At 49.5% G+C, this 142282-nt stretch overlaps 2 protein-coding genes, 10 long non-coding RNA genes and 2 pseudogenes across 12 annotated transcripts; 1 reads left to right on the top strand and 13 right to left on the bottom strand.

Annotated features, from left to right (window-relative positions):
- The first annotated feature begins 8300 nt into the window (after positions 1 to 8300).
- On the top strand, positions 8301 to 15822 carry LOC129397523 (histone-lysine N-methyltransferase PRDM7-like). Its single transcript, XM_055110888.2, has 3 exons — positions 8301 to 8701; positions 9103 to 9170; positions 9999 to 15822. The coding sequence occupies exons 1-3, from the start codon at positions 8438 to 8440 to the stop codon at positions 10345 to 10347; spliced, it is 681 nt and encodes a 226-aa protein (XP_054966863.2). The 5' UTR covers positions 8301 to 8437; the 3' UTR covers positions 10348 to 15822.
- A 36164-nt stretch (positions 15823 to 51986) lies between these two features.
- Positions 51987 to 58339, bottom strand: LOC129397507 (uncharacterized). Its single transcript, XR_008624995.1, has 4 exons — positions 57380 to 58339; positions 53934 to 56378; positions 53666 to 53734; positions 51987 to 52497 (listed from the first exon to the last, which is right to left on the bottom strand). It is a non-coding gene; the product is annotated as an uncharacterized LOC129397507 (long non-coding RNA).
- A 364-nt stretch (positions 58340 to 58703) lies between these two features.
- Positions 58704 to 61084, bottom strand: LOC129397504 (uncharacterized). The gene is made up of 3 exons (XR_008624994.2): positions 60943 to 61084; positions 60097 to 60320; positions 58704 to 59095 (listed from the first exon to the last, which is right to left on the bottom strand). It is a non-coding gene; the product is annotated as an uncharacterized LOC129397504 (long non-coding RNA).
- A 1149-nt stretch (positions 61085 to 62233) lies between these two features.
- On the bottom strand, positions 62234 to 65268 carry LOC129397503 (uncharacterized). The gene is made up of 3 exons (XR_008624993.2): positions 64535 to 65268; positions 63532 to 63755; positions 62234 to 62530 (listed from the first exon to the last, which is right to left on the bottom strand). It is a non-coding gene; the product is annotated as an uncharacterized LOC129397503 (long non-coding RNA).
- Positions 65269 to 66492: 1224 nt separating this feature from the next.
- On the bottom strand, positions 66493 to 68856 carry LOC129397502 (uncharacterized). Its single transcript, XR_008624992.2, has 3 exons — positions 68715 to 68856; positions 67869 to 68092; positions 66493 to 66867 (listed from the first exon to the last, which is right to left on the bottom strand). It is a non-coding gene; the product is annotated as an uncharacterized LOC129397502 (long non-coding RNA).
- A 1149-nt stretch (positions 68857 to 70005) lies between these two features.
- LOC129397501 (uncharacterized) lies at positions 70006 to 73020 on the bottom strand. Its single transcript, XR_008624991.2, has 3 exons — positions 72287 to 73020; positions 71284 to 71507; positions 70006 to 70302 (listed from the first exon to the last, which is right to left on the bottom strand). It is a non-coding gene; the product is annotated as an uncharacterized LOC129397501 (long non-coding RNA).
- A 5075-nt stretch (positions 73021 to 78095) lies between these two features.
- On the bottom strand, positions 78096 to 80951 carry LOC129397500 (uncharacterized). Its single transcript, XR_008624990.2, has 3 exons — positions 80218 to 80951; positions 79215 to 79438; positions 78096 to 78213 (listed from the first exon to the last, which is right to left on the bottom strand). It is a non-coding gene; the product is annotated as an uncharacterized LOC129397500 (long non-coding RNA).
- Positions 80952 to 82153: 1202 nt separating this feature from the next.
- Positions 82154 to 84545, bottom strand: LOC129397499 (uncharacterized). The gene is made up of 3 exons (XR_008624989.2): positions 84398 to 84545; positions 83552 to 83775; positions 82154 to 82550 (listed from the first exon to the last, which is right to left on the bottom strand). It is a non-coding gene; the product is annotated as an uncharacterized LOC129397499 (long non-coding RNA).
- A 4681-nt stretch (positions 84546 to 89226) lies between these two features.
- Positions 89227 to 91339, bottom strand: LOC129397498 (uncharacterized). Its single transcript, XR_008624988.2, has 3 exons — positions 91192 to 91339; positions 90346 to 90569; positions 89227 to 89344 (listed from the first exon to the last, which is right to left on the bottom strand). It is a non-coding gene; the product is annotated as an uncharacterized LOC129397498 (long non-coding RNA).
- Positions 91340 to 92486: 1147 nt separating this feature from the next.
- On the bottom strand, positions 92487 to 95517 carry LOC129397497 (uncharacterized). Its single transcript, XR_008624987.2, has 3 exons — positions 94784 to 95517; positions 93781 to 94004; positions 92487 to 92779 (listed from the first exon to the last, which is right to left on the bottom strand). It is a non-coding gene; the product is annotated as an uncharacterized LOC129397497 (long non-coding RNA).
- Positions 95518 to 100353: 4836 nt separating this feature from the next.
- Positions 100354 to 103203, bottom strand: LOC129397496 (uncharacterized). The gene is made up of 3 exons (XR_008624986.2): positions 102477 to 103203; positions 101473 to 101696; positions 100354 to 100471 (listed from the first exon to the last, which is right to left on the bottom strand). It is a non-coding gene; the product is annotated as an uncharacterized LOC129397496 (long non-coding RNA).
- A 537-nt stretch (positions 103204 to 103740) lies between these two features.
- LOC129397495 (putative uncharacterized protein FLJ45355) lies at positions 103741 to 107356 on the bottom strand (annotated as a pseudogene).
- Positions 107357 to 120152: 12796 nt separating this feature from the next.
- On the bottom strand, positions 120153 to 126389 carry LOC129397494 (uncharacterized). Its single transcript, XM_055110847.2, has 2 exons — positions 125133 to 126389; positions 120153 to 124705 (listed from the first exon to the last, which is right to left on the bottom strand). Exon 2 carries the CDS (start codon positions 124655 to 124657, stop codon positions 123542 to 123544), a length of 1116 nt encoding a protein of 371 aa, XP_054966822.1. The 5' UTR covers positions 124658 to 124705; positions 125133 to 126389; the 3' UTR covers positions 120153 to 123541.
- A 392-nt stretch (positions 126390 to 126781) lies between these two features.
- On the bottom strand, positions 126782 to 129502 carry LOC117976740 (forkhead box protein D4-like 1; annotated as a pseudogene).
- Positions 129503 to 142282: the final 12780 nt, after the last annotated feature.

The raw sequence follows: 142282 nt of genomic DNA, 5'->3' as shown, positions 1-142282 counted from the left end.
AAAGCAATAATACCTACTAGAAGATTTTTTTTTAGACAGCCTCATTCTGTTGCCACAGGCTGGAGTTCAGTGGTGCAATCTCAGCTCACTGCAAACTCCACCTCCCGGATTCAAGCAATTCTCCTGCCTCAGCCCCCCACGTAGCTGGGACTACAGGGGCACATCAGCTAATTTTTGTATTTTCAGTAGAGATGGGGTTTTACCATGTTGACCAGGCTGGTCTCAAACTCCTGGCTTCAAGTGATCTGCCCACCTCAGCCTCCCAAAGTGCTGGGATTACAGGCATGAGACACCGCACCTGACCAAAAGCACTAATGTCATCCTAAGGGTCCCACCCTCATGACATCACCTAGCCCTAATTACCTACCAGTGGCTCCATCTTTAAATACCATCATATTGAGGTATTAAATATGCTTCAGCATATGAATTTGGGGGAAACAAAATTCAGCCCATAGCACCCATTATTTAATTATTTGTTTTGTTGTTGTATTATAGGAGTTCTTCATATATTCTGGATATTAACTCTTTCTTCGGTTTTTTTTTTTTTTTTTTTTTTTTTTTAGACAGAGTTTCGCTCTTGTCACCCCGACTGGAGTGCAATGGCGCGATCTCAGCTCACTGCAACCTCCCCCTCCCAGGTTGCAGCGATTATTCTGCCTCAGCCTCCCGAGTAGCTGGGATTACAGGCACACACCACCACGCCCAGCTAATCTTCTGTATTTTTAGTAGAGACAGGGTTTCACCATGTTGGCCAGGCTGGTCATGAACTCCTGACCTCAAGTGATCCATCTGCCTTGGCCTCCCAAAGTGCTGGGATTACACCCATGAGCCACAGTGCCTGGCCTGGATATTAACTCTTTATCTTATTTTTTTTGCGACAGAGGTCTCACTATGTTGCCCTGGCTGGTCTCGAACTCCTGGGTTCAAGTGATCCTCCCACCTCAGCCTCTGAATAGCTGAACTATAGTCATGTGCCACTGCACTCAGCAACATTAACCCTTTATCAGATACATGGTTTGCATATATTTTCTTCCACTCTGTAGGATGCCTTGACACTGTGTTGATTGTTTTCTTTGCTACACAGAAGTTTTTAAGTTTGATGTAGTCGTACTTGTCTATTTTTGCTTTTATTGCTTATGCTTTTGGTGTCATATACAAGAAGTTATTGTTCATTTCAATGTCATGAAGCTTTTCCTCTGTGTTTTCTTCTTGAAGTTCTGTACTTATAGACCTTACATTTCAGTCTTTAATCTATTTTGAGTTAATTTTTATATGAGATATGTGGTAAGAGTCTGTCTTCTCTTTTGCATATGTATATCCAGTTTTCCCAATACAATTTCTTGCAGACTGTCCTTTCCTCCATTGTGTAGTCTTGGCATCATTGCTGAAGATCATTTGACCATATACACAAGGGTTTATTTCTGGCCTCTCTATTCTGTTCCATTGGTCTATATGTCTGTCTTTATACCAGTACCATACTTTTCTGATTACTGTAGCTTTGTAATATGCTTTGAAATCAGGAAGTGTGAGGCCTTCAACTTTATCCTTCTTTTTCAAGATTGTTTCGGCTATTCTGGGTCCTTAGAGATTCTATATGATTTTTTGGATATTTTTCCATTTCTGAAAATAATAGCATTGGCATTTTGATAGACAGGGCATTGAATCTATAGATCATTTTGAAAGTATGAACATGTTAACAATATTAAGTCTTCAAATCCACGAACACAGGATGTCTTCCATTTATTTGTGTCTCCTTAAATTTCTGTCAGCACTGTTTTGTAGTTTTCAGTGTTCAAGTTTTTGCCTCCTTGGTTAAGTTTATTCCTAATTATTCTATTCTTTTTGATGCTATTGTGATTGGGATTTTTTTCTTAATTTCGTTTTTGGATTGCTCATTTTTACTAAATAGAAACACAACTGATTTGGGGTGTTGCTTTTGTATGCTGAATTCATGTATTACTTCTTTTTTTTTTTTTTTTTTTTTTGAGACGGAGTCTCGCTCTGTCATCCAGGCTGGGGTGCAGTGGCATGATATCGGCTCACTACAAGCTCCACTTCCAAGGTTCATGCCATTCTCCTGCCTCAGCCTCCTGAGTAGCTGGGACTACAGGCGCCCGTCACCACGCCCAGCTAATTTTTTGTATTTTTAGTAGAGATGGGGTTTCACCATGTTAGCCAGGATGGTCTCGATCTCCTGACCTCATGATCCCCCCACCTCGGCCTCCTAAAGTGCTGGGATTATAGGCTTGAGCCACCATGCCCAGCCCAAATTCGTGTATTACTTCTAACAATTTTTTGGTAAAATCTTTATAGTTTTATTTTTATTTATTTTTTTAGATGGAGTCTCGCTCTGTCGCCCAAGCTGGAGTGCAGCGGCATGATCTCGGTTCACTGCAACCTCTGCCTCCCAGATTCAAGTGATTCTCCTGCCTCAGCCTCCCGAGTAGCTGGGACTATAGGTGCCCGCCACCATGCCCAGCTAATGAATCATTATAGTTTTCTGCATGTAAGATCATGTCATCTGCAAACAGAGATAATTTTACTTCTTCCTTTCCATTTGGATGCCTTTTATTTATTTTACTGGCCTAATTGCTCAGGCTACGACTTACAGGACTATGTTGAATAGAAGTAGCAAGACTGGAAATCCTTACCTTGTTTATGACCTTAGAAGGAAGGCTTTCAGTTTTTCATCATCGACTATGATGTTAAAAAATGGGCTTTTCGGCTGGGCGCGGTGGCTCACGCCTGTAATCCCAGCACTTTGGGAGGCTGAGGTGGGAGGATCACAAGGTCAGGAGACCGAGACCATCCTGGCTAACACAGTGAAACCCCATCTCTACTAAAAATACAAAAAATTAGCTGGGCGTGGTGGCAGGCACCTGCAGTCCCAGCTACTCGGGAGGCTAAGGCAGGAGAATGGCCTGAACCCAGGAGGCAGAGCTTGCAGTGAGCCGACCTCGCGCCCCTGCACTCCAGCCTGGGTGACAGATCGAGACTCCATCTCAAAAAAAAAAAAAAAAAAAAAGGGCTTTTCTTATATGACCTTTTTACATTGAGGTGATTTCCTTCTATTCCTAGTTTGTTCAGTGTGTTTGTCATGAAAGGTCAATTTACATTTTAAAAATTAATGTAACAAACACCTTATTAGGTATACCTTTACAGATAGGCTGAAACAAAGATGAAGTTTTATCTATTTTTTTAAATCTTAAGAAAATTAGCAATGCCCCCAATAGAAGCATAGGCCTTAATGATACTTCAGAAAACATTTCCAAATTGCCCTTGGATAATACTTGGAATCATCACTCTCTGATTCAGAATTCTCTGTCTCTAATGAGAAACTCCAGAGTTAGGCCGAGCATAGTGGCTCATGCCTGTAATCTCAGCACTTTGGGAGTCCGAGGCAGGTGGATCACCTAAGGTCAGGAGTTCGAGACCAGCATCGCCAACATGGAGAAACCCCATCTCTACTAAAAATGCAAAAATTAGCTGGGTGTGGTGGTGCACACCTGTAGTTCCCAACAACTCACAAGGCTGAGGCAGGAGAATTGCTTGAATCTTGGAGGCGGAGATTGCAATGAGGGGAGATTGTGCCACTGCACTCCAGCCTGGGCGACAGAGGGAGACTCCATATCAAAAAGAAAAAAAAAATCTCTAGAGTTTGGAAACATTTACCAACCAAACCACTAATTTCTCATCACCTTTTAGTCAAACCTCCTTGGATGGCCTTCAGAGGAGAACAGAGTAAACACCAGAAGGTAAGTATCTCCCAAATCCTGTTGACAAGAAACCTTCCTCATAGATCCAAATACAGGTAAGAGAAGGAGAATGTACAGACTATCCTAGGAACTACTGCCTTCCTCTTCTGATCTCTTTAGCGCAGTGTCTGACATCATCATTATTTTAAGAGTTAATAAGAACAGCAACAATAATCGCTACCATGGGTTATTTTCTCAGTATTTTCAGACTTTATTTTAAGCATTTTACATGAATAAACTTTACGTATAGTACCTATTCAACTTCACATATAGTACCTATTAAGTAGGTACTATAACTATAGCCATTTTACAGGTTAGGAAACTGAGGTATAAAAATGTTCAGTTATATCCCTGGGATCACATTCAGTGTTGGTGCAGTCTAATCCAAAACTCCTTCTCTAAAGCACTTACAAGATCATTAAAAGTTTCATAGTTTTATAAAGTTTATGCTGTCTTACCCATATGTCTTTACATCATTCGTCCAATTGATTTTTCAACCTCAGTTTTTCTCTGTTGTAGTAAAGTCAGATTTGCACTAAAACACTCTGATTAAGGGAAGCTTCCAAGTAAATAGACAATTCATACTGTGGATGGTACCAGAAGAAGATAGGGTCCCTACCCTCATAAGGGACCCATTCTGATCAGAGGAAGCAGCTTCCAGCCCTGAGGAGTTTCAGGTTCGAAGATTGAGAAACAACAAATAAGAAAATGGTTTAGGACTTCATATAGGTTACACCCTATTAAGTAAAAATATATTCTTCTGGAACCAATTTCAAATGCTCATTCCTGTAGAAGGCAGTAACAGCTCCTTCCTCTGGGCTCCAATTAGGGAACTGTCATGTTATTTGTAATTATTTGTTTAGCCTGCCTGCTGCCTCTTCATTGTGAGCTCTTCAGGAGTCTAGTCCCTTCCTGATTCTTCTCAGAACTCCCAAGTCCAGCTCAGGGCCTCTGAGAGCCTCCTGAGTGTTTTCTGAATGATTGATTCCAAGCTTATGAATTAAACTATAAGTAACAGGGTCAAGGAATGCTGAAAATATCTTTGAGTTAGATTTCAACTGGAGAGATATATCAGGACTATGAGATAATTTTCGTTTGTTATTTTTCTACAGGGGCAGGGGGTGGTTTGAGACAGAGTCTGGCTCTTGCGCCAAGGCTGGAGTGCAATGGCTCAATCTCGGCTTACTGCAGCCTCCATCTCCTAGGTTAGTGTGATCCTCCTGCCTCAGCCTCCTGAGTAGCTGTGACCACAGGCATGCACCACCATGCCCAGCTAATTTTTATGTGTTTTGTACAGGCAGGGTTTTGCCATGTAGCTCAGGCTGGTCTTGAACTCCTGGGCTCAAGCCATCCTACTACCTTGGCCTCCCAAAGTGCTGGGATTACAGATGTGAGCCACCGCACCCAGTCTGTGAGAAAAATTATTTTTTTCTTTTCTTTTCTTTCTTTTTTTTTTTTTTTTTTCAGACAGAGTTTCAGTCTTGTTACCCAGGCTGGAGTGCAGTGGCGTGATCTCGGCTCACTGCAACCTCCACCTCCTGGGTTCAAGTTGTTCTCCTGCCTCAGCCTCCCGAGTAGCTGGGATTACAGGTGCCCGCCACCACACCCGGCTAGTTTTTTGTATTTTTTGTAGAGACAGGGTTGGCCAGACTGGTCTCAAATTCCTGACCTCAGGTGATCTGCCTGCCTTGGCCTCCCAAAGTGCTGGGATTACAGGTGTGAGCCACTGTGCCTGGTGAGAATAATTATTAATCTCACATTCATACTGTATTAAGTAGCTCAAAAAACACTTTGGTGAACATTATTATCTTTCATGTTCACTACAATATTAAGAATTAGTGCCGGGGGCAGTGGCTCACACCTGTAATCCCAGCACTTTGAGAGGCAGAGGTGGGCAGATTACCTGAGGTCAGGAGTTCGAGACCAGCTTGGCCAACATGGTGAAACCCCATCTCTACTAAAACTACAAAAATCAGCTGGGCATGGTGGTGGACACCTGTAATCCCAACTACTTGGGAGGCTGAAGCAGGAGAATCGCTTGAACCTGGGAGATGGAGGCTGCAGTTAGCTGAGATCGTGCCACTGCACTCCAGCTTAGGCAACAGAGTGAGACTCCCTCTCAAAAAAAAAAAAAAAAAAGAATTAGCATGGGTTGGGTGCGGGGGCTCTTACATATAATCTCAGCACTTTGGGAGGCTGAGGTGGGTGGATCACTTGAGGTGAGGGGTTCTAGACCAGCCTGGCCAACCTAGCGAAACCCTGTCTCTAATAAATATACAAAAATTAGCTGGGTGTGGTGGCACGTGCCTGTAATCCTAGCTTCTCGGGAGGCTGAGGTAGGAAAATCTCTTGAACCTGGGAGGTGAAGGCTGCAGTGAGCTGAAATCATGCCACTGCATTCCAGCCTAGGCAACAGAGCAAGACTCCTTTTCAAAACAAAACAAAACAAAACAAAACAAAAAAACCATGTATGTCAACTTCTGGATCGGGAAACTAAAGAGAAATTAGCTAACAATACACCCTTATTCAAGCAGACAAGCAGAATTGGTACAGGAACTAACTAATCTAATTCAAAAGCCAAATATTCTTTCCAGGATATGGCAACATGCAACTTTGACTTCACTATCTTAGTTGTCTAGATATATTTTTGCCAATCATCTCTTTGTTCTGTTCCGAACCTTACTGCCCTATTACCTCATTTTCCAGATGTGCTTTGTCCCTCTGTGCTTTTCTACATTTCCCCTTCCATCAAAAGTCTACTAGTTTATGGAAGATTCCCTCCTTCTCTCTGTAAGCCCTTATCCCCTTCTTTCACAGATCTTGCTGATTCTCCAGCTAGTCTTCCCAAGTATTCTTCCTCCTTCCCTTTAACTTACATAGAACGTTTTGAGAGAAAGTTGAAGGAAAGAGCCTTAAGACATGGGTTAGAGTCCCAGATTCACTACCCACTTAGACCTTGTCTTTTCCCTCTAGTATTTAGACACTCTAGGTATTTCCAAGGTTTGAACATTAACTACAGTCATATGAAAACATGTTGCAAGCTGTAAAGAACTAAATAAATGCACATTGTCTTTTAATATGTGATTCTCACATTAAAGGGAATGCCCAAGGCATCATTCAATAATGAATCTAGTTTGAAAGAATTGTCAGGAACACCAAATTTACTGAATACAAGTGGCTCAGAGCAGGCTCAGAAACCAGTGTCCCCTCCTGGAGAAGCAAGTACCTCTGGACAGCACTCTAGACTAAAACTGGGTAAGAAAAAATTTGAGGGGAATTTAGTCCCGCTATGCCCTCTAGAAAGGTTGGTGAGTATGGTCTACCTATGTGGGGTGGACTTTGGATAGGCCTGGGCTTAAGCTGGACTCAACTGTGAGACCAGAAGTTAGATGCAGTATTTTGTTAAAATTATTTGTTTATTTGTTCACTGAGACAGAGTCTTACTCTGTCACCCAGGCTGGAGTGCAATGGTGAGATCTCGGTTCACTGCAACCTCTGCCTCCAAGAAAATAGCGATTTTCATGCCTCAGTCACCCGAGTAGCTGGGATTATAGGTGTGCACCACCGTGCCCGGCTGATTTTTAGTAGAGACAGAGTTTCACCATGTTGACCAGGCCGGTCTCAAACTCCTGGCCTCAAGTGATCTGCTCAGCTCAGCCTCCCAAAATGCTGGGATTACAGGCTTGAGCCACCATGCCTAGCCTTGGATACAGTATTGAATAGCATGTAAGAACATTAACTTTGAAGTCACTCACTTGGGTTATAATCCACACAGAAGCATTGGGGCCTTGGGCAAATCTTATAAACTCCATGGGCTCCTGAATGGTAATCTGTAAAATGAGACCAAGTATATAGAGCTCATGTATTGTTTGAAATCATTAAATTAAATATAAATGAATTGATACATGTGAGGTGTCCAATAAGTACCTCTCTGATAATATATATTCTTTTGTGCGTTTCTACATTGCCTTTTCCATCACATGTCAACTAGTACATAGAAGATCCCCTATAGAGACTATACTTTCTTAGTGTTGTATGTCCAGGCCTTTGTTCAATGCCTAAGATGTAATGAACTCTCAAAAAATATTTTCTGAATGAATAAATGCATGAATGAACCATTTTGTAAGCAGAAAGCCTGGGAGGTTAATGGGATAATGAGAACAGCTAGAAACTAAAATTGAATAGGCATCTACAGTCAGTGTGGGTGTGAGGTCTAAGTCTCTCTGAAGCAGTAAAGAGGGGGAGACTAGAGTATGTAGAAAGGTAGATGCTAATTTGATGGTAGGAGATTTCACATTTTCTTATGAAACAAGGACAAACACCCCAGACTCCCAATTTTACCCATCTACTCTTCTCCAACCTAGAACTCAGGAGGAAGGAGACTGAAGGAAAGATGTATAGCCTGCAAGAAAGAAAGGGTCATGCATACAAAGAGATCAGCGAGCCACAGGATGATGACTACCTCTGTGAGTGACCCTTTCAGCCACTCACACAGCTTGCTGTTATGTCCTGGTACAATAATTTCATCATTTGGCCCACAAATCATTCCCTTACTTGAATGAATTAAAGTACAGGATTGGGGCTAAATAATGTGAGTGCCAAGCTCTTTCTGAAGCTCTTATATCAAGGAACATGCATTACAACTTTCCTAATCCCTGCTTCCCTCACTTCCAGATTGTGAGATGTGTCAGAACTTCTTCATTGACAGCTGTGCTGCTCATCGGCCCCCTACATTTGTAAAGGACAGTGCAGTGGACAAGGGGCATCCCAACCATTCAGCCCTCAGTCTGCCCCCAGGGCTGAGAATTGGGCCATCAGGCATCCCTCAGGCTGGGCTTGGAGTATGGAACGAGGCATCTGATCTGCCACTGGGTCTGCACTCTGGCCCCTGTGAGGGCCGAATTACAGAAGACGAAGAGGCAGCCAACAGTGGATATTCCTGGCTAGTAAGAAGAGCCTGCTGTTTCCCCTGTTCTGTCTTGCCACATCCCTTCTGTGCCTTTGGTGGGACATCACCTTCTACATGTTAGGATATAGGTAGGGATAACATGGTTAGCTCTGTGTACTCAAGGGTCTTTGCATGAACATGGAACTCCTATTTAGAGATCACAGGGTACGTGGGAGCAGAGTGGTACAAAGACAAAGAAGTGCATCCTCCCTTTTGGAGCTTCTGCTCTGATAGGACAAACCAACTCAGATGTGTAGATGATGACTAAGGTGCATGCCATGTGGTCTCAGTTGGCAGTTGAAGCTCTGCAGGTCCAAAGGCCATTGATGACCGTGGAGTAAAATAATTCTTCGGATTTTTACCCTCTAAAAAGTCTTTACCTTATTTTTTGAAACTCAGATCACCAAGGGGAGAAACTGCTATGAGTATGTGGATGGAAAAGATAAATCCTGGGCCAACTGGATGAGGTAAGGCCACTAGCTCTCTTAGTTTCAGAGAGAACCTCCATCTCTCACAAACCCGGACTTCCTTCCTTCTCATTATGCCTCCCTCAATGATTTTCACATCCCCTATTTCTATTTTTCTCCATACAATGCTGTTTTATACCATCAAATTTTAGAAATAAAAAATAAAAATATAGATATTATGATTTATTGGTATCAAAACACAAATATGTATGCTAGACAAAATTGAGGCACCAAGATAAACCTTGACAAGGTTAATTCATGCTTTAATTTATGTAATCCACATTTGTTAAACACTTAGTATGTTCCAGGTTAGGAAGTGAAGTTCACTACTTGAACAGAAGTGAGCTGCAGGATGACCCAGCCCCTTTCCACAATGGGCTGTCGTTCTATCAGAGAATAGAAAAATGAATCAACTATTACTGTTCTATGTTATTGGGCCAAGAGAAAGAGGCTTCTGAGTTTCTCTAGGAATCTGAAGAAGTCAGGTGAATGGCAGCTGAGTGAACTGTAGGGTGATTAGAGGAAGGCCTGTCAAAGAAAGATGGACTTGAGCTGAGTGTAGAATGATGTGAGCTAATCTAGAAGCAGAGCACGTGATCAAGCACCAAGTTCTGTGGTATAAAACAGAATTAATTTAGAGTTTAGAGAAGCTAGAGGTCAATGTGTTTTATGGCCAATCAAGGTGGAGGTAAGTCTGGAGTTGGGCTTTGAAAAAATGGCTGATTAGGCACAGCAGGGAAGCATTCTAGGCAGGATGAGCACTGTAGTCATCCTGCCTAGAGGGAACTCACTGCCTCTTTTCTTTCCCTTTGCCTGCCTTGACCCCAGGTATGAGAACTGTGCCCGGGATGATGAAGAGCAGAACCTGGTGGCCTTCCAGTACCACAGGCAGAGCTTCTATAGAACCTGCCGAGTCATTAGGCCAGGCTGTGAACTGCTGGTCTGGTCTGGGGATAAGTATGGCCAGGAACTGGGCATCAGATCTTCTATAGAACCTGCCGAGTCATTAGGCCAGGCTGTGAACTGCTGGTCTGGTATGGGGATGAGTATGGCCAGGAACTGGGCATCAAGTGGGGCATCAAGTGGAAGAAAGAGCTCATGGCAGGGAGAGGTAGGCATCACTATTACTCTTTTAAAAGGACAGGAAAGAAAGAATTATCCTAGAGAATTTTCATGATTGAACACTTAAGTAGACTAAAACGCCGTCTAAAGTCAGTAAAATTTTACATCAGTGGCTCCAAAATTAAAGATTCATGTTATGTGCCTTTGCCTCTTTGGAACAGTTTTTATATTTTTAAATCTTTGTTCCGATTTTATATTCAAAGTACTTCATGCACAAAGTATATAACAGCATACAGTGCTCAAAGACTTAAAGACAAAAATCAAGTTCTCAAACACCTACCAGCTCTCCCAACAAGGTAGTTTCTTCTGGCATTTCCTTGATATTTCTTAATGATATGCATATGTTGTTATTCATTCATTCATTATCTCAATTAGCTGTCATGTGAATTCCTACTCTGTGCCAGACGATGTTGCAGGAAGTGTAAATACAGACTGATCAAGACAATCAAAAAAACTGCTCTTGAACAGATGACTTGTGAATTAGGGAACCATATGAATACACACAGACATATGTGTAATATCAGACGGCGATTAGTGCTTTGAAGAAAATGAACCCAGAAAGAATACCTGGGATCAGTGTGAGACCTGGGATCAGTGTGAGAGCTGAGGTCAGTGTGAGACCTGGGGGTCAGTGTGAGACCTGAGGTCAGTGTGAGACCTGGGGGTCAGTGTGAGGTGAGAGTAGAGTGTTGCAGGGGATTGTCAGGGAAGGTTTCTCTTAGGAGACAGCATTTGAGAAGTGCAAGTGCCTGTGGGCCAAGGATTCCAGGCACAGGGCGCAGCTAGTGCAATGGTCCTGAGGCCAGAAAGAGTTCAGCTTTGGTTCATTTTTGGAAAATAGGCTGCCATGGGTCATCCCTTCAGAGCTGCTCCAGTTTCCAAGTGAGAGAAAATGGTGGGCAGGATGAAGGTGGGGAGCATGGTAGTAAGCCTGAGTAGGGATATATTTTGAAACAAGACTTCCTATTATATTTAAAATGGGTTCAGACTGAATGAAATAACTCAAACATGAATACTTGATGTGCAGCCTGACAAAGAGCATATTCTCATTTTATGATTTGTGGAATCTGAAATAGAAGCAGTCCATGCACCTAGTTGGCGCAGCAGGACCCATAGTCCTTTAGTCAGTGGGACCTGGACCACTCTGTGTTGGCCAACCTGAATCACACTTCCTGATGGAGAACCAGGCACATAACAGTCCTCAATTAAATATGTCCTTTTGAATGAGGATACTCAAATTCAGCCTAGCCTAGCCTGTCACTCACACACATGTACAGATCCCAGGGTCCACACAGATACAGATCCCAGGGTCCACACCTATCACATATATGAACATTATCACACAGACCCCTGCAGACACATCTGTGAGGCATATGCATTCCCAAACACACAGACAGACTCATGATAAATTTGTTCCTACCCAGCCGTGACTTCTAAATGCTTGGGGAAACCAAGACATAGTAGAAAGGAGTGTGCAATTATCATTTCCCATGATGCCGTTACTTAAGAACTCTTTGTGTCCGTCCTTCTAATGGCACCAATGCCTCCCATCAAGCCTTAAACCTCACCTAAATTATGTCATTGGGCTTTTTCATCCATAAATGAGCATACCAGGTGCCAAGGAGTCAATATGCCCTTTCACATGCCTTAGACCAGTGTCCAAAGAAAGATAAAATGTTATTCTATAAAAGCTTTCTCCCAGCATTTCTATTCCTTTACATTTTGTCCCATATACAACTATGGTTTTCTAATGATCTTATTTCTGACAGCTGTTTTTCTTCAGAACATCAACAGCTTCTTTCCTAAATTAGTTTTAGTATGAGTTCCATTTCTAATTAGCTCAAATTAAAGTCCTAGAGAGCAGCGAGGTAATATTTAAACCCTCAGGCTAAAATTTCGGAGTAGGTGCAGAATGTTGACTCTAAATGAGTTTTTCCTGTGACATAACACGCATGAAAGCAGGATTTCCTTCATGTGTGAAATGTCTTAAATCAGACTTACCCTTTGTGATTCTCTTTTAGCTTTAAATGTCATTTAAGAAAAAAAAAAGAAAAGAAAATTAAGCATGACATTCCCCAATATCCTCTGCTCACTGTGTTATAATCCCTATCACTCCCCAAGTGAATTGGAGAGCGTGAAGACACAATGAACAGAAACTTCCCTGATGCTTCACAGAGGAAGTGTTCTCCAGGACCACACAGCCTCCACCATGTCCATCTATGAAGGGCTGTGGCAAGCCATATACACAAAGATGCCTGTTTCCTGTCTTCTCTGTTAAAAACAAAAACAAAACACTGGAAGGAACCCCAAAGCCAAGCTGCCATGGGTTGCAGAGTGCCAGCCCTTAAGTAGTGTTGTCCATGGGTAAACAGGAGATGGAAAAGGGCAATTTCAAGAAATAACAAACTCAAGGCATGAATGTGGTTATCCAAACATCAAGGGACTCCTTCATTTGCATTTGGATAATTGTGCAGTTATATGATTTGTTACATGGAGACCAGATGGAAGTAAGAGAGCTCATCCTCAACTTCCTGTACCTCTGGAAGTCTTTACACACATGCTGGAGAGATAGATGAGAGTTCATTAGCATCAAACCACCATGGATTTCATAATCAATTCCTAATATCTGAATAAGTGCAGAAAAGTCACAGGCATCTAGAAGTGTGGTCCAAGTCCTGTTCTTCAATCGGCCCACCCATTTCTCAAGATTTCATTGAGAAGATCAAGAAATCTAATCTTCCTTGGATGCAAAATGGAGGTGGTGAAAATTGGAAGTATGTCCTTCCTGGTAATGAGGCAATTTCAGTACATAGGAAGTGCTCTGAAATCTTTAAGGTATACAGTCTGACTCACTAGAACAAGAAAGGGCCCCACTTGTTGCCATTTTATGAGGTGACCACCCCAGCTGGATAAAAGCTACAAGTGTCCATTGGGTCTACCCGGGTGTGGGTCAAGAAAGCAGAGTTGAGTGTCCTGAGGTAAGCTGAGATTTTGGTGTTCAATGGGAAAGAATGTAAGAATTGACTTTGTCACCTACTGCCTGAGTGACTTTGCGCAAGATCCCAAATCCCTATGTATCTCGATTTTGTTATCTAAAAGATCACATGATGGAGGATGTAAGCAAGTAACACAGCCAAGACCCAGTTTACAGTGTCTAGTACCTAACAGACTCTTGACACGTTTCACTTGCCCTTGAGTCAATCTTTCCATGTCACTGAATATTCTTCCACAACATGATTTTAATGGATATAGTCGTCCATTGTTTAAATGTACCATTATTGACCAATGTAAAAATGTTCTTTTACCTCAAATTTTTATATGTAAAACAAAAACATGTTTGAGGACTAAACCCACACTGTAGTATAAATTAAACTGGATGTAGGCCAGGCATCGTGAGTCACACCTATAGTCCCAGCACTTTGGGAAACCAAGACAGGAGGATGGCTTGAAGCCAGGAGCTCAAGAGCAGCCTGGGCAATACAGCAAGACCTCATCTCTACAAAAAAATAAGAAAAATTAGTTGGCCATGGTGGCGTGCACCTGTAGTCCCAGCTTCCTGGGAGGCTGAGGTGGGAGGATCCACGGATCCCAGGAGTTTAAGGCTGCAGTGAGCTTGGATAACGACTGCACTCCAGCCTGGATGACAGAACAAGAACCTGTTTCAAAAAAGAAAAAAGAAAAAAAAACCTAAAAACTAAAAACTGGATGTAGTTTGCTAATAACTAAACAGCAAATTAATTGTAACATGCTGACATATCAATGATGTCTTTCTTCTTTAATCATAAACCTGCTCACTAAGAAGCTGCTGAAGTCCATGGTAGTGACAGGTACATGTCTGCATCCTTGTCCTGACCTGCATCTTCTTTGATTGTCCCCATCTGTGTCTCCGACTGGCACTGCCGAACCGGCTTGCTACCTGATCAATGTTGTACTGAACCGGACTGCTAACTGATCAATGTTGTTGAGCTCACTGCACAAAGCTGTTCTTACAAGGTAGATTTCTGCCTGGAATAGTCATACTTACACTGTTTATATTCCTTACTCCTGACCCATCCAACGCAGCACAAGTTCTATTTATTGCCATAGAAACATAGGTCATTTGGAAACACCTCCTTCATTTCTATGGAATGTTCAAACATTTCCGACATTTTGGACTCTGTTCTAGCCTCTTGTTAAATATATCCAGAAAAGAGACAAAGCTTTATGCGGGGGCTATATGCACACATATGCTATAGAATAAGCTATCTAAATGCTTAAAAATACTTTCCATCTGGCACCACACCTTAATAGGTAGACAGAAATTAAGTATGTGTATATCTATCTGTATAGATACGTATAAATATATATCCCCAAAACAAAAACTCATTCTCTTACTTATACATAGGTAGAATATAGGTGAATATACATATACATTTATAGGTAGAACAAAAAAACCCCTCAGCCTCTTTAGGGCCATGTGTTTTCTCTGAGTAATTGTCACAATTAATTAAAATACATGTGTATGCCTTTTTAGATAAATTCCATCAGACCAGTTTCTGTCTGGTTGGAAAATAATAACTGCCTATTTGCTAAGTGCCCCTGCCCCCATACTATGTTCCAGTGAACTAAAGACCTCTGGCAATCATAGATTTACAGCTCAGCAAGATTAAACAATTTATTGTTATTTATGACATCCAAGCTGGATCCTCTGTATTATATTCCACATTAGCATCTATCACTTTACATTTGGGAGATCCTGTCCAAAAAAAGATTATGCCTCCTAACCAAACATTCAGCAGGGCTGCAGGAACAGACCCCTGAACAAACATCCTGCCAAAGTACTTTAAAGCACCGTGAGCTCCCACAGCTCTGTATTTTCAGATGACTCAGCAGATTAGCGTGGAGTCTCTTAGCCTCTGCTTGGTCTGTTCCTTTCAGTGATCTCTCACATGGCCCAGTCCATTCGGTTTGAAAATCCTCATGAAATGAGCAGATTAAGATCTGGCTTCAGTAGAGGGCCATGGGGTGGGCATGGAGGGGAGAGGGTTTGCTCTTAACACAGCCTGAGCCTCAGAAAGGTTTCAGATGGAAAAGCATGGCACTGACTCAGCTCATGCTTAACAGGAAATAATGCACAGACCACACCAAAAAAGTCCTTTATGTTGTGTGAAAGTCTATGCTGGAGCAGCTGCTGCCACCTCATGTACTGTGATAGAGTGTGCATGTGTGTGTTTGTGTGTGCATGAGTGTGAGTACGCACACAAATGTGTGCTGGGAGGGGGAGGAGATCACACCTTCCACAGTCGCCACCTCAGCCTTAGCTAGCAGCATGGAGAAATGCCAAAAGTCAAGAGGAAGCTGCACCAAAGCAACTGTGATCACCACATCAGCAGGGGCTTTCTGGTTAGTAAAACTACCGGGACTGAAAAACACACATGATCTCATCCTTCTTTTATTTTAATCAGAGCAAAATATTTTTATAATAATTGTGTTATATGAATAAATAATTCATAATGCTGTAACCCATTATCACATTCAATCCTCCCAACAACCCTAGAAGATATGTAGACAAGTATTATTACTTTCCCTATTTTTATAAATGAGGAAATAAACCCCAGAAGGCTAGGCAACTTCCCCACAGTCATATAACTTGCAAACAGTAGTATCATGATTCAAATCCAAAGCTTCTCCTTTTGTCTTTATCATTTTAATTTTGAAGGTAATGCATATGCATGTATGATCTTTTAAATCCAGAGATGTATATGGAATAGATAGGAAAAGGGACTCTCCTTCCCCATTATACAGCCCCTCCACCCAAGCTATATACACTGTTGACTAGAGTATGTCCTTTCAATCCTATTTTCTATGCCTACATTATATACAGAAAAGCAGGATTACGTTACACACAATATTCCAGTCATTGCTGTTTTTCACCAACAAGCTATCATTCACATCTTTTTCATACTACATATAAATTTATATCCTTTATTTTAGTGGTGTATATTGTGCAGTTGTGTCATAAATTATGTACCTGTTCTCTGTTGAACATATAGATTTTTTCTGAGTTTTTCCTTAGCAAAATGCTGCAGTGAGTACCCTTGTACACAGATGTTTGTACATTTGTTCTAGAAAAATCTACAGTAAAGGTTCTTAGATTAAGAGATTCCCAGGTTATTAGAAAACTACTCTATTAATTTAGATATATACTTCCAAATTGCCTGACCAAAAAGTTATGTCAATTTAACTTCTATGAACAGTATACAAACATGACAATTTTACATCACCTACACCAACTCTGGGAAATTTCATCTTTTTTACAAGCTGATGGATTGTTTTAATTTATATTTCTCTGGTTATTAATAAGGTTGGCCACCTGTTCATGTGTTATTATTGATGATATTTGTATTGAATTGTTTGAATTTTCTTGATTTCGAAAACGTTTTTACATGTCATAGATATTAAATATTTGTTGTAAAACTCTCCTTCCAGTATTTTGTATGTGTTTAGTCAAGTAGAATAAACTCTTGTCCTCTGATTTCAGATTCCTTTGTCTTTCCATTAGAAATCCCTAAATGTAAAACTGCATATTGATAGCTAAAAACCAGGATGTTTACTAGAGAAAAGGAATACAAAGGCAATAATTAAATATTATATTTATACAAAATACCTACTAGTACAAAATTAAAAAGAGAAAGTAAAAGTCAAATGCTTCTACGACTTCAGACTAAGAAAAAGAACTTTTGAGGTTGAATGTTCCTGAAATTTTTCTTTTCATACAACTACGGACATGACTTCAAAAGTTGATGTTACTAAAAATGTAAGATATGAAAGATATTTGAAGACTCAGAGAAGGTGGATTTTCATTTTAACAAGTCACATATATATTCTAGGTATCCTCTTATTCGTAACTAAGAGAGTCAAATCAGATGAAAGAATCTAAAAATTTCCCTTTGACTGTGTTAAGTAGAAGTAGTAGAGGCATATTGGCCAAATCTTGAGTGTTTGCAAATTGACTCTTAAGGCTATAGGCTGGCACAGGTCATTGAAGCCCTAGCTTTTTATCTTTAATTTTAAAATCCCCAAACAATTTATACTAATTTTTCTTGTCCATTATTTCCAAATAATCTTGTTTAAATGTTATTACAGTGCTTGCTCATGTTACTGTTGTCTAACAGAAGGGTATCCGGGGCCTTAAAACTGAGAGGGTTAGGATTAATGATTCCAATACCTATGCTTGGACATCTCCAAAAGTGGGTTCCAGCTTCTTGTCCTCAAGTCTGTATAGAAACTAGCAAACTTCCAGAGTTCACAAAAGGCTCAAAGAGAACAGATGTTTTATAGAAAATTCTTAGAGCAAGTTTCACGCATAATGTTGCTGATGTGTGTCTGCCTTTTCAATAAACATCACTATGCTTTATCACAAGATTTAATAAAGCAGCTTAGTTAAAAATGCCATCTGGGTCTCTGGACACATTAAACAAAGCTTAAAATAACCACCCCAGCAACTGGGAGGACCCAGCTGTTCTCATAATCTGTTCCACTCCTTTTACTTCCCCATAAAAAGAGTGAATGAAGACCACAGACTAAAAGCATCCAGAATGAACTGACACAAACAGGGAGATAGATGGAGCCAAGGGCTCCTGTAAGTTTGCTATTGCTCACATAATAGATTTGCTAATTCCACAACCTGCGGATGGTGATTAAGAACGGGAAGCAGAAAGAGGGAATAGAGAATCATAGAAGGGCTCATTCAAGTTTTCTAATGTATCACAAACCTGTCCTCCCTAATGTCTGGATCATAGCAGCCCATTCCATTCACCTATTCTGTAGTGAACTCCAGTAGAAAATACAAAGCCATCACCACCCAGTTCTTTCTCCCTTCTAGAGATGAGATATTAGCCACCCAATCCCAGATTCTCAGATCCATTCCAGGAAAGAAGCCCTAGGTATTGAAGCACAGCTTTCCCTCCCTCCCTTCTTTCTTCCACCCCAAGATTTGTTCCCCAGATAGTTCTAGTAAATGCAAAACCAAGTATATTCTCATTCTTTAGAGCAACCAGCTTTTCATGGCCAACTGGAATCAAATACAACCTGCACAAACATCTATCTGGAGGACACTCCCAAGGCTCCTACTGAGCCAGCCTTCTGCATACCACTGCATTTCAGCTTCCTAGTTCACAAGACACTGAGACATTCTTGAATTCTGCAAGGTGCACTGTGTGTTAATATCTTTGCTGCTCATCATGTGGCCAATAAAGGGCATGACTAGTCAACAAATAAATTTTCTCTTGGCTAAAACTTGCAAAAAAACTAAGCTGTTTACAAAGGGGCCCACTACAGGTTATATTCAATATATACAGTCAAATCATAATTATCTGAGATATATTCAGTTGACCATACACCTTTATATTTCAGTAAAAGGTCTTTACATTTCCCAGTGCTATCGATGTTACAAAGTGCTTTCATATGCAGTGCTTCATCTGATTTCCAGGATAATTAAATGATCCTGTCATACCTGATTTTTAGATGAGGAAACAAGTGGTTTCTGGGTATTTCAAGAGGCTAACGCATCTGCCCTCCAACTTGTATGTGAAAACCAAAAACAAAATTCCAAGGCCCCTCAACCATCTGAATGGACTTTGACTCTTTTGGTCAATATATGGCAGAGCTAGGAAAAGAAGGTGAGTCTTCCAGCTGCTGATACAGGGTTTTTTCTGCCATACTCCATTACCTCTAAGGCTAAAGTCAAAAGAGGGTGTGGTTATCACATGAAAAAATCTGGTTTGGATTTCCCAAATGTGTATGTAGTATTTGGTGATTTACCTTAATTTAACCTACAGTTCTTTTGGGTTGTAACAGTCTGACTCCATTTTTGAAAACAAAACAAAATCGATTTTAAATGCTGAATTATAGACCTTTGCTGTCCAGTATGGTAGCTACTAACCACTTATGGTTATTTGCATTTCTATTTTAATTAATTAAAATTAAGTAAAATGCAAAATTCAGTTCTTCAGTTGCTCTAGCCACATTTCAAGTGTTACAGTAGTCACATATGGCTAGTGGCTGGGACAATGCAGATTATAGAACAGTTCCATCATCAAAGAAACTTCTATTGAACAGTGCTATTATATAATGTCATCTCCAGAGAAAGAAGACTTTAGAAAAAGTCAGAAACGACCGGGCGCAGTGGCTCACACGTGTAATCCCAGCACTTTGGGAGGCCAAGGCAGGCAGATCCCTTGAGGTCAGGAGTTCAAGACCAGCCTGGCCGACATGGTGAAACCCCGTCTCTAGTAAAAATACAAAAAATTAGCTAGGCATGGTGGTGCATGCCTGTAACCCCAGCTACTCAGGAGGCTAAGTTGGGAGAATCACTGGAACCCAGGAGGCGGAAGTTGTAGTGAGCCAAGATTGTGCCACTGCACTCTAGCCTGGGTGACAGAGCAAGACTCCATCTCAAAAAAAAAAAAAAAAAAGAAAAAGAAAAAGTCAGAAACATCTTGAGGCAGGCACAGTGCTGTCATCTGTCCAATATTGAAGATGATTTAAGAATAAGAAAGAAGAAGAGAACAAAGAAGAGAAAAAGAAGTTGCCTTAGGTGTACCTACCCAGAAAAGAACAAAGGCATTCTTGTAGTCATTGTGTTGTATTTTAGCTCTTAAACTTTTTAAGAGATTAGAATAATTTGACACATAGAAGATCTAAACCACTGAAGAGGCTCTGAAGCAGATAAAAGTAGAAAGAAAATAAAAAACTAATTAGTTACAAACTAAGCTTAACCACAATTCGTTTAAACGATACTATTTACTCTTCACATGATTGGTTTTTCTTTTGCTTTATAGTATGACATAGTATATATCTTTAAAGGGGAATTAAAATATTTCTGGGAATTTTTTAAAGTAAGTTCACACAGCCACATAAAAACTACAGAAACAGATAAAACCTATCTTCTCATTTATTCCCTAATCCATTCAAATTAAATATAAAAATCCAAGCATCCACAGTGATATTCAAAAAAGCAAAAGTGAGACAAAACAAAATTCATTTGTCAACTGTGGAGGTAGTTACCTCACCTAATCTTCACTCCAAACACCAGTAATTTTTAAAAGACAGAAATAAACATATGTTCTGCCTTCCCGGAAGGAACTATGTTTCAGGGTAGCCAAATAACCCAGTTGTGAAGAAAATGGTCTGCTTATAGAAAAATGCCAGCTAAAACATGTAGATAGAATTAGAGAATTAGAAATTCACCATTTTGAAACCCCTAATGAAATAATCAACTCAAGCAAAGATCATTAATAAATGCTAAAACAATCAAGTAACTGTTGATACAGAATATAACTGAATATACACATGGTACAAAGTTCACATCACAGACTACTGGCTTGACCCAAGGGGGAATATAGCAGAGGAGATAGGCAGTGATCACCCTAACCTTGCGATCATCTCACCATCACTAATGATGGGATGTGAATACACATTATTGCCTATGAAATAGTCTTTAAAAAAGGAAGTTGAACCTGAATCTAACTAAACCTTGCAATGGGCTGAACGTGTATGTCTTCCCAAAATTGATATGTTGACATCCTAACCCCAAAGGTGCTGGTATTAAAAGGTGGGGCCTTTAGGGGGTCATTAGATCATAAGGACAGAGCCTTCATGATTGGAATTAGTGCCCTTATAAAAGAGGCCCCAGAGAGCTAGCTAGTCTCTCCCACTATGTGAGGGCCCAGCAAGAAGGCCAATCTATGAACCAGAAAGTTGGTCCTAACCAGATATCAAAACCGCATGCTCCTTGATCTTAAACTTGCTAGTCTCTAGAACTGTGAGAAATAAATTTCTGTTCTTTATAAGTCATCCAGTTTTTGGTATTTTGTTATACCAGGCCTAAAAGCCTTTAGAACTAACTTCCAGTTAGCCAGGAAAAAACAGAGTGAAAAGTTAAATGACACCATAAAAAGCAACCAGAAAATTCCAGAAGGGGAAATATTCTACAGGACAACTGACTAGTTTTTCAACAAGTCAATTTCACTAAATAAATACATAAACAAAGAGTGAGGGTATTTTCCAGGTTAAAAAAGTCTTGAGCTAAATAATCAAATGCAATGTGTGTCCCTTGATTAGAAGAAACTAATTTGAACAAACCAGCCACAAAAGATATTTCAGGGAGACCAAGCTGGAAGGATCACTTGAGGCCAGGAGTTTGAGACCAGCCTGGGCAACGTAGTAAGACCTCCATCTCTACAAAAACAATAAATTAGCTGGGCATGGTGGTGTGCACCTATAGTCCTAGCTACTCAGGAAGCTGAGGCAGGAAGATCACTTGAGCCCAGGAGTTTGAGGCTGCAATGAGCTATGATTGTTTCACTGCACTTCAGGCTGTGTGAAAGAGCAAGACTTTGTCTCAAAAAATAAAAGGACATTTCATAATAATTGAGGAAATCTGAATGTGGACTGGGTAATAAATGTTATAAAAAAGCCATTTTTTATTTTGTTTGAAAAGATGATTTTGTAACTATACAGGAAAATGTTCTTATTTTCTAGAAATCTGTACTAAAGAATTTAGGGGTAAAATATCATTTTCTTTAATATACTTTCAAACACAAGCAAAAAATAGTCATGACACAAATATAGCAAAATGTTTACAATCTATGTTCTATGTTTGCCTGTGAGTGCCATTAATCTCATCTCTCTGCTTTTCTGAAAGTTTGAAAATTTCAAAGTTTTATAATACATTTTTTTACATCCCATAATTTTATAATAAATTTTTTAAAGTTTGAAGAAAATCAACAACAATAGCTTCAAAAATATCCTGACCCACAATAAACATTGAACAGGGTATATTTCTCCCATTTCCTAAAAAAGTTGGCACAGGAAGGAGTATGAGAGCTGCCATAGCTCTCCCAAGGCTCATTATTCTCCATCACTCCATGGGAAATCCCAAAATAAATTTTTTAAAAAGTTGTTTAAATTTATAATGTTTTTGATTCTATAATAATTTTATAATAAGATAATTTTAAAATGTTTTTGATTTTATATTTTTAATTTATAAAAATTTTTATACATGTTTATGTTTGAAATGTCTATTTCAAACTTTATGAGATATTAAAATATAAGTAATATAGTTCATCATTTTAGAAATGCCATGTTTTTCTTCTCCAGCAATTACATAATCAAAGAGTAACTGTAGTTTTTCCTAGAACATTGCTTTGTAGGCTGGGCATGGTGGTTCATGACACTTTAGGAGGCCAAGGCAGGCAGATCTCTTGAGATCAGGAGTTTGAGACTAGACTGGGCAACACAGAGAAACCCTATGAGTAGTAAAAACACAAAAATCAGCTGTGCGTAGTGGCATGCACCTATAGCCCCAGCTACTCAGGAGGCTGAGGTGGGAAGATCACCTGAATCTGGGGAGGTCAAGGCTACAGTGAGCCAAGACTGTGCCATTGCACTGCAGCCTGGGCAACAAAGTGAGACCCTGTCTCAAAAAAAAAATGAAATTTAATTTAAAAAAAGAAAATTGCTTTGTAAAATTAACTTTTTCAATCAAAACCAAGATTTTTCAGATATAGAGAATGCAGCCCACTGGTCAGATTTGTCAGTTCAAAGAGAATAAATTCTAGTTTCCTATTTTTCTAGCCTGCTTATGATTATCCAATAGGATATCAAAAAAGACCAAAGCCTTTGGGATCCAAGTTCAGTATTCCTGAGTCTAACTCAGGATGCCAAATCAGGAGACAAGCACATTCTCATCAATTTTCAATCATTTGAGACCAATTTTGCTTATAATTATCCAGTTCTTTTAGACCGCCTTTCTCCTGAAGCCAGCCTTATGGCTATTCACTTCACTTTAGCATAAGCCCCCAAGAAGGTGAACAAAATGAGGAAAAGATTGGTTAAAGTTGGCTGTTTGAAATTCTGAAACATGTCCACCATTCCCTTCACCCATGCCCACCCCTCTTAGAAGTAGTACTTTCAGATTATTTAAGAGTCGATGCTTCTATGTGGATTTTGTCATCTGTCCTTTATAACAGCTAGTGGGTTTAATTTGACTCTATTTTAAGCATATATTGACCTATGCTAATTACCTGTTAAAATAAATTCCACTCTTAGAGTTAATAAAGTGTGTTTGTCATGGAAGACCCATTGAAGTAAGAAGCTGAGGAGCCCTTATGGTAAAGTGGGACAAGAAATAATAAGACATAATAATTTTCCCATGCAAATCAACAACCGTAGCTTCAAAAATATCCTGACCCACAACAAGTATTGGACAGGCCATGTTTCTCTCACTCCCTAAAAAATTGGCTCGGGAAGGAGTATGAGAGCTCCCATAGCTCTCCCAAGGCTCATTATTCTCCATCACTCCACAGGAACAGCCTGTCAGAGAAGAGTGAAAGACCATTTGTCAACCTCTCTTCAACTCCCTGATTCTAGCCAAACTTCATCAATCCCAAGTGAGGAGCCAGAGAGAAATCAAACCCCATATATCCAGCATCATTGTCTACTGGAATCAAAAATCACAATTCCACTACCCAACCCAACACCACTGGCCCTGTTTCTCCCAATTGCTTTTTATTGTGTTTTTAAAAAAATCCTCTTTCCCCATCCCTGCAACACCGAGAAAGAGGAATTATAGTAGATAAATATGAAGCATGGAGATCCTTTAAAAATGTTTTTAATAATAAATGAGAAAATGAAAAGGAGAGGGTTGGGAAGGAAGGAGGGAATTCAAATGCCAGGGAATTGTTCAGTTTCGCTTTTAAAGATGTTAACACTCATTTATACATCTGCAAGACACTCCCCTTAAAGAAAAGTTCTATGAGTGTGGGTCTGGTTGCATGAATAAGGATAAAATTACTTTTTTAGACGATGTTTCCCACATACAATTCAGAGACCCCTGAAATTAGGTATCCCTCTTGTAGATGTCCTTGAGATGCTGCTGGACCTGGGAAAGAGGAAACTGGGATACGGGGCTATGCCAAAAGGTGCTTCTAGTTATAGGACAGAGAGGAAATGGGTAGAGGGAGAAAAACCCGAAGTCTGAGAATCTGGATTGCAGAAGACTACCGAGGTCGTGGGAGAAGGGAGAGAAAACAAGGATGAAAACCGAAAGGGGAAGAGGCATGAAATGTTGTCAAATGTCAAAAGGCATTTGGAGAGAAGTTGGGAATTGCATTAAGAAAACCACTGCAAATCTCATTTCAGACCATTTAGAGATATGCCCCCTGGGAACTGCGAGCTCAGGCTGTTCAGCATCAAACAAATGGATCCACTCCATCCCTACCGTAATTAAATAAATCATTCAGTAATTCAACTGGGTTAAAGAACCAAAATATTAAAAACCTTCAGGGCCTACTCTTGCCAAATATGTCAGGGATCGTGTGTGTGTGTGTGTGTGTGTGTGTGTGTGTGTGTGTGTGTGTGTGTGTTCTGAGACACCACTACTGTTAAATAGGCAGAGCTAAGACTTAGGGGACTGGCAGATTATTGCAAAAAGGGCACGGGGCAGAGGGACTATGTTGTGAGCCTGCGAAAGAAGTTTGTGTGGGGACTGTGGGCAGTGAACGCGTTGGGAACAATATGGAAAACTGGGAGCTGCCTTGGAATCCACAGGGCCGGGTAAGAGAATGTCCGAAAGAAAAATGAGCAGGTGCGGGATGTGCGCAGAGTCGGAGAAGAGTCCAGGGCGCCCGGAGTGGCTCCAGGAACGACGGAAACCCCTCAAGGCTTTTGGGGGCGGTGGGTACTAATAGAACCCAGTGTCCGGGGTGCGCCGGGGAGGCTGCGAGCGCGGCGGGAGTGGGGCGCTGGAGGGTGAGGACGCGGGAGTGAGGTAGCAAAGCCCGGGCCGGGCAGGGGCCTCCCAGCTGGGCCCGGAGGCAGCAGGGGGACAAGGGCTAGGAGAGGGCATGGCGGCGGCGCGGCGGGAAGCGAGGGGCACCCGGACACTCACCCCGTTGGCCGCGGCCATCTGCACCACGATCTCGATGGCCGTCCTGCTAAAGCACCTGCCGTCGCTGCCCACCACCGTGGTGCAGCCCCGACGGTCGCGCAGGTCGATGGACGACAGCACGCTCTGGATGAAGTTGGGCAGGTAGTTGCGCTGGCCCTCGAAGAGGCCGGTAGGTCGCCGCAGACCCCCGCCGCCGGCCGGCCGCCGGTCCTCGTAGGGCGCGGTGGGCACTGTCAGCACCGGGATGGGGCTCCCCTCCGTGGCGCCTCCTGGCCGGTCCTGCTGCGGCTCCCGGGGCCAGAGGGAATCTGCAGCCTGCCGGGGGCCTCCACCAGCCTGGCCGCGCGCCGGGACTCCGCCTTGCGCCCGGGCCCCCTCTCCGGCAGGTCGGCACCCTGTGCCCTGCGCCCTCCCGCCTGGGGACCGCCCGCCCCTCCTCTCCGCGCGGCCGCTCGCTGACTCCCTCGGCGGAGATTGCTTCTGCCTTCCTGTAAAGTTTTCTCCCGCCCACCTTCTCCGCGGCCAGACCGCCCGAGGTGCCCTCAGTTTCTCCCCAAGTTGGACTCACTTTCGGGGTGTCCCAAAAGCCTGATTCCAGGGCCTGCTAGCCCGACCCCGGTGACGCCTGCACCCGCGCCTGGCCCCAGCCTTCACGCGCGATCGCCGCCCTCCGGAGCACACCCTCCGCCAGAAAACAGCCGGCGGGCGGCGAGACTTTGGGCAGAGTCCGGGTTCCTCTCCGGCGCCAGGCCCGTCTTCCTGTCTCCCTGGGAGTGCGCAGCCTACACGCACCAGTTTCTCTTTAGAACAAGCACGGGGAGGGATTTGGGAGGGGGCTGAAACCTTTTGCCATCAGCGAACAGCCTCAGCCAAAAATAACCCTGGAAAGGCGAGCTAAGAATGGTTATCTCCTGCCAGCGCTGAAATCGGAGGCTGGGCGCTGCGTGTGGGGTGTGTGTGTGTGTGTGTGTGTGTGTGTACCCTCCCACCCCGACCATTTGTTGAAGGGAATCACCACTCTCAGACTTCAATCCAACAGGACCCACTCGAGCCATCCACACTTTCCCCAGCCTCCTCCAAAACAGCACACTTTCCGGTATGGACGATTCTTTTTTTTTTTTTTTTCACTTATTTGTTTGTTGTGGTGGTTGCAACAGCAGCAACACAGACGACACATATTTCCCTATTCTTCTCGCCCTTCTCACCCTCCCTACCCAGCTCCTGCCTTAGAAACAGGCTTGGCCTACACTGTATCTGTCCACACTGTCTGAACTCTTCCCTGAATTAATCGTTTTCAATAGGAGGGGGCTAAATCCCTTATTAATGCCCTACCAGGAGTGAAAGAATAAAGCCAAGTTAAAGGAGAACTGGGTACCAGATGCTGTGCTAGTTTCCTTTGCATGGATCCTTTCATTCTGCTAGAGCTAAAGATGTTCGGCCTCCTCTCCATAAAACGCACCCAAACTCCAAAACCAGGAAATTCTCCATAGAAAATAGGAGTGAAGAGAGAAAAGACTAACAGGATAAAACCCAAAGCAGGAAGAAAGTTCTGTCTCCCATTTCTCTCAAGGAATTTTTGGACCCACCAAGGCTACTGTCCTGAAAGATCCTGCTGCTTCTCCTTCCCCAAATATTGTCCACTTCCTGAGAGTAAGGCTGACTTGCTGCAGGCTTATAAAGTGTTTGGTCACAGTAAGACAACTGTGAGTAATAACACACATTGTATACTGTGTTTTGCAATTGATAAAAGGCTTTGCATCTGTTTCTTCTTTGGAGGCTGAAGAAAAGAAGAATGGTATTCACGCAGTTCCCATTTTACAGATGAAAACAAGAGGACTTTTTCTGTGAAGTCAAGAAAGTGGTTACAATGGTACTTTCCGCCTGTCCGAATTATGTATTGCCCCTCCCCTTTCTATTAATAACATTGAAGTGTGATGGGAAAACCACTGAAGCCGTCAGTTGAAACCTGTTGGGACTTTTTAGCCATTCTCTTCAACATAAAGAATGGGTGTTTTTGGAGGGGGTGAGAGGAATGGGGAAATGTTGTCAAAGAGTACAATGTTTTAGTTGAGACAGGAAGAATACATTTTGTTGAGATCTACAGCACAGCATGGTGACTGTAGTTAACAATGAAGTATTGTGTATTTCAAAATTGCTAAGACAATAAATTTCAAATGTTCTCACCACAAAAAAGATAGGTTTTGAGGTGATGAATCTATTAATTCTCTGGATTTCATTATTCCACAATGTACACATATATCATAACATCACATTATACCTCCGTAAATACATAGAATTTTAATTTGTCAATTAACATTTTTTTAAAAGAATAGTGTGGCCAGTCGGGGAGGTAGTTTTTTTTTTTTTTCCTCTAGTCTGTACTCAGTCTCCAAGATCCCATTCCCCATAAAGTTCCTGTCACCCAGGTGGAGTGCAGTGGCACAATCATGGCTCACTGCACCCTCTCCCTCTTGGGCTCAAGCGATCCTCCCACCTACAGGTACATGCCACCACGCCCAGCTAATTTTTGTAGTTTTTGTAGACATGGGGTTTCACCATGTTGCCTAGGCTGGTCTCGAACTCCTCAGCTCAATCAATCTGCCCACTTTAGCCTCCCACAGTGCTGGGATTACAGGTGGGAGCCACCAAGCCCAACCCATAAAGTTCCTAACTTTTTATCTCCCTGGGAGTGCACAGCCTACACACACCAGTTTCTCTTTAGAACATACTTAAGAGTCTTGGCTTAGCATCCAACAGACAGAACTTTAACACTTCTACGGATCTGTGCACCTGTCTATGGTGTGGGGTTTTTAAGATCTCTTTCTAAAGACACTTAATTTTGCAAAGCAGGACAGTTTCATTCCCAGAAGAGCAGGTATGGTAAATCCTTTGTTCCAGTAACGAAGACAATGATCCAAACCCTAAGCCTCAGAGAAGCCCAGAAACCCTCCAGGCCTCCATCTCTCTGCTCCTAGCACCTGCCTCTCTCTTGACATCAACATCATTCTCCCCTCTCACAGCCCAGCTCCTTCCACAGACCCAGGGATTAGGCACCAGCACCTCAGACTAGATTTTAGAGAATTACCATTCAAGAGGCAATCCTCTTCCCTTGGTTCCAATTTCAAGGTTCTCAAAGACTGGAACAGGGCTAGTTTGAGGCAATGTGCCCTACCACATAGCCAGAAAGAACCTTACAGTGAAAAGGAAAACAATTCTTCCAAAGTAAGGGGGTGCTGATCCCCAGAGGGAGGACAGATGGGCAACCAAGCAGTAACCGGGCCACCACGTGCTTCACACTCACTGATCAAGGATTTCTAAAACCACTTTTCTTTTCTCTGAATTTATATAGGACTTTGTATCACTCATAAAGGAATGTCTTATAGGCTGATAACACCTTTCTATTCATGCTTATACTTAACATTTAGGCTAGGATAATTTCCTAACCTCAGTGTCCTCACTATAAGATGGGAATTATTATAATCCCTACCTCATAAATTGTTGGGAGGATTAAAATACTTAGTAAAGTGCCTGACTAATAGAAAGGCATTCAATAAATGTTAGCTATTCATGGTGTCATCATCATTATATTTACCATTATTGCTAATCTCCTGTATTGCAAGAATTACAGTTTATATTTTTGTAGACCATCACTGTAGCTAAAAGGTCTTTGGGCCATAGGTGATATTCCATAAAGGTTGGTTAAATTGATCTGTGGTTTTTGACTAAGGAAACTCAGAACTCCCTCAAAATGTACAAAACAGATTTACCTGCTAAATAAATCTCTTCAAAGCTGACCCCAGGTTTAATTGAATTAATTCCAATGAATTTGTCACAATGATGGAGAAAGGAAACTTAGAGGGCCCCACAGTTGTTTTCTGGTAAAATGAGAAGTTTGGATTAGATCAATGTTTCCCAAAATATTTTCCTCAGAATGTTAGTGCCCCTTGAATCCTGCACAAAGCAAGAGTTTCATGACCAAGTAGCTTTTAAAACTCCTGTACACTCTACTCCCATTCTTCACAATGCACACTTTCATATTAAAAGTTCTGAGAGGTCCTCAACAGAAGACATCACTTAACTTTTTTTTTTTTTTTAAGACAGATTCTCACTCTGTCACCCAGGCTGGAGTACAGTGGCCACCACTCCTGGCCTAAAAGTTTTTTAACCTGGTGCTTCCCAATCTAAACTCACAAGGACCAGTTTTCTTAATGAAAGAGAATCAGACTAGCTTGTAACCATAGCTGGTGACACTCCCCTGCCCCATTCCTTGTATGTCCTCAGTGGACTAGGTCAGGAATAAATAAATTTTCCTGATTCTCAAGGGCTGGTCACTCCTTTGCACTGAGCTCAAAGCTTCTCTGTAGCATGGGTCACAATGAATGATAGCCCTGATAGCCTAGAGTAGCCTTTCAGCCTTCTCTGAGCCTCTAAAGACTGAGGATCCTTGGCATGAAATAGGAGCAACTGATATACCCTTGCTTCCCCTGGGGACTCTCTTGCTCTCAAAAAGGCATCAGCCATCATCTCCATCTAGAGAATATACTAGCTGACTCAGCTTGACCAGCCTGTCCCAAAATGAGAATCTGGGTAAAATAAGTATTGAAACACTTCATTCCTTGTAGATTCACAAAACACATTAGCATATTAAAGACTATGAAGTTCTGCAGGGAAAAAAACCTATTTAACTTTAATCCAACATTGCCAAGTTTTATTTGACCATGGAAGATTTTTCCAAAACACTTACAAACAGATCAAGGACATTAATCTTTCATGAAACACTTTAGATCCCCAGGGTCCTCTCCAGCTACATCATTCTGTGATTTTCTTTTTTATTCATGATGCATTAAAAGATTAATCTCTATCAGACTTCCATTTAGAAATTCACCAGAATGTGCAAAGGCAGCAGGTAAAATTGCCGAAGGGTATTATAAAAATACCCTCCAGTGATTTTTGAAACTTAAACTGAAATATTTATATAACTATATATTTCAGTTTGTATATTATATATATATGTATATACACACATATATATGTGTGTATATATATTTGTGTATGTCTATCTATATCTATGTATATATGGCATTATATCCATTTTACAGATGCAGAAACTGAGCTTTAGAGGGGGTGAGCAATTGGTCCAAAGCCACACAGCACACAGGTAGTCATTGATAATGGTAAAAACAAGAGTTGAAGCCTGAGGTGTAAGGACACGGAGACAAGTACACAAATGTTTACAAGTTACACATATGACACATGCCTTTAACATGAATTTCTTGAACATTCATTTAGAGGCCTTACAATGAAGACATCAGAGTGGCAGCAAGTTCTGTTGGAATCAGGGGAGCGTGTTCTTCTATAATCCCCTGGCTGACAGGAAAGCACACTGATTTGGCCCATGGTAGTTATACACTCCCATTGAGTCAGGGGCCACTTCTATGCACACAGGAGGTGCTAAAAATATGCTGTTGACTCACTGCCTCTAAGAGCAGAAGAAATGCCAAAAGTATAGGACAAGAGGCAGAAAAGCACACGGAAAAATGTCATAGGGCAGTCCTCTAAGGAAGTGTTAGATCCCTTTGAAATCTGTCCAAACACTTTCTTGTGCTGGGGAAAGTCAATTACATATTTCAAGCAACCCCACATGTCATACGAGTATCTTGTACATGTTTGCGTACTCGTGTCTGTGAACTTACATCTCAGACTTCAACTTCTCGCTCCCCACCCTTATCAATGACTGCCTGCATGGCCTTGGGCAAGTTGCTTTCCCTCTTCAAAGCTCAGTTTCTGCATCTATAAAATGGACATAATGCTACCTACCTCATGGGGTTAGTGATCACATTTAAGGAGCTAATATGTGGAAATTGCTTACACAGTACCTGTCACATAATAAGGGTTTAATAAGTGTTTGATGTAATTGTTTTGATTATTACTACTATTACTAAAATAATAATTACTACAATAATAATGATTCTTATTCTCTATATTAGTATTATCTTTGAAAATGGGCATGGATTATGTCTATGTAACCGTTTTGGCACAATATCTAGCATTATATCACATACAAATTAGAGAATTCATGTTATTAAGGATGAAAAAATATTTTTACTGACCCTTAAATTCTTCGTAAGTAACTGCAAAAGAAGCCATTATCCCAACACATGAAATAAAAAAAAAAATTCAGTTCCTCTGGAGTTTGTTTTTGGAGGTAGCCACAGGATACCTAAATTTTTTTTTCTTTTCAGAGAGACCGAGGGGCTCACTAGGTTGACCAGGCTGGTCTTGAACTCCTGGCCTCAAGCCATCCTCCCACCTCAGTCTCCCAAAGTGCTGGGATTACATGCATGAGCCACCACATCCAGCCTACCTAAAATATTGAATGCTATTAATAAATCTCCTGAGGCCAGCATAAGAAGGTGATGGGCAAAACTAATGCAGCTATGTTTTTCTGGCTTTTTCATGTATTGGGCCCAACTTTGAAAAGCACTTACTATTAATGGCTAACTTGCAAAATTTGTGATTTATTAAAAGCAGATTTTAATTGTTTTACCTAAAAATAATAGGCCTCTGATCTGCCAAAGATGAAGATTTAATTTCTAGGTGTTCCCCACAATACCTAGAAACATCACTGTAATCGATTATTAAACACTTTAGAACTATTCTCATCAAAGTTCTTTATTATATAATACAGCAAAAGAAAAGTTTCTTTTCTAAAGGCTTCTCTATACTTTTTTTAATAGTTGAATTTCATTTCTGAAGGCTCCTAAAAAGAATAGAATTTAGATCTTTATTAAAGAGGAAATATATTTTCCATGTTTAATTTAAATTACATTCCATCAGTCACTTGCAATCTTAGCCTACACGGAATTTTTTTTTTTTGGTAGTTTTTATGTTTGGGCTTTAGGAGGGGATTCCCAATAATCTCTATATAAATATTTCTAATCTCTACATAAATATTTTAACATTTCAATGTAAATTAGTTTTTTAAAGCTATTTTATCCATAAAAATAATGAATTTGCATGGCTGAGGGGGAAATAATGTGTTATCAGGACCCCTCAGTTTTGGGGGTTGTGAGTAGATCCCATCTTCATGTTCCTCCAGCCCAGCCCAAGCCTGGCTCAGGTCCTCCTCCCCCATTTGTCAGGAACCACCATCCCCAGGGATTCTATGTGCCCTGCCTGACCAGTGTTCTCCATCAGAGTTTACCAATCTTTTGTTCATTCCCTCAGAGCACAGCTAAGCAAGAGTACACTAATTTGAAAATTAACTCAAGCAAATAGAGGAACAATATCCCCAACACATTGCGTTTTAACATAGGGTTTCCTGGACACACTGTTTCAACCCAAGAGTTGGGCTAATAGTAGGAGTTCCATCTGCTAAAATACGGCTGTCAGCTTCAGAGGGAAATTCATGAACGTCTTCGTAGTTTGTTTTTATGTTTCACTTGGCACTGTTTCTAAAATTTCCTCTGAAGCCAAAAAATAAGTTATTTCCCAGCACACTGGTCACTTTTCATTTATCATTGGATTGATTTTTGTAACTTGCAGTAGGAGCTGAAATCGACCAGGGGGTTCTTATCCAACAGACAGCAGCAAAACTCTGTGTATCTGCGTTCCTTTCAACAAGTGTGACTTCCTCAATGGCATCATTCGTGAGCGTAACACAGAGCTCAGCAATAACGTTTCTTCACTACCCCTACCAGGTATCCAACATAGGATGTTACTTCCTTTCACTGTTTTCTGACTCCTGGCAGATATTAATCATTGGGATTTGGGAACAAGGAAATAGAATTTCTGAGAATGCTTGGGAATTCCCAAATTCATATGATTTTCATAACACTTCACTTACAAGTTTTTGAAAAATAATAAGTGACTATAATAACAAGCAAATAGTCATTTTTTTCTGTAACAGGATTACATGAAAAGTTTTAGTAGTCTTCTGTTTTAAAAAGATATGATAACAAATGATGATTTATTATTATTATGAGCCAACATATTGTAACAAGATTATAAAATCCAATAGCATTAATAGAGAAAACATTAAAAAGAAATGAATATTATCACAAAATAAATGCTAAAGAAAAGTCCTTTAAAGATTGAAAGGTAACACCACAAATACTTAATGCTTTAATCATTGTTTACATGACATTGTTAAACAAGGCATCAATCATCCCCTCCAATACCATTTAAATAATGTAACATTCTGATCTCCTGGCAAGATGAACAGCACTAGAAAGAAGCAACTGTCAAAATTGCCGATTTAAGGGCATATTTTGTTTCTAAAACTTGGCATTTCTTAGAAAACCTCTCATAGGATTTGTAAAACATATACTATGCCTATGAACACATTAATATTTATTTGCAGAAATGGTTCACTGTTAGCAGTGGACAAGGCCATGAACACACACTTATAACACAGCAACAGATACAAGAAAGTCTGACTGAGGCTCCTTTACTGCTCCTGTCCTGTTCACCTTAACTTTCATCTCCACATGTCAGTGCTTCCTCATCTTGCTTGACTTGAAGTCAGTGCATTTCTTCAAGCCAGTAAGTTCTCTATACTGACTATTAAGCTGTAATTTTCACAGGAAAATTAGAATGTTCCTTCCCATTTTCCTAATTTCTCAACGATTTTTCTCAGAATTCAGAACCCATAAATATTGAAATGCCAGGAGAGAATTTCCAAATGGAAATGCTGTTCCCTTCGTCCATTTTCAGAAGAAACTGTAGCATAGTGTTATCCTTCTCTTCTCCAATATTTTTTTTCCTGCAAACTTATGGTTATCACGTCTTTAAGTGCGTAGCTCATAATTTTGCCTCCCCTGCAAATGGTCCCAAAACAGTGAAGTGGGTCCTCTTTAGCTGTGTCTTTACTACATAATCCTGCATTTCTGACCGTAGGCAGGGAGTGTGACCCAGGGAAGGATCCCTGACTCAATGGGATTTCTCTTGCTGTCTCTAGAATTTGAACACCGGAACCCAGACGTACAGAGGCTGGGAGCCATTGTGGTGTGCTATATTGATGACAGCAGCAGTGGGTGGTGTGGGGGCAGTTAATTGACAGCTACCTGTTGCTGACATCCCAGGAACTGCCGGAACCTCCTCTTTCCCAGTCATAAGATATCTAAGATTCTGCAGTATTCTTCATTAAATCCTAGCATGGTTTAAGCTAGCCAGAATTAGGTTCTGTTGCTTTCAATCAACAGAACCTTAGCTAATACATTGTTATTTCCTGGTCTTTGTTCCTTTAATTTTCCAGGAAAATAAGGGAAAATGGCTTACTGGTTTTAAAAAGAGACAAGGGACAACATACCATTTATGCAAAATTTAGAAGCACTCAAAGGAAACTCTGGAAAGTTCCTGAGACATATATAGATAGGATCAGCATAAAACTTAAACAGTGTATCTAGATCATGGTTGCCATGGTTGCCTTGACACAATGAACATCTGTATCAAGATCATATTTTCTTGGTGGGACAGAGAGAAGCACAAGGCGGGACTCACATTTACAGTAATCCTTGTTTTCCAGGAACCATACAACCCAGTTTGTCTAGAGCTGTTCATCTTAAGTTTGTTATCCCACCATAATTATAAATAGAACCTCCTTTTTCTCACAAGAATATCCCACTTTGGATGATAATTTCTGTGACTACCCATTAAGAATATTTAATAACTATAGAAAACTGCTTCTCTATATTTTTTGTATATTTGAAACATTTTATAACAAAAATATCTTTAAAGTTATCACCTACACAGAATATAGCTGCCAAATGCTCCTACTCTGCTATTCTAACCATGAATCCCTCTGGGGCCCCTTCCTCCTACGGCGCTTGTGAGGATGAAATGAAATAAGCTCTATGAAGTGCCGAACAGTGACCAACACTGAATAAAATACAGCCACCATAGGTGTCCTTCCCTTATGTTCACCAAACTCTTGATAAGTTATTCGGTGATGTTTTAATCTTAATATTTTATGTAGATTATACATTCATCTGATTCAAAATGCAAAAGGTACAAAAGCGTATACAGTTAAAAGTTTCCCAACCCACTACCATTTATCTCCCTGGAGGCAACTGTTTCCAGATTTTTGAATATCCTTAAAGAATATCATATGTATGGAAAAGAAAGATTATATATTTATATGCATCTGTGTATGCATTTTCCTATGAGAGGCTCACAAAGTCTCCTTGAAGAGATATCATTATTACAAATACCCCTCAATTTACAATGGGGTTATATTCCAATAAACTTATGAAAATATTGTAAGCTGAAAATGCATTTAATACACTTAACCTACTAAACATCATAGCTTAGCTCGGCCTACCTTAAACACTCACATTAACCTACAGTTAGGCAAAATCATCTAACAGAAAGCCCATTTTATAATAAAGTGGGCTTTGAATATCTCATGTAATATAATGAATACTGTACTGAAAGTAGAAAACAGAATGATTGTATGGGTACTCAAAGTACAGCTTCTGCTGAATGTGTATTGCTTTCAAACTATCTTAAAGTTGAAAAATCATAAGTCAAAATATTGTAAGTCAGGGATTGTTTGTACTTCTACTTTACATGATGAAATTGAGCCTTGAAAAGATTAAGTGACTCGCCCAAGGTCACACTGGCAGTTAAATAGTGAAACTTGGATCCAAATTGTTCAGTCACTACATGTATTGTCTTGAAATTTGAAAAAGAGGAAGAGGAATTAAACTACTAAATTGAAGGAATATTTTAGGCATAGAAGAAGCAGATGCCTTCATGTCCAAGTGATTGTGAAAAGCCCACTTGCCCCAAAATATGTCTCCTGGTCATATGAAATTCCACCATTTCAGATTTTTACCTGGGGATTTAGAGTAATCTTCTGTTTTCCTAGAGCTCCCCTAAAATAGAAATAGAAATTTTGGAAGGCTAAATATATGCTAACATTGGAAAACTCATTTTCTCCCCTTTGTAAGGCAAGGTACTGAAGGAGGGGCCCCTACGGGCTGTGCAGGGACATCCTGGAGGCATGGGGAGAAGAAACTGAAAGGCAAGGTTGTATGGAACAAAGAATACCGATCTCAGGATTCTCCCTTGAACCTGCCCTAACTTTGTTCAAATAGACTTAGCCACTGACCTGCTGTCAAAAGACCACAGCCAATCTGACTTGTTTTCAATATAATGATGAATATTGATTTGGTCCCTTCATCCAACATTCTCAGCTGGATCTTTTTTTGACCAAGGATATACATTACTAGGTGAGTACAGGCAGTTAATTCTTCCACACGGGACTTCGGAGTTTCTGAGTTAACCAGAATCACCCACCTTAACATCTGCCAGTTTATACCCCAAGTCCTGACCAGTGCCCCCTACCTGCTATGCCTCATGTTTTCAATATAGCATAAAATCAGAAATGAAAGATGAAACATCATAGCCAATATCACAGAAATACAAAGGATCCTAAGAAACTGCTAGGTATAATTACACACTAACTAACTGGATCATCTAGAAGAAATGGATAAATTCCCAGACACATAAAACCTACCAATATTGACTCATGAAGAAATTAAAAAATCTGAACAGACTAATAGCAAGCAAGGAGGTTGAACAGTAAGAAAATGTCTCCTATCAATGAAAAACCCAAAACCAGATGGCTTCCCAGATTAATTCTACCAAATATTTTAAGAAGAACTAATACCAGTCCTTCTCAAACTCTTCCAAAAAGCTGAAGTGGAGGGAATACTTCCAAACTCATCTTAGAGGGCCAGCATTACCCTGATTCCAAAGCCAGACAAGAACACTACAAGAAAGGAAAATGACAGGCCAATATCCTTGATCTACATAGATGCAAAAATCCTCAACAAAATCCTAGCAAACCAAATTCAATAGCACATTGAAAGAACCATTCACCATGATCATGTCATGGTTCAACATAAGCAAATCAATACATATAATATACCATATTAGAAAAATAAAGGATAGAAACTATATGGCCATCTCAATAGATATAGAAAAAGCTTTTGACAAAAATCGAAACCCTTTCATGGTTAAAAAAAAAAAAACACCCAACAGATCACGTATTGAGGGACTGTATCCCAACAAAATAAAGGCCATATATGACAAACCCATAACTAACACCATAATCAATGGTGAAAAGTTGAAACTTTTCCTCTACCATCAGGAACAAGACAAGGATGCCCACAGACACCACTTCTCAGGGTAATTAGGCAATAGAAAGAAATAAAAGGCATCCTAATAGGAAAGGAAGAAGTGAAATTGTCTCTACTGACAGCATGATCTTGTTATATAGAGAAAACCCTACAAACTTCACTAAAAAAAGGTTAGAACTCAACACAAAGAAGGGAACAATAGACACTGGGGGACTCCAAAGGTGGGAGGGAAGGATGGTGGGAGCAAGGGTTGAAAAACTACCTATCGATTACTATGCTCACTGCTTGGGTGGTGGGATCATTAGAAGCCCAAACCTCAGCACCATGCAATATACCTGTGTAAGAAACCTGTACATCTACCCTCCTGACTCTAAAATGAAACATACAATATTTAAAAAACAAAAACAAATAAATAAAATTTGAAAACTGTTAGAACTGAACTGATAGGTGAAATCAGTAAAGTTGTAGGATACAAAATCAACATATAGAGCCTTGAACACAGCAACATCCAGCTGTCTGACACGAAAGTCTCAGGGGCAAGAAAACCTCTATAGGAACTCAGAAACAATGAGCTAAGTTGTGTTTATGTCTGAAAGGATGTTAAGAACTTCATTCATGTTACATCAGAGCCAACAGAAAGAACCAACAGGAAACCTGTACCCAACAAACAGAAATGACAAGATGAAGGGAAAGCAGAGGTAAGGGCTTACCTTAGAAAGGGCAAGTGATTAGCTCAATATGCAATACAATGTTTGCTCCTGAGCCAAAAATTTGTACAATAATTTGGATATTACTTGCACAACCAGAAAAATCAGCCACTCATTAGGAAAATGTGTTTCTGTATAAGTCTTAGGACTCAGCTATCTATAATAACATGAAAAGACAATATTTTCATCCAAAATGAGTATTTTTGTTTGTCTTGGCTTGTTATTCTAACATCAACAGCCTCTAAATAAACTGTTGAAGTACATGATATAACCACCTCTTTCTCCATCTTTCCCATTGCTCCCATAGGGTTTCAGTTGTGCAATTTCACCATTAGCAAAGCTTTTTGCTGAAATCTGGCTTTTCAAAGGGAGAGTATCCAGAAACAGAAGATGCTGATCTGGGAGGCTCTTCCTAATAGAACTGCTGCTTCAGTTTAGCTTGAAAAAGCCCACACCCAGTTCCTAATGACAAACATCTGAACACCGGGTCTTCCCACGAGCAAGACCATGCTATGCCTCCTGCTCGCTCTGTTCTATAAGCAACCCAGAGATTGCTCCCTGTGAAGAGGAGCCTGCCAGGGGAGCAGCATTCCACCAGACCCTGATTTAGCAAGATATTTCCGTATCATTCCCCCAACCAGCTGGAAGTCCTCCACCGCTCTTGTGTAAAAATCTAACTCATCTCGCTGAATTTCCTGATTTAAAAGTCTAATTCATTTCACCAAAAGTGTGACAGAAGGAAACCAAGTACACCATCTCTCTCTTACCAAACCAAAGCTATTGCATGTGCATTCTGGGGGGAAAAAATGGTCCAAATATGTTATGGAGGGGGTGCCAGCCCAGTGTCATCCTCTTACTATTGCCATAGGATCTTGGCTGATGGCATCAGAGGAAAAACAAGTTTATCGATTACTTTCAACCATTAAGCTCACTCCTCCATGAAAAATAAGTCACAAGTCCAATGTCTCTTATTAAAATAAGCACTGCAAAATATACAGGAGTCACAGTTTTAAAATGGGACACACGTTCTCTAAGCGGTGAACCACGTTAGAGGTGCACTGTTTACATTGTATAAAGTCCCCTGGAGCCAGGGTTAGGAAGCGCGTCTGTTCTTTGGTGTTCTGGGATGAAGGAGAAAGGAAAATGTGCTGCTAGAAGTGAGTGGGAAGGAGCCCATGAGATAAAGGAAGTAAATCCATTTGCTGATTGCAATAATAATGGTAATACACGAAGCTATACATACATACATACATACATACATGCAAACTTTCACATTTTTAAAAAAAAAGAACTTAAGGCTTCCACACATGTAATCAGCCCTTATGAACTCTCCTGATTAGCTGCAAGGAAAATCTTCCTTTCTCCTTTTTCCTGCACCATCCTGGGCTCCCTTTTGACTTGTTTTTTTTTTTTTTTTTAAACTTATAAACGATCAGCTCATATTCTGAAGTTTGTAGTCCCCTCCCGCCCCCTCTCTCTCTACACCGCTCATTTACATTGGCAGCTGTCGTGCTGCTGGGCATCCTCAAACCCACCAGTTTCCCTTTTATGTTTGAGCAGACAAACATGATCATGCACTAGGCATCACTGTGCCACTCAAAATGCTTTTTTGTTTTTTTTATTGCATCTGAGAGAAATCTCAAGGTTGCAAACCTGGAGTCAGAAGTGTCTCCATGTGTCTCAGTGGGAAGAGTATCGTGTGAAGAAACAAGTTGATTCTACTAATCAAAAGGAATTTTTTTTGATATCAGGTCATCCTCCGAATGAATTTATATTACCAAGTGGAGGGTCACATGAGGAAAATGGTCAAACAGCACCACCTACAGCAAGAGCTGAGAAGTGCAGTGGAGCCGGGCTGAGTCAGGAAAGAAAAGCAAGCTGGGGCCTGGCTCAGCGCTCTCCCCTCTGCTCCTGTCTGCACGGAAAGATTAGGATGACAGTGGCAGGAAGCCTGTGCACCTAGTATGCATCACTTGAAGGGAACACACAGATTCCAGTAAACAGTTGGAAGGAAATGTTAATACCAGGCTCTGCTAAACAATATGAAATGACTCCTAGATGAGACAAGCGACTTTCGTCAAAGTTTCCTGATACCTGAAAAGACAGCCCGGGGGATCCTGCACTACATCTGCTGTATGTAAATTAAGCGGGTTTTTTTCCCCTTTGTAATCAAGGCTCATACACAAACAAAATCACACTTTAGAAACGGCCTATTTCAACTTGTAACTAGCTTGCTTTCAGGGGCTCCAGGTCAAAAAGAAATAGAGCACAAAGACGCTTTCTCCTTAGGGATCATACACAAATTCACTCTGTCCGTTTCTTTCCCACATGGAGCAACAAAGCCATCCCACCTCTCCATCCACCCATCGGGTCCTTCCTGATTAAAGCGAGATAAATCACAGCCCTCTCTCTCCAGATGGCAGGCGACAAGAGGGGGATGCTTGCCTCAAGAAGTCCTCCCCATCCCTCTGCATTCATGCAAGCCCGAGTGGAGAGATGCAAGAAATTATGGATGCATTTTAATTCCCCAGACCCTGCAATTAAAAATGGAAATTTTTTGGCCACGCGTGTTGGCTCACGCCTGTAATCCCAGCACTTTCGGAGGCCGAGGTCGGCGGATCACCTGGGGTCAGGAGTTCGAGACCAGCCTGGCCAACATGGTGAAACCCTGTCTCTACTAAAAATACAAAAATTAGCTAGGAATGGTGGTGGGCGCCTGTAGTCCCAGCTACTCGGGAGGATGAGGCAGGAGAATCACTTGAACCCGGGAGGCAAAGTTTGCAGTGAGCCAAGATCGCACCACTGCACTCCACTCTGGGTGACAAAGCAAGACTTCATCTCAAAAAATGTTTTTAAAAAATGGAAGTGTTGTTCTTTCATTTGTAAATGTGTTTTGGTAAAAGAGGGGCAGTTTAAGCAACCCTTTTTATTGTCTACATTGTTAAAATTCATCAGACATGGACTCTTGACTCCGTTTTGCCTGGGCAGACCCAATTCAAGCATTTACAACAGCTATAACCTCCTCAAATCAAAAAGAGGAATCAGCATTATTGCTAAGTTCAAATAAGGTCTTGTTTTATTTCATTTTTATTTTTGAATGCAGCCATTCCTCCAGGTGCTATCATCACGTAAGATTGTCAGTCCTGATTAGGTAAAGGTATTATTACAAAATGCAATTCTTAAAAATGCAGTGTCTAACTACACTTTTAATAAGCCTTTCCCCCTCCCCTATGTATTCTCCCTTAGACACCCCTTCTCAAATTTAAAATCACAGAAACTAAAATATGATGCCTAAAGAGAGCCTAGCGACTGCCCAGTCCTCTAATTTGATGAGTGGGAGTACTGAAGCCCAGAGGAGGTCAAGTAATTTGTTCCCAATGTCTTAGATAAGAAGAAAATGACCAGCTGGGAAATCCCACTCATGTCAAGGCAGAGGCACAGGGACACAGACTGTGGTTGAATTGAGCCACACTCCTACATCCTTCTTTAGGAATCACAGAACATTCCTGTGTTGAGTCGGAGTCACTGACTTCCTTTTCAGGCTGATTGAGTTCTGTCCTTATGGGCTGCGACAAGAAGTTTTGGTATTATGCTACACCAAGACCATTTATCTAGTTCAAGAAATGAGCACAGTCCGTAGAGCCCAGCAACTTTCCCCATGTCCAGTAAATGTAGCTTCTCCATTAGAAGCTGTCAGAATGGAGACTTCTGGCTCATCTTGATTTTGATTTGTGCAAGAATGAATGGTTGTGCTAAGACAGCTTTCCTAGCTGATACTGAGCAAAACTTTTTTCTCATAATCTATAAAAAAATTAAATTAGAACTTTTTTCTCATAATCTGTAAAAAAATATTAAATTAAATCTGGCTCGTCTTGATTTTGATTTGTGCAAGAATGAATGGTTGTGCTAAGACAGCTTTCCTAGCTGATAGTGAGCAAAACTTTTTCCTCATAATCTATAAAAAAAATATTAAATTAGAAGCACAGAGTTTATTTCATGACTTTTATCTTCCTGCAATTTTCTTGTGGGCATAAATGATTTGTTTTTATCCTGCCTGCCCCCCCAATCCCTTTTCCAAGAGACTAAAAGAGTATCTAGTGCAAAGTAGAGACTCAAATATTTTTTAATAAACAGTGATCCCAGCCACCCAGTGCATGTTGCCAAATGCCAACCCCATAAATGATCAAACACATCATCTCATTCAGCCAATCAAAATCAAGTGCTACCTATTTTTTTAAGTTTTCATAGCCCTTGGGCATCTGCTTTCTCAGCATTTCCCAAACTTGAGTCATTCTCATCCTGCCTTCATAATTTTGCTCTGTCAATTACCTCTACTATTATTTATTTCATATATTTTTAAATAGCCCCACTTTTGAAACTTAAATACATGCCTTTTAAAAGGAAGCTTTCTTACTACTATACATCAAAAGCCATTATTACTTGTTCTAAGTACTCATAACAACATGTTCACAACTATTAAAATTTACTAATGTGCATCCACATACTCTCTAAATTCATGGAGCATCTGCACACACTTTAAGAAACAATTCTGCATTACTCACTCAATTTTCTTGACATCCTTCTGAGGCAGGACAAACCTTGGGCCCAAAGAATTGAGGTAGGAGTCCAAGCAAGTTGCCAGCCACATAAAGGCAAACCTTGGCTCAGAAGTCAGGACTACCAGCCCCTAGGTTATGGTTCATGCTCTTTCCTCTGCTCTCCAGAACCTCCTATCTCCAAGTGTAGTTAGCAGCCCAGATGCAGCAGCATCCTCTAGAGACTTGTTAAAAATGCAGAAGCTCAGGCTCCACCCCAGGCCTATGCAGACTGAATCTGCATTTTAACAAGGTCCAGGCAATTCACGTGCACATTAAGTTTGAAAAGGCCTGGTCTAGATCAGCAGTTCTCTAACTTAGCAGCACATTAGAACCATCTGTAGAGACTTTAAAAATACCAGTGCCTGGGCTTCACCTCCCAGAGAATCTGATTTAAGTGTCTGGGGTTTGCCCTGAGTCTAGGTATTTTTAAAAACTCCTCAGCTTATACAAAGCTGGCAGGGCCGGGCACAGTGGCTCATGCCTATAATCCCAGCACTTCGTGGGCCAAAGTGGGCAGATTGCTTGAGTCCAGGAGTTTGAGACTAGCCTGGGCTAAAACCCCATCCCTACAAAAAAAAAATACAAAAAGTAGTTGGGCATGGTGGTGGCACATACCTGTAGTCCCGGCTACTCAGGAGGCTGAGTCCTCGCTTGAACCCAGGAGGTCACAGTCTGGTCAACAGAGCAAGACCCTGTATCAAAACAAACAAACAAACAAACAAAAAATGCTAGCAGCTTACCAGCTAGGGAGGCCTGTACAGCCAAGTTTTCCAAATGGGGCTACATTAGTTGTTCCAGAACTTTAGCTGCATCAAAACCACCTGGATGGCTTGTTCAGCTACAGAGGGTCTGGCCATGCCCCTAGAGTTTCCAGCTGAGGGTCTGGAATGAGGCCCGATGATTTGCATTTCTAACAATCTCCAGGCGATGCTGATGCTGTGGGTCCAGGGACCACATTTTGAGAATCTATGCTAAATGAACCGGACAAGATCAAAGCTCAAACTTATTCCAAGAACTTTTCAAGGCCCACCTGCAAGTTGTAGTGGAAGTAAGCATCTAAGGGTGCAAAAAAGTTTTACTGTAGACTAAGGCCTTTTACCTGATCTCTCAAATGTTCACATTTCTCTTATCAACCTAAATAACAAACAGAGAGAGGCTCTCCACAAGAAAAAGATATTCGTTTGGAAACAGAGCCTTGCAATAGAAATAGGCAAGCCAGAGTAAACTATATGCATATTCACGGAGGTAAAGGAAGACAAAAGAAAAAATGAGAAAGATTATATGATCATTTGGAAATGATTATCCTTGGCTACAAAGATCAATAACAAAGGTGATGCCAGGCCCAGGTTGGACAGGCAGTTATTGGGCAAATATCCTTCAGAAGCATTGTTGTGTGCAAAGTTGCAATGGGCTTTGTGCAAGATTGTGTTTTTTGCAGTCTTCTGTGATAAGTTTTTGTTATCAGGCATACAAGCCCAAGAATCCTTTTTTGCATGGCCTTCCCTGGCTCTATTTGTCAGGGTTTTGGTTAGGGGAGGGGTATTTTTAACACTCTCAATGTAAAAAATGCCATAAGGTAGGTACCCCAATTGCTTGTTTCGTCTTCATAAAATAACTTTTCCACCCGAACAAAGTCTACACATAAATTGTAAAAATACCCTGGCATGCAGTCCCTGGAAAAGTCTGGAGTCATTCTCGGGGTTCCCACCCAGGTGGGCAAGCATAGCCACCACAGATAAACACAAAGTAGGGGTGCCCGCTGGGACTTGGCGGCAGGCAGTGGCCCTGGTTCTGATATTTGGCTGAAAACACAGCTCCTCTTTGTCACCCTCAGGAAGCCATCCCAAACCACTCGAGGAGTCCTTGAAGCCAATGTTACCACTAGGACAGCAAGTGTGCCTGAAAGCTATTTGCCTTTGCAGCAGATTCATTAAGCCAGAACAAAGAGAAGACCGATGACTAAAGGATTTCTCTCCTTTTAAAAATCATGCTCTTTAACTCATAGCACATTTTCATTGTCCATCTGGGCAAAGCCGCTGTCTCATTTTGCTTTTTCCCTCGTCTGTGATGCTCACACTCATCCTCCCTATCCCATCAGCAACCTCTCTAGTATGTTTGATATGTGTCCTTAAACTTTCTATCTTGGCCGGGGGCGCAGTGGCTGTCATCTCAGCACTTTGGGAGATGGAGGTGGGTCTATCACTTGAGCCCAGGAGTTTGAGATCAGCCTGGGCAACATAGTAAGATTTCATCTTTACTAAAAATAAAAAACAAAAAAATTTAGCCAGGTATGGTGGCCTGTGCCTGTAATCCTAGCTACTCGGGAGGCTGAGGCGGGAGGATCACTTGGGCCTGGGAGGTCAAGACTGCAGTAAGCTGAGATGGCGCCACTGCACTCCAGGCTGGGCAACAGAGTGAGACCCTGTCACAAGAAAAAAAAGAAAGAAAAAACAACTATCTCTGTAGAAATAGGCAAGGTTGTTTGATATGCAAATGTGGCTTTAAATTACATAATAACATTATATCAGTAAGCCCATTTTTTTCTTATAGTTGCACTCAACATCATGATTTTAAGACCTAGGCATGTTGCTTTATATTTTACCTCATGAGAAGTCACCTTTACACATCTGTTTCTCACACTGAAATCAACATGCTTTTGAGTCAGTATTTAGGACTGAGTGAGGCTGTTGGCTGGAGTTAATCTGACACCAGATGCATTTATCCCTCTTTAGGACTGTAACGAGTTCCTTTCCGCTCTGTTCGCCCATGCTCACTAGTTGGCATCACAGGTGTCATCTTTGAAAAAGAAAAACATCTCATCCCTTGGTTTCCTGACAACCACCCCCACCCCCTGCCTTGGCTCTTTTTCATGGAATTTGCACCAAACAGCACAGAGACAAACGTCTCTCTAACGTCTATGATTTATCCTTGCTTACACAAGATCACTCCAGCCTATTAAAAAGTATTTTTAAAAAATATGAAAAGTTACCCCAGTCTTGGATTACAGAGTTTCAGATAAAAATGAAAACATAGTAAAATTGCTTATCAGAGAGTTTCCTGTTCTTATTCGCCCTTACTCCTTTCGCAGATGTGAGTCATAAATCCACAACCAAATCCTCCCTCCTTCGAGGTCAACTCCTACTAACACCCATGAGGAGGGAATTTGGCTCATATAATAACACTTAATTAAAATGTATAATGTCCACATGTACATGAGAGATAAAAAGAATGCTTCTTCGGGTATGTTTCCAGCCCAATCTTTCAAAATACGTGAAGTATTTCTTAACCTACTATACCCTATAAATGATAAATATAAGATACTAAGATTTAAAATACTTTCAATAACACTTTCCTAGGCCTCCAGATGAGCACTACATAAGTTTATAATAAAATGTTTAAAATAGCTACCATGTATTATGTGTTTATAATGTGCCAGGCACTGGAGTAATGTGTTTTCACATTTTAATCCTCATAAGCCAAAGACATAGATTTTTTATCTTCGTTTTAAAGTTGAAAGACCTAAGGCTCAGAGATAAATTTTTTAAAAAATCTTTAATCCCTTTATAAAAGATTAGCTCATTCTCACAAGCCAAAAATAAACCCAAAACTCCCATATCTCCCCATATAAAAAAATACTCTTTAACTTCTTTCTCCCTCCAGAACCCCTCCTCCCTCTCCTTTCTATCTTCAGCCAACATCTGGAAGGTTCTGTCTACATTCACTCCTCCATGTTAACGCCTCCCTCTTCCCCTCCTTTCCTTGCAACCTGGTTGCCTCTCACAGCAGTGAAACAGAAAGCTGTTTCCTCAGCCCATAACCAACTGTAACTTTGAATCACTGTGCACCCTTGGCCGCGGCCGCCTCCTCCTTCAATTTAACTCCCTGCCTTGATCTGCCATCTCTGGCATGCTCTACTTACATTCACTCCTCCTCTTCATGTGTTTCTGGGCTGCTTTGCCAACTCTTCTTCCTCTGCTGCCCTCATACATCCAGGCAGAGGAGCACAGCTTCTGCCTTGGCCTCCTGCCTTAGTTCTAACTGGTGTCCCCTGAGCATCTCAAGCCCCCAGACTGCAGCCTGTGTCCTGGGGTTAATTCCCTTCCCCACCTATGGAGGCTTAGCTCCTGCCCACCAGTGGGGTTATCACAAGTGCCTGCCTTTTCCTCACACTCTGCCTCTTACAGGGTTTCCGTAGGCTGGCCATTTGTGAGTTGTGTGACCCTGGACCTCAGTGTCCTCCCATAGAAAACAAGGAGCATGAACTAGATTTATCTCTAGTGTCCTTTCTAGGTGTTTCTTTCTTTCTTTATTTTTAAACAAGATCTCACTCTCTCACCCAGGCTGGAGTGCAATGGCACTAACATGGCTCACTGCAGCCTCAACCTCCTGGGCTCAAATGATTCTCCTGCCTCAGCCTCCCAAGTAGCTGGGACCACCACTCCCAGCTAATTTTTTTATTCTTTGTAGAGATGGGGTTGCAATGTTTCCCAGGCTAGTCTCGAACTCCTGGGCTCCTAAGAATTTTAACATTTGAGTTTTCTTCCAACAAAGAGGTGGAGGAAAATATAACTTTATATAAACATGTATAAACCCTGCTTCCCACTTTAATTAAGCCATAAATTCCTGCGGCAGCTAGGGATGTGAAGAGGCAAGTGAGAAGAGGAAATGTGCATAAGACTCCCAGCAGCTTGGAAGTAAACAGGGAGGACTGAAGTGACACTGTTGCTCCGAAGGTGGCTGTTCATTAGCCTCCTTCTGTCCTTAGACCCAGCTGGAGCATTGCATGCACTGGCTCCCAGGTTGCAGGGGATGTCAGCAGCTCCAGCTCATCCAATTGAAGGAGGCCATGTGGCTTTCCCTGGACTTTCTGCTTGAACAGTGAATCCCTGTAGGGCCTGGATCCATTGCCCTCTTCTCCTCCCACCCCACCCAAGCACTCTTCTTCGAGTTTGCTTTCTCCTATCTTTTTTCCTCCACTTTTCCTTCAAAAATTGTTGATTAAGCACCTCCTATGGGCCAGACATTTTTCTAGAGTAACACCTCAATGAGCAGACAGGTTCTTGTTCTCATAGATCTTCCATTTTAGAGAGAAAGCTGAACGATAAACAAATAATACAGCAGGTGGTGAGAGGTGCTATAAAGAAGGATGAGCAGGGTACGTGGGTGAGAAAATGTGCTACTTTGTCCTCTAGAGGCCAGGGAAAGCCTCTCTGTTTAGGTGATATTTGACAGAGATTTGAAGACACTGAAGGAGTGAGCCATTTGGATCTCTAGGGAAAGAGCATTCTTCCCCAGACAGAGAACAGCAAGTGCAAAGGCCATGATGAAGAAGGGAGCTTGGCCAGAGTGAGGGACATAAACGGCAGCCTACGGTGCATGCATGTCTTAAGAGATGAGGTTCCTGGTGCCCTTTGACTGCCTCAGAGATCCCGTGCTCACAACACACAGCCCCAATCATCCTAAAATACATCTATGCTATAGAAACTTGTCCCAAAATATCCTTGCATAATGATTTACTTTCTGGTATCCCACCCATGAAAGCAGAAATTTCCTGCTTTCTCCTAATAATTACTAATAATTCTCCTAATAATTACTAATCTGTCTCCTCCCCCAAAATGTAAGGCCAAGAAGAGCAGGGACTTGGCCTATTCATTCACTGCTCTATGTTCGGCTCCTATTTCAGTGCTAAAAACCAAGTGGGCCCTCAATAAATATTTTTGTGAATTTATTTATTTATTTATTTTATTTTTTGAGACGGAATCTCTTTCTTCCGCCCAGGCTGGAGTGCAGTGGTGCGATCTTGGCTCGCTGCAACCTCCGTCTCCTGGGTTCAAGGGATTTCTGGCTAATTTTTGTATTTTTAGTAGAAACAGGGTTTCACCATGTTGGCCAGGCTGGTCTCGAACTCCTGACCTCAAATGATCCATCCACCTTGGCCTCCCAAAATGCGGGGATTACAGGCGTGAGCCACCGCACTTGGCCAGCCCTCAATAAATATTTATTTTCTAGGTGAAATGGGGAATCTAACTATGCTACATGGTAATGAGGCAGCTGACTTTCTTGGAAGCAGAAGACCTAATTCTAGATGTGGTGACATAAAAGCAATAAAGGAAGGACCTCTATAAATCACTCGTGGAGCTGAGCCTCAGCTCTCAAAGTGTTAGATTAGAACTAGGGATGGCAAAATCCTGTTACAGGCACAACAACTCACCCCCTCCCTTCCATGCCCACTAGACTCTCTAATGAAGCGTGGCTGTCTCTCTCTGGAAAAAACTACAGAATTCTTCCCACCCAGTGCTCCTAGCAGCCACAACCAAAGGGTCAGAGGTGACCTTTACAATGAACCCAATTTGCCATCCGTCAATTAGATGTTTAAGATTCCTTTCCACTTTAATATCCTGTGGTGCAAATCTAAGCAAGCCTGCTTGTTTGGCCACATGGAGGTACATGTTCCTGCAAAATCAACCCCAAGAAATCCTATTGCTCACAGGTAAGCAGGTAACCCCTGCTTCCATAGCAGAGGCAGTCACTAGTAGTACTTGCTTCAATTGGGACAAATATTTTTCACCCGGAAACTAATTCAAGTCTACCTTTTTCAGACTCCTTCGAAGGCTGCTAGAATTGGTCCCTTGAGTAAGCTGAGTGTTGTGGTGCCCCTCAGTTCCCATGCCATAGAAGCTCGAACTTCATTCATTAATACACTAGCCCTAAGGCTTGAAACCAGTCTGGCCTGGCTTGGAGCCTTTAGATCACTCTCTAGCTTCTGGCCAATAAGAATGAGCTTATAGGCCAGGCATGGCGGCTCACGCCTGTAATCCCAGCACTTTGGGAGGCCGAGGCAAGTGGATCACTTGCATCCAGGAGTTCAAGACCAGTCTAGGCAACATAGTGAAACCCCATCTCTACAAAAAAATACAAAAAATTAACCGGGCGTGGTGGCACGGGCCTGTAGTCTCAACTATTCAGGAGGCTGAAGTGGGAGGATCGCTTGTGTGGGGAGGTCAAGGCTGCAATAAGCTGTGATGACACCACTGTACTCCAGCCTGCATGACAGACTAAGGCTGGAGTGCAGTCTCCAAAAACAAAACAAAACAAAACAAGACAAAACCAAAAACCTGCAGCCTGCACCACTCCTACTGGTAGGCTTGCTCTGATATCAGCACTTCAAGCAGGTGATAACACTATGAGGTTTATTTTTAATTGCTAGGTGTGGTGGTTGTATTTCCTCAGAGTAAAAATGCACTTCCTTCCTCCCTTTGAAGTGAGATGTGGACCTGTGATTTGATCTGGCCAAGAAAGTGTGACCGAAAATGACCTGGACACTTCCAATGGGAGCTTTAAAAGCCAGTGCACAATTTATCACTGATCCTTGTTCTGCTTCAGTCATCGTAGAAGCCCAGGTCAGGATGGAACTCCCACCAGCCTGGATTGCTGATTAAGGATGCTCCATGTTAGAGCAAAAATATAAGTTGTTTTAAACCACAGAAATTTGGAGGTGGTTTCTTATTGCAATATAACTAGTCTCTATTGACTGATACTCCATGGTGTAAGATTACTCATGGGATTTTTCTAGCTCAGAGTTTCTCAATTTTGGTAGGATTGACGTTTGGGGTTAGTTATTGCTTTCTTGTGGGGACCATCCTGTGCATTGCAGGATGTTAAGTGGCCTCCCTAGCCTTTACCCACTAGACACCAGCAGCACCCCATCCCAAGTTGTGACCATCAAAAATCCCTCAACAGTATGATTCTACTTATTTGAGGTACCTAGAGTAGTCAAAATCATGGAGACAGAAAGTCAAATGATGGTTGTCAGGGGCTGGGAGAAGAGGGAAATGGCGAGTTAGTGTTTAATGGGTACAGAGTTGCAGTTTTGCAAAATGAAAAGAGTTCTATGGATGGATGGTGTTGATGGTTGCACATCAGTGTGAAGGTGCTTAGTGCCACTGAACTATACACATGAAAATGGTTCAAATGGCTAATTTTATGTTTGTGCTTTGCCACAATTTTTGAAAATGGAAAAAAAAATGTCTCCAGACATTGCCAATGTCCCCTGGAAAGCAAAATCGCCCTTGGTTGAGAACTAGTGTTCTAGCGGTAGTGCAACACATTCAATTGTAAAATATGTGTAAAAACGTGGGCTTAGGGCTCAGCCCTGCTTTTTGCCATTGAGGGTTAGAATCTCATCTCTCCTAAAATATTTTTTATCCACTCAGATTTTAGGCCAGGATCAACAGGACAATTGAACGGTTTGATCTAGAAAAAGCCCCTGTCTATGGACCCAAAACTGGTGTGATATGAATACACTCTGTAAAAACTCTTACACTGTTTTAAGCTTTACATCTGATAAACAGAGCACAGTAGAGACTCCACTTGGGATAATTTTTCCTGAAACCTACTTGTTTTTCATGCTGTTTCTGCAGTTAAGGTGCCTGGTCTTGAAATGTGTTGAAGCAAAAGAATGGGAAGAGCCAAGGGACACATCAGGGAGTTTCCAAATGACAGAACTGCAAACCTGCAGGGCAGTCCTCTGCTGAGGAAGAGGTAGCTTACACTCTGAATGCATCTTGAGGAGTATTCTCCATACCTGAGGAATAAATTAAGGCTAACAAGGGGGCCTAAATGGTGATTGGCTCTGCTCTTGACCAATTGAATTCCATGCTCGGACTGAGGCAGCAGAGGGCTTCTTACACCACCTCCACCACCATCACCCTGCCTAAGTCATCTCAGAGAATCCTCTATCTCAGTATTGGGCCTACATTCTTATGCTTCAGCCCTTTTCCATAATGACCCCTCCAGATTGCCACACTCTAGAACCACTACAGAGGGTGGCGTTACTGCTGTATGGATACTTCATCTCAAAGTGAGGGGCCAGCTCACGTGATTTGCAGGGTTCCTTTCTCTGGCCTTCTAAAACATTCTCCAGGTTGAGGCTGAAACTGCTCCCCCAAAGCCCCATAATAGGCATGAACAGATTATCCTCCTCTTCTTGGTTCTCATGGCTAGAATCCTTAACCAATCCTCTCCCCACAAAGTAGGGTTGATTTCACAAGCTGTTATTTCAGCTGCTCGTTCTGCCATCTGCTCTTGAGTTGCTTGGTGAACACCTCCAGCGGGCTTGGAGCTGCACTGTCACGCTTCACCCCAATCAGCTTCTGGCCCCCCACACTCAAACACATCTGCATCGGCACACCCCTCCCACGCCCCAGTTCTGCCCACAGTGGATCCATCCATCTGCGCTCCAGGCCCCAGCCCCTTGGGAGCTTGCGCTATCAATTACTTGCACTTAGTTCAGAATCTTTAGCCACTCCATGTTCATGGTTATTTCATTTATTCAATGTAGTAACATGTTTAAACCTCTCCCGTCCTGGAAAAAAAAAAAAAAGTCCTACATTTAACCCTATCTCCCTCTTTAGCTTAAAGTCATCTGTAATCTTCCTTGCCATTTATTTACTCCATGTCCCAGGTTGAACAGTATCCACACACCCCCAAAAATTCATGTTCTCCCTAGGAATCTTAGAATGTGACTTTATTTGGAAATAGGGTTGTTGCAGATGTAATTAGTTAGGAGTGGACCCTTAATCCACTATGACTGGTGTCGGTGTCCTTAGAAGAAGAATAGAGGGAACGCAGAGGCACACACAGAGAGGAGGCCATGTGATGATGGGGGCGGAAACTGGGGTGATGCATCTACAAGCCAAGGAATGTCAGGGCTTGCAGGAAACCCCAGAAGCGAAAGGAAAGGCATGGAGCAGATTCTTCCTAGCATATTCAGAGAGAGCATGGTGCTGCCAACACCTCATTTTGAACTTCTAGCTTCCAAAACTGTGAGAGAAAAAATTTCTGTTGTTTTAACAAGACACCCAGTTTCTGGTATTTTGTGACAGCAGACCTAGAAACTGAATATACCCTTTAAACCACCACCGTTTTCCTTTTGGTTCCAAGATTCTTTCGTGTATGACCTGCGAGAGCCAAATCCAGTCTTTATTTGGCCTCTCTGGAGCACGTGCAACTCATTTATTCCTTATTGATGCTTCTCCCCCACATCCTTCTCGGCCTCCTTCATTGCTTCCTAATCTCACAGCCAGCTACCGCATACTGGAGTCCCTGGGTTCATCACCACCTTTTCCCACTCTGTTCATGCTCCACTGCAATCTCATCCAAATACCAGCTCTCCTCCCACCCCCATGCTGATGATTCCCCAAGCCCTCTGGCCTAAGCCTCTCTCCTGAGATCTACTTTGAGTTCCCCACTGCCTCCTGGACATTTCCACCTAGAACTTGTACAAGCACTTCAAAAACTACACGGCTAAAATGGAAGTCATGGTCTAGAAGCCTCCTTCCCAAATAAACCTGCTTTTCCTCCTGTAACCTGCATGTCAATGAGAGGCTTCACGTTCACACAGGGGCATAAGCCAGACACCTGGCATCTTCTTGGGCTTCTCCTCTGCACCCTTGGCCGTGGTCACTGAAGCCAAAGGACTCTGCCCATAAGGGTTTGGGGAATGTATCCTCTGCATCCCTGCTGCAGCTGCTTCAGCTCAGCCTCTTACCACTTCTTGTGGCTAGCGGCGACCTCCACTACACCAGACTTTCATGCTGCTCTGGGAGCACTTTCTTATACCACCTTGTTTTAAGCCATTCCCCTGCTTTGAATGCTTCAGGGTTTCCTGGTCACCTGCAGGATGCTGTCCTTAGCATTCCTCCACTTGGAATAAGAATGCCTTGTAGCATCTGGCTTTCAGGAGTTTAGAGTGGAGGGGCTCTGCATTCAACTCCAGGACCTACCACATACTTGGTGCGTGGCCCTGGGCAACATACTTACTCTCTCTGTGCCTCAGATTCCTCACCTGAAAATGGGGATAATAATAGTACCTACCTCATAGGGTTGTTGTAAAGATTAAATGAGCGAATATGTTCAGAGTACCCGGAACTCTGTCCAGCATGTCGTAAGTGGGCACTAAATATTAACTGCTGTTGCTGTTAAGTATTACCTTTCCCCACTCATTTCTGTACAGCTTCCCATGTGCGTTGTTTTCCAGCCGATCAGAACACTCTTCCATCTTAGAAGAAAAAAAAAGAAGCCCCACCTGTGTTCCCCTGGCTCTTGGCCTTGACACACACTGTCTAGAACACCTTTCCCACCACCTCTCACCCCATGCTCCCTATGAACATACTTCGACTCATCTTTTCTAACCTAAGTACCCTCCCCTGCAGTCAAGCATGCTCTTCATTGAGCCTTCGTAAGGCCCTTGTGCTCACCTCTATTGCAGCACAGATCACACTGCATTATAAAGGACCATCTCCTGTCTCTCTGTCCATCTTTCAGAGTTTGCTGTATTGATCTTAGTGATGTCAGCACGTGGCACTCAGCTAGACAAAGAAAGCAGGCTCAATAAAGGCTGGTAGAATTAAGTAAAGAATTGTATAAAGGCATTAAATAGAGATGGGGTACAAATATGTCCCAGGCTGCCTGGGATAGTCCTGGTTTAGGCCATGGTCCTGATATAATTACTAACAACACCCTCTTTCACTGTCAAAAATATCTCCTTTGGACAATACATTATAAGGTCACTCTAGGTATTAGAGCTGTGATTCTCACCCTATCAGGCCCAATTTTCTCTCTGCTTAACAGCTATTTTAGAATACCCTATGCACTATCTTTAAATGGGATTGATAGGCAATAGAAACTGCCAATAACAGAATTTCAAAAAAAACCAATGTAATACCCTAAATAGAATGCTAAATGGAAAATGAAGGAGATTTTTTTAAAAGTAGCTTAAACTAAAATTATGTGTGCAGTATTTTGATGTGTAAATGCTTAGGTCTTACACTTCTGGCCAAGATGGAGTAACAGAGACCAAAATTACTTTCTGACCTAAAACAACAAAAATATTGGACAAAATATATGAAACTATGGACCTCAAGCAACAAAGGGAATCAATCACTGGAATCAAGCATCAAAAGGCAGTGATCCTCAAGAAATGAGAAACAAATGAGGATAGCCCCACAATTGACCTCCCAAACACCTTAGAAAACATTCCAGGCCACAGCACAGGAAGAAAGAATGCAGATGGAGCTCAGGGATCTTCCTGAGTTGAGAGGACAGAACTCTGAGTCTGGGAAGGCCAATGTGGCTAGAATTCATAGGGCAGAATATTGAGGAGGAGAGGGCTGTACAGAGACAGAGCTCTGGAAATCTGAAGATAATACTTACCCTCATTGACTGTTTAACGCAGTAGTGATCAGAGTATGCCGGTATGAAAATCGCCTGAGAGAGTGGACCCGGTGGCTCGCACCTGCAATCCCAGCACCTTGGGAGGCTGAGGTGGGTGGATCACAAGGTCAGGAGATAGAGACCATCCTGGCAAACATGGTGAAACCCCATCTCTACTAAAAATACAAAAATTAGCTGGGTGTGGTGACACACGCCTCTAGTCCCAGCTACTCAGGAGGCAGAGGCAGGAGAATCTCTTGAACCTGGGAGGCAGTGGTTGCAGTCACCCGAGATCCAGCAAAGCATGGGCAACAGAGCAAGACTCAGTCTCAAAAAAAAAAAAAAGAAAGAAAAAAGAAAATTGCCTGAGAATGCAAAAAGAATCATCCACCAAGAGAGCCAGCCCCTCTTCCCCCCTGGCTCTTGGGACCCCGATCGCAAGGTGGGGAGGCACCCCTCGCGAGGCGTGGTCTCAGAGCCAGCCCCTCTAAGCCTTCTGGATCTTAGGAACCCCATCGCAGGGGGGAGAGGCACCCCCGGTGAGGCGGGGACTGACAGCCAGCCCCTCTTCCCCCCTGGCTCTTGGGACCCCGATCGCAAGGTGGGGAGGCACTTCGCGACGCGTGGTCTCAGAGCCAGCCCCTCTAAGCCTTCTGGCTCTTAGGACCCCCATCACAGGGGACGGAGGCACCCCCCGCGAGGCGGGCACAGAGAGCCAGACCCTCTTCTGCTCCTGGCTCTTAGGACCACCATCGCAGGGGGGAGAGGCACCCCCGGTGAGGCGGGGACTCAGAGCCAACCCCTCTTCCCCCCCTGGCTCTTAGGAACCGCATCGCAGGGGGAGGAGGCATGCCCCACGAGGCGGTGACTGAGAGACAGCCACTCTTCCCCCACTGGCTCTTAGGAACCCCATCGCAGGGGGCGGAGGCACCCCCCGTGAGGCGCGTTCTCAAAGCCAGTCCCTCTTCCCCCACTGGCCCGTAGGACCCCCATCGCAGGGGGAGGAGGCACCCCCCGCGAGGCGGGGTCTCAGAGCCAGCCCCTCTTCCCCCACTGGCTCTTAGGAACCCCATCGCAGGGGGGGGAGGCACCCCCCGCGAGGCGGGGTCTCAGAGCCAGCCCCTCTTCCCCCACTGGCTCTTAGGACCCCCATCGCAGTGGGGGGAGGCACCCCCAGCGAGGCGGGGTCTCAGAGCCAGCCCCTCTTCCCCCGCTGGCTCTGAGGATCCTCCGTGGACTCACAGCCTCTTTACCATATTGTGAGTAATATCATCTCCCCCTCTGGAGATTACGAACTCTTTCACAGACGGTTGTACACCCTCAGTGTACAGAGGGTGTACACCCGTCTGTATTGGGAGTAATATCATCCTCTTCCTCCCTGAATATGAAGAACAGTATCACAGGGGTGTTTCTGCTCCCTGCGATATCGCGTGTCATATCCTCCTCTCCCACGTTGCAATTAGAAGGAATATCAGTGGGGGCGTGTCCACCTGTAGGGAAAAGAAAGAGAGATCAGACTGTCACTGTGTCCATGTAGAAAGGAAAGACATAAGAGACTCCATTTTGAAAAAGACCTGTCCTTTAAACAATTGCTTTGCTGAGATGTTGTTAATTTGTAGCTTTGCCCTAGCCGCTTGGCCCCAGCCACTTTGACCCAACCTGGAGCTCACAAAAACATGTGTTGTATAAAATCAAAGTTTAAGGGATGTAGGGCTGTGCAGGACGTGCCTTGTTAACAAAATGTTTACCAGCAGTATACTTGGTAAAAGTCATCGCCATTCTCTAGTCTCAATAAAGCGGGGACACAGTGCACTGTGGAAAGCCGCAGGGACCTCTGCCCTTGAAAGCAGGGTATTGTCCAGGCTTTCTCCCCATGTGGTAGTCTGAAATATAGCCTCATGGGATGAGAAAGACCTGACTGTCCCCCAGCCCGACACCCGTAATGGGTCCGTGCTGAGGTGGATTAGTAAAAGAGGAAAGCCCCTTGCAGCTGAGATGGAGGAAGGCCACTATCTCCTGCTTGCCCCTGGGAACTGAATGTCTCGGTGTAAAACCCGATTGTACATTCGTTCAACTCTGAGATAGGAGAAAAGCTGCCCTGTGGCGGGAGGCCAGACATGTTTGCAGTAACACTGCCTTGTTCTTCTTTACTCCACTGAGATGTTTGGGTGGAGAGAAACAAATCTGGCTTACGTGAACGTCCAGTCACAGTACCTTCCCTTGAACCTAATTATGACATGGATTCTTTTGCTCACATGTCTTCTGCTGACTCTCTCCTTATCATCATCCTGCTCTCCTACAACATTCCTTTCTGCTAAAATCATGAAAATCATAATCAATAAAAACTGAGGGAACTCAGAGGCTGGTGCCGGTGCAGGTCCTTGGTGTGCTGAGCGCCGGTCCCCTGGACCCACTGTTGTATCTTTACACTTTCTCTCTGTGTCTTATTTCTTTTCTCAGTCTCTCGTCCCACCCAACTAGAAATACTCACAGGTGTGGAGGGGCAGTCCACCACTTCATCCACCTTCTGTCATATTGAAAGTAACATCATCTTCTTCCCTCCAGGATCGTGGGAATAATATCCCTGGGGGGTTTCCACTTTCTGCCATGTATGTAGTCATATCACCCCCTCCGCCGTGGAATATCATTAAGGAACATCTCACATGGGGCTGTATACATCCTCCGATATTGGGAGTGACATCAACCTCTCGGTCTCTGAATATGAGGAAGAAAATCACAGGGCGGGTGTACACCTCGTGCTCTACGATGGGGAGTCATATCTGTCTGTTATGGGGAGTAATATCATCCTCTCCCTTTCAGGATACTAATAACAATTTAACAGGCTGGGTGAACACAGCCTGCGATGCTGAAATTATCATCCTCTCCCCCTCTTTCTCCACTGGCTCTTAGGATGCCCATCTCAGCGGAGCGAGCCACCCCCCGCGAGGTGGGGACTGAGCCAGCCCCTCTTCCCCCCTGGCTCTTAGGACCCCCAACGCAGTGGGGGGATGCACCCCTGGCGAGGCGCGGACTTAGAGCCAGCCGCTCTTCCCCCCCTGGCTCTTGGGACCCCCATCGCAGAGGGGGAGGCACCCCCTCGTGGCGGGGACTGAGAGCCAGCCCCTCTTCCCTCCATTTCTCTTAGGACCCCCATCGCAGGGGGGGAGGGACCCCCCGCGAAGCGGGTACAGAGAGCCAGCCCCTCTAAGCCTTCTGGCTCTTAGAAACCCCATCCCGGGGGTGGAGGCAGCCCCCGCGAGGAGGGTATAGAGAGCCAGCCCCTCTTCTGCTCCTGGCTCTTAGGACCCCCATCACAGGGGGGGGAGGCACCCACCGAGAGGCGGTTACAGAGAGCCAGCCCCCCTTCCCCCACTGGCCCTTAGGACCCCCATCGCAGGGGGCGGAGGCAACCCCAGTGAGGCGGGTTCTCAGAGCCAGCCCCTCTTCCCCCACTGGCCCTTAGGACCCCCATCGCAGGGGGTGAGGCACCCCCAGCGAGGCGGGGTCTCAGAGCCAGCTCCTCTACCCCCAATGGCCCTTAGGACCCCCATCGCAGGGGGGGGAGGCGCCCCCCACGAGGCGGGTACAGAGAGCCAGCCCCTCTTCTGCTCCTGGCTCTTAGGACACCCATCACAGGGGGGGGAGGCACCCCCCGCGAGGCGGGTACAGACAGCCAGCCCCTCTTCTACTCCTGGCTTTTAGGACCCCCATCACAGGGGGGGGAGGCACCCCCCAAGAGGCGGGTACAGAGAGCCAGCCCCCCTTCCCCCACTGGCCCTTAGGACCCCCATCGCAGGGGGGGAGGCACCCCCAGCGAGGCGGGGTCTCAGAGCCAGCCCCTCTTCCCCCACTGGCTCTTAGGACCCCCATCGCAGTGGGGGGAGGCACCCCCAGCGAGGCGGGGTCTCAGAGCCAGCCCCTCTTCCCCCGCTGGCTCTGAGGATCCTCCGTGGACTCACAGCCTCTTTACCATATTGTGAGTAATATCATCTCCCCCTCTGGAGATTACGAACTCTTTCACAGACGGGTGTACACCCTCGGTGTACAGAGGGTGTACACCCGTCTGTATTGGGAGTAATATCATCCTCTTCCTCCCTGAATATGAAGAACAGTATCACAGGGGTGTTTCTGCTCCCTGCGATATCGCGTGTCATATCCTCCTCTCCCACGTTGCAATTAGAAGGAATATCAGTGGGGGCGTGTCCACCTGTAGGGAAAAGAAAGAGAGATCAGACTGTCACTGTGTCCATGTAGAAAGGAAAGACATAAGAGACTCCATTTTGAAAAAGACCTGTCCTTTAAACAATTGCTTTGCTGAGATGTTGTTAATTTGTAGCTTTGCCCTAGCCGCTTGGCCCCAGCCACTTTGACCCAACCTGGAGCTCACAAAAACATGTGTTGTATAAAATCAAAGTTTAAGGGATGTAGGGCTGTGCAGGACGTGCCTTGTTAACAAAATGTTTACCAGCAGTATACTTGATAAAAGTCATCGCCAGTCTCTAGTCTCAATAAACCGGGGACACAGTGCACTGTGGAAAGCCGCAGGGACCTCTGCCCTTGAAAGCAGGGTATTGTCCAGGCTTTCTCCCCATGTGGTAGTCTGAAATATAGCCTCATGGGATGAGAAAGACCTGACTGTCCCCCAGCCCGACACCCGTAATGGGTCCGTGCTGAGGTGGATTAGTAAAAGAGGAAAGCCTCTTGCAGCTGAGGTGGAGGAAGGCCACTATCTCCTGCTTGCCCCTGGGAACTGAATGTCTCGGTGTAAAACCCGATTGTACATTCGTTCAACTCTGAGATAGGAGAAAAGCTGCCCTGTGGCGGGAGGCCAGACATGTTTGCAGTAACACTGCCTTGTTCTTCTTTACTCCACTGAGATGTTTGGGTGGAGAGAAACAAATCTGGCTTACGTGCACGTCCAGTCATAGTACCTTCCCTTGAACCTAATTATGACATGGATTCTTTTGCTCACATGTCTTCTGCTGACTCTCTCCTTATCATCACCCTGCTCTCCTACGACATTCCTTTCTGCTAAAATCATGAAAATCATAATCAATAAAAACTGAGGGAACTCAGAGGCTGGTGCCGGTGCAGGTCCTTGGTGTGCTGAGCGCCGGTCCCCTGGACCCACTGTTGTATCTTTACACTTTCTCTCTGTGTCTTATTTCTTTTCTCAGTCTCTCGTCCCACCCAACTAGAAATACTCACAGGTGTGGAGGGGCAGTCCACCACTTCATCCACCTTCTGTCATATTGAAAGTAACATCATCTTCTTCCCTCCAGGATCGTGGGAATAATATCCCTGGGGGGTTTCCACTTTCTGCCATGTATGTAGTCATATCACCCCCTCCGCCGTGGAATATCATTAAGGAACATCTCACATGGGGCTGTATACATCCTCCGATATTGGGAGTGACATCAACCTCTCGGTCTCTGAATATGAGGAAGAAAATCACAGGGCGGGTGTACACCTCGTGCTCTACGATGGGGAGTCATATCTGTCTGTTATGGGGAGTAATATCATCCTCTCCCTTTCAGGATACTAATAACAATTTAACAGGCTGGGTGAACACAGCCTGCGATGCTGAAATTATCATCCTCTCCCCCTCTTTCTCCCCTGGCTCTTAGGATGCCCATCTCAGCGGAGCGAGCCACCCCCCGCGAGGCGGGGACTGAGCCAGCCCCTCTTCCCCCCTGGCTCTTAGGACCCCCATCGCAGTGGGGGGATGCACCCCTGGCGAGGCGCGGACTTAGAGCCAGCCGCTCTTCCCCCCCTGGCTCTTGGGACCCCCATCGCAGGGGGGGAGGCACCCCCTCGTGGCGGGGACTGAGAGCCAGCCCCTCTTCCCTCCATTTCTCTTAGGACCCCCATCGCAGGGGGGGAGGCACCCCCCGCGAGGCGGTGACTGAGAGCCAGCCCTTCTTCCTCGCCCAACTCTGAGGATCCCCATCACACGGGGGAGGCACACCCCGCGAGGCGGGGACTGAGAGCCAGTCCCTCTTCCCCCCCTGGCTTATGACCCCCATCGAGGATTCTAAGACCCTTAGGACCGACCTGGAGGGCTGTGGGTATTAGGTGTCCAAGAAGAAAACTCAGATCTGCCGACGACCGCAGGTAGCTTACTTGGGATTTACTATTCGACAGGTGTCCGAAAGCAGCCCGGGATCCGAAAGAAAGCAGGTCATTCGCAATCTTCCGGAGCCTAAGGGCCTAAGGGCCTTGGCAGCAACTGCCCTGCTAGTACAAGAAGCAAATCAGCTGACTCTTGGGAAAAACCAGAACATAAAGGCCCCCCAAGCTGTGGTGACTGAAAGCCAGCCCCTCTTCCCCTCCTGGCTCTTAGGACCCCCATCGCAGGAAGGGGAGGCACTCCCCGAGAGGCGGGCACTGAGAGCCAGCCCCTCATCCCCCCCTGGCTCTTAGGACCCACATCGCAGGGGGAGGAGGCACCTCCAGCGAGGCGGGGTCTCAGAGCCAGTCCCTCTTCCCCCACTGGCCCTTAGGACCCCCATCGCAGGGGGGGAGGCACCCCCCACGAGGCGGAGACTGAGAGCCAGCCCCTCTAAGCCTTCTGGCTCTTAGGACACCCATCACGGGGGGGGGAGGCACCCCCCGCGAAGCGGGTACAGAGAGCCAGCCCCTCTTAGCCTTCTGGCTCTTAGAAACCCCATCCCGGGGGTGGAGGCACCCCCCGCGAGGCGGGTATAGAGAGCCAGCCCCTCTTCTGCTCCTGGCTGTTAGGACCCCCATCACAGGGGGGGGAGGCACCCACCGAGAGGCGGGTACAGAGAGCCAGCCCCCCTTCCCCCACTGGCCCTTAGGACCCCCATCGCAGGGGCGGAGGCAACCCCCGTGAGGCGGGTTCTCAGAGCCAGCCCCTCTTCCCCACTGGCCCTTAGGACCCCCATCGCAGGGGGGGGAGGCACCCCCAGCGAGGCGGGGTCTCAGAGCCAGCCCCTCTTCCCCCAATGGCCCTTAGGACCCCCATCGCGGGGGGGGAGGCGCCCCCCACGAGGCGGGTACAGAGAGCCAGCCCCTCTTCTGCTCCTGGCTCTTAGGACCCCCATCACGGGGGGGGAGGCACCCCCCGCGAGGCGGGTACAGAGAGCCAGCCCCTCTTCTGCTCCTGGCTCTTAGGACCCCCATCACAGGAAGGGGAGGCACCCCCCGAGAGGCGGGTACAGAGAGCCAGCCCCCCTTCCCCCACTGGCCCTTAGGACCCCCATCGCAGGGGGGGAGGCACCCCCAGCGAGGCGTGGTCTCAGAGCCAGCCCCTCTTCCCCCACTGACTCTTAGGACCCCCATCGCAGTGGGGGGAGGCACCCCCAGTGAGGCGGGGTCTCAGAGCCAGCCCCTCTTCCCCCGCTGGCTCTGAGGATCCTCCGTGGACTCACAGCCTCTTTACCATATTGTGAGTAATATCATCTCCCCCTCTGGAGATTACGAACTCTTTCACAGACGGGTGTACACCCTCGGTGTACAGAGGGTGTACACCCGTCTGTATTGGGAGTAATATCATCCCCTTCCTCCCTGAATACGAAGAACAGTATCACAGGGGTGTTTCTGCTCCCTGCGATATCGCGTGTCATATCCTCCTCTCCCACGTTGCAATTAGAAGGAATATCAGTGGGGGCGTGTCCACCTGTAGGGAAAAGAAAGAGAGATCAGACTGTCACTGTGTCCATGTAGAAAGGAAAGACATAAGAGACTCCATTTTGAAAAAGACCTGTCCTTTAAACAATTGCTTTGCTGAGATGTTGTTAATTTGTAGCTTTGCCCTAGCCGCTTGGCCCCAGCCACTTTGACCCAACCTGGAGCTCACAAAAACATGTGTTGTATAAAATCAAAGTTTAAGGGATGTAGGGCTGTGCAGGACGTGCCTTGTTAACAAAATGTTTACCAGCAGTATACTTGGTAAAAGTCATCGCCATTCTCTAGTCTCAATAAAGCGGGGACACAGTGCACTGTGGAAAGCCGCAGGGACCTCTGCCCTTGAAAGCAGGGTATTGTCCAGGCTCTCTCCCCATGTGATAGTCTGAAATATAGCCTCATGGGATGAGAAAGACCTGACTGTCCCCCAGCCCGACACCCGTAATGGGTCTGTGCTGAGGTGGATTAGTAAAAGAGGAAAGCCTCTTGCAGCTGAGATGGAGGAAGGCCACTATCTCCTGCTTGCCCCTGGGAACTGAATATCTCGGTGTAAAACCCGATTGTACATTCGTTCAACTCTGAGATAGGAGAAAAGCTGCCCTGTGGCGGGAGGCCAGACATGTTTGCAGTAACACTGCCTTGTTCTTCTTTACTCCACTGAGATGTTTGGGTTGAGAGAAACAAATCTGGCTTACGTGCACGTCCAGTCATAGTACCTTCCCTTGAACCTAATTATGACATAGATTCTTTTGCTCACATGTCTTCTGCTGACTCTCTCCTTATCATCACCCTGCTCTCCTACGACATTCCTTTCTGCTAAAATCATGAAAATCATAATCAATAAAAACTGAGGGAACTCAGAGGCTGGTGCCGGTGCAGGTCCTTGGTGTGCTGAGCGCCGGTCCCCTGGACCCACTGTTGTATCTTTACACTTTCTCTCTGTGTCTTATTTCTTTTCTCAGTCTCTCGTCCCACCCAACTAGAAATACTCACAGGTGTGGAGGGGCAGTCCACCACTTCATCCACCTTCTGTCATATTGAAAGTAACATCATCTTCTTCCCTCCAGGATCGTGGGAATAATATCCCTGGGGGGTTTCCACTTTCTGCCATGTATGTAGTCATATCACCCCCTCCGCCGTGGAATATCATTAAGGAACATCTCACATGGGGCTGTATACTTCCTCCGATATTGGGAGTGACATCAACCTCTCGGTCTCTGAATATGAGGAAGAAAATCACAGGGCGGGTGTACACCTCGTGCTCTACGATGGGGAGTCATATCTGTCTGTTATGGGGAGTAATATCATCCTCTCCCTTTCAGGATACTAATAACAATTTAACAGGCTGGGTGAACACAGCCTGCGATGCTGAAATTATCATCCTCTCCCCCTCTTTCTCCCCTGGCTCTTAGGATGCCCATCTCAGCGGAGCGAGCCACCCCCCGCGAGGCGGGGACTGAGCCAGCCCCTCTTCCCCCCTGGCTCTTAGGACCCGCATCGCAGTGGGGGGATGCACCCCTGGCGAGGCGCGGACTTAGAGCCAGCCGCTCTTCCCCCCCTGGCTCTTGGGACCCCCATCGCAGGGGGGGAGGCACCCCCTCGTGGCGGGGACTGAGAGCCAGCCCCTCTTCCCTCCATTTCTCTTAGGACCCCCATCGCAGGGGGGGAGGCACCCCCCGCGAGGCGGGGACTGAGAGCCAGCCGCTCTTTCCCCCCTGGCTCTTAGGACCCCCATCGCAGGGAGGGGAGGCACCCCCCGCGAGGCAGCGACTGAGAGCCAGCCCTTCTTCCTCGCCCAACTCTGAGGATCCCCATCACACGAGGGAGGCACACCCCGCGAGGCGGGGACTGAGAGCCAGCCCTTCTTCCTCGCCCAACTCTGAGGATCCCCATCACACGGGGGAGGCACACCCCGCGAGGCGGGGACTGAGAGCCAGTCCCTCTTCCCCCCCGGCTTATGACCCCCATCGAGGATTCTAAGACCCTTAGGACCGACCTGGAGGGCTGTGGGTATTAGGTGTCCAAGAAGAAAACTCAGATCTGCCGACGACCGCAGGTAGCTTACTTGGGATTTACTATTCGACAGGTGTCCGAAAGCAGCCCGGGATCCGAAAGAAAGCAGGTCATTCGCAATCTTCCGGAGCCTAAGGGCAGAAGGCTGGTGAGAGAATTCCTAGGAGCTGTGGGGTTTTGTAGACTGCGGAGCCCAACTTTGCAGTATTAGCCACGCCTTTGTATGACGTCACAAAGGGGGCGGGGACCGGGAACATTTGGAATGGGGATTCCAACAACAGCAAGTCTTTCATGACTTAAAGGAAAAACTTCTGAAAGCCCCAGCCCAGGGGCTAGCGGATCTCACAAAGCCTTTTCCACTGTATGCGTCAGAGAAAAGATGGCAGCTGGACTTTAAACCCAAACTGTGGGGCCCTGGCTGAGGCCGGTGGCCTACCTCTCTAAACAGCTAGACAGGGTTTCTAAAGGATGGCCCCCCTGTTTGAGGGCCTTGGCAGCAACTGCCGTGCTAGTACAAGAAGCAAATCAGCTGACTCTTGGGAAAAACCAGAACATAAAGGCCCCCCAAGCTGTGGTGACTGAAAGCCAGCCCCTCTTCCCCTCCTGGCTCTTAGGACCCCCATCGCAGGAAGGGGAGGCACTCCCCGAGAGGCGGGCACTGAGAGCCAGCCCCTCATCCCCCCCTGGCTCTTAGGACCCACATCGCAGGGGGAGGAGGCACCTCCAGCGAGGCGGGGTCTCAGAGCCAGTCCCTCCTCCCCCACTGGCCCTTAGGACCCCCATCGCAGGGGGGCAGGCACCCCCCACGAGGCGGAGACTGAGAGCCAGCCCCTCTAAGCCTTCTGGCTCTTAGGACCCCCATCACGGGGGGGGGAGGCACCCCCCGCGAAGCGGGTACAGAGAGCCAGCCCCTCTAAGCCTTCTGGCTCTTAGAAACCCCATCCCGGGGGTGGAGGCACCCCCCGCGAGGCGGGTATAGAGAGCCAGCCCCTCTTCTGCTCCTGGCTCTTAGGACCCCCATCACAGGGGGGAGAGGCACCCACCGAGAGGCGGGTACAGAGAGCCAGCCCCCCTTCCCCCACTGGCCCTTAGGACCCCCATCGCAGGGGGCGGAGGCAACCCCCGTGAGGCGGGTTCTCAGAGCCAGCCCCTCTTCCCCCACTGGCCCTTAGGACCCCCATCGCAGGGGGGGGGAGGCACCCCCAGCGAGGCGGGGTCTCAGAGCCAGTCCCTCTTCGCCCACTGGCCCTTAGGACCCCCATCGCAGGGGGGGAGGCACCCCCCACGAGGCGGAGACTGAGAGCCAGCCCCTCTAAGTCTTCTGGCTCTTAGGACCCCCATCACGGGGGGGGGAGGCACCCCCCGCGAAGCGGGTACAGAGAGCCAGCCCCTCTAAGCCTTCTGGCTCTTAGAAACCCCATCCCGGGGGTGGAGGCACCCCCCGCGAGGCGGGTATAGAGACCCAGCCCCTCTTCTGCTCCTGGCTCTTAGGACCCCCATCACAGGGGGGGGAGGCACCCAACGAGAGGCGGGTACAGAGAGCCAGCCCCCCTTCCCCCACTGGCCCTTAGGACCCCCATCGCAGGGGCGGAGGCAACCCCCGTGAGGCGGGTTCTCAGAGCCAGCCCCTCTTCCCCCACTGGCCCTTAGGACCCCCATCACAGGGGGGGGAGGCACCCCCAGCGAGGCGGGGTCTCAGAGCCAGCCCCTCTTCCCCCAATGGCCCTTAGGACCCCCATCGCAGGGGGGGAAGGCGCCCCCCACGAGGCGGGTACAGAGAGCCAGCCCCACTTCTGCTCCTGGCTCTTAGGACCCCCATCACAGGGGGGGGAGGCACCCCCCGAGAGGCGGGTACAGAGAGCCAGCCCCCCTTCCCCCACTGGCCCTTAGGACCCTCATCGCAGGGGGGGGAGGCACCCCCCGCGAGGCGGGGTCTCAGAGCCAGCCCCTCTTCCCCCACTGGCTCTTAGGACCCCCATCGCAGTGGGGGGAGGCACCCCCAGCGAGGCGGGGTCTCAGAGCCAGCCCCTCTTCCCCCGCTGGCTCTGAGGATCCTCCGTGGACTCACAGCCTCTTTACCATATTGTGAGTAATATCATCTCCCCCTCTGGAGATTACGAACTCTTTCACAGACGGGTGTACACCCTCGGTGTACAGAGGGTGTACACCCGTCTGTATTGGGAGTAATATCATCCTCTTCCTCCCTGAATATGAAGAACAGTATCACAGGGGTGTTTCTGCTCCCTGCGATATCGCGTGTCATATCCTCCTCTCCCACGTTGCAATTAGAAGGAATATCAGTGGGGGCGTGTCCACCTGTAGGGAAAAGAAAGAGAGATCAGACTGTCACTGTGTCCATGTAGAAAGGAAAGACATAAGAGACTCCATTTTGAAAAAGACCTGTCCTTTAAACAATTGCTTTGCTGAGATGTTGTTAATTTGTAGCTTTGCCCTAGCCGCTTGGCCCCAGCCACTTTGACCCCACCTGGAGCTCACAAAAACATGTGTTGTATAAAATCAAAGTTTAAGGGATGTAGGGCTGTGCAGGACGTGCCTTGTTAACAAAATGTTTACCAGCAGTATACTTGGTAAAAGTCATCGCCATTCTCTAGTCTCAATAAACCGGGGACACAGTGCACTGTGGAAAGCCGCAGGGACCTCTGCCCTTGAAAGCAGGGTATTGTCCAGGCTTTCTCCCCATGTGGTAGTCTGAAATATAGCCTCATGGGATGAGAAAGACCTGACTGTCCCCCAGCCCGACACCCGTAATGGGTCCGTGCTGAGGTGGATTAGTAAAAGAGGAAAGCCTCTTGCAGCTGAGGTGGAGGAAGGCCACTATCTCCTGCTTGCCCCTGGGAACTGAATGTCTCGGTGTAAAACCCGATTGTACATTCGTTCAACTCTGAGATAGGAGAAAAGCTGCCCTGTGGCGGGAGGCCAGACATGTTTGCAGTAACACTGCCTTGTTCTTCTTTACTCCACTGAGATGTTTGGGTGGAGAGAAACAAATCTGGCTTACGTGCACGTCCAGTCATAGTACCTTCCCTTGAACCTAATTATGACATGGATTCTTTTGCTCACATGTCTTCTGCTGACTCTCTCCTTATCATCACCCTGCTCTCCTACGACATTCCTTTCTGCTAAAATCATGAAAATCATAATCAATAAAAACTGAGGGAACTCAGAGGCTGGTGCCGGTGCAGGTCCTTGGTGTGCTGAGCGCCGGTCCCCTGGACCCACTGTTGTATCTTTACACTTTCTCTCTGTGTCTTATTTCTTTTCTCAGTCTCTCGTCCCACCCAACTAGAAATACTCACAGGTGTGGAGGGGCAGTCCACCACTTCATCCACCTTCTGTCATATTGAAAGTAACATCATCTTCTTCCCTCCAGGATCGTGGGAATAATATCCCTGGGGGGTTTCCACTTTCTGCCATGTATGTAGTCATATCACCCCCTCCGCCGTGGAATATCATTAAGGAACATCTCACATGGGGCTGTATACATCCTCCGATATTGGGAGTGACATCAACCTCTCGGTCTCTGAATATGAGGAAGAAAATCACAGGGCGGGTGTACACCTCGTGCTCTACGATGGGGAGTCATATCTGTCTGTTATGGGGAGTAATATCATCCTCTCCCTTTCAGGATACTAATAACAATTTAACAGGCTGGGTGAACACAGCCTGCGATGCTGAAATTATCATCCTCTCCCCCTCTTTCTCCCCTGGCTCTTAGGATGCCCATCTCAGCGGAGCGAGCCACCCCCCGCGAGGCGGGGACTGAGCCAGCCCCTCTTCCCCCCTGGCTCTTAGGACCCCCATCGCAGTGGGGGGATGCACCCCTGGCGAGGCGCGGACTTAGAGCCAGCCGCTCTTCCCCCCCTGGCTCTTGGGACCCCCATCGCAGGGGGGGAGGCACCCCCTCGTGGCGGGGACTGAGAGCCAGCCCCTCTTCCCTCCATTTCTCTTAGGACCCCCATCGCAGGGGGGGAGGCACCCCCCGCGAGGCGGTGACTGAGAGCCAGCCCTTCTTCCTCGCCCAACTCTGAGGATCCCCATCACACGGGGGAGGCACACCCCGCGAGGAGGGGACTGAGAGCCAGTCCCTCTTCCCCCCCTGGCTTATGACCCCCATCGAGGATTCTAAGACCCTTAGGACCGACCTGGAGGGCTGTGGGTATTAGGTGTCCAAGAAGAAAACTCAGATCTGCCGACGACCGCAGGTAGCTTACTTGGGATTTACTATTCGACAGGTGTCCGAAAGCAGCCCGGGATCCGAAAGAAAGCAGGTCATTCGCAATCTTCCGGAGCCTAAGGGCCTAAGGGCCTTGGCAGCAACTGCCCTGCTAGTACAAGAAGCAAATCAGCTGACTCTTGGGAAAAACCAGAACATAAAGGCCCCCCAAGCTGTGGTGACTGAAAGCCAGCCCCTCTTCCCCTCCTGGCTCTTAGGACCCCCATCGCAGGAAGGGGAGGCACTCCCCGAGAGGCGGGCACTGAGAGCCAGCCCCTCATCCCCCCCTGGCTCTTAGGACCCACATCGCAGGGGGAGGAGGCACCTCCAGCGAGGCGGGGTCTCAGAGCCAGTCCCTCTTCCCCCACTGGCCCTTAGGACCCCCATCGCAGGGGGGGAGGCACCCCCCACGAGGCGGAGACTGAGAGCCAGCCCCTCTAAGCCTTCTGGCTCTTAGGACACCCATCACGGGGGGGGGAGGCACCCCCCGCGAAGCGGGTACAGAGAGCCAGCCCCTCTTAGCCTTCTGGCTCTTAGAAACCCCATCCCGGGGGTGGAGGCACCCCCCGCGAGGCGGGTATAGAGAGCCAGCCCCTCTTCTGCTCCTGGCTCTTAGGACCCCCATCACAGGGGGGGGAGGCACCCACCGAGAGGCGGGTACAGAGAGCCAGCCCCCCTTCCCCCACTGGCCCTTAGGACCCCCATCGCAGGGGCGGAGGCAACCCCCGTGAGGCGGGTTCTCAGAGCCAGCCCCTCTTCCCCACTGGCCCTTAGGACCCCCATCGCAGGGGGGGGAGGCACCCCCAGCGAGGCGGGGTCTCAGAGCCAGCCCCTCTTCCCCCAATGGCCCTTAGGACCCCCATCGCGGGGGGGGAGGCGCCCCCCACGAGGCGGGTACAGAGAGCCAGCCCCTCTTCTGCTCCTGGCTCTTAGGACCCCCATCACGGGGGGGGAGGCACCCCCCGCGAGGCGGGTACAGAGAGCCAGCCCCTCTTCTGCTCCTGGCTCTTAGGACCCCCATCACAGGAAGGGGAGGCACCCCCCGAGAGGCGGGTACAGAGAGCCAGCCCCCCTTCCCCCACTGGCCCTTAGGACCCCCATCGCAGGGGGGGAGGCACCCCCAGCGAGGCGTGGTCTCAGAGCCAGCCCCTCTTCCCCCACTGACTCTTAGGACCCCCATCGCAGTGGGGGGAGGCACCCCCAGTGAGGCGGGGTCTCAGAGCCAGCCCCTCTTCCCCCGCTGGCTCTGAGGATCCTCCGTGGACTCACAGCCTCTTTACCATATTGTGAGTAATATCATCTCCCCCTCTGGAGATTACGAACTCTTTCACAGACGGGTGTACACCCTCGGTGTACAGAGGGTGTACACCCGTCTGTATTGGGAGTAATATCATCCCCTTCCTCCCTGAATACGAAGAACAGTATCACAGGGGTGTTTCTGCTCCCTGCGATATCGCGTGTCATATCCTCCTCTCCCACGTTGCAATTAGAAGGAATATCAGTGGGGGCGTGTCCACCTGTAGGGAAAAGAAAGAGAGATCAGACTGTCACTGTGTCCATGTAGAAAGGAAAGACATAAGAGACTCCATTTTGAAAAAGACCTGTCCTTTAAACAATTGCTTTGCTGAGATGTTGTTAATTTGTAGCTTTGCCCTAGCCGCTTGGCCCCAGCCACTTTGACCCAACCTGGAGCTCACAAAAACATGTGTTGTATAAAATCAAAGTTTAAGGGATGTAGGGCTGTGCAGGACGTGCCTTGTTAACAAAATGTTTACCAGCAGTATACTTGGTAAAAGTCATCGCCATTCTCTAGTCTCAATAAAGCGGGGACACAGTGCACTGTGGAAAGCCGCAGGGACCTCTGCCCTTGAAAGCAGGGTATGTGATAGTCTGAAATATAGCCTCATGGGATGAGAAAGACCTGACTGTCCCCCAGCCCGACACCCGTAATGGGTCTGTGCTGAGGTGGATTAGTAAAAGAGGAAAGCCTCTTGCAGCTGAGATGGAGGAAGGCCACTATCTCCTGCTTGCCCCTGGGAACTGAATATCTCGGTGTAAAACCCGATTGTACATTCGTTCAACTCTGAGATAGGAGAAAAGCTGCCCTGTGGCGGGAGGCCAGACATGTTTGCAGTAACACTGCCTTGTTCTTCTTTACTCCACTGAGATGTTTGGGTTGAGAGAAACAAATCTGGCTTACGTGCACGTCCAGTCATAGTACCTTCCCTTGAACCTAATTATGACATAGATTCTTTTGCTCACATGTCTTCTGCTGACTCTCTCCTTATCATCACCCTGCTCTCCTACGACATTCCTTTCTGCTAAAATCATGAAAATCATAATCAATAAAAACTGAGGGAACTCAGAGGCTGGTGCCGGTGCAGGTCCTTGGTGTGCTGAGCGCCGGTCCCCTGGACCCACTGTTGTATCTTTACACTTTCTCTCTGTGTCTTATTTCTTTTCTCAGTCTCTCGTCCCACCCAACTAGAAATACTCACAGGTGTGGAGGGGCAGTCCACCACTTCATCCACCTTCTGTCATATTGAAAGTAACATCATCTTCTTCCCTCCAGGATCGTGGGAATAATATCCCTGGGGGGTTTCCACTTTCTGCCATGTATGTAGTCATATCACCCCCTCCGCCGTGGAATATCATTAAGGAACATCTCACATGGGGCTGTATACTTCCTCCGATATTGGGAGTGACATCAACCTCTCGGTCTCTGAATATGAGGAAGAAAATCACAGGGCGGGTGTACACCTCGTGCTCTACGATGGGGAGTCATATCTGTCTGTTATGGGGAGTAATATCATCCTCTCCCTTTCAGGATACTAATAACAATTTAACAGGCTGGGTGAACACAGCCTGCGATGCTGAAATTATCATCCTCTCCCCCTCTTTCTCCCCTGGCTCTTAGGATGCCCATCTCAGCGGAGCGAGCCACCCCCCGCGAGGCGGGGACTGAGCCAGCCCCTCTTCCCCCCTGGCTCTTAGGACCCGCATCGCAGTGGGGGGATGCACCCCTGGCGAGGCGCGGACTTAGAGCCAGCCGCTCTTCCCCCCCTGGCTCTTGGGACCCCCATCGCAGGGGGGGAGGCACCCCCTCGTGGCGGGGACTGAGAGCCAGCCCCTCTTCCCTCCATTTCTCTTAGGACCCCCATCGCAGGGGGGGAGGCACCCCCCGCGAGGCGGGGACTGAGAGCCAGCCGCTCTTTCCCCCCTGGCTCTTAGGACCCCCATCGCAGGGAGGGGAGGCACCCCCCGCGAGGCAGCGACTGAGAGCCAGCCCTTCTTCCTCGCCCAACTCTGAGGATCCCCATCACACGAGGGAGGCACACCCCGCGAGGCGGGGACTGAGAGCCAGCCCTTCTTCCTCGCCCAACTCTGAGGATCCCCATCACACGGGGGAGGCACACCCCGCGAGGCGGGGACTGAGAGCCAGTCCCTCTTCCCCCCCGGCTTATGACCCCCATCGAGGATTCTAAGACCCTTAGGACCGACCTGGAGGGCTGTGGGTATTAGGTGTCCAAGAAGAAAACTCAGATCTGCCGACGACCGCAGGTAGCTTACTTGGGATTTACTATTCGACAGGTGTCCGAAAGCAGCCCGGGATCCGAAAGAAAGCAGGTCATTCGCAATCTTCCGGAGCCTAAGGGCAGAAGGCTGGTGAGAGAATTCCTAGGAGCTGTGGGGTTTTGTAGACTGCGGAGCCCAACTTTGCAGTATTAGCCACGCCTTTGTATGACGTCACAAAGGGGGCGGGGACCGGGAACATTTGGAATGGGGATTCCAACAACAGCAAGTCTTTCATGACTTAAAGGAAAAACTTCTGAAAGCCCCAGCCCAGGGGCTAGCGGATCTCACAAAGCCTTTTCCACTGTATGCGTCAGAGAAAAGATGGCAGCTGGACTTTAAACCCAAACTGTGGGGCCCTGGCTGAGGCCGGTGGCCTACCTCTCTAAACAGCTAGACAGGGTTTCTAAAGGATGGCCCCCCTGTTTGAGGGCCTTGGCAGCAACTGCCGTGCTAGTACAAGAAGCAAATCAGCTGACTCTTGGGAAAAACCAGAACATAAAGGCCCCCCAAGCTGTGGTGACTGAAAGCCAGCCCCTCTTCCCCTCCTGGCTCTTAGGACCCCCATCGCAGGAAGGGGAGGCACTCCCCGAGAGGCGGGCACTGAGAGCCAGCCCCTCATCCCCCCCTGGCTCTTAGGACCCACATCGCAGGGGGAGGAGGCACCTCCAGCGAGGCGGGGTCTCAGAGCCAGTCCCTCCTCCCCCACTGGCCCTTAGGACCCCCATCGCAGGGGGGCAGGCACCCCCCACGAGGCGGAGACTGAGAGCCAGCCCCTCTAAGCCTTCTGGCTCTTAGGACCCCCATCACGGGGGGGGGAGGCACCCCCCGCGAAGCGGGTACAGAGAGCCAGCCCCTCTAAGCCTTCTGGCTCTTAGAAACCCCATCCCGGGGGTGGAGGCACCCCCCGCGAGGCGGGTATAGAGAGCCAGCCCCTCTTCTGCTCCTGGCTCTTAGGACCCCCATCACAGGGGGGAGAGGCACCCACCGAGAGGCGGGTACAGAGAGCCAGCCCCCCTTCCCCCACTGGCCCTTAGGACCCCCATCGCAGGGGGCGGAGGCAACCCCCGTGAGGCGGGTTCTCAGAGCCAGCCCCTCTTCCCCCACTGGCCCTTAGGACCCCCATCGCAGGGGGGGGGAGGCACCCCCAGCGAGGCGGGGTCTCAGAGCCAGTCCCTCTTCGCCCACTGGCCCTTAGGACCCCCATCGCAGGGGGGGAGGCACCCCCCACGAGGCGGAGACTGAGAGCCAGCCCCTCTAAGTCTTCTGGCTCTTAGGACCCCCATCACGGGGGGGGGAGGCACCCCCCGCGAAGCGGGTACAGAGAGCCAGCCCCTCTAAGCCTTCTGGCTCTTAGAAACCCCATCCCGGGGGTGGAGGCACCCCCCGCGAGGCGGGTATAGAGACCCAGCCCCTCTTCTGCTCCTGGCTCTTAGGACCCCCATCACAGGGGGGGGAGGCACCCAACGAGAGGCGGGTACAGAGAGCCAGCCCCCCTTCCCCCACTGGCCCTTAGGACCCCCATCGCAGGGGCGGAGGCAACCCCCGTGAGGCGGGTTCTCAGAGCCAGCCCCTCTTCCCCCACTGGCCCTTAGGACCCCCATCACAGGGGGGGGAGGCACCCCCAGCGAGGCGGGGTCTCAGAGCCAGCCCCTCTTCCCCCAATGGCCCTTAGGACCCCCATCGCAGGGGGGGAAGGCGCCCCCCACGAGGCGGGTACAGAGAGCCAGCCCCACTTCTGCTCCTGGCTCTTAGGACCCCCATCACAGGGGGGGGAGGCACCCCCCGAGAGGCGGGTACAGAGAGCCAGCCCCCCTTCCCCCACTGGCCCTTAGGACCCTCATCGCAGGGGGGGGAGGCACCCCCCGCGAGGCGGGGTCTCAGAGCCAGCCCCTCTTCCCCCACTGGCTCTTAGGACCCCCATCGCAGTGGGGGGAGGCACCCCCAGCGAGGCGGGGTCTCAGAGCCAGCCCCTCTTCCCCCGCTGGCTCTGAGGATCCTCCGTGGACTCACAGCCTCTTTACCATATTGTGAGTAATATCATCTCCCCCTCTGGAGATTACGAACTCTTTCACAGACGGGTGTACACCCTCGGTGTACAGAGGGTGTACACCCGTCTGTATTGGGAGTAATATCATCCTCTTCCTCCCTGAATATGAAGAACAGTATCACAGGGGTGTTTCTGCTCCCTGCGATATCGCGTGTCATATCCTCCTCTCCCACGTTGCAATTAGAAGGAATATCAGTGGGGGCGTGTCCACCTGTAGGGAAAAGAAAGAGAGATCAGACTGTCACTGTGTCCATGTAGAAAGGAAAGACATAAGAGACTCCATTTTGAAAAAGACCTGTCCTTTAAACAATTGCTTTGCTGAGATGTTGTTAATTTGTAGCTTTGCCCTAGCCGCTTGGCCCCAGCCACTTTGACCCAACCTGGAGCTCACAAAAACATGTGTTGTATAAAATCAAAGTTTAAGGGATGTAGGGCTGCGCAGGACGTGCCTTGTTAACAAAATGTTTACCAGCAGTATACTTGGTAAAAGTCATCGCCATTCTCTAGTCTCAATAAACCGGGGACACAGTGCACTGTGGAAAGCCGCAGGGACCTCGGCCCTTGAAAGCAGGGTATTGTCCAAGCTCTCTCCCCATGTGATAGTCTGAAATATAGCCTCATGGGATGAGAAAGACCTGACTGTCCCCCAGCCCGACACCCGTAATGGGTCTGTGCTGAGGTGGATTAGTAAAAGAGGAAAGCCTCTTGCAGCTGAGATGGAGGAAGGCCACTATCTCCTGCTTGCCCCTGGGAACTGAATGTCTCGGTGTAAAACCCGATTGTACATTCGTTCAACTCTGAGATAGGAGAAAAGCTGCCCTGTGGCGGGAGGCCAGACATGTTTGCAGTAACACTGCCTTGTTCTTCTTTACTCCACTGAGATGTTTGGGTGCAGAGAAACAAATCTGGCTTACGTGCACGTCCAGTCATAGTACCTTCCCTTGAACCTAATTATGACATGGATTCTTTTGCTCACATGTCTTCTGCTGACTCTCTCCTTATCATCACCCTGCTCTCCTACGACATTCCTTTCTGCTAAAATCATGAAAATCATAATCAATAAAAACTGAGGGAACTCAGAGGCTGGTGCCGGTGCAGGTCCTTGGTGTGCTGAGCGCCGGGCCCCTGGACCCACTGTTGTATCTTTACACTTTCTCTCTGTGTCTTATTTCTTTTCTCAGTCTCTCGTCCCACCCAACTAGAAATACTCACAGGTGTGGAGGGGCAGTCCACCACTTCATCCACCTTCTGTCATATTGAAAGTAACATCATCTTCTTCCCTCCAGGATCGTGGGAATAATATCCCTGGGGGGTTTCCACTTTCTGCCATGTATGTAGTCATATCACCCCCTCCGCCGTGGAATATCATTAAGGAACATCTCACATGGGGCTGTATACTTCCTCCGATATTGGGAGTGACATCAACCTCTCGGTCTGTGAATATGAGGAAGAACATCACAGGGCGAGTGTACACCTCGTGCTCTACGATGGGGAGTCATATCTGTCTGTTATGGGGAGTAATATCATCCTCTCCCTTTCAGGATACTAATAACAATTTAACAGGCTGGGTGAACACAGCCTGCGATGCTGAAATTATCATTCTCTCCCCCTCTTTCTCCCCTGGCTCTTAGGATGCCCATCTCAGCGGAGCGAGCCACCCCCCGCGAGGCGGGGACTGAGCCAGCCCCTCTTCCCCCCTGGCTCTTCGGACCCGCATCGCAGTGGGGGGATTCACCCCTGGCGAGGCGCGGACTTAGAGCCAGCCGCTCTTCCCCCCCTGGCTCTTGGGACCCCCATCGCAGGGGGGGAGGCACCCCCTCGTGGCGGGGACTGAGAGCCAGCCCCTCTTCCCTCCATTTCTCTTAGGACCCCCATCGCAGGGGGGGAGGCACCCCCCGCGAGGCGGGGACTGAGAGCCAGCCGCTCTTTCCCCCCTGGGTCTTAGGACCCCCATCGCAGGGAGGGGAGGCACCCCCCGCGAGGCGGTGACTGAGAGCCAGCCCTTCTTCCTCGCCCAACTCTGAGGATCCCCATCACACGAGGGAGGCACACCCCGCGAGGCGGGGACTGAGAGCCAGCCCTTCTTCCTCGCCCAACTCTGAGGATCCCCATCACACGGGGGAGGCACACCCCGCGAGGCGGGGACTGAGAGCCAGTCCCTCTTCCCCCCCTGGCTTATGACCCCCATCGAGGATTCTAAGACCCTTAGGACCGACCTGGAGGGCTGTGGGTATTAGGTGTCCAAGAAGAAAACTCAGATCTGCCGACGACCGCAGGTAGCTTACTTGGGATTTACTATTCGACAGGTGTCCGAAAGCAGCCCGGGATCCGAAAGAAAGCAGGTCATTCGCAATCTTCCGGAGCCTAAGGGCCTAAGGGCCTTGGCAGCAACTGCCGTGCTAGTACAAGAAGCAAATCAGCTGACTCTTGGGAAAAACCAGAACATAAAGGCCCCCCAAGCTGTGGTGACTGAAAGCCAGCCCCTCTTCCCCTCCTGGCTCTTAGGACCCCCATCGCAGGAAGGGGAGGCACTCCCCGAGAGGCGGGCACTGAGAGCCAGCCCCTCATCCCCCCCTGGCTCTTAGGACCCACATCGCAGGGGGAGGAGGCACCTCCAGCGAGGCGGGGTCTCAGAGCCAGTCCCTCTTCCCCCACTGGCCCTTAGGACCCCCATCGCAGGGGGGGAGGCACCCCCCACGAGGCGGAGACTGAGAGCCAGCCCCTCTAAGCCTTCTGGCTCTTAGGACACCCATCACGGGGGGGGGAGGCACCCCCCGCGAAGCGGGTACAGAGAGCCAGCCCCTCTTAGCCTTCTGGCTCTTAGAAACCCCATCCCGGGGGTGGAGGCACCCCCCGCGAGGCGGGTATAGAGAGCCAGCCCCTCTTCTGCTCCTGGCTCTTAGGACCCCCATCACAGGGGGGGGAGGCACCCACCGAGAGGCGGGTACAGAGAGCCAGCCCCCCTTCCCCCACTGGCCCTTAGGACCCCCATCGCAGGGGCGGAGGCAACCCCCGTGAGGCGGGTTCTCAGAGCCAGCCCCTCTTCCCCACTGGCCCTTAGGACCCCCATCGCAGGGGGGGGAGGCACCCCCAGCGAGGCGGGGTCTCAGAGCCAGCCCCTCTTCCCCCAATGGCCCTTAGGACCCCCATGGCAGGGGGGGGAGGCGCCCCCCACGAGGTGGGTACAGAGAGCCAGCCCCACTTCTGCTCCTGGCTCTTAGGACCCCCATCACGGGGGGGGAGGCACCCCCCGCGAGGCGGGTACAGAGAGCCAGCCCCTCTTCTGCTCCTGGCTCTTAGGACCCCCATCACAGGAAGGGGACGCACCCCCCGAGAGGCGGGTACAGAGAGCCAGCCCCCCTTCCCCCACTGGCCCTTAGGACCCCCATCGCAGGGGGGGAGGCACCCCCAGCGAGGCGTGGTTTCAGAGCCAGCCCCTCTTCCCCCACTGACTCTTAGGACCCCCATCGCAGTGGGGGGAGGCACCCCCAGTGAGGCGGGGTCTCAGAGCCAGCCCCTCTTCCCCCGCTGGCTCTGAGGATCCTCCGTGGACTCACAGCCTCTTTACCATATTGTGAGTAATATCATCTCCCCCTTTGGAGATTACGAACTCTTTCACAGACGGGTGTACACCCTCGGTGTACAGAGGGTGTACACCCGTCTGTATTGGGAGTAATATCATCCCCTTCCTCCCTGAATACGAAGAACAGTATCACAGGGGTGTTTCTGCTCCCTGCGATATCGCGTGTCATATCCTCCTCTCCCACGTTGCAATTAGAAGGAATATCAGTGGGGGCGTGTCCACCTGTAGGGAAAAGAAAGAGAGATCAGACTGTCACTGTGTCCATGTAGAAAGGAAAGACATAAGAGACTCCATTTTGAAAAAGACCTGTCCTTTAAACAATTGCTTTGCTGAGATGTTGTTAATTTGTAGCTTTGCCCTAGCCGCTTGGCCCCAGCCACTTTGACCCAACCTGGAGCTCACAAAAACATGTGTTGTATAAAATCAAAGTTTAAGGGATGTAGGGCTGTGCAGGACGTGCCTTGTTAACGAAATGTTTACCAGCAGTATACTTGGTAAAAGTCATCGCCATTCTCTAGTCTCAATAAACCGGGGACACAATGCACTGTGGAAAGCCGCAGGGACCTCTGCCCTTGAAAGCAGGGTATTGTCCAAGCTCTCTCCCCATCTGATAGTCTGAAATATAGCCTCATGGGATGAGAAAGACCTGACTGTCCCCCAGCCCGACACCCGTAATGGGTCTGTGCTGAGGTGGATTAGTAAAAGAGGAAAGCCTCTTGCAGCTGAGATGGAGGAAGGCCACTGTCTCCTGCTTGCCCCTGGGAACTGAATGTCTCGGTGTAAAACCCGATTGTACATTCGTTCAACTCTGAGATAGGAGAAAAGCTGCCCTGTGGCGGGAGGCGAGACATGTTTGCAGTAACACTGCCTTGTTCTTCTTTACTCCACTGAGATGTTTGGGTGGAGAGAAACAAATCTGGCTTACGTGCACGTCCAGTCATAGTACCTTCCCTTGAACCTAATTATGACATGGATTCTTTTGCTCACATGTCTTCTGCTGACTCTCTCCTTATCATCACCCTGCTCTCCTACGACATTCCTTTCTGCTAAAATCATGAAAATCATAATCAATAAAAACTGAGGGAACTCAGAGGCTGGTGCCGGTGCAGGTCCTTGGTGTGCTGAGCGCCGGTCCCCTGGACCCACTGTTGTATCTTTACACTTTCTCTCTGTGTCTTATTTCTTTTCTCAGTCTCTCGTCCCACCCAACTAGAAATACTCACAGGTGTGGAGGGGCAGTCCACCACTTCATCCACCTTCTGTCATATTGAAAGTAACATCATCTTCTTCCCTCCAGGATCGTGGGAATAATATCCCTGGGGGGTTTCCACTTTCTGCCATGTATGTAGTCATATCACCCCCTCCGCCGTGGAATATCATTAAGGAACATCTCACATGGGGCTGTATACTTCCTCCGATATTGGGAGTGACATCAACCTCTCGGTCTCTGAATATGAGGAAGAAAATCACAGGGCGGGTGTACACCTCGTGCTCTACGATGGGGAGTCATATCTGTCTGTTATGGGGAGTAATATCATCCTCTCCCTTTCAGGATACTAATAACAATTTAACAGGCTGGGTGAACACAGCCTGCGATGCTGAAATTATCATCCTCTCCCCCTCTTTCTCCCCTGGCTCTTAGGATGCCCATCTCAGCGGAGCGAGCCACCCCCCGCGAGGCGGGGACTGAGCCAGCCCCTCTTCCCCCCTGGCTCTTAGGACCCGCATCGCAGTGGGGGGATGCACCCCTGGCGAGGCGCGGACTTAGAGCCAGCCGCTCTTCCCCCCCTGGCTCTTGGGACCCCCATCGCAGGGGGGGAGGCACCCCCTCGTGGCGGGGACTGAGAGCCAGCCCCTCTTCCCTCCATTTCTCTTAGGACCCCCATCGCAGGGGGGGAGGCACCCCCCGCGAGGCGGGGACTGAGAGCCAGCCGCTCTTTCCCCCCTGGCTCTTAGGACCCCCATCGCAGGGAGGGGAGGCACCCCCCGCGAGGCAGCGACTGAGAGCCAGCCCTTCTTCCTCGCCCAACTCTGAGGATCCCCATCACACGAGGGAGGCACACCCCGCGAGGCGGGGACTGAGAGCCAGCCCTTCTTCCTCGCCCAACTCTGAGGATCCCCATCACACGGGGGAGGCACACCCCGCGAGGCGGGGACTGAGAGCCAGTCCCTCTTCACCCCCGGCTTATGACCCCCATCGAGGATTCTAAGACCCTTAGGACCGACCTGGAGGGCTGTGGGTATTAGGTGTCCAAGAAGAAAACTCAGATCTGCCGACGACCGCAGGTAGCTTACTTGGGATTTACTATTCGACAGGTGTCCGAAAGCAGCCCGGGATCCGAAAGAAAGCAGGTCATTCGCAATCTTCCGGAGCCTAAGGGCAGAAGGCTGGTGAGAGAATTCCTAGGAGCTGTGGGGTTTTGTAGACTGCGGAGCCCAACTTTGCAGTATTAGCCACGCCTTTGTATGACGTCACAAAGGGGGCGGGGACCGGGAACATTTGGAATGGGGATTCCAACAACAGCAAGTCTTTCATGACTTAAAGGAAAAACTTCTGAAAGCCCCAGCCCAGGGGCTAGCGGATCTCACAAAGCCTTTTCCACTGTATGCGTCAGAGAAAAGATGGCAGCTGGACTTTAAACCCAAACTGTGGGGCCCTGGCTGAGGCCGGTGGCCTACCTCTCTAAACAGCTAGACAGGGTTTCTAAAGGATGGCCCCCCTGTTTGAGGGCCTTGGCAGCAACTGCCGTGCTAGTACAAGAAGCAAATCAGCTGACTCTTGGGAAAAACCAGAACATAAAGGCCCCCCAAGCTGTGGTGACTGAAAGCCAGCCCCTCTTCCCCTCCTGGCTCTTAGGACCCCCATCGCAGGAAGGGGAGGCACTCCCCGAGAGGCGGGCACTGAGAGCCAGCCCCTCATCCCCCCCTGGCTCTTAGGACCCACATCGCAGGGGGAGGAGGCACCTCCAGCGAGGCGGGGTCTCAGAGCCAGTCCCTCCTCCCCCACTGGCCCTTAGGACCCCCATCGCAGGGGGGCAGGCACCCCCCACGAGGCGGAGACTGAGAGCCAGCCCCTCTAAGCCTTCTGGCTCTTAGGACCCCCATCACGGGGGGGGGAGGCACCCCCCGCGAAGCGGGTACAGAGAGCCAGCCCCTCTAAGCCTTCTGGCTCTTAGAAACCCCATCCCGGGGGTGGAGGCACCCCCCGCGAGGCGGGTATAGAGAGCCAGCCCCTCTTCTGCTCCTGGCTCTTAGGACCCCCATCACAGGGGGGAGAGGCACCCACCGAGAGGCGGGTACAGAGAGCCAGCCCCCCTTCCCCCACTGGCCCTTAGGACCCCCATCGCAGGGGGCGGAGGCAACCCCCGTGAGGCGGGTTCTCAGAGCCAGCCCCTCTTCCCCCACTGGCCCTTAGGACCCCCATCGCAGGGGGGGGGAGGCACCCCCAGCGAGGCGGGGTCTCAGAGCCAGTCCCTCTTCGCCCACTGGCCCTTAGGACCCCCATCGCAGGGGGGGAGGCACCCCCCACGAGGCGGAGACTGAGAGCCAGCCCCTCTAAGTCTTCTGGCTCTTAGGACCCCCATCACGGGGGGGGGAGGCACCCCCCGCGAAGCGGGTACAGAGAGCCAGCCCCTCTAAGCCTTCTGGCTCTTAGAAACCCCATCCCGGGGGTGGAGGCACCCCCCGCGAGGCGGGTATAGAGACCCAGCCCCTCTTCTGCTCCTGGCTCTTAGGACCCCCATCACAGGGGGGGGAGGCACCCAACGAGAGGCGGGTACAGAGAGCCAGCCCCCCTTCCCCCACTGGCCCTTAGGACCCCCATCGCAGGGGCGGAGGCAACCCCCGTGAGGCGGGTTCTCAGAGCCAGCCCCTCTTCCCCCACTGGCCCTTAGGACCCCCATCACAGGGGGGGGAGGCACCCCCAGCGAGGCGGGGTCTCAGAGCCAGCCCCTCTTCCCCCAATGGCCCTTAGGACCCCCATCGCAGGGGGGGAAGGCGCCCCCCACGAGGCGGGTACAGAGAGCCAGCCCCACTTCTGCTCCTGGCTCTTAGGACCCCCATCACAGGGGGGGGAGGCACCCCCCGAGAGGCGGGTACAGAGAGCCAGCCCCCCTTCCCCCACTGGCCCTTAGGACCCTCATCGCAGGGGGGGGAGGCACCCCCCGCGAGGCGGGGTCTCAGAGCCAGCCCCTCTTCCCCCACTGGCTCTTAGGACCCCCATCGCAGTGGGGGGAGGCACCCCCAGCGAGGCGGGGTCTCAGAGCCAGCCCCTCTTCCCCCGCTGGCTCTGAGGATCCTCCGTGGACTCACAGCCTCTTTACCATATTGTGAGTAATATCATCTCCCCCTCTGGAGATTACGAACTCTTTCACAGACGGGTGTACACCCTCGGTGTACAGAGGGTGTACACCCGTCTGTATTGGGAGTAATATCATCCTCTTCCTCCCTGAATATGAAGAACAGTATCACAGGGGTGTTTCTGCTCCCTGCGATATCGCGTGTCATATCCTCCTCTCCCACGTTGCAATTAGAAGGAATATCAGTGGGGGCGTGTCCACCTGTAGGGAAAAGAAAGAGAGATCAGACTGTCACTGTGTCCATGTAGAAAGGAAAGACATAAGAGACTCCATTTTGAAAAAGACCTGTCCTTTAAACAATTGCTTTGCTGAGATGTTGTTAATTTGTAGCTTTGCCCTAGCCGCTTGGCCCCAGCCACTTTGACCCAACCTGGAGCTCACAAAAACATGTGTTGTATAAAATCAAAGTTTAAGGGATGTAGGGCTGCGCAGGACGTGCCTTGTTAACAAAATGTTTACCAGCAGTATACTTGGTAAAAGTCATCGCCATTCTCTAGTCTCAATAAACCGGGGACACAGTGCACTGTGGAAAGCCGCAGGGACCTCTGCCCTTGAAAGCAGGGTATTGTCCAGGCTCTCTCCCCATGTGATAGTCTGAAATATAGCCTCATGGGATGAGAAAGACCTGACTGTCCCCCAGCCCGACACCCGTAATGGGTCTGTGCTGAGGTGGATTAGTAAAAGAGGAAAGCCTCTTGCAGCTGAGATGGAGGAAGGCCACTATCTCCTGCTTGCCCCTGGGAACTGAATGTCTCGGTGTAAAACCCGATTGTACATTCGTTCAACTCTGAGATAGGAGAAAAGCTGCCCTGTGGCGGGAGGCGAGACATGTTTGCAGTAACACTGCCTTGTTCTTCTTTACTCCACTGAGATGTTTGGGTGGAGAGAAACAAATCTGGCTTACGTGCACGTCCAGTCATAGTACCTTCCCTTGAACCTAATTATGACATGGATTCTTTTGCTCACATGTCTTCTGCTGACTCTCTCCTTATCATCACCCTGCTCTCCTACGACATTCCTTTCTGCTAAAATCATGAAAATCATAATCAATAAAAACTGAGGGAACTCAGAGGCTGGTGCCGGTGCAGGTCCTTGGTGTGCTGAGCGCCGGTCCCCTGGACCCACTGTTGTATCTTTACACTTTCTCTCTGTGTCTTATTTCTTTTCTCAGTCTCTCGTCCCACCCAACTAGAAATACTCACAGGTGTGGAGGGGCAGTCCACCACTTCATCCACCTTCTGTCATATTGAAAGTAACATCATCTTCTTCCCTCCAGGATCGTGGGAATAATATCCCTGGGGGGTTTCCACTTTCTGCCATGTATGTAGTCATATCACCCCCTCCGCCGTGGAATATCATTAAGGAACATCTCACATGGGGCTGTATACATCCTCCGATATTGGGAGTGACATCAACCTCTCGGTCTCTGAATATGAGGAAGAAAATCACAGGGCGGGTGTACACCTCGTGCTCTACGATGGGGAGTCATATCTGTCTGTTATGGGGAGTAATATCATCCTCTCCCTTTCAGGATACTAATAACAATTTAACAGGCTGGGTGAACACAGCCTGCGATGCTGAAATTATCATCCTCTCCCCCTCTTTCTCCCCTGGCTCTTAGGATGCCCATCTCAGCGGAGCGAGCCACCCCCCGCGAGGCGGGGACTGAGCCAGCCCCTCTTCCCCCCTGGCTCTTAGGACCCCCATCGCAGTGGGGGGATGCACCCCTGGCGAGGCGCGGACTTAGAGCCAGCCGCTCTTCCCCCCCTGGCTCTTGGGACCCCCATCGCAGGGGGGGAGGCACCCCCTCGTGGCGGGGACTGAGAGCCAGCCCCTCTTCCCTCCATTTCTCTTAGGACCCCCATCGCAGGGGGGGAGGCACCCCCCGCGAGGCGGTGACTGAGAGCCAGCCCTTCTTCCTCGCCCAACTCTGAGGATCCCCATCACATGGGGGAGGCACACCCCGCGAGGCGGGGACTGAGAGCCAGTCCCTCTTCCCCCCCTGGCTTATGACCCCCATCGAGGATTCTAAGACCCTTAGGACCGACCTGGAGGGCTGTGGGTATTAGGTGTCCAAGAAGAAAACTCAGATCTGCCGACGACCGCAGGTAGCTTACTTGGGATTTACTATTCGACAGGTGTCCGAAAGCAGCCCGGGATCCGAAAGAAAGCAGGTCATTCGCAATCTTCCGGAGCCTAAGGGCCTAAGGGCCTTGGCAGCAACTGCCCTGCTAGTACAAGAAGCAAATCAGCTGACTCTTGGGAAAAACCAGAACATAAAGGCCCCCCAAGCTGTGGTGACTGAAAGCCAGCCCCTCATCCCCCCCTGGCTCTTAGGACCCACATCGCAGGGGGAGGAGGCACCTCCAGCGAGGCGGGGTCTCAGAGCCAGTCCCTCTTCCCCCAATGGCCCTTAGGACCCCCATCGCAGGGGGGGGAGGCGCCCCCCACGAGGCGGGTACAGAGAGCCAGCCCCACTTCTGCTCCTGGCTCTTAGGACCCCCATCACGGGGGGGGAGGCACCCCCCGCGAGGCGGGTACAGAGAGCCAGCCCCTCTTCTGCTCCTGGCTCTTAGGACCCCCATCACAGGAAGGGGAGGCACCCCCCGAGAGGCGGGTACAGAGAGCCAGCCCCCCTTCCCCCACTGGCCCTTAGGACCCCCATCGCAGGGGGGGAGGCACCCCCAGCGAGGCGTGGTCTCAGAGCCAGCCCCTCTTCCCCCACTGACTCTTAGGACCCCCATCGCAGTGGGGGGAGGCACCCCCAGTGAGGCGGGGTCTCAGAGCCAGCCCCTCTTCCCCCAATGGCCCTTAGGACCCCCATCGCAGGGGGGGAAGGCGCCCCCCACGAGGCGGGTACAGAGAGCCAGCCCCACTTCTGCTCCTGGCTCTTAGGACCCCCATCACAGGGGGGGGAGGCACCCCCCGAGAGGCGGGTACAGAGAGCCAGCCCCCCTTCCCCCACTGGCCCTTAGGACCCTCATCGCAGGGGGGGGAGGCACCCCCCGCGAGGCGGGGTCTCAGAGCCAGCCCCTCTTCCCCCACTGGCTCTTAGGACCCCCATCGCAGTGGGGGGAGGCACCCCCAGCGAGGCGGGGTCTCAGAGCCAGCCCCTCTTCCCCCGCTGGCTCTGAGGATCCTCCGTGGACTCACAGCCTCTTTACCATATTGTGAGTAATATCATCTCCCCCTCTGGAGATTACGAACTCTTTCACAGACGGGTGTACACCCTCGGTGTACAGAGGGTGTACACCCGTCTGTATTGGGAGTAATATCATCCTCTTCCTCCCTGAATATGAAGAACAGTATCACAGGGGTGTTTCTGCTCCCTGCGATATCGCGTGTCATATCCTCCTCTCCCACGTTGCAATTAGAAGGAATATCAGTGGGGGCGTGTCCACCTGTAGGGAAAAGAAAGAGAGATCAGACTGTCACTCTGTCCATGTAGAAAGGAAAGACATAAGAGACTCCATTTTGAAAAAGACCTGTCCTTTAAACAATTGCTTTGCTGAGATGTTGTTAATTTGTAGCTTTGCCCTAGCCGCTTGGCCCCAGCCACTTTGACCCAACCTGGAGCTCACAAAAACATGTGTTGTATAAAATCAAAGTTTAAGGGATGTAGGGCTGCGCAGGACGTGCCTTGTTAACAAAATGTTTACCAGCAGTATACTTGGTAAAAGTCATCGCCATTCTCTAGTCTCAATAAACCGGGGACACAGTGCACTGTGGAAAGCCGCAGGGACCTCTGCCCTTGAAAGCAGGGTATTGTCCAGGCTCTCTCCCCATGTGATAGTCTGAAATATAGCCTCATGGGATGAGAAAGACCTGACTGTCCCCCAGCCCGACACCCGTAATGGGTCTGTGCTGAGGTGGATTAGTAAAAGAGGAAAGCCTCTTGCAGCTGAGATGGAGGAAGGCCACTATCTCCTGCTTGCCCCTGGGAACTGAATGTCTCGGTGTAAAACCCGATTGTACATTCGTTCAACTCTGAGATAGGAGAAAAGCTGCCCTGTGGCGGGAGGCCAGACATGTTTGCAGTAACACTGCCTTGTTCTTCTTTACTCCACTGAGATGTTTGGGTGGAGAGAAACAAATCTGGCTTACGTGCACGTCCAGTCACAGTACCTTCCCTTGAACCTAATTATGACATGGATTCTTTTGCTCACATGTCTTCTGCTGACTCTCTCCTTATCATCACCCTGCTCTCCTACGACATTCCTTTCTGCTAAAATCATGAAAATCATAATCAATAAAAACTGAGGGAACTCAGAGGCTGGTGCCGGTGCAGGTCCTTGGTGTGCTGAGCGCCGGTCCCCTGGACCCACTGTTGTATCTTTACACTTTCTCTCTGTGTCTTATTTCTTTTCTCAGTCTCTCGTCCCACCCAACTAGAAATACTCACAGGTGTGGAGGGGCAGTCCACCACTTCATCCACCTTCTGTCATATTGAAAGTAACATCATCTTCTTCCCTCCAGGATCGTGGGAATAATATCCCTGGGGGGTTTCCACTTTCTGCCATGTATGTAGTCATATCACCCCCTCCGCCGTGGAATATCATTAAGGAACATCTCACATGGGGCTGTATACTTCCTCCGATATTGGGAGTGACATCAACCTCTCGGTCTGTGAATATGAGGAAGAACATCACAGGGCGAGTGTACACCTCGTGCTCTACGATGGGGAGTCATATCTGTCTGTTATGGGGAGTAATATCATCCTCTCCCTTTCAGGATACTAATAACAATTTAACAGGCTGGGTGAACACAGCCTGCGATGCTGAAATTATCATCCTCTCCCCCTCTTTCTCCCCTGGCTCTTAGGATGCCCATCTCAGCGGAGCGAGCCACCCCCCGCGAGGCGGGGACTGAGCCAGCCCCTCTTCCCCCCTGGCTCTTAGGACCCGCATCGCAGTGGGGGGATTCACCCCTGGCGAGGCGCGGACTTAGAGCCAGCCGCTCTTCCCCCCCTGGCTCTTGGGACCCCCATCGCAGGGGGGGAGGCACCCCCTCGTGGCGGGGACTGAGAGCCAGCCCCTCTTCCCTCCATTTCTCTTAGGACCCCCATCGCAGGGGGGGAGGCACCCCCCGCGAGGCGGGGACTGAGAGCCAGCCGCTCTTTCCCCCCTGGGTCTTAGGACCCCCATCGCAGGGAGGGGAGGCACCCCCCGCGAGGCGGTGACTGAGAGCCAGCCCTTCTTCCTCGCCCAACTCTGAGGATCCCCATCACACGAGGGAGGCACACCCCGCGAGGCGGGGACTGAGAGCCAGCCCTTCTTCCTCGCCCAACTCTGAGGATCCCCATCACACGGGGGAGGCACACCCCGCGAGGCGGGGACTGAGAGCCAGTCCCTCTTCCCCCCCTGGCTTATGACCCCCATCGAGGATTCTAAGACCCTTAGGACCGACCTGGAGGGCTGTGGGTATTAGGTGTCCAAGAAGAAAACTCAGATCTGCCGACGACCGCAGGTAGCTTACTTGGGATTTACTATTCGACAGGTGTCCGAAAGCAGCCCGGGATCCGAAAGAAAGCAGGTCATTCGCAATCTTCCGGAGCCTAAGGGCCTAAGGGCCTTGGCAGCAACTGCCCTGCTAGTACAAGAAGCAAATCAGCTGACTCTTGGGAAAAACCAGAACATAAAGGCCCCCCAAGCTGTGGTGACTGAAAGCCAGCCCCTCTTCCCCTCCTGGCTCTTAGGACCCCCATCGCAGGAAGGGGAGGCACTCCCCGAGAGGCGGGCACTGAGAGCCAGCCCCTCATCCCCCCCTGGCTCTTAGGACCCACATCGCAGGGGGAGGAGGCACCTCCAGCGAGGCGGGGTCTCAGAGCCAGTCCCTCTTCCCCCACTGGCCCTTAGGACCCCCATCGCAGGGGGGGAGGCACCCCCCACGAGGCGGAGACTGAGAGCCAGCCCCTCTAAGCCTTCTGGCTCTTAGGACACCCATCACGGGGGGGGGAGGCACCCCCCGCGAAGCGGGTACAGAGAGCCAGCCCCTCTTAGCCTTCTGGCTCTTAGAAACCCCATCCCGGGGGTGGAGGCACCCCCCGCGAGGCGGGTATAGAGAGCCAGCCCCTCTTCTGCTCCTGGCTCTTAGGACCCCCATCACAGGGGGGGGAGGCACCCACCGAGAGGCGGGTACAGAGAGCCAGCCCCCCTTCCCCCACTGGCCCTTAGGACCCCCATCGCAGGGGCGGAGGCAACCCCCGTGAGGCGGGTTCTCAGAGCCAGCCCCTCTTCCCCACTGGCCCTTAGGACCCCCATCGCAGGGGGGGGAGGCACCCCCAGCGAGGCGGGGTCTCAGAGCCAGCCCCTCTTCCCCCAATGGCCCTTAGGACCCCCATCGCAGGGGGGGGAGGCGCCCCCCACGAGGCGGGTACAGAGAGCCAGCCCCACTTCTGCTCCTGGCTCTTAGGACCCCCATCACGGGGGGGGAGGCACTCCCCGCGAGGCGGGTACAGAGAGCCAGCCCCTCTTCTGCTCCTGGCTCTTAGGACCCCCATCACAGGAAGGGGAGGCACCCCCCGAGAGGCGGGTACAGAGAGCCAGCCCCCCTTCCCCCACTGGCCCTTAGGACCCCCATCGCAGGCGGGGAGGCACCCCCAGCGAGGCGTGGTCTCAGAGCCAGCCCCTCTTCCCCCACTGACTCTTAGGACCCCCATCGCAGTGGGGGGAGGCACCCCCAGTGAGGCGGGGTCTCAGAGCCAGCCCCTCTTCCCCCGCTGGCTCTGAGGATCCTCCGTGGACTCACAGCCTCTTTACCATATTGTGAGTAATATCATCTCCCCCTTTGGAGATTACGAACTCTTTCACAGACGGGTGTACACCCTCGGTGTACAGAGGGTGTACACCCGTCTGTATTGGGAGTAATATCATCCCCTTCCTCCCTGAATACGAAGAACAGTATCACAGGGGTGTTTCTGCTCCCTGCGATATCGCGTGTCATATCCTCCTCTCCCACGTTGCAATTAGAAGGAATATCAGTGGGGGCGTGTCCACCTGTAGGGAAAAGAAAGAGAGATCAGACTGTCACTGTGTCCATGTAGAAAGGAAAGACATAAGAGACTCCATTTTGAAAAAGACCTGTCCTTTAAACAATTGCTTTGCTGAGATGTTGTTAATTTGTAGCTTTGCCCTAGCCGCTTGGCCCCAGCCACTTTGACCCAACCTGGAGCTCACAAAAACATGTGTTGTATAAAATCAAAGTTTAAGGGATGTAGGGCTGTGCAGGACGTGCCTTGTTAACAAAATGTTTACCAGCAGTATACTTGGTAAAAGTCATCGCCATTCTCTAGTCTCAATAAAGCGGGGACACAGTGCACTGTGGAAAGCCGCAGGGACCTCTGCCCTTGAAAGCAGGGTATTGTCCAAGCTCTCTCCCCATGTGATAGTCTGAAATATAGCCTCATGGGATGAGAAAGACCTGACTGTCCCCCAGCCCGACACCCGTAATGGGTCTGTGCTGAGGTGGATTAGTAAAAGAGGAAAGCCTCTTGCAGCTGAGATGGAGGAAGGCCACTATCTCCTGCTTGCCCCTGGGAACTGAATGTCTCGGTGTAAAACCCGATTGTACATTCGTTCAACTCTGAGATACGAGAAAAGCTGCCCTGTGGCGGGAGGCGAGACATGTTTGCAGTAACACTGCCTTGTTCTTCTTTACTCCACTGAGATGTTTGGGTGCAGAGAAACAAATCTGGCTTACGTGCACGTCCAGTCATAGTACCTTCCCTTGAACCTAATTATGACATGGATTCTTTTGCTCACATGTCTTCTGCTGACTCTCTCCTTATCATCACCCTGCTCTCCTACTACATTCCTTTCTGCTAAAATCATGAAAATCATAATCAATAAAAACTGAGGGAACTCAGAGGCTGGTGCCGGTGCAGGTCCTTGGTGTGCTGAGCGCCGGTCCCCTGGACCCACTGTTGTATCTTTACACTTTCTCTCTGTGTCTTATTTCTTTTCTCAGTCTCTCGTCCCACCCAACTAGAAATACTCACAGGTGTGGAGGGGCAGTCCACCACTTCATCCACCTTCTGTCATATTGAAAGTAACATCATCTTCTTCCCTCCAGGATCGTGGAAATAATATCCCTGGGGGGTTTCCACTTTCTGCCATGTATGTAGTCATATCACCCCCTCCGCCGTGGAATATCATTAAGGAACATCTCACATGGGGCTGTATACTTCCTCCGATATTGGGAGTGACATCAACCTCTCGGTCTCTGAATATGAGGAAGAAAATCACAGGGCGGGTGTACACCTCGTGCTCTACGATGGGGAGTCATATCTGTCTGTTATGGGGAGTAATATCATCCTCTCCCTTTCAGGATACTAATAACAATTTAACAGGCTGGGTGAACACAGCCTGCGATGCTGAAATTATCATCCTCTCCCCCTCTTTCTCCCCTGGCTCTTAGGATGCCCATCTCAGCGGAGCGAGCCACCCCCCGCGAGGCGGGGACTGAGCCAGCCCCTCTTCCCCCCTGGCTCTTAGGACCCCCATCGCAGTGGGGGAATGCACCCCTGGCGAGGCGCGGACTTAGAGCCAGCCGCTCTTCACCCCCTGGCTCTTGGGACCCCCATCGCAGGGGGGGAGGCACCCCCTCGTGGCGGGGACTGAGAGCCAGCCCCTCTTCCCTCCATTTCTCTTAGGACCCCCATCGCAGGGGGGGAGGCACCCCCCGCGAGGCGGTGACTGAGAGCCAACCCTTCTTCCTCGCCCAACTCTGAGGATCCCCATCACACGGGGGAGGCACACCCCGCGAGGCGGGGACTGAGAGCCAGTCCCTCTTCCCCCCCTGGCTTATGACCCCCATCGAGGATTCTAAGACCCTTAGGACCGACCTGGAGGGCTGTGGGTATTAGGTGTCCAAGAAGAAAACTCAGATCTGCCGACGACCGCAGGTAGCTTACTTGGGATTTACTATTCGACAGGTGTCCGAAAGCAGCCCGGGATCCGAAAGAAAGCAGGTCATTCGCAATCTTCCGGAGCCTAAGGGCCTAAGGGCCTTGGCAGCAACTGCCCTGCTAGTACAAGAAGCAAATCAGCTGACTCTTGGGAAAAACCAGAACATAAAGGCCCCCCAAGCTGTGGTGACTGAAAGCCAGCCCCTCTTCCCCTCCTGGCTCTTAGGACCCCCATCGCAGGAAGGGGAGGCACTCCCCGAGAGGCGGGCACTGAGAGCCAGCCCCTCATCCCCCCCTGGCTCTTAGGACCCACATCGCAGGGGGAGGAGGCACCTCCAGCGAGGCGGGGTCTCAGAGCCAGTCCCTCTTCCCCCACTGGCCCTTAGGACCCCCATCGCAGGGGGGGAGGCACCCCCCACGAGGCGGAGACTGAGAGCCAGCCCCTCTAAGCCTTCTGGCTCTTAGGACACCCATCACGGGGGGGGGAGGCACCCCCCGCGAAGCGGGTACAGAGAGCCAGCCCCTCTTAGCCTTCTGGCTCTTAGAAACCCCATCCCGGGGGTGGAGGCACCCCCCGCGAGGCGGGTATAGAGAGCCAGCCCCTCTTCTGCTCCTGGCTCTTAGGACCCCCATCACAGGGGGGGGAGGCACCCACCGAGAGGCGGGTACAGAGAGCCAGCCCCCCTTCCCCCACTGGCCCTTAGGACCCCCATCGCAGGGGCGGAGGCAACCCCCGTGAGGCGGGTTCTCAGAGCCAGCCCCTCTTCCCCACTGGCCCTTAGGACCCCCATCGCAGGGGGGGGAGGCACCCCCAGCGAGGCGGGGTCTCAGAGCCAGCCCCTCTTCCCCCAATGGCCCTTAGGACCCCCATCGCGGGGGGGGAGGCGCCCCCCACGAGGCGGGTACAGAGAGCCAGCCCCTCTTCTGCTCCTGGCTCTTAGGACCCCCATCACGGGGGGGGAGGCACCCCCCGCGAGGCGGGTACAGAGAGCCAGCCCCTCTTCTGCTCCTGGCTCTTAGGACCCCCATCACAGGAAGGGGAGGCACCCCCCGAGAGGCGGGTACAGAGAGCCAGCCCCCCTTCCCCCACTGGCCCTTAGGACCCCCATCGCAGGGGGGGAGGCACCCCCAGCGAGGCGTGGTCTCAGAGCCAGCCCCTCTTCCCCCACTGACTCTTAGGACCCCCATCGCAGTGGGGGGAGGCACCCCCAGTGAGGCGGGGTCTCAGAGCCAGCCCCTCTTCCCCCGCTGGCTCTGAGGATCCTCCGTGGACTCACAGCCTCTTTACCATATTGTGAGTAATATCATCTCCCCCTCTGGAGATTACGAACTCTTTCACAGACGGGTGTACACCCTCGGTGTACAGAGGGTGTACACCCGTCTGTATTGGGAGTAATATCATCCCCTTCCTCCCTGAATACGAAGAACAGTATCACAGGGGTGTTTCTGCTCCCTGCGATATCGCGTGTCATATCCTCCTCTCCCACGTTGCAATTAGAAGGAATATCAGTGGGGGCGTGTCCACCTGTAGGGAAAAGAAAGAGAGATCAGACTGTCACTGTGTCCATGTAGAAAGGAAAGACATAAGAGACTCCATTTTGAAAAAGACCTGTCCTTTAAACAATTGCTTTGCTGAGATGTTGTTAATTTGTAGCTTTGCCCTAGCCGCTTGGCCCCAGCCACTTTGACCCAACCTGGAGCTCACAAAAACATGTGTTGTATAAAATCAAAGTTTAAGGGATGTAGGGCTGTGCAGGACGTGCCTTGTTAACAAAATGTTTACCAGCAGTATACTTGGTAAAAGTCATCGCCATTCTCTAGTCTCAATAAACCGGGGACACAGTGCACTGTGGAAAGCCGCAGGGACCTCTGCCCTTGAAAGCAGGGTATTGTCCAAGCTCTCTCCGCATGTGATAGTCTGAAATATAGCCTCATGGGATGAGAAAGACCTGACTGTCCCCCAGCCCGACACCCGTAATGGGTCTGTGCTGAGGTGGATTAGTAAAAGAGGAAAGCCTCTTGCAGCTGAGATGGAGGAAGGCCACTATCTCCTGCTTGCCCCTGGGAACTGAATGTCTCGGTGTAAAACCCGATTGTACATTCGTTCAACTCTGAGATACGAGAAAAGCTGCCCTGTGGCGGGAGGCCAGACATGTTTGCAGTAACACTGCCTTGTTCTTCTTTACTCCACTGAGATGTTTGGGTGGAGAGAAACAAATCTGGCTTACGTGCACGTCCAGTCATAGTACCTTCCCTTGAACCTAATTATGACATGGATTCTTTTGCTCACATGTCTTCTGCTGACTCTCTCCTTATCATCACCCTGCTCTCCTACGACATTCCTTTCTGCTAAAATCATGAAAATCATAATCAATAAAAACTGAGGGAACTCAGAGGCTGGTGCCGGTGCAGGTCCTTGGTGTGCTGAGCGCCGGTCCCCTGGACCCACTGTTGTATCTTTACACTTTCTCTCTGTGTCTTATTTCTTTTCTCAGTCTCTCGTCCCACCCAACTAGAAATACTCACAGGTGTGGAGGGGCAGTCCACCACTTCATCCACCTTCTGTCATATTGAAAGTAACATCATCTTCTTCCCTCCAGGATCGTGGGAATAATATCCCTGGGGGGTTTCCACTTTCTGCCATGTATGTAGTCATATCACCCCCTCCGCCGTGGAATATCATTAAGGAACATCTCACATGGGGCTGTATACTTCCTCCGATATTGGGAGTGACATCAACCTCTCGGTCTCTGAATATGAGGAAGAAAATCACAGGGCGGGTGTACACCTCGTGCTCTACGATGGGGAGTCATATCTGTCTGTTATGGGGAGTAATATCATCCTCTCCCTTTCAGGATACTAATAACAATTTAACAGGCTGGGTGAACACAGCCTGCGATGCTGAAATTATCATCCTCTCCCCCTCTTTCTCCCCTGGCTCTTAGGATGCCCATCTCAGCGGAGCGAGCCACCCCCCGCGAGGCGGGGACTGAGCCAGCCCCTCTTCCCCCCTGGCTCTTAGGACCCGCATCGCAGTGGGGGGATGCACCCCTGGCGAGGCGCGGACTTAGAGCCAGCCGCTCTTCCCCCCCTGGCTCTTGGGACCCCCATCGCAGGGGGGGAGGCACCCCCTCGTGGCGGGGACTGAGAGCCAGCCCCTCTTCCCTCCATTTCTCTTAGGACCCCCATCGCAGGGGGGGAGGCACCCCCCGCGAGGCGGGGACTGAGAGCCAGCCGCTCTTTCCCCCCTGGCTCTTAGGACCCCCATCGCAGGGAGGGGAGGCACCCCCCGCGAGGCAGCGACTGAGAGCCAGCCCTTCTTCCTCGCCCAACTCTGAGGATCCCCATCACACGAGGGAGGCACACCCCGCGAGGCGGGGACTGAGAGCCAGCCCTTCTTCCTCGCCCAACTCTGAGGATCCCCATCACACGGGGGAGGCACACCCCGCGAGGCGGGGACTGAGAGCCAGTCCCTCTTCCCCCCCGGCTTATGACCCCCATCGAGGATTCTAAGACCCTTAGGACCGACCTGGAGGGCTGTGGGTATTAGGTGTCCAAGAAGAAAACTCAGATCTGCCGACGACCGCAGGTAGCTTACTTGGGATTTACTATTCGACAGGTGTCCGAAAGCAGCCCGGGATCCGAAAGAAAGCAGGTCATTCGCAATCTTCCGGAGCCTAAGGGCAGAAGGCTGGTGAGAGAATTCCTAGGAGCTGTGGGGTTTTGTAGACTGCGGAGCCCAACTTTGCAGTATTAGCCACGCCTTTGTATGACGTCACAAAGGGGGCGGGGACCGGGAACATTTGGAATGGGGATTCCAACAACAGCAAGTCTTTCATGACTTAAAGGAAAAACTTCTGAAAGCCCCAGCCCAGGGGCTAGCGGATCTCACAAAGCCTTTTCCACTGTATGCGTCAGAGAAAAGATGGCAGCTGGACTTTAAACCCAAACTGTGGGGCCCTGGCTGAGGCCGGTGGCCTACCTCTCTAAACAGCTAGACAGGGTTTCTAAAGGATGGCCCCCCTGTTTGAGGGCCTTGGCAGCAACTGCCGTGCTAGTACAAGAAGCAAATCAGCTGACTCTTGGGAAAAACCAGAACATAAAGGCCCCCCAAGCTGTGGTGACTGAAAGCCAGCCCCTCTTCCCCTCCTGGCTCTTAGGACCCCCATCGCAGGAAGGGGAGGCACTCCCCGAGAGGCGGGCACTGAGAGCCAGCCCCTCATCCCCCCCTGGCTCTTAGGACCCACATCGCAGGGGGAGGAGGCACCTCCAGCGAGGCGGGGTCTCAGAGCCAGTCCCTCCTCCCCCACTGGCCCTTAGGACCCCCATCGCAGGGGGGCAGGCACCCCCCACGAGGCGGAGACTGAGAGCCAGCCCCTCTAAGCCTTCTGGCTCTTAGGACCCCCATCACGGGGGGGGGAGGCACCCCCCGCGAAGCGGGTACAGAGAGCCAGCCCCTCTAAGCCTTCTGGCTCTTAGAAACCCCATCCCGGGGGTGGAGGCACCCCCCGCGAGGCGGGTATAGAGAGCCAGCCCCTCTTCTGCTCCTGGCTCTTAGGACCCCCATCACAGGGGGGAGAGGCACCCACCGAGAGGCGGGTACAGAGAGCCAGCCCCCCTTCCCCCACTGGCCCTTAGGACCCCCATCGCAGGGGGCGGAGGCAACCCCCGTGAGGCGGGTTCTCAGAGCCAGCCCCTCTTCCCCCACTGGCCCTTAGGACCCCCATCGCAGGGGGGGGGAGGCACCCCCAGCGAGGCGGGGTCTCAGAGCCAGTCCCTCTTCGCCCACTGGCCCTTAGGACCCCCATCGCAGGGGGGGAGGCACCCCCCACGAGGCGGAGACTGAGAGCCAGCCCCTCTAAGTCTTCTGGCTCTTAGGACCCCCATCACGGGGGGGGGAGGCACCCCCCGCGAAGCGGGTACAGAGAGCCAGCCCCTCTAAGCCTTCTGGCTCTTAGAAACCCCATCCCGGGGGTGGAGGCACCCCCCGCGAGGCGGGTATAGAGACCCAGCCCCTCTTCTGCTCCTGGCTCTTAGGACCCCCATCACAGGGGGGGGAGGCACCCAACGAGAGGCGGGTACAGAGAGCCAGCCCCCCTTCCCCCACTGGCCCTTAGGACCCCCATCGCAGGGGCGGAGGCAACCCCCGTGAGGCGGGTTCTCAGAGCCAGCCCCTCTTCCCCCACTGGCCCTTAGGACCCCCATCACAGGGGGGGGAGGCACCCCCAGCGAGGCGGGGTCTCAGAGCCAGCCCCTCTTCCCCCAATGGCCCTTAGGACCCCCATCGCAGGGGGGGAAGGCGCCCCCCACGAGGCGGGTACAGAGAGCCAGCCCCACTTCTGCTCCTGGCTCTTAGGACCCCCATCACAGGGGGGGGAGGCACCCCCCGAGAGGCGGGTACAGAGAGCCAGCCCCCCTTCCCCCACTGGCCCTTAGGACCCTCATCGCAGGGGGGGGAGGCACCCCCCGCGAGGCGGGGTCTCAGAGCCAGCCCCTCTTCCCCCACTGGCTCTTAGGACCCCCATCGCAGTGGGGGGAGGCACCCCCAGCGAGGCGGGGTCTCAGAGCCAGCCCCTCTTCCCCCGCTGGCTCTGAGGATCCTCCGTGGACTCACAGCCTCTTTACCATATTGTGAGTAATATCATCTGCCCCTCTGGAGATTACGAACTCTTTCACAGACGGGTGTACACCCTCGGTGTACAGAGGGTGTACACCCGTCTGTATTGGGAGTAATATCATCCTCTTCCTCCCTGAATATGAAGAACAGTATCACAGGGGTGTTTCTGCTCCCTGCGATATCGCGTGTCATATCCTCCTCTCCCACGTTGCAATTAGAAGGAATATCAGTGGGGGCGTGTCCACCTGTAGGGAAAAGAAAGAGAGATCAGACTGTCACTGTGTCCATGTAGAAAGGAAAGACATAAGAGACTCCATTTTGAAAAAGACCTGTCCTTTAAACAATTGCTTTGCTGAGATGTTGTTAATTTGTAGCTTTGCCCTAGCCGCTTGGCCCCAGCCACTTTGACCCAACCTGGAGCTCACAAAAACATGTGTTGTATAAAATCAAAGTTTAAGGGATGTAGGGCTGCGCAGGACGTGCCTTGTTAACAAAATGTTTACCAGCAGTATACTTGGTAAAAGTCATCGCCATTCTCTAGTCTCAATAAACCGGGGACACAGTGCACTGTGGAAAGCCGCAGGGACCTCTGCCCTTGAAAGCAGGGTATTGTCCAAGCTCTCTCCCCATGTGATAGTCTGAAATATAGCCTCATGGGATGAGAAAGACCTGACTGTCCCCCAGCCCGACACCCGTAATGGGTCTGTGCTGAGGTGGATTAGTAAAAGAGGAAAGCCTCTTGCAGCTGAGATGGAGGAAGGCCACTATCTCCTGCTTGCCCCTGGGAACTGAATGTCTCGGTGTAAAACCCGATTGTACATTCGTTCAACTCTGAGATAGGAGAAAAGCTGCCCTGTGGCGGGAGGCCAGACATGTTTGCAGTAACACTGCCTTGTTCTTCTTTACTCCACTGAGATGTTTGGGTGGAGAGAAACAAATCTGGCTTACGTGCACGTCCAGTCATAGTACCTTCCCTTGAACCTAATTATGACATGGATTCTTTTGCTCACATGTCTTCTGCTGACTCTCTCCTTATCATCACCCTGCTCTCCTACGACATTCCTTTCTGCTAAAATCATGAAAATCATAATCAATAAAAACTGAGGGAACTCAGAGGCTGGTGCCGGTGCAGGTCCTTGGTGTGCTGAGCGCCGGTCCCCTGGACCCACTGTTGTATCTTTACACTTTCTCTCTGTGTCTTATTTCTTTTCTCAGTCTCTCGTCCCACCCAACTAGAAATACTCACAGGTGTGGAGGGGCAGTCCACCACTTCATCCACCTTCTGTCATATTGAAAGTAACATCATCTTCTTCCCTCCAGGATCGTGGGAATAATATCCCTGGGGGGTTTCCACTTTCTGCCATGTATGTAGTCATATCACCCCCTCCGCCGTGGAATATCATTAAGGAACATCTCACATGGGGCTGTATACTTCCTCCGATATTGGGAGTGACATCAAGCTCTCGGTCTGTGAATATGAGGAAGAACATCACAGGGCGAGTGTACACCTCGTGCTCTACGATGGGGAGTCATATCTGTCTGTTATGGGGAGTAATATCATCCTCTCCCTTTCAGGATACTAATAACAATTTAACAGGCTGGGTGAACACAGCCTGCGATGCTGAAATTATCATCCTCTCCCCCTCTTTCTCCCCTGGCTCTTAGGATGCCCATCTCAGCGGAGCGAGCCACCCCCCGCGAGGCGGGGACTGAGCCAGCCCCTCTTCCCCCCTGGCTCTTAGGACCCGCATCGCAGTGGGGGGATTCACCCCTGGCGAGGCGCGGAGTTAGAGCCAGCCGCTCTTCACCCCCTGGCTCTTGGGACCCCCATCGCAGGGGGGGAGGCACCCCCTCGTGGCGGGGACTGAGAGCCAGCCCCTCTTCCCTCCATTTCTCTTAGGACCCCCATCGCAGGGGGGGAGGCACCCCCCGCGAGGCGGTGACTGAGAGCCAGCCCTTCTTCCTCGCCCAACTCTGAGGATCCCCATCACACGGGGGAGGCACACCCCGCGAGGCGGGGACTGAGAGCCAGTCCCTCTTCCCCCCCTGGCTTATGACCCCCATCGAGGATTCTAAGACCCTTAGGACCGACCTGGAGGGCTGTGGGTATTAGGTGTCCAAGAAGAAAACTCAGATCTGCCGACGACCGCAGGTAGCTTACTTGGGATTTACTATTCGACAGGTGTCCGAAAGCAGCCCGGGATCCGAAAGAAAGCAGGTCATTCGCAATCTTCCGGAGCCTAAGGGCCTAAGGGCCTTGGCAGCAACTGCCCTGCTAGTACAAGAAGCAAATCAGCTGACTCTTGGGAAAAACCAGAACATAAAGGCCCCCCAAGCTGTGGTGACTGAAAGCCAGCCCCTCTTCCCCTCCTGGCTCTTAGGACCCCCATCGCAGGAAGGGGAGGCACTCCCCGAGAGGCGGGCACTGAGAGCCAGCCCCTCATCCCCCCCTGGCTCTTAGGACCCACATCGCAGGGGGAGGAGGCACCTCCAGCGAGGCGGGGTCTCAGAGCCAGTCCCTCTTCCCCCACTGGCCCTTAGGACCCCCATCGCAGGGGGGGAGGCACCCCCCACGAGGCGGAGACTGAGAGCCAGCCCCTCTAAGCCTTCTGGCTCTTAGGACACCCATCACGGGGGGGGGAGGCACCCCCCGCGAAGCGGGTACAGAGAGCCAGCCCCTTTTAGCCTTCTGGCTCTTAGAAACCCCATCCCGGGGGTGGAGGCACCCCCCGCGAGGCGGGTATAGAGACCCAGCCCCTCTTCTGCTCCTGGCTCTTAGGACCCCCATCACAGGGGGGGAGGCACCCACCGAGAGGCGGGTACAGAGAGCCAGCCCCCCTTCCCCCACTGGCCCTTAGGACCCCCATCGCAGGGGCGGAGGCAACCCCCGTGAGGCGGGTTCTCAGAGCCAGCCCCTCTTCCCCACTGGCCCTTAGGACCCCCATCGCAGGGGGGGGAGGCACCCCCAGCGAGGCGGGGTCTCAGAGCCAGCCCCTCTTCCCCCAATGGCCCTTAGGACCCCCATCGCAGGGGGGGGAGGCGCCCCCCACGAGGCGGGTACAGAGAGCCAGCCCCACTTCTGCTCCTGGCTCTTAGGACCCCCATCACGGGGGGGGAGGCACCCCCCGAGAGGCGGGTACAGAGAGCCAGCCCCTCTTCTGCTCCTGGCCCTTAGGACCCCCATCGCAGGGGGGGAGGCACCCCCAGCGAGGCGTGGTTTCAGAGCCAGCCCCTCTTCCCCCACTGACTCTTAGGACCCCCATCGCAGTGGGGGGAGGCACCCCCAGTGAGGCGGGGTCTCAGAGCCAGCCCCTCTTCCCCCGCTGGCTCTGAGGATCCTCCGTGGACTCACAGCCTCTTTACCATATTGTGAGTAATATCATCTCCCCCTTTGGAGATTACGAACTCTTTCACAGACGGGTGTACACCCTCGGTGTACAGAGGGTGTACACCCGTCTGTATTGGGAGTAATATCATCCCCTTCCTCCCTGAATACGAAGAACAGTATCACAGGGGTGTTTCTGCTCCCTGCGATATCGCGTGTCATATCCTCCTCTCCCACGTTGCAATTAGAAGGAATATCAGTGGGGGCGTGTCCACCTGTAGGGAAAAGAAAGAGAGATCAGACTGTCACTGTGTCCATGTAGAAAGGAAAGACATAAGAGACTCCATTTTGAAAAAGACCTGTCCTTTAAACAATTGCTTTGCTGAGATGTTGTTAATTTGTAGCTTTGCCCTAGCCGCTTGGCCCCAGCCACTTTGACCCAACCTGGAGCTCACAAAAACATGTGTTGTATAAAATCAAAGTTTAAGGGATGTAGGGCTGTGCAGGACGTGCCTTGTTAACAAAATGTTTACCAGCAGTATACTTGGTAAAAGTCATCGCCATTCTCTAGTCTCAATAAAGCGGGGACACAGTGCACTGTGGAAAGCCGCAGGGACCTCTGCCCTTGAAAGCAGGGTATTGTCCAAGCTCTCTCCCCATGTGATAGTCTGAAATATAGCCTCATGGGATGAGAAAGACCTGACTGTCCCCCAGCCCGACACCCGTAATGGGTCTGTGCTGAGGTGGATTAGTAAAAGAGGAAAGCCTCTTGCAGCTGAGATGGAGGAAGGCCACTATCTCCTGCTTGCCCCTGGGAACTGAATATCTCGGTGTAAAACCCGATTGTACATTCGTTCAACTCTGAGATAGGAGAAAAGCTGCCCTGTGGCGGGAGGCCAGACATGTTTGCAGTAACACTGCCTTGTTCTTCTTTACTCCACTGAGATGTTTGGGTGCAGAGAAACAAATCTGGCTTACGTGCACGTCCAGTCATAGTACCTTCCCTTGAACCTAATTATGACATAGATTCTTTTGCTCACATGTCTTCTGCTGACTCTCTCCTTATCATCACCCTGCTCTCCTACTACATTCCTTTCTGCTAAAATCATGAAAATCATAATCAATAACAACTGAGGGAACTCAGAGGCTGGTGCCGGTGCAGGTCCTTGGTGTGCTGAGCGCCGGTCCCCTGGACCCACTGTTGTATCTTTACACTTTCTCTCTGTGTCTTATTTCTTTTCTCAGTCTCTCGTCCCACCCAACTAGAAATACTCACAGGTGTGGAGGGGCAGTCCACCACTTCATCCACCTTCTGTCATATTGAAAGTAACATCATCTTCTTCCCTCCAGGATCGTGGGAATAATATCCCTGGGGGGTTTCCACTTTCTGCCATGTATGTAGTCATATCACCCCCTCCGCCGTGGAATATCATTAAGGAACATCTCACATGGGGCTGTATACTTCCTCCGATATTGGGAGTGACATCAACCTCTCGGTCTCTGAATATGAGGAAGAAAATCACAGGGCGGGTGTACACCTCGTGCTCTACGATGGGGAGTCATATCTGTCTGTTATGGGGAGTAATATCATCCTCTCCCTTTCAGGATACTAATAACAATTTAACAGGCTGGGTGAACACAGCCTGCGATGCTGAAATTATCATCCTCTCCCCCTCTTTCTCCCCTGGCTCTTAGGATGCCCATCTCAGCGGAGCGAGCCACCCCCCGCGAGGCGGGGACTGAGCCAGCCCCTCTTCCCCCCTGGCTCTTAGGACCCCCATCGCAGTGGGGGGATGCACCCCTGGCGAGGCGCGGACTTAGAGCCAGCCGCTCTTCCCCCCCTGGCTCTTGGGACCCCCATCGCAGGGGGGGAGGCACCCCCTCGTGGCGGGGACTGAGAGCCAGCCCCTCTTCCCTCCATTTCTCTTAGGACCCCCATCGCAAGGGGGGAGGCACCCCCCGTGAGGCGGGGACTGAGAGCCAGCCGCTCTTTCCCCCCTGGCTCTTAGGACCCCCATCGCAGGGAGGGGAGGCACCCCCCGCGAGGCGGTGACTGAGAGCCAGCCCTTCTTCCTCGCCCAACTCTGAGGATCCCCATCACACGGGGGAGGCACACCCCGCGAGGCGGGGACTGAGAGCCAGCCCTTCTTCCTCGCCCAACTCTGAGGATCCCCATCACACGGGGGAGGCACACCCCGCGAGGCGGGGACTGAGAGCCAGTCCCTCTTCCCCCTCTGGCTTATGACCCCCATCGAGGATTCTAAGACCCTTAGGACCGACCTGGAGGGCTGTGGGTATTAGGTGTCCAAGAAAAAACTCAGATCTGCCGACGACCGCAGGTAGCTTACTTGGGATTTACTATTCGACAGGTGTCCGAAAGCAGCCCGGGATCCGAAAGAAAGCAGGTCATTCGCAATCTTCCGGAGCCTAAGGGCAGAAGGCTGGTGAGAGAATTCCTAGGAGCTGTGGGGTTTTGTAGACTGTGGAGCCCAACTTTGCAGTATTAGCCACGCCTTTGTATGACGTCACAAAGGGGGGCGGGGACCGGCAACTTTTGGAATGGGGATTCCAACAACAGCAAGTCTTTCATGACTTAAAGGAAAAACTTCTGAAAGCCCCAGCCCAGGGGCTAGCGGATCTCACAAAGCCTTTTCCACTGTATGCGTCAGAGAAAAGATGGCAGCTGGACTTTAAACCCAAACTGTGGGGCCCTGGCTGAGGCCGGTGGCCTACCTCTCTAAACACCTAGACAGGGTTTCTAAAGGATGGCCCCCCTGTTTGAGGGCCTTGGCAGCAACTGCCCTGCTAGTACAAGAAGCAAATCAGCTGACTCTTGGGAAAAACCAGAACATAAAGGCCCCCCAAGCTGTGGTGACTGAAAGCCAGCCCCTCTTCCCCTCCTGGCTCTTAGGACCCCCATCGCAGGAAGGGGAGGCACTCCCCGAGAGGCGGGCACTGAGAGCCAGCCCCTCATCCCCCCCTGGCTCTTAGGACCCACATCGCAGGGGGAGGAGGCACCTCCAGCAAGGCGGGGTCTCAGAGCCAGTCCCTCTTCCCCCACTGGCCCTTAGGACTCCCATCGCAGGGGGGGAGGCACCCCCCACGAGGCGGAGACTGAGAGCCAGCCCCTCTAAGCCTTCTGGCTCTTAGGACCCCCATCACGGGGGGGGTGGCACCCCCCGCGAAGCGGGTACAGAGAGCCAGCCCCTCTAAGCCTTCTGGCTCTTAGAAACCCCATCCCGGGGGTGGAGGCACCCCCCGCGAGGCGGGTATAGAGAGCCAGCCCCTCTTCTGCTCCTGGCTCTTAGGACCCCCATCACAGGGGGGGGAGGCACCCACCGAGAGGCGGGTACAGAGAGCCAGCCCCCCTTCCCCCACTGGCCCTTAGGACCCCCATCGCAGGGGGCGGAGGCAACCCCCGTGAGGCGGGTTCTCAGAGCCAGCCCCTCTTCCCCCACTGGCCCTTAGGACCCCCATCGCAGGGGGGGGAGGCACCCCCAGCGAGGCGGGGTCTCAGAGCCAGCCCCTCTTCCCCCAATGGCCCTTAGGACCCCCATCGCAGGGGGGGGAGTCGCCCCCCACGAGGCGGGTACAGAGAGCCAGCCCCTCTTCTGCTCCTGGCTCTTAGGACACCCATCACAGGGGGGGGAGGCACCCCCCGCGAGGCGGGTACAGAGAGCCAGCCCCTCTTCTGCTCCTGGCTCTTAGGACCCCCATCACAGGGGGGGAGGCACCCCCCGAGAGGCGGGTACAGAGAGCCAGCCCCCCTTCCCCCACTGGCCCTTAGGACCCCCATCGCAGGGGGGGAGGCACCCCCAGCGAGGCGGGGTCTCAGATCCAGCCCCTCTTCCCCCACTGGCTCTTAGGACCCCCATCACAGTGGGGGGAGGCACCCCCAGGGAGACGGGGTCTCAGAGCCAGCCCCTCTTCCCCCACTGGCCCTTAGGACCCCCATCGCAGGGGGGGAGGCACCCCCCACGAGGCAGAGACTGAGAGCCAGCCCCTCTAAGCCTTCTGGCTCTCAGGACCCCCATCATGGGGGGGGAGGCACCCCCCGCAAGGCGGGTACAGAGAGCCAGCCCCTCTAAGCCTTCTGGCTCTTAGGACCCCCATCACGGGGGGGGAGGCACCCCCCGCAAGGCTGGTACAGAGAGCCAGCCCCTCTTCCCCCACTGGCCCTTAGGAACCCCATCGCAAGGGTGGGAGGCACCCCCAGCCAGGCGGGTTCTCAGAGCCAGCCCCTCTTCCCCCACTGTCCCTTAGTAACCCCATCGCAGGGGGGGGAGGCACCCCCAGCCAGGCGGGTTCTCAGAGCCAGCCCCTCTTCCCCCATTGGCCCTTAGGACCCCCATCGCATGGGGGGTAGGCACCCCCAGCGAGGCGGGGTCTCAGAGCCAGCCCCTCTTCCCCCACTGGCCCGTAGGACCCCCATCGCAGGGGGGGGAGGCACCCCCCGCGAGGCGGGGTCTCAGAGCCAGCCCATCTTCCCCCACTGGCTCTTAGGACCCCCATCGCAGTGGGGGGAGGCACCCCCAGCGAGGCGGGGTGTCAGAGCCAGCCTCTCTTCCCCCGCTGGCTCTGAGGATCCTCCGTGGACTCACAGCCTCTTTACCATATTGTGAGTAATATCATCTCCCCCTCTGGAGATTAGGATCTCTTTCACAGACGGGTGTACACCCTCGGTGTACAGAGGGTGTACACCCGTCTGTGTTGTGAGTAATATCATCCTCTTCCTCCCTGAATAGGAAGAACAGTATCACAGGGGTGTTTCTGCTCCCTGCGATATCTCGTGTCATATCCTCCTCTCCCACGTTGCAATTAGAAGGAATATCAGTGGGGGTGTGTCCACCTGTAGGGAAAAGAAAGAGAGATCAGACTGTCACTGTGTCCATGTAGAAAGGAAAGACATAAGAGACTCCATTTTGAAAAAGACCTGTCCTTTAAACAATTGCTTTGCTGAGATGTTGTTAATTTGTAGCTTTGCCCTAGCCGCTTGGCCCCAGCCACTTTGACCCAACCTGGAGCTCACAAAAACATGTGTTGTATAAAATCAAAGTTTAAGGGATGTAGGGCTGTGCAGGACGTGCCTTGTTTACAAAATATTTACCAGCAGTATACTTGGTGAAAGTCATCGCCATTCTCTAGTCTCAATAAACCGGGGACACAGTGCACTGTGGAAAGCCGCAGGGACCTCTGCCCTTGAAAGCAGGGTATTGTCCAAGCTTTCTCCCCATGTGGTAGTCTGAAATATAGCCTCATGGGATGAGAAAGACCTGACTGTCCCCCAGCCCGACACCCGTAATGGGTCTGTGCTGAGGTGGATTAGTAAAAGAGGGAATCCTCTTGCAGCTGAGATGGAGGAAGGCCACTATCTCCTGCTTGCCCCTGGGAACTGAATATCTCGGTGTTAAACCCGATTGTACATTCGTTCAACTCTGAGATAGGAGAAAAGCTGCCCTGTGGCGGGAGGCCAGACATGTTTGCAGTAACAGTGCCTTGTTCTTCTTTACTCCACTGAGATGTTTGGGTGGAGAGAAACAAATCTGGCTTACGTGCACGTCCAGTCACAGTACCTTCCCTTGAACCTAATTATGACATGGATTCTTTTGCTCACATGTCTTCTGCTGACTCTCTCCTTATCATCACCCTGCTCTCCTACTACATTCCTTTCTGCTAAAATCATGAAAATCATAATCAATAGAAACTGAGGGAACTCAGAGTCTGGTGCCGGTGCAGGTCCTTGGTGTGCTGAGCGCCGGTCCCCTGGACCCACTGTTGTATCTTTACACTTTCTCTCTGTGTCTTATTTCTTTTCTCAGTCTCTCGTCCCACCCAACTAGAAATACTCACAGGTGTGGAGGGGCAGTCCACCACTTCATCCACCTTTTGTCATATTGAAAGTAACATCATCTTCTTCCCTCCAGTATCGTGGGAATAATATCCCTGGGGGGTTTCCACTTTCTGCCATGTATGTAGTCATATCACCCCCTCCGCTGTGGAATATCATTAAGGAACATCTCACATGGGGCTGTATACTTCCTCCGATATTGGGAGTGACATCAACCTCTCGGTCTGTGAATATGAGGAAGAACATCACAGGGCGGGTGTACACCTCGTGCTCTACGATGGGGAGTCATATCTGTCTGTTATGGGGAGTAATATCATCCTCTCCCTTTCAGGATACTAATAACAATTTAACAGGCTGGGTGAACACAGCCTGCGATGCTGAAATTATCATCATCCTCTACCCCTCTTCCTCCCCTGGCTCTTAGGATGCCCATCTCAGGGGAGCGAGCCACCACCCGCGAGGCGGGGACTGAGCCAGCCCCTGTTCCCCCCCTGGCTCTTAGGATCTGTATCACGAGGGGGGGAGGCACCCCCTGCGCGGCGGGGACTGATAGCCAGCCCCTCTTCCCCCCATGGCTCTTAGGACCCCCATCGCTGTGGGGGGGATGCACCCCCGGCGCGGCGGGGACTGGGAGCCAACCCCTCTTCCCTGCCTGGCTCTTCAAACCCCCATCGCAGGGTAGCATGGCACTCCCCGCGAGGCGGGGACTGAGATCCAGACCCTCTTACCCCCGAGGCTCTTAGGACCCCCATCGCAGGAGGGGGAGGCACCCCCCGCGAGGCGTGTACTGAGAGCCAGCCGCTCTTTTGCCCCTGGCTCTCAGGACCCCCATCGCAGGGGGGCGAGGCGCCCCCCACGAGGAGGGGACTGAGAGCCAGCCGCTCTTTCCCCCCTGGCTCTTAGGACCCCCATCGCAGTGAGGGGAGGCACCCCCCGCAAGCGGGGGACTGAGAGACAGCCCCTCTTCCTCCTGGGCCCTTAGGACCCCCATCGCAGGGGGAGGAGGCACCCCCGGCGAGGCGGGGACTGAGAGCCAACCCCTCTTCCCCCTCTGGCTCTGAGGACCCCCATCGCAGGGGGAGAAGACACCCCCCCGTGAGGCGGGTACTGAGAGCCAGCCCCTCTAAGCCTTCTGGCTCTTAAGACCCCCATCACAGGGCAGGGAGGCACCCCGCGCGAGGCGGGTACACTAAGCCAGCCCCTGTTCCGCTCCTGGCTCTTAGGACCCCCATCGAAAGGGGGGGAGGCACCCTCCACGAGGCGGGGACTGAGAGCCAGCCCCTCTTCCCCCCCTGGCTCTTAGGACCCCCATCGCAGTGAGTGGAGGCACCCCCCGCGAGGCATGGTCTCAGAGCCAGCCCCTCTTCCCCCACTGGCCTTTAGGACCCCCGTCACAGGGGGAGGAGGCACCCCCCGCGAGGCGGTGACTGAGAGCCAGCCCTTCTTCCTCGCCCAACTCTGAGGATCCCCATCACACGGGGGAGGCACACCCCGCGAGGCGGGGACTGAGAGCCACTCCCTCTTCCCCCCCTGGCTTATGACCCCCATCGAGGATTCTAAGATCCTTAGGACCGACCTGGAGGGCTGTGGGTATTAGGTGTCCAAGAAGAAAACTCAGATCTGCCGACGACCGCAGGTAGCTTACTTGGGATTTACTATTCGACAGGTGTCCGAAAGCAGCCCGGGATCCGAAAGAAAGCAGGTCATTTGCAATCTACCGGAGCCTAAGGGCAGAAGGCTGGTGAGAGAATTCCTAGGAGCTGTGGGGTTTTGTAGACTGTGGAGCCCAACTTTGCAGTATTAGCCACGCCTTTGTATGATGTCACAAAGGGGGCGGGGACCGGGAACATTTGGAATGGGGATTCCAACAACAGCAAGTCTTTCGTGACTTAAAGGAAAAACTTCTGAAAGCCCCAGCCCAGGGGCTAGCGGATCTCACAAAGCCTTTTCCACTGTATGCGTCAGAGAAAAGATGGCAGCTGGACTTTAAACCCAAACTGTGGGGCCCTGGCTGAGGCCGGTGGCCTACCTCTCTAAACAGCTAGACAGGGTTTCTAAAGGATGGCCCCCCTTTTTGAGGGCCTTCACAGCAACTGCCCTGCTAGAACCAGATGCAAATAAGCTTACTCTTGGGCAAAACCAGAACAGAAAGGCCCCCCATGCTGTGGTGACTGAGAGCCAGCCCCGCTTCCCCCCCTGGCTCTTAGGACCCCCATCGCAAGGGTGCGAGGCACTCCCCGCGAGGCGGGGACAGAGAGCCAGCCCCACTTCCCCCACTTGCTCTTAGGACCCCCATCGCAGCGGGGGAAAGACCACCCGCGAGGCAGGGACTGAGAGCCAGCCACTCTTCACCCCCTGGCTTTTAGGACCCCCATTGCAGCACGGGGAGGCATCCCCCGTGAGCCGGGGACTGAGAGCCAGCCCCTCTTCCCCCCTGGCTATTAGGACACCTATCTCAGGGGGGGAGAGGCACCCCTGGCGAGGTGGGGACTGAGAGCCAGCCCCTCTTCCCTTCCTTGCTCTAAGGACCCCCATCGCAGGGGAGGTAGCCACCCCCCGCGAGGGGGGGAATGAGAGCCTGCCCCTCTTACCCCCCTGGCTCTTTGGATCCCCATCGCCTGGTGGGGAGGCACCCCCGCGAGGCTGGGACTGAGAACCAGCCCCTCATCCCCCACTGGCTCTTAGGACCCCCATCCCGGAGCGGGGAGGCACCCCCGCGAGACAGGGACTGACAGCCAGCTCCTTTCCCCCCCTGGCTCTTAGGACCCCCATCGCAGGGGGAGGAGGCACCCCCCGCAAGGCGGGGACTGAGAGGCAGCCCCTCTTCCCCCGTGGCTCTTAGGACCCCCATCGCCGGGACCCCCCTTGATGCGGGGTGTAAGAGCCAGCCCCTCTTCCCCCCCTGGCTCTTAGGACCCCCATCGCAGGGGGGGAAGGACCACCCGCAAGGCAGTGACTGAGAGCCAGCCCCTCATCCCCCACTGGCTCTTAGGACCCCCATCGCAAGGGGGTGAGACACGCCCCGCGATGCGGGGAGTAATTGCCAGCCCCTCTTCCCTCCCTGGTTTTTAGGATCCGCGGTGGACTCACAGCCTGTTTACGGTATTCGGAGTGATATCATCTCCCCCTCTGGAAATTATAAACTATTTCACAGATGGGGGTACACCCTTGGTGTGCAGAGGGTGTACAGTCGTCTGTTTTGGGAGTAATATCATTGTCTTCCTCCCTGAATATTAAGAACAGTATCATAGCTGTGTTTCTACTGCAGGTGTGATTGGGCGTCACATCCTCCTCTCCCACATGGAAATTAGAACCGATATCAGTGGGGGCGTGCACACCTTCTGTGATATTTAAAGTGACATCATCCTCTTCCCTCCAGGATCATGAGAACAATATCCCTGGGGGGGTACACTTTCTGCGATATTGGGAGTAATATCTCCCCCTCCACCTTGGAATATTATTAAGGACCATCTCACACGGGGGTGTACACTTCCTGCCATATTGGGAGTAATATCGACCTCTCAGCCTCTGAATATTAGGAACAATATCACAGGGTGGGTGTACACCTCCTGCTCTGTTATGGGGAGTAATATCTATCTATTACGGGGAGTAATATCATCCTCTCCCTTTCAGGATGTTAATAACAATATCACAGGGTGGGTGATCACAGCCTGCGATACTGGAATTATTATCATCCTCTCCCCCTCGGGATACCAGGAACAATGTCACAGAAGAGGTGTACACTCCCTGCGATTTTGGAAGTAATATCCTATGCTTCTTCCATGAATATTAGGAGCAATATCACCGGGTGGCTGTACATTCATTGCTATGTTGGGAGTCATGTCATACTCTACTCCCTGGATATTAGGATCAGTGTCACAGGGTGAGTGTACACCTACTGAGATATTAAAACTAATATCATGCTCTCCATCCCTGGATATTAGGAACAATATCTCGGGTAGGTGTACACCCCCTGCGGTATTAGGAGAAATAATACGATTAATTATTAAGCACCAATCTTAATAATATTAATTGTTAAACATCAGTCTTAATAATTATCAATGGTAATATTAATTAATAGTATAACGTTATTAATCATTAATGATTATTTTAAATGTACGATTGCATGATTAAAATTATCTGTATTAATGTCATTTTTCAATATTAGTTATTAATCTTAATATTGTTTTATTACCAACATCACTTATGACTGATTTATGTAACATTGATTAATATCATTATTTTATTATTAATAGTGATATTGTTATTATTAATAGTAATTGTTAATATTTTTAATCCGTATTAACTTTTACTATCTCTATTGCAATTATTAATATCGATGATTACTATTAATTAATATATTTATTAATATTAATAATTAATATAACTGTTCCCGATATCTGTGGGGGAGAGGATATTACTCCCGATGTCGCTGAAAGTGTACACCCCTCTATGATGTTTCTCCTAATTGCCAGGGCGTAGAGGATGACATGATTGAAAATATCGCTGTGGGTGTACCTCCGTTCAGTCATCTTGTTCCTAATGTCCTGGGTGGGAGCGGATGATATGACTCCCAATATCCCAGGGGGCGTAGACCTCCCCCGTGATACTGTCCCTAACGTCCAAAGGTGGAGAGGATGATATTTCTTCCAATTTTGCAGGGGGTGTACACCACCCCTATGATATTGATCCTAATATCCAGGGGGCGAGAGGATGATCTTAGTCTCACTATTGCAGGAGGTGTACACTCCCTAGGGATATTGTTCCTAATATTCAGGGATGGAGAGGAAGATCTCACTCCCAATATAGCAGGGAGTGGACACCCCTTCTGTGACATTGTTCCTAATAGCCAGCGGGGCAGAGGAAGATATTACCCCCAATATCGCAGGGGGTGTGCGCCCCCTTGTGACATTGTTCCTTATATCCTGGGAGGGAGAGGATGATACTGGTGGCAACGTCGCAGCGGCTGTACACACCCACTGTGATATTGTTTCTTATATTCAGGGGGAGAAGATGATATGACTCCCAATATCGCAGGGGTTGTGCACACCTCCTGCAACATTGTTCCTAATAACCCGAAGGGGAGAGCCAAATATTACTGTCAATATCGCAGGGGGTGTACACCTCTTTGGTAATATTGTTCTTAATATCCATGATGGGAGAGGATGATATTACTCCCAATATCGTAACAAGTGTACAGCCGCCTGTGATATAGTTCCTAATATCTAGGTGGAGAGAGGATGATATTACTGCCCACATCGCATGAGCTGTAAAACCCCTTCCATATTTTGCCTACAATCCCGAGGGGAGAGGATGATACTACTCCCAATATCGAAGAAGGTGTACACCCCCCTGGGACATTATTCCCAATATCCACGTTGGGAGATGATGACATTACGCCCAGTATCGCAGGGGATGTACACCCACCCCGGGATATTGTTCCTTATATAGAGAGGGGGAGGGGATGATATTACTCCCAATATCGCAGGGGCTGTACACCCCTCCTGTGATATTGTTCTTAATATCCTAGGAAAGAGAGGGTGATACTACACCCAATATCTCAGGGGGTGTACACCCACCTCCTTCAGATATTGTTCTTAATGTACTCCACCTCCCCCGACCAGGGATATTGTTCCTCATATCCAGGGGAAGAGAGGCTAACATTACGCCCAATATCGCAGGGGGTGTACACACCCTCTGTGATGTTGTTCCTAGTATCCAAAGGTAGAGACGATGGTATTACTGGCCATATCGCAGAGGGTGTACGCCCTTCTGTGATATTGTTTTTGATATTCAATGGGGGGAGAGGATTACATTAATCCCAACATGGCAGAAGGTGTACAGACCCCGTGATATAGTTCCTAACGTACAGGGAGAAGAGAATAACATTACTCTCAATATCGCAGGGAGCGTAACCCCCACGCCCCCCGTATATTGTTCCTAATATGCAGCGGGGTAGAGGCTGATATTACTCCCAATATCGCAGAAGGTGCACACACACCTGTGATATACTTCCTAATATCCAGCGGGAAAAGGCTGATATTACTCTGGATCTCGCAGTGGGTGTACACCCCCAAACCCCCCGGGGTATTGTTCCTAATATCTAGGTGGGAAGACGGTGATATTGCTGACAATATCGAAGGGGTGTACAACTCTTCTGTGATGTGGCTCCTGATATCCGGGGGGTGAGTGGATGATATTACTCTCAATAAAGTAGGAACTGTACACCACCCTGTGATTTTGTCCTCAATAACCACATGGGGAGAGGTGATATTACTCCCAATATTACAAGGGGTGTACACCTCGTCTGTGATATTTTTTCTTGTATCCAGGAAAGGACAAGATGATATTACGACCAGTATCGAAGACATGTACAGCCCCATGGGATATTGTTCTAAATATACAGCTTGAAAAAGGATCCGATGACTCCCAATATACGAAGGGGTGCACACCCCGCCTGTGATATGAATCGTAAAATCTAGAAGAAGAGTGAATGACATTGCTTTCAAAAACACACGGGGTGTACACCCCGTCTCTGATGTTGTTCCTATCATGTAAAGGAAGAGATGATGATATTACTCCCAATACCGCAGAAGGTATATACCCCCTGTGATACTGTGCGTCACAACTAGTGGGGGAGAGCATGATATTACTTCAAATATGACAGCGGCTTTACACCCCATCTGTGACATTACTCCTAATTTCCAGTAGCAAAAGTAGGATGTGCCTCCGAATAGGCCTGTGATATTTCCCCGACTATTTAGGGAAACACAGGATGACATGACCCCAAATCCCGCAAAAAGTGTACACCCAGTGTGTGATATGGTCCGTACATGCGGAGGTGCAGAGGATATTAGTTTTCATATCGCAGGCTGTGTACACACACTCTGTGAAGTTGTTCCTAATAGCAGGAAAAAAGAGAATGCTCACAATGGACACAGGTCACATCGCAGGGGGTGAGGCACCTCCCGCGGTATGGGGAGTAAGGGCCACCCCCTTTCCCCCCCAGCTATTTATTATGATCCACATTGCAGGGGTGTGAGGCACCCCCTGAGATATGGGGAGTAAGAGCCACCCCCTTTCCCCCCCCCCGGCTATTTATTACGATCCACATGTCAGGGGGGTGAGGCACCCTCCGCGATATGGGGAGTAACAGCCACCCCTTCTCCCCCCCCCTCGCTATTATGATCCACCTCGCAGTGGGGTGAGGCACCCCCCGCGATATGGGGAGTAAGAGCCACCTCCTCTCCCCCCCGAGTTATTACGATCCACGGTGGACTCACAGCCTGTTTACTATATTGGGGGTAATATCTCCCCCTCTGGAAATTATGTGCTGTTTGACAGATGGGTGTACACCCTCGGTGTGCAGAGGTTGTACACCCGTCTGTATTGGGAGTAATATCCTCTTCCACCCTGAATATTAAGAACCGTATCACAGCTGTGTTTCTACTCCCTGTGATATTGGGTGTCATATCCTCCTCTCCCACACTGAAATTAGAAACAATATCAGTGAGGGCGTGTACACCTTCTGTCATATTTAAACTAATATCATCCTCTTCTCTCCAGGATCATGGGAACAACATCCCTGGGGGGGTGTACACTTTCTGCGATAAATGTAGTAATATCAACCCCTCTGCCTTGGAATATTATTAAGGACCATCTCACACGGGGGTGTACACTTCCTGCGATATTGAGAGTAATATCGACCTCTCTGCCTCTGAATATTAGGAACAGTATCACACGGTGGGTGTACACCTCCTGCTCTGTTATGGGGAGTAATATCTATCTATTACGGGGAGTAATATCATCCTCTCCCTTTCAGGATATTTATAACAATATCACAGGGTGAGTGAACACAGCCTGCGATACTTTAATTATTATCATCCTCTCCCCCGCGGGATACCAGGAACAATGTCACAGAAGAGGTGTACACTCCCTGCGATATTGGGAGTAATATCCTACGCTTCTTCCGTGAATATTAGGAGCAATATCACCGGGTGGCTGTACATTCATTGCTATGTTGGGAGTCATGTCATACTCTATCCCCTGGATATTAGGATCAGTGTCACAGGGTGAGTGTACACCTACTGAGATATTAAAACTAATATCATGCTCTCCATCCCTGGATATTAGGAACAATATCTCGGGTAGGTGTACACCCCCTGCGGTATTAGGAGAAATAATACGATTAATTATTAAGCATCAATCTTAATAATATTATTGTTAAACATGTCTTAATAATTATCAATGGTAATATTAATTAATAGTATAACGTTATTAATCATTAATGATTATTTTAAATATGTTTATGCATGATTAAAATTAATTATTAGTATTGTCATTTTTCAATATTAGTTATTAATCTTAATTGTTTTATTACCAACATCACGTATTGATTTAATTAAGTAACATTAATTACCGATATCATTATGTTATTATTGTGAGGTTGCTATTAATTATTAATAGTAACCATTAATATTTTTAATCCGTATTAACTTTTACTATCTTTATAGTAATTATTTATATTGATGATTTCTATTAATTGTTATATTTATGAATATTAATACTTAATATAATTGTTCCCGATATCCGAGGGGTAGAGGATGTTACTCCCAATATCACAGAAAGTGTACACCCCTCTATGATGTTATTCCTAATTGCCAGGGAGTAGAGGATGACATTATGAAAAATATCGCAGTGGGTATACATCACTTCGGTCATCTTTTTTCCGAATATCCTGGGTGGGAGAGGATGATATGACTCCCAATATCGCAGGGGGCGTAGACTTCCCCCGTGATATTGTCCCTATCATCCAAAGGTGGAGAGGATGATATTTCTTCCAGTTTCGCAGGGGATGTACACCACCCCTGTGATATTGATCCTAATATCCAGGGGGCGAGAGGATGATGTTAGTCTCAATATTGCAGGAGGTGTACACTCCCTAGGGATATTGTTCCTAATATCCGGGGACAGAGAGGATGATCTCACTCCCAATATAGCAGGGAGTGGACACCCCTTCTGTGACACTGTTCCTAATAGCCAGCGGGGGAGGGGAAGATATTACCCCCAATATCGCAGGGGGTGTACACCCCTTGTGACATTGTTCCTTATATCCTGTGAGGGAGAGGATGATACCCGTGGCAATGTCGCAGCGGCTGTACACACCCACTGTGATATTGTTCCGAATATCTCGAGGGGGAGAAAATGATATTACTCCCAATATCCCAGGGGGTGTACATCCTCCTGTGACATTGTTCCTTATATTCGGGGGAGAAGACGATATTACTCCCAATATCACAGGGGTTGTACACACCTCCTGCGATATTGTTCCTAATATCCCGAAGGGGAGAGCCAAATATTACTGTCAGTATCGCAGGGGGTGTACACCTCCTTTGGAATATTGTTCTTAATATCCATGATGGGAGAGGATGATATTACTCCCAATATCGTAACAAGTGTACAGCCGCCTGTGATATAGTTCCTAATATCTAGGTGGAGAGAGGATGATATTACTGCCCATATCGCATGAGTTGTAAAACCCCTTCCATATTTTGCCTACAATCCCGAGGGGAGAGGACGATACTACTCCCAATATCGAAGAAGGTGTACACCCCCCTGTGACATTATTCCCAATATCCACGTTGGGAGATGATGACATTATGCCCAATATCGCAGGGGATGTACACCCACCCCGGGATATTGTTCCTTATATCGAGAGGGGGGTAGGGTGATATTATTCACAATATCGCAGGGGCTGTACACCCCTCCTGTGATATTGTTCTTAATATCCTAGGAAAGAGAGGATGATACTACACCCAATATCTCACGGGGTGTACACCCACCTCCTTCAGATATTGTTCTTAATGTACTCCACCTCCCCCGACCAGGGATATTGTTCCTCATATCCAGGGGAAGAGAGGCTAACATTATGCCCAATATCGCAGGGGGTGTACACACCCTCTGTGATGTTGTTCCTAGTATCCAAAGGTAGAGACGATGATATTACTGGCCATATCGCAGGGGGGGTACACCCCTCTTGTGATACTGTTCTTAATATTTAGAGAGGGGGACAATGATAGCACTGTCCATATTGCTGGGGTCACAACACCCCCGTGATGTTGTTTTTAATATTCAGTTTGGGAGAGGATGATAATAATTTCAATATAACAGGGGACACCCCCCGCCCCGTGATGTTGTCCCTAACGTCCAAGGGAAGATAAATGATATGACTCACAATATGTCAAGGGGTGTACATCCCCTGTATAATATTCTTCCTAATATCCAGGGGGGATTAGAATGATATTACTCCCAATATCACAGGGGGTGTACATGACCCCTTTTATATTGTTTCTAATAACTAGGGAGGGAGAGGATGATATTACTCCCAATATTGTAGGGGTGTACACCCCTCCCGTGACATTGTTTTTAATATTTAGGTAGGGAGTGGATGATATTACTCTCAATATCTCAGAGGGTTTACACTCTTCCTGGGATACGGTTTCTAATATTAAGTGGGAGAGAGGATGATATTATTCCCAGTATCGCAGGGGGTGTACATGTCCTGTTATTTTGTTCCTAATATCCAGGTTGGGAGAGGATGATATTACTGCCTATATCGTAGGAGTTGTACACCCCATCAGTGATATTATTCCTCATATTCAGGGGAAAAGAGAATGACATTACTCCCAATAGCGCAGGAGGTGTACACACCCCTTTTGATATTGTTCCTAATACGCAGTGGAGGAGACGATGATATTACTGGCCATATTGCGAGGGGTGTACACCTCCTCTGTGATATTGTTTTTCATATCCAGGGGTTAGAGGATGACGTTACTCCCATGATCGTAGTGGGTGTACACCAATTCTGTGGTATTGTTCTTAATATCCAGGGAGGGAGAGGATGATATTACTGTCACTATCGCAAGGGGTAGACACTCCTTCTTTGATATGGCTCCTAATATCCAGGGGGGAGAGTATGATATTAATCCCAAAATCGCTGTGGGTATACACCCCTTTTTGATATTGTTCCTAGTATGCCGGGGGAGAGTCTATGATATTACTGCCCATATCACAGGGTGTGTACACCAGAACTGCTATATTGTTTCTTATTTCCAGCAATGAAGAAGTTGATATTACTCCCAAAATGGAATGGGCTGTAAACCCCCCATAAGATATTGTTCCTAATATCCAGGGGGAAAAGGATGATATTACTTTCAATGTTGCAGCAGGTGTATAATCTGCCTGTTATATTGTTCCTAATATCTGGGGTGGGGGCGGCGGAGTGAGAATGATATTACTCGCAATATCTCAGAGGGTGTACACTGCCCCTGTGATATTGTTCTAAATATCCACTGGGGTAGAAAATTATATTATTCCCAATATCGCAGGTGGTGTAAATGCCCCCCGATATTTTTTCTAATATCCAGGTGAGGTAGGATGATATTACTCCCAATATCACAAGCGGTGTACACACCTTTGATATTTTTCCTACTATTTACTTGTGGAGAGGATGATATTACTCCCAGTATCGAAAGAAATGTCCAAGCCCCCTGTGATATTGTTCCTAATATCCAGGTTAAAAGAGGATGACATTACCCCCAATATCACAGGGGGTTGGCTGTACACTCCGCCTGTGATATTATTTCTAATATCCAGGGGAAGAGAGAATAATATTACTCCCAATATCGCAGGGGCTGTACACACCTTGTGATATCATTCCTAATATCAATGAGGGGAGGAGATGATATTACCACAAATATCAGAAGAGGTGTACACCTTTCCTGTGATATTGTTCCTAATCTCCATTTTGGGAGAGGATGATATTACTCCCAATATCTGCTGGGGGTATACACACCTTCTGTGATATTGTTCCTAATATCCAAGTTGGGAGAGGATGATCTTACTCCCAATATCGCTGGGGGTATACACACCTTCTGTGATATTGTTCCTAACATCCACAGGGGAAGAGATTAATATTACTCCCAATATCCCAGGGGGTACACGTCCCCACTGTTATATTGTACCTAATATCAAGGGGTGGAGAAAATGATATTACTCCCAATAGCGCCGTGTGTATACACCCCTCCTGTGATATTGTCCCTAGTATCCAGGGGCTAAAAATAGATATTACTCCCAATATCCAGGGGATAGAAGTTGATATTAAACCGAATATCACAGTGGGTGTACACAACTCCTATCATATTGTTCCAAATATCCAGGCAGAGAGAGGATAATATTACTCAAAACATTCCTGGGGGTGTACACAGCCCTCTGTGATATTGTTTCTAATATACAGAAAGGGAGAGGATGATATTACTCTCAATAAACAGAAGGGTACAATTCCCATGTCATGTTGTTCTGAATATCTAGGGTGAGAGAGGATGGTATTACTCCCAACATTGCAAAAGTTGTAAACACCTTCTGTGATATTGTTCCTAATATCCAGGGAGAAAGAAGATGATATGACTTTCAATATCGCAGGGGGTGTGCACCCCCCTCCCCATGATATTGTTCCTAATATCCGGGGGAAAGAGGATGATGTTACTCCCAGGATCGCAGGGGGATGTACACCCCCGTGATATTGTTTCTAACATCCAGAGGGGGAGAAGTTGATATTACTTCAAACATCGCCGGGGGTGTACACCCCACCTGTGATATTGTACTTAATATTTAGCGGGAGAGAGGGGGGTGATATTACCAATAACGTAGGGGAAAGTCAACCCCCTCTCCCCCGCTGGATATTACGAGCCATATGACAGGGAGGTGTCCACCCCCCACCATATGGAGAGTAATATCACCCTGCTCTCCCCCCACCTCCAGCTTCTTTCTGCTAAGGTCCCCTTGCCCCTCCAGGTGGCTTTCTTGGGCAGGGCATAAAAGAAATTACGTGGTTTTCTTGCTCAGATTTGTTCGCAAGTCCACGAGAAATACTCAGGGAGTCTTGCAAAAATCCGGTGTTACAGCAGCTAAGTCAGCCAGCTAGCCGTGCCCTACAGTTGAGATGGCATGTCATGATTCCCCTCTCTTTTACTTGCTGACTCCTCCTCAGCCTTCCGGACTCTGCTTAGGTGCCTCTTCCTCCAGGTTGTCCGCTCCCATCCCCACCCTTCCTTACCTGCTCTCCTAATACCATGGGCTGATCCAGCGCAGCATTTGTCGCACATCTTACAGCTGCCTGCCTCCAGTCTGTATCCGGACTCCACAACCTGAAGGTAAGGGCTGCATCTGCCTTGATCATCATTGTATCCCTTGCTCCTACAACAGCACCTAACACAGAGTAATTCCTCAGTCAACATTTTCTGGATGGGTGAACAAAAAATAAATCTACACATCAAGTGAAAATTAGGCTGAGCAGAAATGAAGCAAGTGATAAAGTACAAGAGAAGCTTCTACCTGTTATTCTAGGCATGCTAATTCTAATTTTAGAATTGCTGTGGTTACTTCATGTTACTCTGCCAGGCTTCAGTGTTAGGCAAGGGCAATTCTCTGTGTAAGCAGGGATAGCTTTCCTCAAAGGTCCTGTTGGTCCTGGGAAGTGATGGTACATGTGACTCATCCCTCAAACCAGAAGGCTAAGCTAAACTAGCAGGAGAGCTGCAGCAGGAACCTTCTGGCAGGAAAGAAACAGCATGTTCTGTGTACCACCCGTGTGTGACCGGAAATAAAGGATGCCCACCATGTGAAGACTGACCAGGACGCAGAGAGAAGGACGTCAGGCAAGATCCCGCCCGTGCTTCGGAACATAACATGTCTATTAGCATCATTAAGTACTAGCTGACATGCATAGAGCATTGAGTATGTGCCAGGCACTGTGCTAAGCACTTCACATTCACTATTTCATGGAATCCCCACCATGGCCCTATAAGGCGAAACTTATAAATATCACCATTAGATAGATGGGGAAATTGAGGCTTGGAGAGGTTAAGTTGTTTGCCTGAGGTCACAAAGCTGGTAAGCAGCAGAGCTGGAATCCAAACCAACAGAAATTCCATCTAGATGCCCAACTCCTCACTGCCGTCTATCCTTGGAAACTAGACTAGTCTCCAAGGAAACATGAATCTACATTTTCTTTCAACTAATAAGAGCTCTTTCTTTATGGTAATTATTTAAATAGTTTTAATAAAAATTTAAAATCTATTTCAAGATTAAAGTTTCAAAGCCATCAAACATCAAATATATATGAAAATACATTTGTATACATTATAAACAGATATATGACGTGACATGAAGTGCTGGATCCAGTGCATCAGAAAATACACGCAAATATAAAATACCCGACAGCATTATGTAAAACATCAGCTGCTTGCCAAATCGGCATTAAATACTTAAGCACTGTGACCTGTTGCTTAAAGTATTACAAATCCAGCCTTATCTAAAAATCTCTATTTGTCCTAGGAAACTAATACTTTTTAAAAACAATAATTTGGTAATTTTAATAATATTTAGATCTATCTAAACTTAAAGCCTATATATTTACCACCCTTTTACATGCTTACCAGTATTACAGACACAATAAATTTTATCAGGTATTTTTGATAATGTGCTAGGAATTGTTTGAAATATAAAGAAGAATAAGATTTCGTTTTCACCATCTCAGAGATTCCAGATAGTGGTGGACACAGAAACCCGTGAAAATAACTGCAGGATGAAATAGATGAAATTATAGAAGCCCTATGTACCATGGAAAAATGGACATGGACATGGAAATTTTATTTCATATGCATACTCGTTAAAGAAAGAAGAAGCCTAAAAAAGTTAGCTACCTTTGGTTTTTATTACTTATGTCTTACACTCAAGTGAACTTTTTTCTGTCTAATCTAATATCATTCAAATCCTGAGTCCTTTTAATTAAGTTATCCTAAAATGAATTTTCATGAACACAGAATTTGTGCTATTACTCTATCTGCACCTCATGGATATTACCACATTTTAGATTTTATGTTTTAAAACACAAAACAATATAAAACCTAAAGTTTTAACATAAAATGTCTTTGGATCTTCAACTAAAATACTAAAGATATAAAAAACTTTATTCTCCTCAAGATAAAACTAGATTTAAAATTGTCAATGAAATAGTTGATTGATCATTTATATTTCTATAAATATACGGAAAATAATCTATTTTTTAATTGTAAGACATTACAATTTTAGATTGTATTTGCATTTAGGAAAATTTCACATAATCTTTACCAGATCCATGCTTACTCTGATAAAAATTTGTTTTTTCAATAGCTGATTCTTCAAAATATCTTGACTAATCCTTCTCCCTCTACAAACAATATTATTATTTGCCAATATTCAAAAGTCTGAATAAACGACCTTATCCCTGGGAATATCTTGCCAAAAAACTATTACCTGCAGCTACAAAGTCCAGAATGTCAACTTCTTCAGAACAAACAGTTCAGTTTCTCCCATAAAAAATGCAAGGGAAACAAAAAAAAGGGGATTGAGGAAATCTAAAAGAGATATAATAGCCCATATCAACCAAACACAATACGTAACCCTTATTAGCATTCTAATTCAAACCGATCAACTAAACAAAAAGTTTTTAGACAATTGAAGATATTTAAATATTGCCTGGATAAACCGATGCTATTAATGGATTATTTAGGTGTGATAATGGTATTGTGGTTACATTGATGGGAATCTTCTTTTTTATAAATGGGGTCTTGCTATGTTGCTCAGGGTGGTCTTGAACTCCTGGCCTAAAGTGATCCTCCAACCTCTGCCTCCCAAAGAGCTGGGATTACAGGGAGGAGCCACTGCACCCAGTCTCATTGATGGAATTATTATCTTTTAGAGAAATATTCAAAAATACAATACAATGATAGACTATCTGGGATTTGATTCAAAATAATTCAGTGGGGAGGGGACTGTCAGCAGATAAAGAAGACACAAGGTTGGCCCAGAGGAGAAGTACATACAGGTTAATTATACTAATCTCTTTATAAACATTGTTTGAAATATGACATAATGTATCCTATACAACTGATACCTTGAGTAACACAATAATAGTCCCCTTAATTTTAGGAACTACTGGTCATAAATATGCCCTTACATATAGACATCTCCTCTATACATAGCAAAATCACATTATTTGACAAAAAGGAAATCTCTTAGGCTACGTTCAATCTTATTGTTCTCTTTGCCTGGATTTGGGAATAGAAACTGCTTCACTGGCTAAGTAAATCATAACTGTCCCAAAATATTCTTAATTACTGATTTCAATAAACATATCCCTTTGTTCTAAGAACAATTAAGAAAATGAAGTTTATGTTCAGGTAAACCTGACAATGTTAAGGTAGTTGAGTAACAGGGAAGTAATGATTGACTGAATTTCATACTGAATTCTCAAATCCTTTTTCTTTTTCTACTCTAATGTTTCCTTTGGATGGGGCGAATTCTAGTATTGTTAGCGATCACCTATGTAACTTTTTTGCAGGTGGTGTATATGGAATCAATGAATGCTTAAAACCAATTAAAAATAATTTCAGTGATTACATGAAAACACAGCTAGAAAAACTAAAGTATTTTTGTAGAGATTACGAGAAGGTTACATTAACAATCAGAATAAGGTTACTATTTAGACTGTAATCGGGTGTCAATGTGGAAAGAAATTTCTGAGCGTTTTTCCGGAAGGCTGGGGAGGAATGAGAATCATGACTCTCCGCACTTCCAATAAAACGTGGTGAAGCACTGGTGCAAACTCTCAGAAGCCACCATTTGCTAAATCTCCCCGCCAGCCTTGTCAGTCCTTACCGCCGTTGGATTCCATTATTTTTCTCGTGGTTTCTGCTGTTTCTCTCAATTGTCTAACGACCGTTATTAAGTAAAAATGAATGAAACGGGGCCGTGTGATCTAGGCAGCCTGGAGATGAGATTTTGGAATCATAAGCTACCTTCCAATGTATAAACAGATTTTATTCATTTTGGATACTCAATGTCCACAGAATCGGCACTGTAGGATGTGACTGCCCTGCCAGAAGGCATCTGCTCGGGACTTGCTGGCAACCGACAGTCCCCTCTGCTTGCAACCCTCGGCCGGCCGCCGGGGACCCCTAGTCCACCGGTTCCTGGACGTTCTCTCTACTCTCCAGCGGCCACCGCCTCCACTCCCACCCCGCTAGTCCCGAGCCTGCCGGCCCGAGGGTTCGCAGAGGGCCAGTCGTTGCGACAGCCCCGCGTCCCGGCCCCCTCGTCTCTTGGACCTTCCCCCCAGGCCAGCGCAGCCCGCGTCCCGGGCAAGGTTCACGCTACCAGGATCCAGTGCGGGGCGACGAAGTGGAGAGCTGCAGCGAGACTCCGAAGAGAGATTCCGGCTTCGCGGGGCGGCGCGGAGCACGGAGCTGCCCACCTCCGCCGCCTTGGGAAGGCGGCTGGGATTAGAAGGTGGCTTCGGGCCCGCAGGGAGTCCGGGGGAGGGATTCCCGGTACCGCCGGCACCGACGTCGAGGGGTGCCTGGGTTCTTGGGGACCACGAGAGGAAAAAGAACGAAAATCACACCAGGGAGGAAGGACGCGCGGAACGCCCCCCTGTGAAGCAGGTGCTCTGGTCGGGCGTGGGCCGGAGCGCGGTCTGGGGGAGTCTGGCGGCGCCGTTGCCCGCACGCGGCAGAGGCTGGCAAGAAAACGCACAGCCCAGGGCGTGGGGAGGGGAACGGACCGCGCGACAAGAAAACGCACAGCCCAGGGCGTGGGGCGGGGAACGGACCGCGCGAGAAGAAAACGCACAGCCCAGGGCGTGGGGCGGGGAACGGACCGCGCGAGAAGAAAACGCACAGCCCAGGGCGCGGGGCGGGGAACGGACCGCGCGACAAGAAAACGCACAGCCCAGGGCGCGGGGCGGGGAACTGACCGCGCGACAAGAACACGCACAGCCCAGGGCGCGGGGCGGGGAACTGACCGCGCGACAAGAACACGCACAGCCCAGGGCGTGGGGCGGGGAACTGACCGCGCGACAAGAAAACGCACAGCCCAGGGCGTGGGGCGGGGAACTGACCGCGCGACAAGAAAACGCACAGCCCAGGGCGCGGGGCGGGGAACTGACCGCGCGACAAGAAAACGCACAGCCCAGGGCGTGGGGCGGGGAACTGACCGCGCGACAAGAAAACGCACAGCCCGGGGCGTGGGGAGGGGAACTGACCGCGCGACAAGAACACGCACAGCCCGGGGCGTGGGGAACTGACCGCGCGACAAGAACACGCACAGCCCAGGGCGTGGGGCGGGGAACTGACCGCGCGACAAGAAAACGCACAGCCCAGGGCGCGGGGCGGGGAACTGACCGCGCGACAAGAAAACGCACAGCCCAGGGCGTGGGGCGGGGAACTGACCGCGCGAGTCTTTCGGCGCGTCTGGGTCTCGGGGAGAGAAAAGCGCTTCCTGGCACCGGGGGCGGTGGCACAGAGGCCAGGAGGAAGAAATCCGGGCCCTGGCCCAGGTCAGGCTTCCACCCCTGTGACCCGCAAGAGGCCCAGGCAGGAAAGGTGGCGCGCGCGAGTGGAGTTAGTGGTTCAGAAAGCAAACCTGGCCAGGTGCTGCTGCCTGAGGGTCGTCGGGCGAGTTTCTTCATTTCCCCGAGTTCCTTATTTCTAGTCTGGAAAACGGAGAATTCCATAGTGTCTTCTTCAGGGAGTGCTGGGAGTGCTGAAGGAGGATCCGGTGCCTGGCAGACCAGGAGCAGGGGGGAAACAGTTGGCCGATACTGTTACTATTATTAGCGGGCAGGACAGTGAGGGGGGGTGGTCGGGGGTAAGGGGCCTCCCCGCGCCTCCCAGCCCTTCGCGCTCGGCTCCAGCTCTTTGGCTTCCTTCCCTGGGCAGCTCTAGGCTTAGCTCTCAGCCATTTCTCAAGAAGACGATCCCGAGGGTCGAAGACCACCCTTGACCCTTGACCATGGACTCTTCGTGTAACTTGGAAGAGCCGTGATTTTAAAACCCAGCCTCAGGGTTACGGAAGCCCGAGATCTGGGAGGCGTCCGGGACCTCCCTCCCAGAACCGCAGGGACCCGGCCTGGGATCCAGAGTGTGGCCTCTCGCTCTGTGCAGTCAGGAAGGCGGCCAGGTCTGGTCACCGCGCCAAGCACTACGCACCTCTGGGACGCGTCGTTGCGGGGCGGTGGGGGGGCTGGGGCGCCTCCACGACGCCTGGTCTGCCCGGCAAGTGCTTGGTGTCGTTGGTGGGTTCGTAGCTGCGACAGGTAAACGTCCGTTCCGCGAGCCGGGCAAGGCAACCCCTGCGGGTCGCACCCGAAGGCCGGACCTCTCCAAGCCGCCTGGGTGCTTCCAAACAGGTGGACCCGAAGCTCCTGTTTGATCGGAGAATAACGTTTAATTTACTCCGCCACTGAATTGATGGTTTAAATATTCATCTTTGGATATGGTTTAACATTAGGCAAAAATTAGGAGCTTGGAGGCGGTTCCGGGAAGGGGTCGGACCCTCAGTCACCCATGTTCGTAGCTGTGTTGGTCTGCCCTCGGGCAAGAGAAGGAAGATAATTGGGAGGGTGCCAAGAAAGCCTAGAGAAAGTCCCTTCTGGGTTCAGCGGCCGGCTGTAGCCGCTCTCCCAGGACGTTTGTTGACAATAAATGAAGGAAGGTCGGCCTGGAGACGTTTTCGCACAACGGACAGAGGGGAGTTGGAACGTAAACCAGCGAGAACCTGGCATGAAATAGGACCCCTCTATTCTCAGTTTGTTTCCAAACTCTTAGACTGCCCCAGCCCTGCCGGATTTGCTAAAAGTGGTCTATTTTGGACGCTGGTGGTGCTATGGGGCTGACGGCTACCCGTGCAAAGAAGAGGGAAGAATTGGAAGCTGGGGTCTGGGCAGCTACCAAAGGTGGGGCTTGGGAACTTTTCAGAACGTCCTCAGAACCGCAGGAGCCAAGAGGAAATCTCCCGTAGGGGATCTCAGGTAGGGCATGCCAAGAAATTCCAAGAGACGGGATGGAGAAGAGAAGCCGGAGAAAAATCGGCCAATTAGACTACTGTAAAAATGTGTGTCTCCATGTTTGTCCTCCCTCCTGAAATAAGAAATTCATAGCTGGGGGTGGGGAGTAGATGGGGGCTGGGGGAAAAACTTTCTCACATTCACAGAGCAGCTTCCCTCAAAGCGGCACGGAATCGGGAACCCCACTCAGGACAGGGGAAAACGGCCAAGTTCCTAGAAATTTGTTTTCTTTGTGGGGAGCAATTCATGATGGGCGTTCTTGTCTGGTTTCCCCCCACTCCGTCCCCTGACGCCGAGTAACACTTAAACCTTTCTAGTTGCAAAGTCTTTTCAGAGTTTTTTTTTTTTTTAAGAAATAAGTTTTGAAAATTCTAGTGCTTAAAATATATATATACATATATATATATATATATATATATATATATATATATATATATATATAGCCTTTTATTTTCCCTGAGTACATGTTGGCCACTACATTCCAAATTGATCTCAAATGGTTTTCCAGCTTGTTGGGGGGTGATGAAAAATAAATGGAGAATATATTTACATGCCCTCCTATTCTTTTCTTTTAGAAGTCTCATAAATAGTAAATTTCCTATTTTAAAAGCCAGGACATTTTCAACCTCAAATATTTGGAATTTTTAAAGGCCATATTAAAATGGATTACTTCTGCTATCTATAATAAATATGAATTGTGAAAATAAATTGTTTGAGGGGAAATAATGTAGGTTTTAAAAAGTTCCATTTAGAAAGGGAAGAATGAGACATAATAGAAAATAAACGATGTAGTGTAGTGACTTAGCATTTTATTTCGTCTATATAACTAGGCTTAATTTTAACACCTTAATTTTAACATTAAAGATGGCACGTCAGACACACAGATAAGAAATCAATGTTCTGAAATTAATATCCTACTTACATTAAACATCCCTATCAGGAAGACACAGAGAGTAGAAGCATTTTGCACTAGACTTAGGAATAATACTTCCAGTTCCAAGGAAGTGAAGAAGGGGGAACATGTTTGGCATCGGAGGCTGTGTTTTTGTTTGCTTGCTTGTTTTTCTTTTAATGCCAGAACAAAATACCCCACTCACGTTCATAGTACCCCAGGAAATGTGCAAATCGGGAAAGCCATAGAAGCCACAACCGAAGGCAAGAAAAGATGACTTGACGCCCTGCGAAGGTTACGTTCAGGTGGTTTTTAGAGGAACGTAATCCAGCTGTTTCTTTCTAATCATTTTGCAGCGAACAGAAGTTCGTGTTTGCTCTCCAGCGGGATTCAGATGCACACGCCCAGTATGGGCCGCGCAAGGTGGAGTGAGCAGCTGCGGGTCGCTCCCCACTCCCACCTGGCTCTAGGAGGGCCCTGCGGACTTGGCCAGGGAACTGGGCGTGGGCGATACTAAAAAAACTGGTGAGGTCCCCTCTCCGCCCAAAGGGGCAGCCAGCGATGTCAGCCTAGAGCCCTCTGCCACTGCCTGATACCTCAGCAGCGCCGACGCGGCCGACAGGTGCCCGCCCAGCACCGCGCCCTTGGTGGGAGCGCAGCCGTTGGCGCAGTCCTCCTCCTGATGCTGCTGCTATTGCTGCAAAATTGTCCGAGCAGCGGCGGCGGCGGACACTTGCAGCAAAGGGGCAGCGGCCTGGGGATGCAACAGGCTTGATGGTCGCTGGAGCAGGTGGCAGTAGCTCCACACGGTCGGGGACAAACTCTGCGCAGCCCCTGTACCCACTCCCCTGACCCCTTGCATAATACTCTCAATGCTGAAAGAGATGCATCCGCCTCCCGGTGGCGACGCCAGACCCTTGCCCTCCTCCCAAGGCTGAGGACCAAGTGAGGGCTGCAGCACGGGAAGGGTGCCGGGGTCGCCAGGTCCGCGCCTTCTGCTTTCTTCGGTGCCCCGGCATAGACGGGGGCCGAGAGCAGTAGGTAGCGAAGAGGATGCGGGTGCAGCAGAGTGTAAGGGCGTCTCCCGGGGGCGGTGTTGGGGTAGGCCCCCGGGACTGGCTGCGGCGGGGCAGGGGCCCCAAGCAGAGGGCCTGGGCGGGGGTTGTGCAGGGCGGCGTGTGCAGCAGATAGAGGGAAGGGGTGGGGCAGGTGGGCTCCCGGGGTCAGTTGGTGGCGCTTGAAACGCTTCCTACGCCGGAGAAAGCTGCCATTGTCGAACATGTCCTGGGAGGCGGGGTCCAGGCTCCAGTAGTTGCCCTTGCCTGGGTGGCCCGGCTCGCGGGGGATCTTAACGAAGCAGTCGTTCAGCGAGAGGTTGTGGCGGATGCTGTTCTGCCAGGCGGGGAACTTGCGGCGGTAGTAGGGGAAGCGGCCACTAATGAAGGCGCAGATGCCGCTGAGCGTGAGGCGCTTGTGCGGGTTTTGCAGGATGGCCATGGTGATGAGCGCGATGTACGAGTAGGGGGGCTTTGCCGGCTGCCGGGCATCTTCAGAGGCCGCCGCAGACCTTGGGGGTGCCCTGAACTTGGTGCCAAACTCTGAGGGGTCGCTCGGGCCGCCGCCGCCCTCGATGTGCTCTCGGGGAAGCGCAACCCCGCCCCACCGGGCCACCTGCAGCCCCGGCTGGAGCCACTGCTCTAGAAACTGCTGGCTCGCCTCCTCCTCCTCGTCTTCCACCTCGTCTTCATCTTCCTCCTCTCCCAGGACATCGATTTTACCGTCTTCCCCATCGGAGTCCCGGAGGCTGCGCTGCGGTGTGGAGCGAAGGCGCTCAGCTCTTGGCAAGTTCATGGCGGAGCAGGTGCTTCAGTCGCAGGGGATGTGGCGGCCGATCACCTGGCCTGGGGCGGGCTGAGCTGGAAGCCTGGGATGAATGTTGCAAGAAGCAGGAACGCTAGTGGTTACCCTTTGGGATGTTTTCGTCTGCTTGTTTCTACTCCTTTGCAACAACGTCCGGCAAAGATGCCTTTGCCTTTTATAAAAGCTTCTTCAAGACCATGTGTGGTGGACTCCCCCCTTTATAACCCTTCTTCCCGTACCTCGGAGCGGTGCCACTTCCTCCTAACGTAGTCCAGGGATGATGGTCTTCTGGGCAAACACCCGTCCGGAGAAAAGCCCAGCCCCCTCCTCCTCGCACCCACCTGCCACCAAGGAAGATGCTCTACTCATCCGGTGCAGCCAGACAGTTGGCAAGCCTTTGCACGGGTTCTGTTAAGGCGCATTTAAACCCGCGCAAATAAAAGCGAGGTAGGAAAGTATGATACTCAACATTCTATGATATCAGTGAGCAGCAGAAGGCCCCCCAGAAAGCTGTCTCTGGTCCAGCGGCGAGGAGCCCCCACAGGTAGGAGCCACCAAGCGCAGTGACCGCGTGCTCTGCTCTCCAGCCCGTGTCAGATCCGAGGGGCACTTTGCAAACTCTCCGAGGCCAGGAGGCCATGCATCCTCTTTACCTCCTGCCCTGGCCATGACTTCCATCATCCCCGATCTGACCCTCACCACTATCAGGCACCCTGAAAGGGAGCGCGTTCGTGGATGGTAAATGCTAGCCCCATGGGCAGGGGCTTTCTGGCCTGTGCCATGTGACCCTCCCTGACACAGCTGCCTGGACCTCAGCCAGGACTTTGGACTCGGGGAGCAGGTCATCAGTCACACCCTTGGCAGGACCTGTCCTGGGAGCCCTCTGTGTGTGGGGAGCTGCCTCATTCCCCTGTGAACACAGTAGGGCATCATGGGGTATGACGGTGAGCACTGGGGCTACCCTGGGGGCTGGGCTCAGTCCTGAGGTCAGGCCCAACCTAAGCTGGGCAGCCTGGTGTCAGCTGCAAGAACCCTCGTCACCTTCCTCATTCCTACATGACTTTCCGGTGTAGGCCATCGGGTGGGATGGGGTAAAAAAACACAGGCCCCATTCTACCCCTCTGCTGATCCACACATGGACACGTGTACACCCAGGCCTCCCTGCTCACAACCATGGCCAGGAAGGCAGGCTCCGGCCAGGGCTCTGAAATGCCAGGAAGGTGTAGAGAAGACAGGTGGCCCTCTGCCCATGCAGTCAGGCAGCACCTGCCCACTCCGAATGCTGCAGCCAGCTGGTTACAGTGTCTGTTACTCAGCTAGTGCGTTTGCCAGTGCTCTTCAGTGTCACCATCATGGCAGCCTCTGTCATTGAGAACAGTTTAACACAGGAGAAAGAAGTTGCAGGGCCCTGCCCCGGTAGAGGTCTGTCTTCCCTGCCAGCTTTACCCAGCGCGGCCGTGGGAACTGCAGGAACCAGGCTCCCAGGAGGATGCAGACTGACTGACCACTGCTACCCGGGGAAGAGCCACTTTCCAGCATTTCCTTCCTCCTCCTGCAGCCCTCTCTTACCTTCCTGGGGAAGGGAAGGGATGCTGATGTGCTGACATGGGGTTTTCTGCCTGTTAGAATTGCTGGGGAAAACAACTTACTGTTTTAGCAAGGAAACAGCATGCTTCATGGCAGCAAATTGTGTTTTCAGGGGCTCCAGAAAGATATCAGTCTGTTATAAAATAATCAGGCCAATGCTCAGGACCCATCACTAAGGAATAAACCAGCAGCTCTCCACGAGGGGGCACAGCTAGCTTTCCTCTTCACCTCCAGAGGCTGAGGCATCTTGCTGGCTTGAGGCAGCCAGGCACCAGGTGGGAGCTGCAGTGCAGGGGCAGGCCTGGGGGCCTGATTATCACAGGAGGAGAAATGCATAGTATGTTCATCCCCCCATAGTGACGCTGGAGAAAAGAAGCCCCAGGTCTCTCCCTTGCCCCTCTATTCCCCACCAACCCAGCTGCCCCAGCAGAGGGACAAAGGCCTGGTGATGCCTCTGTCCTGGGGACAGTGAGTGATGGGAAGGGGGCCCAGCGGGTTTGTCACCCCTGGGATCTGACACATGCAGACTCCCAGGTATCCAATAATAAGTCTCATGACCAGCAGGGGCTAAGGGGTGTTGGGTGTGCGTTTCTGTGCTTGTGTGTGTGAATTCCAAGAATCTTTCTTAAATTCTGGACATCTAGGGGCCAGGGCTGTCACTTTCCACCATTTCTGAGAGCACAGACATGTGCACTGCCCCCTCCTCTCAGCCCCCCTCCCTTCTTCTTGCTCAGTGCTCCATACTCCCAGTCCCTTCAGTTCAGGCCTGGAGGAGTCGCCCCTCCTGGAACTGCTGAAGGGTGGGGAGGCAGCTTTCTGGACAGAGGAGCAGGCAGGGAGGGTGCTCTCCCTTGCAGGCTGTTCTGAAGGGTGGATTCTTCCTGCTGCTTCTTGGGAGACTGCAGGCCCAAGGGAGCAGAGCCATGCCAGCCTCACGTGACTCGTCTGAAGTCACAGCCAGCTCTGTAACCTGCTCCGTTGTCGTGAGGCTCTGTCCTTGCTTTGTCCCCACCACTCTGAGCTTGCTTGTCCTGCAGGGTGCACACAGCTCAGCCTCACTTGGGCCCCACCTTCCAGAGAAGCCAGGAGCAGACATTCCTCTCAGAGCTCTCAGCGCCCGGTGGGGCAGGGCCCTTTAATCACGCCATGAAAGACAGCAAGGACATGAGTCTCTGCTTAGTTACCATCTAGGTCTCTGTGGTCCAGCCGGGTAAGGGGTGGAGGCAGCATGTTCCCTGCTGTGGCCAAACTAGGCCGCTGGGCCCCGGGTGCTGGCCTGCCAGGTGCTGTGGGGTCTGCCCCATGCATCTCGTGCAGAGGCGCTCCCCAGGCCCCACTGGACCACGGCTAAGGCTGAGCTTTAATTCGTTTGTATAAAAGCAGATTTCAGGTGTACTAACTGAACAAGACGATGCTTTTAAAAATCAAGAGTGGCAACAAAAGAGCAAGGGGCCATAACCCAAGGTCCCACCTGAACACCTCCCAGTAAGTGACGGCAACACAGGAGACTTAAGGGATTCAACGGACACGTCCTTTAGCCAAGATGTGGCATTTCTGTCTGTAATATGAACACTTCCTTATATGATGGGGGTTAATAAACATCCCCCATTCCTCAGGTGGGGACAGTCACATGCTTGCAGGAGGATTTCCCTATTACGGGGCTGAGACCAGTGAGGCAATGATCTTGGAAGCTGCCGTTAGTCACCATCTGGGGAAGCAGCTGTTACAGTGTGCAGTGTTACCCTTCAGCTCTGAGGTTCTTTGAGCCCTGCCGGCGTGACCTTGCTGACTGTCTCTGATTGGGGCCAGTCTGTGGGTGTTCCCGGCCATCAGAGCTGCCAGGGGACCCTGGAGAGCAGCTTTCCCAACTGTGTCATCATAGAGAAAAGGAAGCTGAGGGCACTGTCCACAGCTGGGGGCACAATCAGGTGAGAATTCTAATTCCTTGAGCCTTTCCCCACACTCTGGCCTGAACCAACCCTGCTGACTCGCTGGTGAGGTCCCCCCACCCTGACCACCTCAGTTTCTCTCCCTGCTGTGCTGGTGCCCTGAGACAGGTCACTGCTGCATTGAGTCATAAGTGCTTCTGAGCACAGAGAGGACTTCCAAGCACTGTGCAGAATCACCAGCAACTTTCAGAAAACAGACAAATTGCTGGGGAAGCAGCATCATTCATGCCCTCTGTTTGAGGGAGGCTAGGGGCCATCCAGGGGCCTGGGGAGACTCAGGGATCCAGGCCCAGACAGAGCCTGTTCCCACACAAGAACCATGGGTGGCACCCTTCACTCTCTCCTCCCATGGAAACTGCATCCAAAGCAAGAAACTTCCATTTGAGACCACACTGAACAAGAAAGGGCCATTACATTTTATTCTGAAATGGCCCCTGGAGAAAGAAGGGAAGCAAATTGCACAAGTGGGCGTCCATCTCCTTCCACCCGGCCACGGTCACCATGGTGCTCGGCCAGGCTCCTGGTGACGTGAGGCAAATCTCTCCATTGGCAAACCAGCCCACACACTCCCTCCATTGCAGACGGTCACCCAGAGCTGGGAGAAGCACCAGGGCCCTGAGCCCGGCCTCTACAGGCACAATGAGTATCATTTTACATCTCTGACCATGTCTTATCTTCTCTCCAAGATGCGCTCTAACACTTGGTCAAATTAACAGTAAACAGCGTCTTCCAAGCTGAAAACAAATGCATCTCACTTGACATTCCGCATAAGCACCATCCCTCACCTCAGCTGTGTGGGGGCTGGACTCTTCAGACGGCAGTGCTGCTCAGAAGAGAGCGAAGGCAGCGGCCAGCCCCTCTCCTGCCTGTGCACTCGGGGAATCTGCTGGTTGTGAACTGGCCTGGCCACAGAAGGCGCCTTCCTCTGCTCTGACTACGGTGGAGCACGGGATCTCCTGGGATGGGCATTTCTCGTTTCCTGGGAGGTCATGGGGCATGAGCTGCACTGAGCAGTGGAGGGCCGGTGGGCTGAAGCCCTGCTCTTGATTTCACACACCTCTTCCAAGACTTTCAAAGTGCTCCTTTGAAACATCCTCCGAGCCCCACACTGGCCTCAACCGGGGAAAGTGCTCTGCTACCCTCTCCAAGGACAATTGGTTCTTGGGAGGGTCTGCCCCACACTGGGCCAACCACGAACCTTCCTTGGGAATTTCTGAATTAGAACCAACAGCCAAGGCTCATCCACCCCTGGGGTGACCAATACACATTACAGACCAGGAGCCAGAGGACTGGTTGATTTAAAACAGGAACAAAACTGAATCTGGACCAGCAGCTGCAACTAGAGTGACCCCGGTTAAGTTTATGATAATCCTCAGTCCTTCTCCAAGAGCTGTCTCCCTTCTGTGTGGGCCGAGTAGGTGAGCTGTACAGAGATGGGGTAGGAATCCCACCCCTGCCTCCTCAAGTCTGTGATGGTGGCCCTCATCTCTGCAGTCCTCCAGGGATATGGTATTGCATTTAGTTTGCTATTTTCATAGGAAGACGCAGTTCCAGCGGCCTCTGTTTGGCCTTTCTGACAATAACAGCTCTTGCTCTGTGGCCCGGAGAGCCAATGTGAGGATTTTGCCCATTGTTGAATATGTCAGTTCAAGTCATGAATTTGGGAACTGGGGAAATAACCACAGGGTGGGCGCAGTGGGCCCCACTATGCATCAAACCTGAGCCAAAACTCTGCTGACCCAAAAGTCCCCACCCTGACTGTGAACCACAGTGACATTTGGGGTTTCCAGGAGTTGGTGTCATTTCAGAGCTAGTGTCCAGTAACGCTTGGAGAGTCTGATCAGTTCCCTTCCACAGTGGAGACAGCGGCCACAGCGTCTTCAGGGAAGGCTGGGAGGAAGGTGAAGCCTCTATGGTTTCACCAGGTGGCAGTGTGGTGGGCCCTTCCTCCAGGGGCTCTGGGTCTGTAAACTGGTTTAAGTCTGAGAATTGAGATGCTGTGACTCTCTATTGTGGTGACATGAGTCAGACTTCTGTTCATCAGGCCTACAGCGTGGATCTGTGGCCAATACATTGGCCAAAATGTTCCTGTTAAAACAGGTCGGGGAATGCCAGCTTTCTGCTCCAAACATCCAGGAACTTGTCCACGCCTCCAAGTGGCCTGCAAGGCCCCGCCGGCCCTGCCCCATTGCCTCTCAACTCCATCTTCCACAGCTCATGGTTCTCACTGGCCTCCCTGCTCCTGGAATGATCCGGGTGTGCTCCCACTTCTCCCAGGCCCAGCTCGCCTGGCCCTCGCCTGTCTCAGTCTCTGTGCAGGTGACAACCTCTTGGGAAGCCCTGGCCATACCTTTGAACTTGCTTCCTGCTTTCACATTGTCTACCCCTTTTCTGCTTTACTTTTCTTCAAAGCCCTTATCATTGCCTTGCACACTGCATGTTTTAATTATTTAGGTGTTTATTGCGTGTCTCCTCCCTCTAAAATTTTAATCTCCATTGGGTAGGACATTTCCTGGCACACACTCAGAATTTTTGTGTTATGATTGAAGGAATAACATCAGCAATGCTGTTCTTTCCCTCAATTACTATGTTTTGAGCTTGTGGCAATCTGTAGAAGTTAGTTAATGGGCCTTACGATCCTGATTTGGAGAAAAGGGGGCGATGAAAAGGAGGGACAAGGTGTCATATATCAATGCGGCCAAGCGCCGACGCTGCCTCTTCCTTCCCCAGATCACCAGGAAGAAGTCAGAGGAGGCTGCTGTTCATCGATCCACATGCTCCCTTGGAAGCTTGAGAAGCTGCTCCCCCTGGTGCTGCCCCTGGGTGCTGCTTACCGGGAAACTCATGGCATCCGAGATGCTCCACCGCGCTGGGTCTCTCCCGGATCCTCCCCGCAGGTCAGATTCATGTCAGGAATGCTGGAGGGTATTGCGGTCTGGCAGGAGCTCACTGTGGGGAAGGAGAGGCTGGGCTGGATCCCGAGGCTGAGCTGTCCGGCTCTGCAGCCCTCCTGGTGCTCAGTTATCAGGCTCACTACCTCTCAAAGGCATCTCTTCTCTCTGTGGACATTTGTCTGTCACAGCTGCAAGATTCTGACAATAAACTTGCTCTCCAAATTCCTAAAAGAATTGCTTGCTCCAGTTTAGCCAGCTAAGACTTTCTTGGATAATGGCATAATCTGGAAGGATATTTAACAAACTCGTTTAAACTGGAAATTATTGACTCTATGGTGAGTCAGGAAAAACCACATTCACAATATTCAACAGCAGCGCTGGGCCTTGATGCTCCAGGGCAGTGCAGGGATTAGAGATCTGAGAGGTTTCATGATGCTTCTCAGGGAAATACATGGGTTCTGGGTTCTTCTAAGGAAGCTCCCTCCATGCCAGCCACCACCTTGTCTCTGCTGGGGAAACAGTGGTCCAGGGGCCCTCAACTGCAGGGAAATTATTGAACCTCCCAATGTCACTGCATCTCCTCTGGGTCTTCTTTTATTCCTTCTTTCCCCTAGAAAACACCTTCTGACACACTCCTGCTCTGCCTGTCTGTCCCCTGCTGCGGCCAGACAGCGAGCAGGGAAGAAATCCAGTGTCTGGACTGTTTGCTGGTCTGCAGAACCTGTTCTCTCGCAGTATCTGTTTTCCAATGCAGATTTTCACAGTTCCCTAAAGAAACTTACATTTCCATTCCCAGAATGACTTCATTTCCTGATACCCAGCCCAAATTCACATGTGTTTGCAGCCGATGTGGCAACATAGCCACTTGGGTGTGGGTGAACATCACAGCCCACAATTCTGCAGTTCAGATTTGGCTTTACCTTTGCACTTAGTGCAACTTTGCATTCGGCAGAGGTCTTTCTCTTTTGTAGCCCTTGCCACCAACCTCATTACTTGTGAGAGTCTGCCTCATGCCTGTCTGCTCAGCAGATGAGAGACCTTGAGGCCTGGGAAGATCCCACCCTCCTTGGCTCTGTATTCCTAGGTAGTGCATTGCCTAGTGGTTGGTTAATTTTAGGTGTCAACTTGACTAGGCTGAGGAAAACCCAGATAGCTGATAAAACATGCTTTCTAAGTGCGCCTGAGAGGGCGTTTCCAGAAGAGATCAGCATTTGAATCAGGGGAGTGAGTGGGAAAATCCACGCTCCCCAAAGTGCTGAGGGCCCAGATAGAACAAAAAGGCAGAGGATGGGTGAATTCTTTCCGTATTCTGGATCTGAGACATCCATTTTCTCCTGCCCCCAAACATCAGAACTCGGGGTTCTCAGGCCTTTGGACTCCGGGACGTACACAAGCAACTTCCCTGGTTCTCCAGCTTGTAGATGGCAGCAGGACTTCTCATCCTCCATAATCACATGAGCCAAGTCACATGAAAAATCCCTGCTCATCCCTCTCTCTGTGTACATCCTATTGGTTCTGTTTCTATGGAGAACTCTAATACAACTGGCACAGACTAGCTGCTCAACAAGTGTTTTATTTCTGAATGACTGAGATGTTTGAGCAGCTTCCAAGCTTACATACCTGTGTTTCCATTAAAGCCATTGTTTAGGAGGCCGATGGCAACAAAAGGTTGAAACATGGCAAAATCAGGGGCAGTTGATTTGAGTTATACCATGATGTGTTTACATTTGTACTGTGATAGGGATTTATTGCAAGGAGTTAGGAATGCTGGCCTCTAAAAGCTGGAAAAGTGTATTTTGTTGGGGAGGCCTGGGAGCCCCCATCTCACACACAGGAGGGAAGACACAAGGGGAAGCACTCGTGATGATGAACGAGATGTTGTTCCTGCCAGACGCAGGTCCTTGCCGTGTGTGTGCATAACCTCATTTCATTCGATAGCAACTCAGGAGGAGGAAATCATTATTAACTGTATTCTTTTATGTACAAAAGCTAAGGCTTGAAAGTGAAAATGACACAGCTGTTCATGGTCTTGCTGGCATTGGAGCCAGGAGAGAAAAATCCCTTGGTAAAATCTCCCAGCTGAATGGGGAAATGGGAATATATCCCGCATGGCCCAAAGAGACAATGGCTGGAAGTGGTCACAGTCCTCAAGGGGGAGCTGTGTGGTGGCCAGGCTGTGGTCATGAAGACACAGCGGCGTGGGAGGCTGAGGGTCACTGGGGATGCTGGCTGGAATGTTTCTGTTAATAGCTGGAGCTCCAGAGCCTGTCCTGGAAGAGGGATGGGGGCCTGGTCCTGGGAGGGTTTGTAAACCGGCATGAGCACATGTCAGGGTGGAGCTCTGACGTCAGGACCCTGGCATGACTACAATAGACATCACACAAATGGGGCAAGAGGACCAAGCCTCCCCACGGTACAGCTGCTCAACTGTGTGGGGGGAGCTGTGGTGAAACACAGGACTCAGAAAGATCCAGAGAGAGAATCCACCCACAGAAAACCTGGAGAGCATTTTGAAACTTCCTACAGGAAACCCAGGAGAAAAGGAGTCCTATTCAGTGATGGGAGGGGGTGCAGGTCAGGGGCCGCATCGGAAGGCAGTCGTCTGAAGGGATGCACGGATTCACGACGGAGGTGCTGAGGCAGCCACAGGAGGTGGTGAGTGGGGGCCATGGGGATTGGGTGGGGAATCTAGAGCTGGGACACTCTGGTTTTGATGGAAGGAGCATCGCCCTAGGAGGCAAAGACACAGATTCGAGTCCAGGCCTGGAGCAACCTTCAATCACCCTTAAGCCCTCTGAGTTTCTGCGTCTGTGAAATAAGCATAATGATTCCCACCTCACAGGGGCAGGGGCAGGGGCAGGACACTGTGAGATTGTAAGGGTCGGTGTCCCTCTTCGCATGGAGTCAGCAGCCGGCTGGGCTGAGGGAGGTGTTTCTGTCCTTAGGTGTCGCAGGCTGGCTCTCGTGTGTCCTTCCTTCCAATTCTCCCCACCTGCATCCACACAGAGAATACACTACCTCTATAAAACGCTTGCAAGGGGCCACTGTTCTCAGCATTTCACCTGTCAACCTCACTTAAGCCTTAAACAGCCTATGATGAGGTTCTGATAGTGTCTCCCTTGGCCCACTGGAAGGCCCAGTGCTGAAGGGCGACTGGGCACCCTGGTTCTTGGGATGGTCAAAGGCTTTCACCTGGACAGGGAGGACCCCCTCCTCTCCCTGGACCTTCTGCTGCCCTGAGCCCCTACTGCTGTCTGCCACGGACTCGGGAGGGAGCATGAGCTGCATCCAACAGGCCGCAGCAGGTCCCGGCCTCTCAGCACCCAAGACCAGACAGAGGCAGTGCCTCGGCTGCAGTAAAGGCCTAGCGACCCGGGTGGGCATGGGGCACACGTTCCTACTCTGGCATTAGAGGTCATGCCACTGCTTGTCTTTACCATTCTACCCAGTGTCCTGCGAGGACTTCGTCCTCAGGTGGGTCACAAGTCTCTAGTCCATGAATTAACTGGTCGGAAGTGAGTCCCGGTCCATCCCTGTGAGGAGCAGGGGGACTGGCACCTTATTTCCTCGTGGACTCATGGCCCTACACAATGACACGCCTGGCCTTCCTGGACTCATGCACTCACTCCAGAAGGACATTTGCTTTGAGCTTGCCTGGTGGATGGGGTGCCCCTGAACATCTAAACATCTGTTGACATTTCCACCATCAGAAAGTTCCTCTAGGCAGCGCCCAGCTAGTGCTCCAAAGAGGTGCAGAATTTCTGAGAAATTATGTGGTCCACAGTCAACAGCTAACAACATTTATAGGACCTTATTAGCCGCCAGCTTGGAGAAGGCCAGTGTCCAGAATAAATCAAATCCTTCATAACTGTCAGACGGTGGTGATTCGGTCAAATCTCGATCAAAAGATGCTCTGGCCAAAGTCAACAGAGAGCAGAAGCAACTTGCTTTTGCTGATCCCTCAGCAAGACCACACAGGGAGATTTGCAGGCAATAAACAATGTTGCCTAAAACTTTCCCGTGAGGTGGGAATTGTTTTCATCCAGATAAGAAGGTGCCGGCCCACGGGAGGTGTGGGTGGCCAAGCCAGGGATGGAGCCCTCATGTGGCCTCAAGAGATCAGCACCCAGGAGTCAGCTCTCTCCACGGCACGCCAAAACGGCTCCACGCCTCTGCTGGTGTTTTTATAGGAACCCCTTTTGTGTGTTTGCTTCCTAGCTCGGACTTGAGTCAAATGGTCTATTAATTAGGGTAGATTTAGTCACTCCTGACATCAGCTTGTGCGGTTCGAGCAGCCCAAGGGGAAGAGACAGGGCCTCCTTTATGCAGACCCCACAGTCTTCAGAGGACTGGACACAGCCCTGGCCCTGCTGCTGTCTGCCGTGCCTTTTGCTCCCTGGGTTTCATTCCTTGGTCTGTACCTTGAATATACGGCGATCCGTTTGTACATTTTGCTCTCGTGCATTATACCAAAGGAAAAGAGAAGATAGTAGTTTAAAGCTCCCAACATTTTTCATGTTCTGAGCCTTTAGGTCTCCCATATGGTAGAGAATCAACAAATATCAGAGGACCCCAAACCTGGCCCGAGATGAAACAGCTTTGAGGCTTCCAGGGATCCCTCAGAAGGCTGCACCCAGGCCGGCCACACATGAAAACGTGAAGGCTCTTTTCCTCTCTGTTCACTGTGGTTTTATCAGACAGAGCTCTAAGCTGGTTTATTCAATGACATGGAGTGATTCTCTCCTGTCTCTGCTTATCCAGTGTGTGACAAGAGTTGAGAAGTGGGGAGACACAGAGGGCACATTGAATGCAGGTGGTCTCACCCGCCTCACTCAGGATGCACATCTTGCCTGGCTAGGCTTGGCCTCCTCTGCACTGTGTGCCCCTCTAAATGAAGCATGGCCCTTCTTCCCCCACCTCATTGGTGGTTCTCTGCCCCCATGAGCTCAGCCAGCTGCTTCCCTGACACATGCAGGTCCTAGCCTGGAGGAGATGGAGCAACAAGGCCGAGTGGGGACGAACACTGGCCTGGCTTTCAGGTCCACCTTTGCCTCACGCAGATGCTTCTCTACCCTTTATGGTTGAGATCCTGGAGCAGGGGATCACCTAGTCGTAAGGACCATAAAGTGGAGAAGGAGCAGGGAGAGGTTAGGACCATTGCTGCAAGTTCCTGGTGTCCCTGACAGTGAGAGAGGCAGGACACTCACCTGGGCTGGGCCTGAGGATGCTGCTTTCTCCTCTGCATGCCTGGGGTGCAACGAGGGTCATGGGACCCAGGAACGTCTCTGCAACTCTATCTGTAAACATCCAGGAGCTAATTGTGACCTGGAAGTCATTCGGAACTCAGCACAGAGGCCTTCAGAAGTCCCTGCCTTCAGATAAGGGCAGGTGCTTACTCTCCCAGTGGCTAGCACTGTTAAAACAGACTTTTTTTTTCTATAGCCAACATCATAACAAATGATGAAATACTCAATAACTCCCCCTAAAACGGGGAGAAAGGGAAGGGTTTCTGTTTTTGTTTTCATCTCTTCTAGTGAGCATTGGGCTGGGAGGTTCCAGCCAGTGCAAAGAGATGAGGAAAAGAAAAGTATAAATATTGGAAAGAAATAAGTAAAACTATCCTCATTTACAGGTGAAATGAGGTAGCAAATCCTAAGGGATCCACAAAAAATCAACTTGAACCAATAAGTGAATTCTGCAACATCACAGGACACCAAGTCAATATGTAAAGATCAGTTGTATTTCTATATAGTACTGATGACTAATTTAAAACATCACAGGACACCAGGTCAACATATAAAGATAGGTTGTATTTCTATATACTGCTGATGACTAATTTAAAATGAAGTAAAAAATACTATCTATAATAGTAAAATCAAATACTTAGGGATAAATTTCACAATATATGTGAAAAACTCTACACCAAAAATTATCTGAGAGATATATCTCTAAATATACCATGTCTAATTCTTCACAAATTGATCTAATCATTCAATGAAATCTCAGTTGGAGTCCCTGTGGACTTTTCCTCTAAATTAACAGGATGATTTAGAATTTCATAGAGAAGTGAAGGTCTAAGGGCAGCCACAGCCATCTGGAAAGGAACAGCACCATCAGAAGAGTTGTCAAATCTTGCACCAGTAAGGCCATAAAGAAATAGCTCACTGGCATAGAGCAGAGAGTCCAGAAATAGGCTGACAGGCACCATCCCATGATTTTCAACAAGCAAACCAAAACCACAGGGGGAAACATGGTACTGAAATAACTGGATATCAGGCCAGGCGTAGTGGGGCTCATGCCTGTAGTCCCAGGACTTTGGGATGCCAAGGTGGGAGGGTTGCTTGGGCCCAGAAGTTTGAGACCAGTGTGGGCAACGTCATAAGACTCTGTGTCTCTACACAGAGATGTAGGCCAGGCACGGAGGTGCACACTGAGGCACGAGGATCCCTTGAGCCCAGGGGTTTTAGGCTGCAGTAAGCTGTGATCGCAGCTTGGGCAATAGAGTGAGATCCTGTCTCTAAAATATAAAATATATAAATAAATAAAACAAAACTGGATATCCACATGAAAAGAAAAAAGAATCTTGACTCCTCCTTCTCATACCTTCGAAACTGAGAGGTTAGGCAAGGGTTTCATAGAGAAGACACAAGCCATAAACTAGAAGATTGATAAACTAGAGTATAACTTACGAGGGAAATGAGAGTGACTTCATGCTGGAGAAACCTGGCCAGCACACTCTGCCAGGTAGCCGAGGTCAACATCAGCAGCGAGCCGGGCCGAGGCAGGACCCCTGATGTGGTGGGATGAGAAGCGCCTCACCTCTGCTCTTCCTCCAAGGAGCCCACAGCCGGAATCTGATCATGAAAAAAAGACTTCACACGAATCCCAGCAGACAGACACTCCCCTAAATGCCTGAGCCCAGCTTCTCAGAACTTTCAAGATCACAGAAAACAAGGAAGGTCTGAGAAACTGTCACGGCCCAGAGGACCCTAGGGAGATGTGACAAGCAAATGTCACACGGGATCCTGGATGGGATCCCGGCCCACAAAACGGCCACCCGAGAACAAACCAAATGAACTGTGGGCTTTAGTCAATGATTATGTAGCAACGT

This window comes from Pan paniscus, chromosome 2 (assembly GCF_029289425.2).
Source record: "Pan paniscus chromosome 2, NHGRI_mPanPan1-v2.0_pri, whole genome shotgun sequence".
In the NCBI taxonomy this organism is placed as follows: domain Eukaryota; kingdom Metazoa; phylum Chordata; class Mammalia; order Primates; family Hominidae; genus Pan; species Pan paniscus.
The sequence above is the reverse complement of the archived record's forward strand: the minus strand, read 5'-3'. Positions and strand labels throughout refer to the sequence as shown.

Bases quoted from the DNA above. Each gene is read 5' to 3' on its own strand.
- LOC129397494 (XM_055110847.2), bottom strand. From the start codon at position 124,657: ATGGAATTCTCCGTTTTCCAGACTAGAAATAAGGAACTCGGGGAAATG.
- LOC129397523 (XM_055110888.2), top strand. From the start codon at position 8,438: ATGTGTCAGAACTTCTTCATTGACAGCTGTGCTGCTCATCGGCCCCCT. The intron at 8,702-9,102 runs GTAAGAAGAGCC...TTTGAAACTCAG, and splicing joins ACAGTGGATATTCCTGGCTA to ATCACCAAGGGGAGAAACTG. The intron at 9,171-9,998 runs GTAAGGCCACTA...CCTTGACCCCAG, and splicing joins TCCTGGGCCAACTGGATGAG to GTATGAGAACTGTGCCCGGG.